The sequence below is a fragment of the Phyllostomus hastatus genome, unplaced genomic scaffold, assembly GCF_019186645.2.
Source record: "Phyllostomus hastatus isolate PE091 unplaced genomic scaffold, TTU_PhHast_1.1 phas_scaffold_46, whole genome shotgun sequence".
In the NCBI taxonomy this organism is placed as follows: domain Eukaryota; kingdom Metazoa; phylum Chordata; class Mammalia; order Chiroptera; family Phyllostomidae; genus Phyllostomus; species Phyllostomus hastatus.
In genome coordinates, this window is record NW_025334032.1 from 37,674,052 (window position 1) to 37,816,903 (window position 142,852).

General features: G+C 48.2%; 3 protein-coding genes across 5 annotated transcripts; 1 reads left to right on the plus strand and 2 right to left on the minus strand.

Annotated features, from left to right (window-relative positions):
• Positions 1-784: 784 nt before the first annotated feature.
• SNX25 (sorting nexin 25) lies at positions 785-85,988 on the minus strand. The gene is made up of 19 exons (XM_045821710.1): positions 85,311-85,988; positions 61,691-61,775; positions 56,285-56,501; positions 50,556-50,728; positions 49,294-49,480; positions 35,165-35,235; positions 26,184-26,365; positions 21,074-21,205; positions 19,859-20,131; positions 17,822-17,986; positions 16,473-16,604; positions 15,338-15,478; positions 12,406-12,519; positions 11,636-11,800; positions 9,190-9,307; positions 5,654-5,720; positions 2,499-2,680; positions 1,892-1,992; positions 785-1,363 (listed from the first exon to the last, which is right to left on the minus strand). Exons 1-19 carry the CDS (start codon positions 85,692-85,694, stop codon positions 1,283-1,285), a joined length of 2,970 nt encoding a protein of 989 aa, XP_045677666.1. The 5' UTR covers positions 85,695-85,988; the 3' UTR covers positions 785-1,282.
• Positions 85,989-92,444: 6,456 nt separating this feature from the next.
• Positions 92,445-121,013, plus strand: CFAP97 (cilia and flagella associated protein 97). Of its 3 annotated transcripts, none has more exons than XM_045821537.1 (5): positions 92,445-92,577; positions 99,936-100,981; positions 110,540-110,811; positions 116,609-116,759; positions 117,932-121,013. In XM_045821537.1, exons 2-5 carry the CDS (start codon positions 99,952-99,954, stop codon positions 118,057-118,059), a joined length of 1,581 nt encoding a protein of 526 aa, XP_045677493.1. In that variant the 5' UTR covers positions 92,445-92,577; positions 99,936-99,951; the 3' UTR covers positions 118,060-121,013. The 3 variants fall into 3 exon arrangements, with proteins under 3 accessions (XP_045677493.1, XP_045677494.1, XP_045677492.1); XM_045821538.1 differs by lacking the exon at positions 92,445-92,577 and adding an exon at positions 92,584-92,839; XM_045821536.1 differs by lacking the exon at positions 92,445-92,577 and adding an exon at positions 92,848-93,063.
• Positions 121,014-125,839: 4,826 nt separating this feature from the next.
• SLC25A4 (solute carrier family 25 member 4) lies at positions 125,840-129,834 on the minus strand. Its single transcript, XM_045821721.1, has 4 exons — positions 129,607-129,834; positions 127,848-128,334; positions 127,165-127,305; positions 125,840-126,299 (listed from the first exon to the last, which is right to left on the minus strand). Exons 1-4 carry the CDS (start codon positions 129,715-129,717, stop codon positions 126,142-126,144), a joined length of 897 nt encoding a protein of 298 aa, XP_045677677.1. The 5' UTR covers positions 129,718-129,834; the 3' UTR covers positions 125,840-126,141.
• Positions 129,835-142,852: the final 13,018 nt, after the last annotated feature.

Genomic DNA, 142,852 nt, shown 5'->3' on the forward strand with positions numbered 1-142,852 from the left:
GGCGCCTGCACAGGTGTCGCTTCTCTGGATGTCCTTTCTCCATTCCTACGAAGGGCAATTCCTACCGGTGCAAACAGCCAACTTCGATTTTTACCTGAAGTGTCAAATATCACCCTGGTTTGGTACATAATTATCAAAGAGCTGAAAGTGTAAGAATCCCAAAGATAACGTTTGGTTTACTAATCTTTAATCATTTATCTTTCAGAAGTTAAGTTTCACATCAAGAATGTGGCAGCCATGCTCTATCGATGATATAGGCAGTACCACTTTAGTGCCTATAGCATTTTGCTTTCGTGGGTTTCAAACTGCACGTCTGCCTGTCGTTGTACGTTCAATATTCCCGGCCGTCAGAGAGGGGAACGTGTTTTACTGCCTCTGCGCAATGCACGGTCAAGCCCCGGAAACGGACTGAGTTGTGCAGGGACGGTGGGTGCCTGGATCTCCCTGACTGCCCCCACGGGTCCACGAGACTCCAGGACACAGTCGTGTCCCTGCACTCCCTGAGGTCCCTCCCTCCTCTTCCTGCTTCCTGGGCTCAGCCCCGCCCATCTGCAGCCCAGCTCACCCCCCATCCCATGCATCATTTCTCCTCATTCACGTCCACATCGTGTTGTCCACAAACGCATCTCGTGTCCGGGGAAAAGGCAGCAACCTATTTCCTTGCAGAAGTACTTATGTGCACAATGTTTTCTACTAAAAAGGGCACCCGATAAGTGTTTGAACTGCCCACAGTGTTTCAACCTCTTTCACATATATGCAACTTAAACATCATAGAGCACTATGATTCGTTTTTATATTTTATTGCTTCAAATGCTTCAAACTATGGGAAATCTTTGGTAAAAATAAAGACAAATTTTTCACAATAACTTTACATAAAGCATTGCACAACAATGTTCTTCAATACACACGAGTATAGGAATGTTCAAAATCCTCAGCGAGGACATTATCTGTACAGTATTTACAGTTCTTCGTTTCAAAAGTTTTCATAAATATTTATAATATTTCCTAGGTTCTTACCACATATTAACATTTATATGTCCATCAGCACGTTGAACTTCAAAGTATTTATATTCTTATGAAAATAAAAACCAACAGTTAACAGAAGTGGTGTTTCCTGTTGCCTGCGACAGCATCGACCCCTCTGCTCACTTCCCGTAAAACCAGGGGGACGTCACTAAAATAAAATCCACATTGTTCTCAGTCAAGCCCTCCGCGGAAAAGAGGAAATGCGGCGTGTCTACTATCACAGACGTTTCTCGGTGGTTTATTTATCTGTGCGGACTCACGCCTGGCCCACCCTCGGCGGGTCCCCATGCGCCCTCAGCTCCGGACACAGTTCGGTCAGCAGCAGTTCCATCAGCACCTGCACCGAGGACGAGGAAGAAGAAAAAGAGGAGGGAAGACTGTGTTTTTTTTCTCCAAGGGTTTCCTCAAGTATCTACATTTAGGAGTGAAGTCTAATTTTAGGTCTGGATTATTCTCAGTCAACAAGTCCCTCTCAAGGACATGGAATGCATAGAGCTTTCGTGGTGTGCTACCCAATGCCACACCGTCAACGACAGTAACACTGCCAACCTAGTCAGACAGGCGCCTGGGGAACGGCTTGCTCTGCTGAAATGGGAAAAACAAGCGGTTGGTTCCAGACATCAGAAGCCCAGAGGCGCACAACAGTAGGAGAACGAGGAGGATGCACCCCCTGGGGGTGATTTGGTTTTTTCACCCACATTGAACAGGCAGGCAGACAAAAAGGAGGCGGAGAAAATGGGTCCAGAGTGACAAGTGACACCGATGATGAAGAGTACAAAGAATTTCAGTCTACCCTAATAACATGTGGGTAGAAACGTAAAACTAAAGAGACCGTGAACTCTCCGGTTGGCTTTGCGTTACTCACATACAACAGGTGTTTATTGGCTCTTGTCTCCTGCAGCGCATTGAATATTTTGATTATCCCATGGCGGGCATTCTGCTGTCCGACAAGGCTCTGCAGCATATCTGAAAAACCAGGTGTATGTTCTATGCTGTTACTGGTGAAATGCACAGTGCACGGAGATTCAGTTACGTAACCCGTCCACCATAAATAATGGCGCCGAAGCCTGAGGAATGGGAATGATGAGCTTTTTCAAGTGTTTACAGAGAAAATAAGATTATTTAGAATCTTTCCACATAAGATATTTATACAAACTATAATTTCAATACGTTGCTACCCACTTAAAAATTAAGCATTCAAAACAGTGGACTTTAGCAGGACTTTAAAAACCCCACATGTGTTACCTGTTCTAAAACATTTTTCTCCCCTAAGTTAAAAGAATTATAAGCAGTATGGTTCTTACTGAGATTTCAGTGTAATTTCTCAGCAAGGAGCAAGACATTTTTTTTTAAGTGTGATCATTCTTTTTCATCGTAAATAGTGTTTCCCGAGAGAGAGAAATGACACACCTTACCAGGCAAACCTCCCCACTCTATCTCTGTACCTGCCAGGGCCAGGGCCCAGGCCTCACCTGGAATGTTTTCCAGCAGCTTCTGCTGCGCTCTCTGCTTCGTCTCCTGACTTTGCTCTTTGCTTCTGACTTTGGTGGGGGGCGCCAGTTTCCCATGCGGCCAGAAGGCATCCCGGAAAACGGTGATGTAGTAAACCAGCATCTGCTCGCTGAAAATCCAGCTCACTGTGTCCCGAATTTGTCTTTTGAGAGAAGAATATTTCTTGGATGAGGTTTTAAAAAATTGTTCATGTTCTGTTCTCAAAAAGCACTTATCAATGGGAAGGTTAAGATACAGCCACGTCTAGATGTTTGATGAATAAACTAGGAATTGGATGTTAAACTCTGGCTCTGAGAGTTGTTTTTTATTCCGGTGATGCCGTGTGACCACTGACCCCCGAGCTCCCACTTTATCTTCTCTCTGGCGCTCACTGCTCCGAATGCTCGCCACGCAGCATCCTCCCCGGCGAGGAGCTGGGTGTGTCCAAAGCTGGCAACCACTCTCGCTGTACTCAGCACCTGATATACTAATTTCTCCTCGACAGGGCACCAACCACTGAAAACACAAATCCACTGACGGATGGTTAAACGTGGTCTGAAACACCCCTGAGTTCTTCAGGTCCCAGGGAGAACCAAGTTTCTCCGTCTCCCAGTGCTGCTATGGCAGACCGTGCCAGGCAGTGTCCTCTGGTCCGGGGCATACATCTGACACGCCCACGGGGCCAGAGGAGAAAGAGCCTCCTCTCCCCACGAAGGGAAGGGCCCTGGAAAGACACCGCTACCTAGCCATGTCCGATCTCCGTGGGAATGAAGGCTGGGCACAGTGATAAAGAGGTGGCTTATGTCTGTAACCCAGGTCTTCCACACAACCCTAGTCCATCGGTTATGAGTCAGTTCTCACCAATCACAGGGTTTATGCTGTCAACAGACAAATACAGTTCCAAGAGCCCGAGGGTAGTTGTTCGTTGGGAGCAGGAAGTCTCTTTGTTGAAAAAGGGAAAAGAACTGTTTTAGACTATTAGTGCCAGAAACACCGGGAAATTCAAACTCAATTCATGAATAATAAATTCAAAGCCCCTTTTAAGAATCTGATTTCCCAGTGTCACAGGTTTGATTCCCAGTCAGGGTACATGCCTGGATTGCAGGCCATGGCCCCCAGCAACCACACACTGATGTTTCTCTCTCTTTCTCCCCCCCTTCCCTCTCTAAAAATAACTAAATAAAATCTTAAAAAAAAAAGAAGAATCTGACTTCCCAACCAGATTTGTAAAGAGACAACGTAAGGTTCTCAGAAACAGTATCTGAAACGGGTATTTCAAGCCTAGTATTTCCGGCGTAGGGGACAACGCTCCTACCAACTGGGCCGCCAGGCCAGGGCTTGGAACTCAGCATTCTTCGCACGGCAACCACTCAGGGCTAAAGACTGCACAGTCGAGACTGTTCATTCTGTTTTGTGACTGCACGTCTCCTGAGCTACTTCCCTCTATTGCTCAGAACGTGCATTTCAATGCATACCTAACAAAAATAATTTTGCTAATGTAATGGGACTTGTGACTCAAGAAAACCCGCCAACCTGCCTGTCGGCCTCAGAAAATCGGCATAAAAAGGCAGACACCTGGTTCCTGTCCGTCATCTTCCCTGGGTTGCCCCTGGGTACTGCATGAAGAAAGGAAGCGAGAAAACTTCCACTTGCAACTTAAAATTAGGTAAGTGACTCTTACCCAAGGCCATCACCTAAGTATTTTCCATCAGTGTGGGTCTGGCTTTCTATTAGCCAAAACCACAGGAAGCTTCTGAAGCAATTCCGGTACGTGGGATTACAGCTGGTACAAAGCAAGTTCTGCTGCTTGTTTTTATGTGACAGCATCGGCTAAAGGCAAAGAGGCGGAGGGCAGGGGCGAGGGGCCGGGGCTCCATAAATCCTGCACCGGAGAAAAGAGCCCGTTTGAAGGACCAGCCTGGGAACTCTACACCGGGCCTCTCCTCCAGCCCCGTGAAAGTAAGTGCCAGTGTGTTCACGCCGACAAACCGCAGCTGTTCGTGCGACACCGGTAACTCGGAACCAATATCGTGCTGTACAGACAAGCAAGGACAGCAGGAATGACCTGCTGGAGCTGAAAAAGGTAATGTATCGGCAAGCCTGGAGTCCCGAGAAAAACAGGGCCACCTAGGAAATTTCTTACCCAGCGCCCGTCCCTACTGAGGTTAAGAGGGCTGACCTTGACCTAAGCTGCAAGTTCAGCAGGCCCCTTTCTGCTAAAAACAAACGCCTATGATCTGAACAAAGAAATCACCAACACCAGTTTAAAAAAAAAAAATCTTAGAATGGTGTGTTTATGACCACAAGGAAAAGATATTCTATATGCCAGTGAGTGGAAAGATAATGTGTTCTTTACATTTTCCATAAAAATTAATGTGATAAAACTATCACATTAATGTTGTGCATATGCTTGACAACTGAGTCTTTCAATTGGAAAAAATCTGATTTTCATCTTAAACCATAGTTGCTATACAGAAAAAGTGATCTTTCCCCTTGCTTTTGGTGGCCGACTCACATTTTTACTGTGTGAGAAAGACATAATGTTCATCCCCTGAAGAATCCTGGGTAGGGAGTGAAGCTTTTATACTCAGATAAAAACATAAGCACATTTAGATACACAGACAATGAGATATAACAACATTCGTGTGGCTTACAACAGTGGTCCATGATGGTCAGATATTGACTTAACGAGAGGACCGCCCACATCAGCGTCATCTGATCCATGGTCTGCGCTTCCCTCCTTGTACGCACCTGTGTGGGAGGCTCGGCCTCCTTCCACCCTGGCTGAGGGTCTAAACCTTAACCTGATTACCATCGTGTGACACTAAAACACTGTGCCCGGGACGCCCAAGACGGTCATCAAGACCGCAAGAGCTCTTTACACACGGGGCTTCAGCGCCGCGACCCCAGAACGCCAGCGCTAGCTCAGGCTTCCGCCGTCTGCTGCACCGTGCATTCTGTGGGACGATTCTTCCAGAAATCTGCTTCCCTGGACGATCTCCGAATCATATCGGAAACAAAAATTAAAATAAACTACCTTCGGTATGAAAGCTCGCTGGCTACTGTTAGCACAGGTAGTTTGACTACGGAGGCAAAGAGCAGGCGTGCATTCAAACATTAATTTTGTGCAACTCACTTGTTGATGGTCCTTCCAAAAGTGGCCTGCACGAGAGCAATCAGCGTTCTTCTCACCCATTTAAACACTGAAACACAAGTCAGAGGAGAAGCGTCGTCACAGGATGCCACGGTTATAGCCGCACCGAAACAAACCTTCCCCCTTAACTCACTCCGAGCCCTGGCGCCAAGCTGGGGCTGTGCTACCGCCGAGTGCGGGTTGAGATTCGCAAACTTCTACCCAGGAAAACTCCTTACTCAGCTTTTCATTTTCTGCTTAACAACCGACAGGTTGAAACTCAGAGCTTTTACAGCTTTCTGATGGCTAAACAATGGCTGAACGAACGAGCGGGAATAAGGCTTCACTCCCCGTGCCCCTGGGGCTCCCGGCAACGGGTCTGCTTCCACCGGCAGACGGTGCGACTCCTGTTCCGGATTTCTGGCTGGCTGGCCGCCCAGCCGCCGACCGCCTCTCTGAACGAGAAACACACATGGTCCCAGGCTGACGGCTGGTTTGAAATATTAGTGATCTGGTGGGTCTCGCTGCTCCCATTCGCAGAGCACCCGGCACTTTTCTGTTTTACGCTGTTGTGGGCGGAGCCGGGATCCACGTAAGCAGGGAACCCAGCCTTTGCGAGCGCCTGCGCTGTTGCGGCAGCTGCCACTGGGGGCAGCGGGTGGGGGCCACCTTCTCTGGGCTGCAGTGCCCTCGTCTGGGAAAGGACGGGGTCACGTGTGCTTGTTTTGCTCTGAGGGTCTCGTCAATACTTTGTGTGAGAGAGCCCTGGGAGGCGCTCCACCAGTCTAAACTTTCCTTATTACCTCAGTGACTATGGCTACAAAATAGGAATGTGAACCAAAAGAAGGCAGAGAAACGCTGCGAGGGTATTTTAGGTCTGCAAACTGGAATCTAAACCCAATTTTCTATTTATTCACCCCCATTCATCAAAAACAGTTAGCTTCTAACACACGAGCACATGAGAAACTGAAACTTGACTGTAATGGAGCCCAGAGTTCAGGGGGCCGGTACCAGCACCGAACCTGAAAGAGGAGACTTCACAATCACCGCCCCCTCCCCCGTGCAAGGGAAGCCTCGCAAACGAAAATCGGCAATGCACACGGGCTTGGTGCTGGGCTTCCAGACATTCCAAGGTCACGTCTAACTTTTTAAATGGCTCTAAGTGTCCAGTTAGAGTAGTGGTGTTAATCCTTCAAGTAAGATTCAAGTCGTGGAGTCGGGATCCTGCCTTCAAGGCACCTTACGTGGCTGAAGGCATTCAGGACACGTGGCCAGCATGCGGACCTGCGCGGGGAGGCTGGCGTGGTGGCTGGGGAGTGCGTCTGTCCGTGATGACACCTTCCCTCTGCCTTCCTAGGGCAGAGACGCAGTGCACAGCCAGAGGCTCTGAGGACAGGGCCCCTCCAGAAAGAAGGCCTGTCAGCCGAGTGACCGGTCACAGATTTTTAAAAGGCTGTATTGCTACCGGTCCCTTTTTGTGTGCTGAACTAGAACAGGAACCAGAAACTGCCGTGCTCCAGATTCTCCCGTCACTGATGGCTGCTGACGACTTTTTCCCGTCCCACCCCCAAAAACAGCCCCCATGATCCCTCTGAAGGGCTCATCTGTTGAAAGCCACAGAGACAGCTGCAGCAACAGTAGGATTCTGCTGATGGCAAAGATATCACATCTCATTATAGATGATGTTCTATTTTTTCCCCTCCGGAATGTCACCGGCCACACCAGATATGCTCTGGGCGGGCACGTGACAGCGGGGAGGTGCCCGCTGCGGAGAGGGGAGTCTGAGCCCCACTCTGCCCTGACAGAGCCTCCACGTCTCCATCTCCGCACCCCAAAGACACAGGCAGGGACGCAGGCTAAAAGGGCGCTTCCCCCTTCCCGTCAACGCTGGGAAACCGGGTGGCCTCACAGTGGGATGGGCCGGCCCTCCCCAGGGAAGAGTCGGGTGCTGGGCAGAGGACAGTGTTTTCTGACGGCGCTGGACCCCGTCCAGCAGCAGCACATGTCTTAATGCGTCTGAATCACATGAGCGGCGACGGCTTCTTCGTCTGAAAGGACCTTCAGTGCTTGGGTGGCATTCCATCATGTGGAGGTTTCTTCACTTATCCCCCACTTCTGAAATGTAGCTTCCAACGTTTCAATACTAAAACTATGCTAAAAATGAACGTCCTTACATCTAAATCTCTGCCTGTGGTTTTTGCCTTTAGTTGTGTCTGCTGCATAATGTGAGTTAGACTTTCAGAACGCTTACAGTGTAAATGAACCGAAGGAAGAATCTACATCTGACATGGTTTCGTTTCCCCTGCAGAGCTGCATGTAAAACACATGCTGCCAAGGCGTTTGCTGATTGTTTAGGCTTTGGCTTGGGCGAAGGAAAAGTTCAGTAACCAAGATAATTCATTTCAGTGCTTGAAATCTTCCTGCCTGTTCATTCATTAGTGCACCTGGCCAGGTGTCGCCTGGACCACCTACTATGGCTCAGGCACTGTAGTAGAGACTGAGGATTAAAAACACATAGACATGCTCAAGTGTCTGAGCACTTGAAGTTTTTTCAATCTGCTAATAATTCCTGAAGTGACACTAAGGGACATGTAAGAAGGGAAGCACAGCCCCACTGCCTGCATGAGACCAGCTCTCGGCCCGCCTCCTTTGCCCCAAGGGAGAAGATGCTAATCTGCGTGGACAGAGCCCCGACGGCCAGAGGGTGTCACTGTGTGGGCTGGAGGTTACCCCTGGGCCTTGCAAACCCTTGCTCCTCTCATGTGCTTCCTCTTCGGCGGTTAGTGGGGCCTTTCGGCGCCATCACACCGCCAGCTAGTACCGAGGCCCCAAGTGTGGCTGCACGCGCCAGTCTCCTGGTGTGGAGTGTGGCGGCCGTGGGAGGTGTGGGTGGGCAGGGAGTCCTGCTTAGGACTCAGGGGCAGACCAGGGACTGCAGTTTGACCTTTCACCTGAGCACTGCTTCAGGACAGAGGCCCTTGTGTGGGTCCTAACAAAATGGTGTTTTGATCCTATGTTCGCTCTTGTTTCTTCTAAGTACACCTGAGGAACTACTGGGGTAGGGTTTCTCAACCCGACGTCACTGTCACTTGGGACAGGAGTCTTCGTGGTCAGGGGCTCGCCTGGGCACCGTGCGGGGCTCAGCAGCAGCCCTGGCTCCCACCCTCTGGGTGCCGGGAGCACCATCCACCAAGCTGTGACACTGAAAATGCATCCAGAAAGAGAAGTGGCTGGAAGGGGATCGAGGCAGTCCTGTAATCCCGGCCAGACAACTGTCCTCACAACACCCAACCTCTTCTCAGCAACTGGGCTGAGTCACAGGAACAGAAATTCGGGGCATTCCCTGTGTCGGGGGTCTTCAGGCTGCGTCCTCAGATCCCACCACGCTATCTGGTTGACCCTTAGGAGTATCTGCTCAATGAATGAATGAATGAATGAATATAAATACATGTTTGATTCCAAAATAAAGGGACATTAAATGTGTGTATGTGTAACCACTTAACCAGAACACACCACTACATAGCAACAAAAAGGCTTACTTCCTCGGAGTTCAAAAATCTCCCCAATCAACATGAAACAGGGTTCGGCCAAGGAGTCTTTCTTCCCGTCCACGTCGTCGCCGTAATCCGACAGGTCGCTGTCCTCCTCTGCCTCCTCCTGGGGGCACAGAAAAGTCACAGAAGCAGGTCACCTACCCAACTAAGCGGCAGTGCTGTTCTCCATTTCCCAGGTGTAGACGCCACGCTCGGGGCTAACACTGCGACCTCATACAACCTGTGACTCTCCTGCATGCAGACGTCCAGGTATTTTCAGTAGAAAGGAAAAAAATGTACCTGACCATTCCCCAGTATTTACTTTTTAAAAAGACTTTATTCATTTATTTTTAGAGGGGGGGAAGGGAGAAAGAGAGGGAGAGAAACATTGCTGGGGACCTGGCCCACAACCCGGGCACGTGCCCGGCCCAGGATTGAACCAGCGGCCTTTCGGTTCGCAGGCGAGCGCTCAGTCCACTGAGCCACACCAGCGGGGTGGGGCTCTCCGGTGCGGGATTTGAGCACCTCCCTCCCTCTCCAGCTTAAGTCAACACTGGGAGTCAGACCGCGGCTTCCTGTCTACTGAGAAGGGAAGCAGCAGAAGTCCCAGCGGGGACTGGAGGCTGAAGGAGCCTGTGGCCCCCTGAGGACGAGACTCTCGCCGCCCCACTCAAGGACACGTTTGCCAGCCTCAGGACCCGGAAGCTGAGAAGTGGGTGGCTGACACTGGTAGATGCGGGTGCTCCTCCAGCCCCTTAGTAAACCAGGGTTTACAAGCTCAGACGCCTACGGGGACCAGGTTGGGAGCCAGGGGGAGGGGTGGTAACTGCAAGAGCCCAGCCCTGCCTGAATGGCTGGGTTGTGGGCCCGGCTGGCTGCCGGGCACAGGCCTTCCCATGTGCTGTTTTCAGAGCCGCCAGGCAATTCTCATGAGACTGACCAGGTGTCCTACACATGTCCTTCACTGAGTTCTGACACTATCTGCCTAGAGACTGGCATCAGACGCCAAGGTTAAGGACTCGGTCCTACAAGGCTGCCCCCACTTCAAACACCAATCACACATCTAGGTTGTCACCTGTTCTTCTCACCAACCGTCAATCAGGGGTCCATGACCCACCCCCCTCAGGTTCGAGTAATTTGCTAGAGCACCTCACAGCACTCAGAGAAACATTCACTTACATTCGCCAGCTTATTATGAAGGATGCTGTATAGGACACAGGCGAGCATCCTCACGAGGCGGCGAGGTGTGTGTCCATAAGGAGCGTGGAGCCGCCGTGCCCCCCCAGGCTCACCACCCTCCCGGCAGCCCCACGTGCTCAATGACCTGGACGCTCCCCGAGCCCCGTCCTGCTGGCTCCTTACAGACGCCCCACTGCCCAGGCACTGTGGGCGCAAAGGAGGCCACATGCTAAACCCGACAAGTTCAGGCGAGGCCCATCTGGGGGGCCTTACAACCCCAGTGACCAAGTGACCACACAGGGTGGTCTGCCTGTAACTGAAAGCCGTTCGTGGTGGTTAGCCAACGTCCCAGGCCTGCGGCTTCCTTGAGAGAGGTCGGTCTTTAACTCTGAAACGGTCTGCTGTCTTTGTGCATCTCGGGTAACCTCTCTCTGAAATGTCAAAGTAGACTTCTGTCCAGAGCGCCTGAGGCAGGGCTGCTGGCACCAGCGCGTGGGGCCGCATGCTGTGTCTGCCGCTGCCACCTGCAGCACGGGCACGTCCGCCCTCCTGTGCCTGCCGACGTAGCACACGCGTCTCTGCGTGTCCCTTCTCATCCATCCCGGTCTCCCGCCCAGGCTTTCTCCCGCCTCCCTGATCTCACCAGCGGAGTTCCTGTAGCCCTCCACATGTCTCCCCCTTGGGTAATAATGTACACGATAAGCTGCAAAGCTGACATTTTCTGGAGCATTTTCTCACTCCATTGGGATTTTGCTTCCCAGCAACTGTCTTTACTTTGGTTCAAATAAACTCTTACAAGACTTAAAACCATATGTACACAAAATTTTAAAAAATCACTCCTCAACCTGGCAAGGCCTTGCCCCGCCCACTCCATGACTAATCGTCCATCAGTCCAGGGCAGAGACCCCGCCCTCAGTCCAAGCCGCCTCCTCCCCTCCACAGCAGCTCCAGCTCCTCCGTGAAGGCCCCCCCACCCTCCCAGGGACTGGCTCATGCAGCCGCCTGCAGGGGCTCCTAAGAGCTTCCCACCGCATTACACTTACCTGCCGTCCTGAACCCTTTCGTTTCTGAATCTTACTGCTGCCGAGTGCCTTGGGGGGGGCACAGGCAGGTGTCGCAAACATGACCGCGGCAGTGACTGAAAACAGGTGTCCCTGCCTCACCCCGTGAGCAGGGTGCTTCCCACGAGCACGTCACCGCGAGCTGCCTTGGAACAGACAGCGGCTCACGCACGCCAACCCGCGGCCCGCAGCCCGGGCTCTAGGCAGCTCACCTCCTGGTGGGGGAAGAAGTCTCGCGGAAGTCTTTCCAAAAATGAGGATAATGAGAAGGTGGGTTTTTTCCCCTGCACGTCAATGACCTTGAGGTAGTCAGGAGAAGGGCTCAAAAAGGCATAAAGTGCTTCGCTCTGAGACAGTCTTTCATCCGAAAGCAGATTCTGCGGGAGAAAGGGGTGCATCACTCCTCTGTGGGACCACGCGCTGCGAAGCCACCCGCCCACGTAACAAAGGTAGCTTACTCTCATCAGGATTCCGAGCCTAAAACCACGGCCCTTGCCCTCTGGACTAAAGTATATTAGATCGCTTCTCCATGATGGTAATGGCACACCATCCTCTCCGGGTGGCCGCGGCGCCCCGACCAATCTGTTCGGTGGGCCTGCTGTGCAGAGGATGGACCCACTCTGGCCCGCCTGCTCAGTGCAACCAGATTCCCCCTCTGCACACGGCTCGGAGTCTGCCCCGTGGCTGCTGCCCCTGGTTCGGGGGCGGGGACGGGAAGGGAACTGGAGGGACTGGCAGTTTCCAGACCGAGTGCTAGTGACAAGGGGGTGTTCGGTTTGGGGAGACAGAGAGGGCTGTACACACGGTGTCTGCACTTCCTGTATGGATGGCGCACTTTAGTTACCAACAAACAAGAAGTTATTCTGAGGATCTGGCGTGGCCTGTGGGGGCAGGAGGCCGACGGGCAAGCTCTGAGAATGACGACGGTTTAACCCCGAACAGCTGCTTTTCCTCTCACAGCCAAAACGTTTTAGTCACTCACCTGTAAAAACTTATTCAGCTGATTCTTGGACTTTTCCATAAACTTCTGATCTACAGATTTGAAAGGCAGTTTGCTGAGAGAAGGCAGCTGGACTTTTTTTAGAGAAGGGAAGCACTGTGGGGGGAAAGGCACATGTTAGATCCTGGAAACTACACTTCGCTCTCAGAGAGATTCGGCATCACCGTCAGGACAAGCCAGGGCCCCTCCTCCTGCACTCGCTCCTCTGACACTCAAGGCCTTGGAGACCCACCTGCTCTGACCCGGCTCCAGGAACTGGGAGGAACGGGGTGTTTGATGGAAACGCTAAACCTCGTGCTCGGACCCGCGGACCCTGAAGCCAGGCCAGTCGGGCGGAGTTGCACACTGTGCACAGGTGCGGGGAGCGCTGGGCACGCACACCTGGCGCACAGGACCAGGGGCTCCGTTTACAGCGCGGCTGTCGGAGGTTATCCAAGGTGACAAAGGAACACAATGGGAAGAGAGAATAACCTGGGCTGAAGCCCCAGCACTGCCTTTAATGGCCCACTGCAGAGTGAAAGCCTGCCGGTTACACTAATAACACAGGTCAGTGCACAATAATAACAAGAGACTTCCTTTGGGGAGGAAGGCCTGCCCTGTGCAGACGCTCTGCCGGGGCCGGCAGGTGCAGCAGCCCCACGTGGCGGGGATTGGGGCCGTTCCTTTCCCACGTGAGAAGACTCAGGACCGGAGATTCAAGCCCAGACCCGCCCGACTACAAAGTCCGCGCTCTTTGTGCCAGTTCCCACGGGACGCTGCCAGCGCGCCCCTCAGAGAAGAGGGAGTGGGTCCCACAGGCCCCCGACGGCCCCACCGCCAAACGCCGGCCTTCATGAAGGCCCCTCGCATGTGCTGCACGAGTTCAAGTGCTACTGACAGGCAAGTGCGCACAGAGCCGGCCGGCCACAGCCTCGAGGCCCCTCGCCACCAGGGTCAGGCAGCCGCCACCCACCACCCCACGGGCCTGGCCACAGCAAGAAAGGACGTGTAACAGGCGGCCTGTAACGAGCGCTTCCGGTGGTGAAGGGAGCACCAGCCTTCCCCACGCAACCCGCTGGAGCTCCCAGAGCACGAGGGCACCTGCCCAAGGAGGAAACACCACCTGGTGCTCCAATTCAGGGGGAGGGGTTAGAGGAAGGACGTGGGGTGAGAAAGGGGCAGGAAGGGAGGAGGAGTACAGCCAGCAGGGGCTGGAGGAAGGTGCCCACAGGGAGGGCACTCTCAGCAGGGAACACTCACACGACAGGAGACCCCGGGGCTGAGAGCCTGAGAGCGAGCCAGGGATCCGGCCACAGAGAGGAGGGGGGACAAAGCCACGGAAACAACGCCCAGGGGCCTTTACAGTCTGTCCCCTCTGGCGCCTCGGTATCACCGATTTTATTTCCAAAGAACGTCTTCTCCTCCCTAAGAGAAATTCTGTCTCCCCTAAATCCCTTTCTCTCCTTCCTTCCGTTTTTACCAGCAAATAGGTCAATACTACACTTGGGCTTCGCCGTAGTTCGTCATAGGGCAAACGATGCATCGTTCTGCAGTGTGCCGACATTTGGGGGAAAACTTATTCTTGCGCTGGGTGACTGTTTTGCTGGCCACGCTGCCAGAGCGGCCACAGTCCACTTGAGAAACGCCGAAGCGCAACATTCAGCTTTGGCCACCCTCCTCTTAAAAGCGGTTGAAGAAGTAACCGCATTCAGAAGCTGGTGACCCAAAGGATTTTAAAAAACCACCCTGGGAGAAAAGGTTAAAGGGACAGACAGAGCCCACTTGCAGAGGAGGCGTCTGAGAGGCGCGCACAGGGTGTGGCCGGCAGGAGTCCACTCGGAGCGGAGAACCAAGCGGCCCCAGTGAAAGCGGAGGCGAGGGAAGAACTGTTTCATCGTCGCTGGGTGGAGGGCAATCGCCTCCAGGACAGGGCGACTTACAGAAGGTGACCTTTCTGGGGCCAACGGGAGAACAAGGAGTTGGAAGCTGGACTACCTGGATGCTGATCCTGGTGTGGCCACCAGGTACACGTCCTATGGGAAGTCAGTTACACTCTCCGGGTCAGTTCCCCCGTCTGTCAAACCAAAGAACTGACCTAGATTGGCGGCTCTCAAACATTCTTAACCAAACCCACAGCAGGAAAGACGTGCTAAGTCGCAACCCACAACACACGTGCACCTACACAAGTCTGTATAACACATGCGCGCGCACACACACACACACACACACACACGCACACACACAAAGTGGAAACAGACGCTCCGTGGAGGCGGGCGCAGTGCCTTCTACAATGCTAACCCGGGGATGCTCGCTGCGTGCCCCCCATCTCCCAGATGCCTTGCATTCCCCTGTCCCCTCACTCTCACAACGGCTCCGAGACGGGTGAGGGGTGCTGTCAGTCGGTGCCTGTGTCCCTCCGACAAGGGAGAAGGGGCACAGAGGGGCACAGAGTGGTAAGCAGTCACGCTCACGCTGGGGTCCTGGGTGGTGCAGTCTGGCTCCGGGGTGCGGCTTCAGTCACGACACTTAACCGACTGCCGGAGCTCTGTGTTGAAACCTGGGGCGGCCCCCTCCCCTCCCATTGCTGCCGCCACCCACAGCTGCCGCCGCCCAGTGCCGGTTGCACTGCCCACTGCGGTGGGGCCCCAGCGGGCAGCTCTGAGGCCGCTCCCTGGTCTCTGGCCCCCTTCCAGCTCTGGGGTCCTCTGGAGCCCCATTCACGACGGAGATCAGGCAGTTATCTGCCCTGAAGGATTTAGACGAGGCCAGATGATTTGAGCTATGAGTAATTTCTAAATGCCAGGCCGAAAATGCCACTTTGCCAGTATCAACAGCAAAGGAAAAAGATGAATCGGCTTCCTCATGGGGAAAAATCGAAATGAGCTCTTACACCTTTTGTTGCTCAGGAATCCTAATGTTCTGCGAGTATTCGTACCTCACTAAGTTTCCGGTGCAGATTCTGAAACTCACTGAGCCTTCGGGGGACTGTCCAGTTCTTAGTTTCCACTCCTTCCACGTCTTGCAAGCTCACCATGACAAAGTAGCAGGGCATCTGCTCACCGTTCTCTTCGGTGACCTTGAAAGCAAAACCAAACCAAACCAACACAATGATAACAACACAAAGCATGGGCAGCCCGTGGGGTAGCAAGACTTTGACACGTCCCCCCGGATTCCCCTCCCCCTAGTGCATACGCCCTGCACAATCCCTGGGACTGGGACTGGGGTGATTCTGTCCCGACAGCCAGGATGCTACCTGGCACAGCTGACCTGCAAACAAGGAAATGGCCCGGGTGGTGGGTCTAAGCTAATCCCAGGAGCCCTTTAAGAGCAGAGAGATCCCTCTGGCCAGCAGCGGAAGAGGAAGTCACGGAGACTGGGGGCACGAGGAGGATTCGACATGTTGCTGCCAGCTCCAAGATGGAGAGGGACACAAGGACAGGGCTGGGAGCACTTCCAGCAACTAAGAGCAACCCGCAGCTGACAGCGAGAAACCTCAGGGAACCGAATTCTGCCACGAACCCAGCCATATCGTGACTAAGGGCCTATAGACTTGTGAGCTGATAGATGGGTGTCGTTTTAAGCTATGAAATCTGTGGTGATTGGGCAGACTTAGAGAAAACGAATACGGCAGACTTAACATCCTATGTTCCTTTGGAAAAGCAAATGAACAGCAAGCCGACAGGTGGGAAGAATGCCAACAGCTCTCAGAGAAGGATGGGGGTTCCCCCAGCTCAATTCTAGGAAGCCACACACCGTGATTTCCGTTTCCATGAAATTTACCTTGGGAGACATAACGTCCTCTCCCCCCACCCCCTCTCCCGCCTGAAGCCCCTCACAGTTCCGGTGAGCAAGGACGGCTTTCGGTCTGGCGTGGGGCTCCCTGCCAGGGAGGCTGGGGGAGCTCCCCGTCCTGGCAGAGCCCGAGGCAGCGTGTGGGGGAAGGTGGGACAAGGGCAGTCTCCAAGAGTAAACGTGAGTTTTCTATCCTCGACCTCAGCTCTCCAGGATAAATCTCGTCTTGTGAAGTCCAAGGTTCACAGTGAACGGGGAGGAAGGGCGGTCAGACCCACCTGGCCCCCAGTGATGGCGGCCCTCCACAGGCCCAGGTTCTCGCACCACCAGTCCGTCCGGGCCATGTGCAGCTGGAGGTCGGCGCGCTCCTTCTCGGTCAGCATGATCTCCTCCTTCAGCTTGGAGACGATCTGCCACAGGGAAGACACCCGGGGGGTTACGGAACCACTTACAGCGCCGCACAGGGCGGCGCGACCGCAGGGCACAGAATCAACACACAGAAGTCAGCTGCATTTCCAAACACAACAGACAATCCAGAAAGGAAATGAGGAAAACAACTGAATTTACGATAGCATACAAATAACAAATTACATAAGATGAACTTAAGCAAGACAGTGAAAGGCTTCTGCCACAAAAACTACAGAACGCTGATGAAAAAAATTAAAGAAAAATATAAATAAATGGAAAGGTAGCCTATGTTCATGGATTAGAAGACTAAATATTGCTAATGTCAATACTACTCAAAGCAATTTAGGGATTCAATGCAGTCCCTGTCTAAATCTCAACGATGCTGTTTCTTTAAGATAAACAGAAAACACCTGTCCTATAGTTCGCATGGGATCTCAGGGGAGCCTGCAGAACCGAAACCACCTGGGGAGAGGACACAGCCGGCGAACTCACTTCCGACTTCCAGTGCCTGCCGCAAAGCTGCATTCACCAGCACAGCGGGTGCTTCCCGGTGGCCGCCCTCACTCACCGGCCCCTCACTCATCGCTGGGGGTCCTGAGCACACACTCGGACAGCGCCAGAGGCGGTCCATTCAGCAGACCAAAGGGTGCCGCTGGCTGCACCTCTATGGCCGAAACGTCCTTGTCGGACTCCCAGGAGGCGTGGACACAAAGCAAAAGGCCACACCACCACTTGCATTTGAGAAACGCCAACTAGCAAGATGCTATTAACATTTTTAAACTTACAAATTTCATGGATTTTAGTGAAATAATTTATTTCTTGCACAGTTCTGGGAGGCTCTCTATATTTTACTTGCAGCATTTATAAGAAAATAAAAAAAAATGTTCAGATTGTCCCTGAGTGGTTAATGCACTTGCAGAAATGACCTTGGTACCAAGGAAAGCTGTGTCCCCTCCCCAGAGGTACGGCAGGCAGGCCAGAGAAGGGACAGAGTTACTTATGGTTAGTAACTGGGAAAGAAACCCAAATCATGTGATATTAGAAACTAGAAACTTTCTAATTCTTACTAGAAGCAAAACAATAATAATAATAATAGAAGTCACAGTAAAATTCCTTTTAAAGAAACAGTGATACTTCTCAACATAAACTAAAAATTGCTTTTTATCAAATTAAAAAAAATATGAACATTCAACAACAACCTCGAAAGCAAAAGAGTTACCTTCTTGTCAGGTTTTGGTGCATTTTGAATAGAATTTAGAGCTTGCCTTTTATATTCAAGCTTCTCATTTAGTTCTCGGAGTCTGTTTACAGCAAAACTGGCTTGTTCATTAATCTGGCTGGTGCCTTCGTCCACGGCGTCCTCGCCAGCCTCGCCTCCCAGGCCCTGCGAACAGAAGGCACATGACCACCATATCTTATAAAGGTGGACCGCTCAGTAATTATCGTCTATTCTATAGGCGCTACAACACCACAGTGCACGCTCCAAAGTACTAGGTTCCAATAAGGAAAGAATCTATAGTGGGATGTGGAGAAGGAGAGTGAAAAATTAAAGTGTTTGCAACCCAAGTAATGGGGATTTAGAATTGCAGTGAAGAAAAAAAAACAAAAACCCAACATTTAGTAACCTAGAGAAAGGACAAAAGTCCACACCATTATTTCCCAAATGGGGGGCACCCAAGGGGGTCTGCACGGAACACAGGGCAGCCCCATCATGTCCGCAGCTCAGCCCGACTGCCCTGGGCCTGGTCTCCGACAGGCACGCCCAGGCTGGCTGGGCCTCCTCTCGCTGTGCTAGGAACATTAGGAACAACTCATGCAGGTCCCTTTAAAATAAAATTCTCAAATTCCTACTAGCCCAAGTACTTTCTGCATATACTTCGTTCGGTCCTTCTCTTGAAGATGTATTTTATAAATCATCGGGTAGACTGTTTTGCTAGTAAAATGGTTAGCTTCTGAGAGAGACTTCAAGTTCGCAGAGAACAGTGCAACTTGGAAGACTCTGAGTAGATCATCAAGGGCTCATTAGTTAGACCCCTGAGGAGCAACAGCGGCGGGGCGCTGAGAAGGACCGCCAGAACTCCCTTCTGGTTAGTTTTCTCCAGAGCTTTCTTTCCGAGTTTTTCCATCCAACTTGTATTCATTGTAACAAACAGGAAATTAAAATTTTTTCTAAGAAAATAAGATATGATAATCATAGGAAACCAAGCTGTTTTTGTAGGTTCTTTCTAAGCCTTGTCCATAAGTACATCACTATGACATCATTCTACACCTGTGTACACTCAAGTAGGTAGCCTGCCTTTTTCACGTAACGCACAGTGCAGCATATATGGAGGGTGTTAGAGTCTTTAAAGTTGTAATTTATGCCTAGACAGCACTTTATAACTGATGATTCAACTGTGGCAGAGACCAACTGCTGCCCCTGCTGGGGGCTGGTTTTGCATTTTCGCTGTCCCAGAGGTCCTAAATCAAACTCCGTCTTGCATAAATGTTTTTCTACATTTTAGCTATTCCATAGGACAGATTTCTAGAAGTGGGAATTATTGGAACAAAGAGTAGGAACTATCAAAAGGTCAGACATACATAAAAGGGTAACACATAATCTTCTTGGAATCCTAGGTGAAGTTGGACATTTTTTCGTGTTCATTACTATGAATTTCCATATCAAGTGTCAGTTCAAGTCCTTGTTCAATTTATCTGTAAGGTATGGATGTATTTACTAACTTGAATAACCTCTTCTATAGCGCTTGCACACTAACCACTGTAACTCTGAGGCAGAGGGACAACACGGTTACAACAAACTGGCCAGTCTCAAAAAGAAAATGCAATGAGTCATGAGCTTGGGACTGATCAGTGTAGTGGGTTTTGTCCTCTGAAAATGTAAAGAATCATGTAACAAAACTTTTCTTCCTTCAAAAAAGCCCGAGTGAATAAATTTAACAACAGTTCTGGGATGCCAGATTCTAATGCCATCAAGACCAAGCATTTGAGTGCATTGAGCTCAGGCTGCGAACTAGTGTCACAGGTTCGATTCCCAGCCAGGGTACATGCCTGGGTTGCAGGCCATGGCCCCCAGCAACTGCACATTGATGTTTCTCTCTCTCTCCCCACCCTTCCCTCTCTAAAAATAAATAAATAAAAATCTTTAAAAAAAAAAGATGAAGGCGCACCCCGACTTTGGCTTCGACAGTATGTGCTCGCCTGATTATACTCAAAGCTCGTGCACCGAAAACGAAGCAGAAAGTGGAACGGGACTCACCACGTCATCCTTGTTAGAAATCAGCTGCGAGGCGCGCTTCTCTTCCTCTTTCAGCATCAACTTCTCATACAGGTCACTGACGATAAACGAAGGGTAGTACCTGTCCTTCAGGACCTCGTAAACGTCTCCCTGGATTCTACAGAACACGTCAATGCCCTTGTTTCCCACAAGGCATTGCTGGATCTCTTTGTACAGGGATTTTTCCACGGATATTTCTTTGCTCTCCACGAAGAAATTCTGGTAAATTTCACCAACTAACTGTGGGATTTCATTCTGAAAAGATGGGAAAATAGTGAGAAAAGTGAGACACACTGTCTCCGAGAATTACTTTCTTCTGCACTCTCTGCTTTTCGGAGCCAGAAGGCAGGCACTGAGAACACACGCTGGTGCACGCCAGGGCCGGGCCTCGGCTTTCGTGTGCGTATTCGGGCCAGGGGTACACGTCAGACTCTGAGAAAACAATGGATTCCCTAACGTGACCGCCATGTTGAACAGTTAACAACAGGTGGTGCTCAGCTCTGGCAAGAAAGTACAAATGAGTGATTGATTTAATGTGCACAGTATTCCATGCGCTTATTTTCATAAGCCTCACGAAATATACGTATTATACATATTGTTAAGTGTATTTATAGACATAAACACACATATAATTTCACATTCTTTCATTTAATTCTTAAATACATATTGAGGAATTACCGAGTATTGTACAAAACACAATGCTTATTGCTGGGCTTTTCATTATAAGGGGCATTTGTAATCAAAATTTTTTTTGTGTCCCTTCACTCAACCATATTTTAAAGAAAACAAAAGGAGAACAAACAGTAGTATAAAATATGCATATTATGATATTAAAATTAACAAGGTTATAAAACGGAGTTGTAGGCGACAAGACCAACTTTATTATAATAACAATGTGGGTACGTATATGCTTTTCTATAATGTGTTAAAAAGGCATCACCTTTTACTAAATTTACTATTTTGGTACATTTATTGATCTTTTTCCCCCTTTGAATCTATATTTAAAAGTCTTTTGTAAAATAAAAAAATCTAATTTTATTTACCATTATAGGCTAGGACATAATGCCAGTGTCACATTTGGTTTAAAACACTACTTCAATGTATTTTCTTACAGCTCCACTGAGAAACACAGACCCAGGGCAGAGCGTGTGAGTTTTCACCAGCTGGTGGTTAACACTCCTCGGCCTGACAGACTACCTTGTTAGCGTTCTTTAAGCATTCCACAGACTCCCAGAAACTGATCAGAGCTTTCTTGTCCATCCTTTCCATGTACGTCCCGAAGTGCTCTCGGTAGAAAGTACTGGCCAAGATCTCTTCAAACTGAAGAATCTGTTAAGAGAATTTAAGAAAAAGTTCTGGAAAATCAAATTTTAAATATCAGTTTGGCTTAACTGCCAATGGATTAATTTCTACTTTAATTAAATTCTACATTTATTAATAAATTAATTAATGCTTTGTTTTTCTCTGGCCATGGACAATGTAGTATAGTACTTCTCTCACTCTCCTAAATTTTGAATGGCAAAAGTTTACCAAACATTCAAAACGCACATATTCAATAAATACCAATTTTCTATAGAATATTCACTCATTCAGTAAAAGATCTATTTGGCGTCAACTCTGTATCAGACACACTTCTAGAAAAATGAGACAAAAATCCCTGCCCTGTGAGATACACTGCTGAAAGTAATAGATGCCAATAATAGAGAAACTGAAGAGAAATGTATTGAAGACCAGCAAGCTGGAGGGTAATAATCTGGCATTTTGGCTTTCCATCCTATTTTATTTGGCTAAGGGAATCCACAAATGATTTTATATTTCCCCCTTTTGTTTACAGCATCCCATTCATTGAAAAAATCTTTTGTAAGCATTATTTAATTGAACAATAGAATGTAACATTCCATTGTGTGGCTAGACCCAAACTACTCCTTCATCATTCTGCGAGCTTACCGAACAACAAAACCCCTCCACCTGAATCCACTGCGGGAGCCATCGGGAACAGGGACTGCCGTAATGTGGGAAAGCAGATGACCTTCATTATACTTCCTAACTCAGTGAACTAGGAGAAATGCCTCTAATTTAGAAGAAATGTAAGCCCCCTCATCCTTGGTTCCTAATGAGACTTAAAAATGACACCTACGTACAACTCAAATGCAATGAAAACATTTTAAGATAGTTTTAAAAGATTCTTGCTATTGTAACAGAAAATTTTCAGAACGTTATCTATAACATCTCTGCAAAGCCAAGTGTGTATGTCAACGCCTGCTCAACTCTCCTGCCACCGACAGGAGACCCCTAACTGCATTCTGCGGGCAGAAAGGGTCAGGCACCTTCTCTCACAACTTCTGGGCACTAATTCAAGGAGATGGCCACCACTGCTGTAGACCACTAATGATTAGTTTCCACAATCACTTCAGACCAGCAGCATCTAGCTAGTTTGCTAACTGGGGGAGACTGCAGCGTGGACCCTTCCTTTATGTAGACTGTACCAGCGAGGCAGTCTGAAGTCCAAATGCTAACTGTCCATGCTCCTGACAGGTTTGAAGGAGCTCATCCCAGCTTCGGCTGGGGATGACAGATCCCTCAGAAAGCGATTTATTTTTAATACAGGGAGGAGATGAGCAGGAAGGACATTCAACAAATTTTAAGGAAGTCTCCCCAGGATAATTTCCCTCAGATCAAATGAATTCCAAGTTAGATACAAATTCACATATTTGCAAAATTAAGTCTAAAACATCTTCTAATTCTTTCATTCTTTCTATGTTCAGTCCCAAAAGTTGCAACTATCTCCAAATAAATGAGAATATATATATATATCTCAAGGATAATTAAACACCTGATGTATCTTGTATCTTGGCTGGTGGATGAACCAAGTTCTCTACTGCATTTGTTTTTTCTTCTCTTGAAGTCTGCATGAGCATTTCACCTGTGTAACACCTACACTATTTGCAAATAGACATACGTAGGTTTGAATCCTGGCTCTGTTACTTCCTAGGCCCATAAGCTGTAGTTAATCCATCAGTCTGAGCCTCGGTTTCTTCATCTGTAGAATGGGGAGAGTACCGCCTGCTCTACAGGTTGCTGTGAGACTTTCAAGAGCTGTTGTGAATCACAATAGAGGACAGAAACTCATCAGGAGAAGCCTGAACCAGGATTTTGGCTGAGAAAGACGATGATGGAGGCCAAAAATCGGGGTAGTGAAGAGGCCGCTTTCTAGCTGGGTAAACATGGGTGAGAGGATTAGATCAGTGGGCCTCGAGTGGGTTTAAGAGATCACAAAGGGCACCGGGACACGTCTGGGGGTGACGAATACATCCACTCTCTTAATCGTGATGATGATTTCGTGAGTATATACACTTGTCAAAATGTATCTGTGTACGCTTTAAATATATGCAGTGTACTGTATGTCATTACACCTTAATAAAGCTGCTTTAAAAATATGTATTCCATCAAGCCTTGACAACAGAACTGCAGATAAATGATGTATGCAACATTTATACTGAGGACCCAGTGCCAGGAGAACATACAGTGCAGGACTTTTCCTATTTATAGATGGCTGGATTCGATTCGCTGAGATTTTGTTATGGAACTTCCTGTTTAGGGTCAGGATACCATTGATCAGCAGTGTTTCGGTTTCTCCCCTGTTCTCCCTGTAATGTTTTTCTCTGGTTTGGTACCACAGTGACCCTGGCATCCTGTGAAGGGTTGAGTTCCCTTCTCCTGCATCTTATGGGAAGGGTGTAGTTAAGATTGATGTTACCTCTGCCTTAAAATGTTTAACAGAATTAGCTAGTGACATGATCTGAGTCTGACGTTTTCTTTGTGGGAAGGCTTTAAATTATGAGTTCATTTTCTTTTATACATCTAGGGCTAATCAGATACTCTGGGGTGTTTTTTTTTGAGTCAGTTTTGGCAATTTGTGTTTTTAGAGGGATTGTTTATTTCATTTCAATTGTAAAAATTATTGGCTTAGAGTTGTTCATGATATTCCTTTGTTAACCTGTTAATGTATGTAGGATCTATAGTGATGCCCTCTCTCATTTCTAATGTTAGTAATATGTGTCTTCTCTCTTTTCTCTTAATCAGTCTAACTAGTGTGTATAAATACTATTGATCTTTTCAAAGACCTACCTTTTGGTTTCACTGTTTTCTATTTTTTTTCTATTTCATTGGTTTCTGTTATTATATTATTTATTCCATTTTAGTTATTTTAGTGCTAGTTTGTAGGATTTAAGATGAAGGTGACTTTTATTTATTCACTCAGGCAGCCTTGTCTGCTTGGAGGACTCACCTGATGTTGAAGGGGATGTTCGGAAACAGAGTCCGTGGTGACGCCTCCAGATCAGAGACGACTGATTGGGACGGAGCGAAGCTGCGCTGTCTAGTTATGAAGAGAGCAGAATGGCTCGGCACTAACCGAAGTTTTACCTTCCAAATGGCAGCCCACCACACGTGCTGGAACGCTACTTCACCTGAGCCTTCCAGCCTGAAGCCTCGAGGAAACGGTTTCACTCTGAGGATAAACTGTTGCAACAGGAATGGGTTTCCTCGCTTCCTAAGAATCTGGGAGAACGAGTCAAAACGGGGCTGGGACCAGGTTAGCTCTGCTTCCAGTAGGAACTGCCAGACAGCCTGCGTGGGAATCACATTCGGTTCTCCTGAAATGAGCTCCCCTTGTCTTTCCCAGGGCTTTTCTCTGTCGTCACGTCTAACACCGCATCACCTTCTGAGTCAGTAGCTCGCCACCAGGTGCTTCTCCTACGTGTGCACCTCCCCTCTCTGTTGCGTCACTGCACCAATAATTGCATGGGACCCTCCGAGAGCCGGGACTCTCCGACTCATTTTGTATCCTAATGCCTTGCACTGTCACTGAGAGATTCAATCCTCTCGATAAATGTCCCTTGAATGGAAGGAAGGAAGGAAGGAAGGAAGGAAGGAAGGAAGGAAGGAAGGAAGGAAGGAGGATGAGTGCACGGGCAGGACACAAGAAGACCTCATCTACGATCAGTGTGGCTGGACGTTTATTTAAGAGCCCAGAGGCTGAGGAGGAGGAGGGAGAGAAACAACAGTCAACCTGTCAACTCCACTCTTTCCCCAATGTTTACCAGAAGGTGAAGTGTACACTTTGAACCACAAAACCAAAACCGCAGAAAGGAGCATTTGCTAACAGCAGAATTTAAACAGCCCCCCAGTGGCTAGCGGCCCCCTCTTTAAAACGAAACCTCCTCGGGGACGCACGGCACCCCTTGTGCAGGATGCTGCGGAAGAGCTGGTCCGGCGCGGAGCGTGAACTTTCCTGCAGGGGCTCTGACGGCCACTGAGCCAGGAACAGGGTCAACTGTCATCAGTGCTGGGATAGAGAGGAAGGGGTGATGCACGGATGAGCGAGAGCTGAACAAGGAAAGATCGAGAGACTAAAAACCAGAGTGATGAGGTTAGGGCCTGTAGCCAGAGTTGGGTTACACAGATGCTGCTTCTTTGTGGCTAACTAAGCGCCACCTTACAAAAGAGGAGGGTGGCGTGTGCCTTGAAGTCTGTTCCCAAGCGGTACAGCCGAGCTCCTCAAAGGGTACTGCGGCTGTTTCCTTCGATCCTGGCCCGCTCTCGGTCCTGGAAGACAGGCTTGGTCCTTGAAAATAAGGACAGGAATGAGGTAGGGCCACAACACTTTCCTCTGCGCCATGACTTAAGGACTGGGCACCAGACAGTCTAAAGTTTTCTTACACAAAAACAACCACTGATACGTTGCGGTCTAGTGAGAAAGCACTCAGATCTGTGAATCAGCTCAACCTGGGTCTTTCATCTAGTTCTGCCTCTTCTTACCTACGCGGCCTTAGGAATTTGCTTAGGAAGAAACCAACTCTGTGTCTTCACCGATCAAATGGGAATACCAAGTGTATATTTCACGGCAATGTGGTGAGAGCTAAGTAAAATAACTTATCAGACACCTTCTACTTCGTAGGTGGTTACTTCCGTCCGAGTGGTAACACGCTTGGGTCCTTGCAAATAAAAATGTGCTCCCCTAGGACTGGGGGAGGGCAGAGGGGGGATGGGAACGTACACACAGGCCTGTGCAGACACACACACACGCCCCCCCATGCCTCCCTGTCATGCCCATTCTCATTCCCAGCAGTCAGGGACACCAAGCAATACGGCTCTGCACTCACGAAAGCACACACACCAGTCTATGTTCTAGAACATGTGTCTTAAGTCACACACTGAAAAGTCAGAAGACTGTACATCTGATTGCATCAGTGTTCATAACGAACTGGAAACGGTCAAAACGAGAACTGGAACTGGAAAGGCCTACCTTCTGGCTTGGAGGCCCTTCCCCCTCGTCCAGGGCCCCGTCCTCCTGCTGGTCATAGGCAGGGCCGCCCAGGGCGCGGATTCTCTTCTCGCACTGCTTCTTGGCCACAGTCAGCTGGTTAATGTACCTCTTCATGTTCCTGGCCCTCAGGAGGTCGGCCTTCATCGCAGCCGTTTCTTTACCTTGAATGGGGTGGATGGACAGTACCCGGTCAGAGGACAAGGCACAGAAGAGGGGACACGCAACTCTGAGCCGGATTCACGTCTGACGCAGTGCATTCGGAACAATGGTGGGTGCTAAAGGACAGGGTAGGATAGGATAGGATAGGATAGGACAGGATAGGATGGAATTTATGCTAAACAGACGCATGCTCTCAAGTAGAAAACACCATGAGTGTCTACATACCCCACTGACAAATCTGACTCAAATGTAAAAACATGTTTAGAAACCTCCTCTGTACACATATACTCACAAACTGATTTGCACGTATGCATGTTTGTCTCCACACGGCGGCCAACGCCAGCCCGCGACACTCATCTGCTGACAGTGCTCCAGCACGCCGCGTCGCCCCAGCAGAGCCCAGGGCCCTTACAAGGGGCCCTAAGAGTCACCCCTCCGACCTCATCCCCCCCCCCACTGTCCACACGAGCCACACTGGTCTCCTCGCTGTTTCTTAGTTTTTAATTACAGCTTTATTGAGATATAATTCACAGACCATACAATTCACCTACCTAAAGCATACGATCTAATTGCTTTTAGTGTATTTACAGAATTGTGTAGCCATCGCCACAATCACCTTTAGAACATTTTCATCGCCCCCAGGAGAAACCAGGCCCATTGGCAGGCACCCCCACGCCCCTCCGCCCTGGGGGTTTTCACAGGGCCGCCCCTGTGGACTCGCCTGCTCTGGCCATCTCGTGCAAGCGGAAGCCACGCCGCGTGGGGTTCGGTGCCCAGCTTCCTGAACACAATGCCCGGCCCTTGCCTCCCCCGTACTACCTGCACGGCTCAGTTCCCAGCCTCCTTCAGGTGCCCGGTTCAGGTCTCGGGGAAGCCTTCCTTGGCCACCTTACTTCTAACTGCAGCCCGACCCGAAAACGTCACCTTTCTCCCTTCCTGCTTTACTTTTCCGTAGCACCTATTACCGCACTACAACCCACTTGTCCTTACGTGGGTCCTCACAGAGGTCGTGGTGTTTGTCTATATGCTCCTCCACCCCCAGCACCTACCGCAGTGCCTGGGAACCCGTTAGGAGCTCATCAGGTCTCTGTGGAACGGATGAATGAACTGTGTCAAACGTTAACAACGGAGGTAGCATTTTCCAAATGCCTACTGCACATCAGGTCCTGTGCTAGAACTCCGGTGGGGAACGAGAGAGCCGGGGCGTGTAGCCTCAGCCCCCACTCCCCACCTTCCTCACATGTGGTTCCTATCCCCTCCCGTCCACCAAGTCCGCTGCCCCCAGACCATGGGGGACTGCCACGTCGAACCCAGCGCAGAGTTTGCGGGCGAGTCTGGAATCCGAGCTCAATTAGCATTCTGGCTGTCCGCTTATGAGCCATGTGGTCTTAGCAAGAATTTTTAAAAATGTAATTGGAAAACCACTTAACACGGTTTACTTCCTTAAGGTGACACTATCAGATTTAAAGTAAAAGCAAAAAAAAAAACCTCAAAGGAAATTAATTTTTAAAAATGAGTAAGCGTTGAGCATTCACTACCTTGTGGGGAAGGCACTGCTTTGCAGACACAATCTGAAGAAGGGGCTGGGGGCGGGGGAAAGCTTTTTTCTTTTCTTTTTTTCACAATGGGACCGAGATGAGCTGGTTTTAATGCTGAGGAGGGAGGCCCAGTTAAGAGAGAAGGAGAGGCAGGCAATGGAGGGGGAGTGGACTCCAGGGACAGGTGGAGGAGGGGCTGGCTTTGGGGAACGCGCTTCCTCCCCTGTGGCCACCTGGGCGGACGCAGATGCTAGCAAGCCTGGAGACTGGCGAGCTGAAAACAGCGCCGCGGCGGCCAAACAGGTGGACTGAAGGAGCTTAGACAAGACCACGAAGGCTTTGACTTCTCTGAAGCAGCTTCTCCCGGCGTTTACCGCAGGGTCACAGGCCGACTTCAGATCAGGAGGCTGCCTGCTTCAAGGGGGCGTGTCGGACATTGTTTCCCCTGCGCATGCCCAAGAGATCTGTCTCACCCCTGACGGCTCCCCAACTGGTCCTCTGCTCAGTGGGGCGGGATGGGGCAGTGGGGTGGGGGGCACGGGGGTGGTATGGCCCTGACTGGAGAACTCAGTCACTCAGCATTCACCCTGAAGAGGAGACAACAGGACCTTGGAGCCCCCAAAAGGTCAATGCAGGCTGACCCCAAACTAGTCGATGCAAGTGTGTGTGCGTGAGTAACAAAATAGATGCTTGGAACAGCTCGTTTTTCAGAAAAAAAAAAATCATTTTTAAACATATATCCTTAAAAATCTAAATTTTGTGCACAGCATTTTATATTACCCTGAAACTGGAGACAAAAAAAAAATGCTTTTTACAAAGTAAACCTAGACCACAATTTTAACTTTTTGTAAAAACAGACTAATAAAGAAATAGACATAGAAAAAAACTGACACACACTTATCAACAACCGAGTTGTTCTTGTCCTAAGAAAGCTTTAAAAGCCTTTCGAAATGTACACAAACTAGGAGCACATTCCAAAGAGGAGGAGGAGAAAAGAGAGAACAAGCCTTCCTCTGCAACCCAGCTGCAGGGCCGAGAATGTTCGGGCGCCCCACTACAGTGCCGCCTGCTCACGGGCGCCTCCTGCTGGCGAAGGGCAGCCCGAGGCCGAGGTCCGGCCGCTCGCAGGTGCAGCAGCCGCGCGGCGCTCAGACAGTCTGGTCTACTTCCGCCTCAGGAAATGAACGCCACGCTCGGGGCTCACGGGCTGACACGCGACTCATGCAGCCCACGTGTCTGTCCTGCAACAACCCTTGTAAACCCACTGATGCGGACGAATACACGTCTTCACGACCTGAGAACCCGTTAGCCAAGAAGAATTGGAGTCAAGAAAAGTGTAGACTCGGGTGCGCGGCAACCGGCGTGGCCCAGCTCGAGCCAGATTCTGTGGCTGTTTCTCTGCAGGGCCTTGGGGCACACCGTGCGTCGCTGCACATGCATCGCTGCACATGCATCGCTGCACATGCGTCGTTGCGTGCTTACTCACACAACGTTTACTCTAGCCTACAACGGGAGGTTGAAACAATAAACAGCAGCGGGTGGAACTGGGTGGCAGTCGCTCTTTAAACTGCTGACAAGATGAACACACAAGTGATACAACATTCTAAAGCAATTAATTATAAATGTTCACTGCTTTTCCTCCTAGATCATCTAGAGTCTGCTGAGGTCAAAGCAAAAAGGAAGTGGCTTCATTTGGGTTTGTTTGCTGCAAAGGACATTGGGAATAGACATTAGGTGAACACCTTTGTCTATAAAGCCACCAGGAAGACCTGTGACCAACATCACAGAGTTACCTGTTGCTAGAACCTTCTGCCCATGAGGTTTTCCTTGCTTAAGCAAGTGGAGTGGCGGTTCAACAAGAAGAGGGGACGACTATTCGCTACCATTTCTAATGAGGCAAAGGAGGGCGAAGTAACTTACAGTACAAACTAGTGACTTCAGAAATAGCACAGGTATAAAGGGATGAAAATACCACCTCTACACTTTTCAGGTATCCAAAAATGTCAACAGCAGAGTAGCTCTCTTTTCTCACACCACCTATCACACTCCAGGCACAGCCTAACAGCAGCAGCTCGGCAGGTGGAGGGAGGGATTCGGCAGCTGACGGGGCAGGGTTCCCCAACCTCGGCCCCCGGTAAATCTTGGCTGGGGGGCCGTCCTGTGTCCTACAGGGGGTTCACAGCATCCCTTGCCCCTGTCTGTCACGAGATGCCAGTACCACCCCTCCTCCCAGACGTCACAACCAGAAATGTCTCCAGACATTGTCAAATGTCCCCTGTCCCCTGGGAGGCAAAATTGTGCCCCCACCCCCGCCCCATCGAGGAGCACTCATACAGAGGCACGACCCCCGTGGTGCTGCAGGAGACAGGCTACACGCCTGTCCCCTCCGCCGGACCCCTGTGGGTCTTCTCACATCCACCAGGCGACGCAGTAAGGAACTAGGGGAGCGCCTCACTAGACAACCTGGCTCCACACCGACGGACCCACACACCTTTGAGTCTCTCTTGAACATGAAACAGAAGTTTTAACAAACACCCTCTGAGGGGAGGGCTCAAGAAACAGGTGTGTATTTACTCAGGCACCAGTCAGGCTTCCGAGAAATGGTGCCTGACTTCTTGACAGCAATTCTCGGTAGTTCCCAAGCATCACCGGCTCCTGCAAAATTACTGGAACATCGCCTCCAAGTTTACCCAGGAACTTAAAAAGGATTTACCGTACGTTTCAGCTTGAAGCCGGTAGGTTTGGGGTTTTGTTGTTTTTTTCAGAGAATAAAGGGGATTCTCTTACTGCACAGAACACTTGAAATTCCCCGAAGTGTCATTCCACCGCAGCAGAAAGTACACTTGAGGAGTGAGGCGAGAGGACCACAGGAGTTGGCGCAGAACCGCTCCCACTGTCCAGGAGGAGACGGCAGAGCGCTCCCACTGTCGAGGAGAAGCTCACAGGCCCTGCACGGCCTGGGCAGGCGTGCCTGCCGCGCGCCTGCGACGTCCTTCCTTTAAGCGTGGCTAACGCTGCTGTTGGGTTAAGGCCCTCGAGATGTTTGCAATGTACACATTCAACGTCGTGATGTCATGTCAACTAAACCCACACGTGACGTTACCAGGACAGCCCTGCTCCCAAATCAGAACTGTTAGTCGGACAGACATGACACATTCGCATAGAACACAGATCTGCCCGCATAATCTGTGAGTGTTGAGCACGGCTCTCCCAACATCGGCCTGTGTGACTGAGCAAGGCGGTGGGAGGGGCCCGGGACCGAAAAGCGGGAGGCCTGCGTCCACGATCCGGCTGTGTGTGTGGACTGACCAGAGGTGCGAGCCACAGAGGGCACGGTGTTGCGCATCCCGGCAGCGGCACCTGATTCGCATGGACGCAGGTACTGGCATCTATGGCGACTGGAGTTTTCTTGGGGGTCGGAGATGGCAGTAGGGCTGCCTGTCAAATTATGAGACTCCAGAGAGTGTAAACGTGCTCTGAACCTTGCGTCCCTCGAGGCAGAGAAGGGAGGGGATGCAGTGGCAGGGACAGCAGGTACGGGAGGTGGCAGTGCCCCAGTGTGAGGCTGGACAGGGAGAGGCTGGCCAGGGCCCCGGGAGCCATGGCGGGGAACCCTCCTGGAGTGGTCAGTCAGTCTGGGTCATTCATGAATTAGGCACAGTCTGCATCAAATTACTGCAATGCCGGAAAGTCAGATCACATCCAAACATCAGAGGACCCTGAGATGATCAGCTCCCTCCTTTCAGGCATGGACGCCTTTAAATCCCAAATCGGACAATCTTCATAAAAATAATTCCCGATGGAAATCATCATGGTTCTTAGCAAGTAACTGTGTTTCTGTATGCATGTATCTGATATATTCCAAAGTTCTTCTACAGTTCTACTAGATACATGTAATTCCCAAACTGTTTGCTTACCCCCTGAAGAAAAGAAGATGCACGATTTTACCAAAGCCTCCCAGCCTACACTACGAGTGTGGCACCTCCAAGCACGTATGGTTTACACACAGCAGTTTCTGTCAGACTCGAATCTGCACCAGGCTCTTTGCTGTGGTCAGCTCAATGGGTATTACTCTGAACCGCCTGAACTGTTCTTGATAACATTTCAGGATTCAGAACAGCAGAAAGGAAGGCTTTGAAGGGAGCCGAAATACTGGGCTTATTCAGATTCACATCAAACTACAGAGAAAATGTAGCATATGCCCATCGCTCCTAGAATTCCTACACTTGGCCAGTGTTTTAGCTCATTCAGATGACTATAACCAAATGCCATGGACGGGGCGGCTGTGAAGAACAGAACCGTTTTTCTCACGGTTCTGGAGGTTGACAAGATGCAAGATGAGGGGCCAGCAGGCTGGGGCTCTGGGGAAGGCCGTCTTGCAGACGGCCACCTTCTTGCCGTGTCCTTAACGTGGCAGAAGAAGTTGGGGATCTCTCTGGGGACTCTCATAATGCACAGAGTCCTAATCCCACCCGTGAGGTCTCCACCTCATGGCGTAAGTGCCTCCCACAGGCCCCAACCTCCCAATGCCATCGAGTCTGGATGTCAGAAGCTCAACATGTGAATTCTAGGAAGGCACAGACATTCCAACCAGCGCAGCCCGTTATTTTAACGGACCACTTCTCAACCACCCCGGCTGTTCTAACTGTAAATGGAAGCTGGAGAGCTGGGTGCCAGGATGCAAACACGAAGGCGTCAGTGGCTCTGTATCGGAGTGGGGGTCCCGGGTGAGCAGCCTCAGCATCGCTGGGGAAGCTGGGGGCACTGCACACCCTCGGGGCCCACTCCAGATGCTCAGGGTGGGAAATCCTGGGGTGGCCCAGCAGGTGCACTTTGACTGGCCCCCCAGGAGGTTCTGACGCACGCCGCAGTCTGAGAACCTCTGCTCCATGGGACGAAGTCCAGACACCTCGGGCTGGCATGTCAAGCTCAGCTCTCCAAGGCAAGCCAAGCAGCAGCACAGTGCCTCAGCTGGCCCGACCCACACATGGGATGCTGGTCCACAACGGCCTTCTTCGTCTCTGCACACGCGGTACCCTCCACCTACATCCACCAAAAGGGATGCCAGCCACTCCGTCTTTCTGAGTCTGCTCTGTCCCCCCCTCCAGGAAAAACCCTTCTCGACCTCCGGTCCAGGCGGGCTGCCAGCACCACCACTGAATTCTGCACCTGCTGCTCTCACCACAGGTACCCCACTGCACCGTAACCTCCTGTGTGTGACTGCCCATCTCCTCAGCACACTGTGGCCGCCTCAGGGTCAGGGACAGTTTTATTCATGGCACAGCTGTTCTACCACATACTGGCACTCCGAAAAATGCAGGTGGGATGACCGACGGCCTACTTCTGTGCCATGGTAAGGTACCTTTCAGAGTACAGTCTCCACGGATGTGGGGGGGGGGTCTTAGGAGAACTCAAGTGCTCTCTCATCCACCCAGGACCGGGGAGGCAGGGCTGTGATCGGAGAAGAGACGGGCGGGATAAAACACAAAGGACAAGTAGGACCTGCCCAGGCAGAGTGATCCTGAGAACAGGGCGGCATCCCAAGGAGAGGAAGAAACGGAACGTGCAAAGAACAGGACGAGGCAGGAGGAATCGGGCGTGTTGGGAAAACCGTAAAGTCCGTTGGGCTGTGGAACAAAGAGGGCGCGGCGCGGGGGGGCGGGCGGTGAGACTGGAGGCGGAGTGCGAGCCAGAGCGAGCAGGACCGCGTGGGCTTCCCGTGAAGGAGTTTTCATTCTAAGAACGACGGGAAGACAATAAGGGGTTTTAAGCGTGGAGGTGACGTGACAAAATGTGCATTTTTAAAAAATCATGATGGCTTCAGTATGAAAAACATAGCGAATAGGGCCAGGAGTGGAGGCAAGGAGGCCGATTAAGAAGCCACCGCTGCGGCTGGGGGAAAAGACCGGCGGTGGGAAGCCGCGGCGCGGAGGGAACTGAGTCCAGATCCGTTTAGGAGGAGGTCAAGCTGCACGAGGACAAAGGACCAGCTGGAGCGCGCGACGGAAGGAAGGAACGAGGGTGACTCCCGGGGTTTCGGACTTGGATGCATGGATGGATGGGGACGCCATCCACGGAGACAAGAAGCCACAGGAGGTGGCCAGTGTTGCGGGACTTTGGCTTGGACATTTTCTCCTGGCAGAACAGAGCGAGCTGGCGAATTGCCCGAGGTTCCAGAGGGCGCGCAATCAGGGAGTTTCTCACACCTGTTAGATGCCATTTTTCTTTCTTTAAGTCCTCCAACTGTTTTCACGGTTGCCTATCATTTCTTAAACGTCAGTGATTATGATTGAAAAAGACTTGTCGGAAACGTCTTTACACGCAGCAACGAGACTACATTTATAGCACATACTCATACACACACACTGCGTTCATGAGCGAAGTTCCCATCTCCAGGTTGAAACGAAGATATTCTTAGGATCTTCCATCTGTTCACGCTTTTTAAAAACTTCTTCCGTTTCCCACTCGCAAAGCGAAAGTGGAAATGAGGAGAGCAGCAACGCTGGGGATGGCCCTGCGGACTACGGCACGCGCGGCCCGGTAGCATCGCTACACAGTCTGGGACACGGTCACGCGCATGCGCGGCAGCGTCTGCGGCCGCTCAGCGGTGAATGGAGAGACCTGCCCAGCACGCGGGACAGAGCAGGTCCCCCGCCCTCAGGTAGGAGAGGGGAATGTGCCAGACCAGCAACGACAGGGGGGCTGAGAGCCCCCGCCACCCCTCCGCCGCTCCTCAGGACCGCGCCTGCGTAAAACGCTCTCCATCTGAAGGGAAGCACACAGGGAGAAGAAACAACCTAAGGCCTATTTCTTTAGAAATGCACGCAAGAGCGGCGACAGGGCAGAAGGTGTTCACGATTCAAATGCTTCTTCACCCAGGAGAAGGTCACTTATGAAACAGCAACTCACTGCAGTCATTTCAGTGGTGATCAAGATTAAGTTTCTAGATAGAAATATTAATAAATATTAAGATTATTTTTACTCTGTGACCAAAGTTATGAAGCCGTGTTTAGCTTAAAAACAGAACAAAAGCACTGTCTACCCAGTAATTATCATCTTTTAAGAGTTATGGCTCAAGATGCACAGTTTCTAAAGGAACAGAGGAACACAAACGAAGGTCTCTGCTAGGATTAAATTATATTTACTTTCTCTAATGCTGTTATGGTACTACTGTAATAAATTAAAACTCTACATGTAAGCCAGAAGAACGCTCAGACTTGGCAAAGCTCTGACAGTAACTAAAGAAAACGAGTTGGTTCTTACCCTTGTGCCTCTTCAGCTGGGGAAAGCTGCTAATTGTGGTTGCCTGGATTATTTCCACTACAATTTGATACCTGATGTTAAAAGAGAGAGAAGAAGACAAGATTGAATGGAAAGAAAACACCATCCTCAGAGATACTTTTACATTGAGCCTGTACTAATCAAACAGTACACGGACGGTGTGGGTCCTGCCCACGTGTCACCAAACCCACCGACGGGAGCTGAGCACCTACCCCGGGCCGGAGCTATGCCGCATGCCGGCCGGCCGTCTCTGAGACCCCGCTGTGAGAATGACGAACTCGCTCCCCCACTCCGTTCCCTACACCAGGAGCATTACTACCTGCCCCCTCCCGAAAGCAGAAATCAGAGACTATGCTCAACTCCTCCCTCGCTCCTCTCCCCCCAGTGGTAGCCAGAGCCTACTGGCCCCACCTCCCGAACCTGCACTGTGCAGTAAGGTGCCCACGAGCCACGTGCGGCGGCGTGAACGAGTTCAATCCCACCTTCAGTCCCTCAGCTGCATCAGCCACAGTTCAAGTGGCTGATGCTTGTTCAGCCACTGCTGTGGCTTGATGCCACAGTTCAGCCCACCACCACCTGCGGCTCACGGACCATATCGGACAGTGCGTGTGAACATCTCCCCATCGCTGCAGAAAGTTCTGTCGGATGATGTTGTCTTACAGACTTCTCAGAGCTGCCCTCCCCGCTCCAGCCCCGCTGTCACCGCCCTAGTGACTGTCCTCACGACCTCCCATTCGGAAGGCCCTTTCGGACCAACAGAACAGAGGACCTGCAGTGGGACCGTGGTGCCAGCAGTGTTCACGCTCCCCAGCTAATTCTAACGCAAGAAAGAGCTGACAACGCCAGGTATACGTATATGTGACTAAGAACACTTTTGAATCAGGGAAAAGAATAGCTTACATTGTAAGTACAGTGGAGCCTTTGTTCTCAAACTCAATTCACTCCAGAAAACTATTTGGGAAGCTATGTGTTTGAAAACTGAATCCCCTTTGTCTGTCACCTAAGAGACAGATGACTGGGCAGAAAGGCACCAGCAGGAGAGGGCTGCCAGGTACAGAATCGACCCAGAGTTCTCTTAGGCAACTGGGATGCTTTTCCCTGAACAACGTGGTTCAGAACCGAACTGTTCGAGAACCAATGTTTGAATGCACTGGGTGTAACCCCAGAGTTGTGGCTGCTTGGGGCATGTTCAGGTGGGCTTTAAGAGCTCAAGTTCTAGGGCTACTCAGTGGTTACTAAGTATTGCCCCCAAGTGAGCTCATCTATGCTGAGTGTCTCTCAGTCCCTGATTAAGAATCTGCCCTAATAAAGCTATCTGACATTAATTATTACTCTGAACACAAACTCTGCAGCACTCTGAGATTTAATGCTACATCTGGCTGGCGTTATACATTCTTTTGCTTTTCAACTAAAACCTAGATGGGATTCACGAATTCATCATAGTTACAGCTATTTCTGGGCTCCCCACAAACTCACATCGTTCTGTTTCTTCACTTGTGTAATATAAATACTGATGCCCGCCTCCCGCCACCTCGAAAACAGGCTGTCAGGAGCGTCGTCAGCCTGTCGTCTGGAGAGTGCGGCGGACACTGCTGCTTGCCACACCCTTTCTCTCTCGCGTCCTCCCTAACTGAGCCACAGTTTTACCAGGAAAAGCAATGCACCTTGCTGAACACCTTCTCCCTAGCAGCCAGAAATGGCCTCTCGGTACAGTTCTAACCTGTGAGTTCTAACCAACTTCTGTTGCTAGGTGGGGGTTCTAGGAAAGCCACCTAAGGGGGCAGACTCCACAGAAAAACCCCATCCGGTCTTTTGTCCATGCCCTTTCCCCATCTGCCTGCGTGAACCAAGGATGCAGCTGGGGGAAGGAAGGCACAGCAGCCGTGAGGACGAAAGCCACCGGCTGAGATGGTGACATAAAGGGACAGGAGAAGCCTAGGTCTCTGATGGCCTCACTGAGCCATCACAGCAGCCCCACGCTGCCCATCCTGGGACTTGCTACGTGAGGAAAATAAATCCCTAATGTGCTCACGTCCCTGTATGTCATTTTGTCTCATGGCCCCATGCCACCCCAGCTGATGGAGCACACTGTGAAGACGTCACACGCAGAGGAGCCAGCTCCAGGCTGCGGGCACCGAGGCCAGGTCCCCCAGACGGCAGCTGTGCTGGGACATTGAAGAGCAACCAGCTTTTCTGGTGGCGCTGCCTCCTTCCCTCTGGGTGATGATAGAGCACAAAAGTGGCTCTTGACGTGGTTTCTCCTGCTCCTTACTAAACAGGTGAGGAGACAGCTCAAAAGCAGCATAAACAAGGCTGCAAACATCAAAACCTAACACTCCCTAGCCAAGTCCTCAACTAACCTGGGACTGCCGTGCCCTCCGCAACTTGACCCTGGGCGTCTGATCCAACCCGACCTCTGTTTCTCCTCGAGATGAACCTGGACTTCAGCCAGGACAGTTTCTGTACACCCCCCATAACCACGGTCCCTTTCCAGGGCTTTGCTCATGCTCAGACGTTCCTTCTGGAACCATCTGCCTACTTGGCCACCCAACTAGATCTCACACCTATTACTTCTTCTTCCCGCAGCTCTTCCCCAGTCCCTCGAAGTCGTGTTAATACTTCTCTCCTCTGAACTCCTAAGCCACTTTGGCTCTACAACAGCATGCATTCAGGTATCACTTTTACATCGCTGATGGAAAGAGTCCCATCTCCACAAACGGTGCTGTGAATGAGGGAAGTGGTGAGTCCAGTCCTTCTCACTTCCAGGCCTAACTAACACTTCTGTAAAACAGGGTAACACATTTGAGCCCCCGACGAAGCTGCACCTTTGTCTGTGAGAAGGATGCACCACCTTTTTCCTCCCCAACTTTGCCATGAGCCTCTCTGAGACAGGAATTGTGTCTTGTATTCCCCCACAGGACCTGGCCTGGCCCCAAACATGTGGTAGGCACTCAGTCAACACTAGTGGATGTGGAAGTGCTGTGGATGGAGGGTTTGTGTTTCCCCCCAATTCATGATGAATCCTACTCCCCAAGGTAATGGACATGTGGCGGTGGGACCTCTGCGGGGGCTGATCAGGTCAGGAGGGCAGTGTCCCCATAAATGAGATGAGTGCCCTTAGAAAAGAGACCCCCGAGAGCTTGCTTTCCGCCAAGTAAGATTACGGCATGAAGACAGCTGTCTACAAACCAGAAAGTGGGCCCTCACCAGACCCCCAAGCTGCCAGCCCCTCACCTTAGACTCCCTGCCTCCAGAACAGTCAGAAATAAATGTTTGTTGCTTAAGCCACTCACTCTGTGGTATTTTTGTCACAGCAGTCTAAACTGACTGAAACAATGAGCTAAATTACTCCGTGACACTTAAATTACAATTGCAACACTTAACAGGTACAAATAATATTCTGAACAATCTGTTCTTTCGATATCCTTAGTGATGCACGCTCGGGAACAGATGAATCATCAATGGTGCTGAAAAATAACACAACCACCTGAGTAAAGAGTTAACTTTTTTACAATGAACCCAGCTAACATTTACGGATTCTTCTCATTGGGTACCAGGCACCCGTTTAGATACTTTAATGCATATTACCTCGTTTTATGCTCATGATGAGGCGCCGTAATTATCCCGACGTTACAGAGGAGGGAGCTGGAGTTCAGTGGACCAAGAAACCTATGCAGGGTCTCGCTTTCAAGTACTTTGAAGGACGAGGGCCTCAATGACCGAGCAGGGCTGCCTGGCTCGAAAGCTCAGGGTGTGAGCCACGTTCCTGCCACCCCTCAAATCCAGTACAGGTTCAAGTTTATCCTGTCTGAGGTCTTTCAACGCATACAAGCATGGCCGATGCCAGCCACTCTTTCTTTCACCCTTACTGCCTTCCATATCCCTCTTGGGTACCACTTTCGTGCCAAACCAGACCACACGCGATACCCGCAAAACACTCCAGCTCTCTCCTGACCCAGCCTCTGCTGTTTCTTTCCCTCTCGCATGCGATGCCTCCCCTTACATGTTGCAATCCTATTTGTCTTTGAACACTCAGCTCATGGCCACTCCTCTCTGAAGCTTCTTAGGTTCCTCTCTTCTACGGGGTGAAATGTTTGCTCTCACACACTTCTTCACTCTTTACACTCTACTTCTGGCCTTTGTATTTGTTTCATATTTAACTATTTATCCCCACGTGGGTCTCCTATGCTGGACTATTAACACCTTGACGGCAGGGGACAGAATCCACGGTTGTCCGCAGTGACAACAAATTCACCTTTACATACACCAGACCCACCTCACACAGAGCGATGCACATAGTAGGCACCTGAACATGGTTAATGAGTTTGTGGAATTCACTTTCGCTTGACACCAAAAGGCAAAGTAGGAAATGAGCGGGTTTCTCATTCCCAGCCAAGCCGTATAAACACACGCATCCACGTGCAGGCCAGCCTTGAGGGCACCTGGTCCGCCGGGAGCTTCTCAGGGATACCTGCCACTCACTCGGCTTTCTTCCTCCAGAGGAGGACGTGGCCTTGCTGGGGCTGCGCTGGGTTCAAGGACTAGGGGGACTGGTATTGGCAAACATTCTGTGGCTCAGAAGTGCGGGGACTGTTAGTGTATGTTTTCCCAAAATGGTCATGCAAACTCCGGTGTTAAGAGAAAGCAGCCTCACAAGAATTCAGCTCTTTTCCAACTCTAGCGAGATCCTACCTACAGTGTCCCTTGTCCCCAGGACAAGGAACAACAAGTCACACAGAGATAGCTGCCACCTGCCCATCCTCCGAGCAGCCGTCCCGCCTCTCTGTAGACAGACACACTTAGCTAAATTAACGAAGACTGGGAGCAGCTTTGCACTCAGGGACTCCTGCTATCAATCTTAACTCACCTGAAGTCCTTCAAAACAACCCCCTTAGAACTCCACGGGCTTATCGTCCTTCTCCTGCCCACTGTTCAGAACAGCCTTGGAATTCTATCAGAACGGATTTCAAAATTATTTATAGGTCAAATAAAGAAAAACAGTCTCTTCATTTCATTAGGCAAAATGTACACAGATTTTTTTCTTAAATATTATTTCAAAGCCATCTTTAAAATAAGATGGGCCTGAACACCCTGGAATGTCTTAGCAGAATCAAAGGCTGGACAAATCCTACCCTCAGGTGTAATATGGTAAATGGTATAAAATACTTTTATGTTAAAAGTAGCAAGGGTATATTATAGATTAGAATACCACACACACACGCACACACACGTTTAAGAAAAGAGTAAAAACTTAAAAAGAATGTTTTCACAGTTGCCACAGACCACTTTGCACTAGTCCAGAGAGAATGTTTTCATTGGAGGGACTTCGGTTAAAGCGTCTGAGAAGAAGCAAAGCCACGGTGTGTCAGGTGGCTAAGCCGAAGCTGCTCCCTACCTTGGGAAGCGTCTCAGAGTAGTTAGGAATGTGAGCGCTGGCCCCAGATGGCCTGGGTTCAAATCCTGCTCCCAGCACTTACTGAGTCACCTGGGGCAAGTTATTTAAGCCATCTAAAACTCAAGAGTCCCCATCTGTAAAAAGAGGACTAACAACATTCTTCCTGAAAGGGTTCCTCTGAAGATTCAGTGAGATCACACCTTTAAAGTATGTGGAATAATGCCTGCCCACACACAGTGCCAGTTCAATGTTGACTTTTACTGTGGTTGCTGAACCCCACTACTGACCCTTTCAACATGCACCACTTGGGGAGACGGTGTGTGTTTGTTAAATAGGTAGGAAAATTTCCTAAGTAGCCTTGTTTTCTTCCTGACTACACGAGTGCCTCAGCCTGATGGACCGAAGACCAGCAGGGTCGCGGCAGCCCGATGAAGTTCGGTGTGTGACCCACAGGGGGCGCCCCCCACACCAGGAGAGGACAGGGCTCCCGCAGGGCTCGGGGAAGGGCGGAGCACAGTTGGAATTTACACGAAGCAGCAGCGGGATAAGCTCTCAGCACCGGGCTGTGGAAAGAGGTCACGCTCGGGAGGGTCCGGGGTCCCCTTTCCTTGGACACAGCAGTCAGGAGAGTCGTGGGATGCTGGGCCGCAAACCCACCATGCGCGGCTCCACTAAAGGGCGGTGAAGGAGGCTGCTTCTCTGGGTCGAAGCGACTGGAGCCTCCGGGCACGGGCGGATGTGTCACTCTCGCCGGTAGAATTTCCAGCAGCAAAGCTCTCAGGGTCCAGGTGAGCTTTTCGAGAGCACAGTTTCTCACTGAATAGGAAAGAAGTAGTCCCTGAAAAGAAGGGAACCATTCTGACCAGCTACAGCTGCTGCGTGACTTGTGCCCTTGAACGAGAGACTGTTTCCTGTTAACTTCGTAGCTGCCTTCAGTGTCTGCTCCCCCAGGCCGATAAACGGATGGGCGGACTGTGCTGTCTCAGGCCGAGCCCATTCTCACCTTCTCTAAAGAACATACGTTCATGAAAGAAAATTGGAAAATACACGAAACACAATATTCAAAGTTAATCGCAACATTGGATATATCTTTATAAGCTCTTTTCTAGGCAAACATGGTATTTTGTTATAAGACTGGATTTATGCTAGAAATACTGCCTTAGAGTCTTTCTAATTTATCAATTTATGGTTACTGCCTTCCAGTATTATTAAATATTCGGACGCAAGACCACAGTGATCCATGATTACATGGTGATCCATTGTATACACATGCCAAAAAATTTTTTATTTTTACCCAGCCCTTCTAGTGAGGCACGCTGGTTACGTCGAGCATTGAACCAGCCCCGGGAGGAGTGTTAACACCATGGCAACTGGCAACGCTAAGTCAGGGCTTCCCATCCCTCCGCACAAAAGCCAGTTTTAGAATTGCCAGCACACCACTTGCTCCCTCTTCGCCACTGTTCCTGCAGCAGACCTTGTGAGTCATGAAATTCCTCCCTGCTGAGCACGGACTTAGCATCCCCGAGTCTTTGTTTTTATAAAGAAAAAAGCACTCCCCACCCAGCCCACCCCACCCCCAAGTATGGATGTTTCACTCCAAGTCTAAGCAGCTCCCTCCCTGGCCTCTCTCCCCACCGCTCGCTCCCTCCCTCCCCTCCACTCTCCCTGGAGAAGGAAGCGGTTTTCGATGGGACCACAGGGCCAGAGGGACTGGGTGTGCGAAGCGCAGCCGTCCACTCTCCTTCCTCTTGACAGCATGTGTCTCCGCCTCCGGAGCCGGCCGCCGGTGGACGCTGCACCTGCCAGGGAGGTGCGGTGGGGGCAGAAGCAGAGACAAGGAGACCCGTCCTGCTCCGGCGCTGCTGAGTCCGGTCCGGCACTGCTAGGCGGGGAAGACGCCTGATTCGGAGACTCAGTCTTAGAGTCTCACAGAGATGGACCACAAAGCCCAGGATCCATCAGGAATAGAGGGGCATCTTGGTCTTCGCTGGCCTTACTCCTTGGCCCGAGATGGCACAGACCTCAGGATGGACAGAGAGGTGTGCAACTTACAGGGTGTCCTCAAACTCCCAATTCCAGGGGGCCACTCGTAATGGGCCAGTGTAATCCCTGGTCTGATGATTATAGGGACAACAATTGTAGCGGCTGACAACGAGGAACAGGCAGGTGCTGGGCTGAGGGCTTCACCCGCACTGCCTCGTGCCCCTCACTGCTGTCATGTGCTCGCGGACTTCTGACGTGCCGATGGTGCATTAGTCGGTCTTTAGGTGTATAGTTTTCCTTGCACATTCCTCTATAACGTAATCCCATTACTGCTCGTGATTCACAACGTAGTTTCAGAATCACTGTTCAAAACGCTGAGCATTCAAAGAATTTAAGTTCTTTTACACAGATGCATGCAACTTTCAGAATTTTAATATTGTTGTGAATACACTACCTTCATGTGCAAATGCAGCTAGCTAAATGAATTCGGAGATGAAAATCCATCCCCGTAATAGCTAACGAAAAAATATTTGGCAAACTCCCTCAATAACCCACTCCACCATTACGTATGGTCTCCAAACTTGATCTGTTCGTTATTCCTACTGCCTCTTGTATTCTTTATCCTAGCAGAACAGAAAACACCCCATCGACCTCAGTACGTACTCGATAAAGGGTTTGCTTCTCTTTTCCGAGCCAAATAAACTTTATCTTTTTCATTTTAAATCTTTCATTCATTAGGAGAATGTCCTCTCCACTATTTTCAGATTTTCCACGTTGCTCTTCGATTGAGGGGTCAGGAATGAACCATCCAGAACCAGAAAATCTAATAAAGATTTGGCAGGAGATGAAGTCACAGCAGTGATGCGCTGCTCGGACTTTACTGCCTCTCGTCTCTCCGGCAGCCGGCTGCCATCTTGAGCTGATAGCACTCTCTGGCAGTGTTTTTCTCGCACAAGGGTCGGTGCCTGCAAAGACTCACAGACCGCAGAGAGTTACGGCCACACCACTGTGAAATTCCACAAGGTTGGGGCTGCGTGTCGCTGCTGTCTCTACCTGCCTCGCTGGCAAGACACACCCAGCTTTTCATACGGGATCCGAAGTCAGACAGACCTGAGTTCAAATCCCAGCTCTGTCACTTATTAGCTATGTGATCCAGGGCAAGCCACGTTCCTTTCTTCAAGCACACGGTGAAAATGATAGCGCCTAATGCACGTGGCTGTTATCATCATCACTGATGATTACAGAGAACCTGACATGATGCTTAATACTCGTTAGACACCCAACAAACAGTGGATTAAAAATGAAGACCGCTTTCCCTCCTCGAACCTCTGTGTGGCAGCTCTTCAACCCTGGCGAACGTCCAGGCCGGGAAAGGGGCACTTTCCTGAGGCCCGTGCACGACGCTGCTAGTGCCACCCTGCTCCGCTGCAGTACACGACACGCAGCACTGTCGAGACACGGCTGTCTGCCTGCCCCACACCCACTCTTCTCTCTTCCTTAGTAACAGAATCCTCCTTTTTAACTGAGCCTAAGGCTGCCAGGATAAGGCGATCAATAAAAAAATATAAGCAGAAGTGTCACATAACAGCTTCCAGAAATTTCCTGAAAAGGCAGCCAGTGCATGACCTTTGCCGCTGCCTTTCCTTGCCTTCACGCTGCTTCCTGGCCACGACGGATGGCGTCCTAGAGCACGCCCTGGGCCCTGAGGCCCCTGGAGTACACCCGCTCGGGCCAGCGGAGCAGCAGGCTGGAGGGCCCAGGAGGGGAGTGGAGCGGAGTCCCCCCACCCCCCCGCCAGTGCTGGAATGCCTACCAGACTCTCTATGTAAGAAAGAACCACCCCTCTGGGCTTCGGTAAACCATCTTATTTTGTGGGTATTTTGTGAATCTAATCCAAACTAATATAAATATCTCCAGTCTATTCATGGGGTTACAGCAACGGCTCCTGTCAGGGGTGACTTTGTCCCCCCACGGACATCTGGTGACGTCTGAAGTCACTTCCGGTTGTCAGGACTGCGGGCCTGCTCATGGCAGCCAGTGCGGGGAGGTGAAGCATGCTGCAAACACTCTGCCATAAACAGAGCAGCCCCCACAACGAAGAATTATCAATATCTAGCCCAAAGGGTCAGTTTTGCCCAGGGTGAGACACCTGAGGTCAAAATGTATCTCAGGAAGGCCTTTGCTGATTACAGTAACTTGGTAGGAGAACGAGGTATCCTGATTAACCAGCTTTCTCCTCACCGGAGCATCTCAAACAGTGATAGACCGTTCTCAGAGAGTTACAGTACAACAAATTATGGGACATAACACCCAGCCAAGACTTCAGATTGGTAGCACATGGGAGAACATCCCATTCAAAAGATTCTCAATACTAGCTGCATGTTCTAATCCCCTGGGAAGCGTTTAAAAATGCTGATGCCCAGGTTCCGCTCCAACCAGCGACGTAAAAACTCTCCCATTTCATGGGGGAGCGAGTATTTTTCACTAGGGTGCTTCTTACAAATTCACTGGAGAATTCCGCGGCGTGCAGCCGCGGGTGCATGCCTGGGCCACAGTCCGCCCACTCCTTTCCAAGAAGCACTTTCAAGAGCAGCATCTGTGTTTCCCGTTGCCTAATGTTTACCCTGACTCCGGCTTTATCTCCAGAAGAAAGGAACACGCAGTTCCTTCCCTGGGGGGGCTGTAATTGCTGAGCTTCACCACGGGGCGCTGAGCTCTGAGCCCCGTTCCGCCTTCCCCGCCTGGACTCACCGCCCCACTGCCCACGGTGGCGGGGAGGTGGGGGGAACCTGTTCCGCCTGCCCTTTCATATCCGGCACCGAGATGCCTGTCAGATTTGGGGGGCTCCTGTTTTATCAACAGAGTGGATCGCTACTTCTACTAGAAGAGCCTGGAAAACTCAAAGTCTTGAACCAAGCCAGCCACCACATCCTCGCTGCGACATCTTAGAAGAGAAAGGAAGCAGCCAAGGAAAGCGAGACACCCAACTCCCACTGTACTTTTTTCAAAGCCTGGGCGACTTTAATAAGCAGTCAGGATTTATAAAAAAACACCCACTAAGTTAGTATAATTGAAGGAAGTACGTCTAGCTCTAGACTCCTGCTGTGAAAGCATCTCAGGCCGACTCGGAAAAAACACACACCGCAGAGCTTCAAACACTACCTTCTAGGTTTGTCTGCTTCTTTGTCTTTAATGCATTCCAACCTGGCCGAGGTAAGTGACTTTTTTTCCTCTAGAAAGTAGCCATCTCTCTGTCAAATACGCATCAAATAAAAGGGGACAGTTTCATCAACTCTGTCGTCCAAGTAAGACATGCCCTGCCTTAGGCAGCCAATCCTAAAACTTGAAGAGCAGCGAATTGAAAGTAGTGGCCCAGAGCACCCATCAGGTCAGACAGCAGAGCACTCGCGTGTCCTCAGAAGGACCGCAGAACGGCGTGGACCGGGACTGGAGAGGCCGCACCACCAGCGGCAGACAGCTGATAAGCCTCCCAGTGTCGGCTCCAGATGGGGGTCTGATAGAGAGCAACTTCGCCCATCAGTAACAAAAAGGAGACCTGACCCTGGCCTAGAGAGCAACTTCTCTGTCCGATACACAATAAGGAGCCAAATAACAAGATAATTTATGCAACACTACCTACGTGTTTGGGCAAAACGATCTATCTCCGCCACAGCAGCATTGTTCCCGGTAGCCTCTCGAGCTCAAGCTGAACCAGAAGCAGAGAATAAAGGGTGGCCCCCGGGTCTGTTCCGGAGATGCAGCGCGTAGGGCCAGCAGCCCCGTGGACAGAAGACACGCCCGTGCCACAGAACGGCCCGGCGCTCTATCACACGGCAGAGCCCGAGGAATTGCCTGAGCCCCAGGTCCGGGGCAGCTGCCTCAGCACAGTGCGTACAAAAGGACCCCAGAAGCTAAACTCCTGGTGTGTGCACCGATCATCGAGACCAACGCCTTCCGCAGTGTTCCTCTCCAAAGGGATTTCGCCAAGATCACTGAGGGGTTACCATGATCCCATAGCTGTGCTGCCAAATGCATACGACTCTTTTAAGAGGTTTACATTCCTTGTTAAGAGAGAACTTTGCAGTCCTTCCAGAGGAAGTCAGAGACATACTTCCAGAAACTGACATGAGGAACTGAAAGTTTATAAAGAGACAGGGTCAGAAGAGGTCATTCCAGTTGCGCTCCATTAAGGTGCCAATGTAATTAAATCTGAAAACGCATTCTTTTTGTTTCTAATAGTTTGATTATCTAAATCACCGAAGTACCTCCAAGGGGCCTCCCCTCTGACTTTACAGACTCCGTTGGAAGCACCGCGTCTGACGGTGGGGTGGCAGGCCCAGAGAGCTCAACAGTCGGACAGGAATGTGCCCCAGAGACACGCCCTTCCTGGAGTCGGCACTCCATCACTCCCCGCCGGGGGCAGGTGTGCAGTGGGGGCAGGTGTGCAGCGGGGGGCAGGCGGCCGCCGAGAGAGGTTAGGACTCTGCAATATTTTATCTGACTCTCGTTCACAAGGTGGGGCAAAAGCAGGTTTACCATTGTTAATGTGGAAAATAATACAGTAATTAATAAATAATAATACAAGAATAAACTCTGTGTATATTCCAAAGAATGTTTGCCCCTCCCTGTGTTTATCAACAGTCGCTGATGAGGCTACTGAAGATGCTCAACAATTAATTACTCAAAGGGCGTTCTTTCGAGTGCAAACGACCCGGATTTCCATGGGCTGGTGAACAGATAAACAAATAGGGTATATTCATACGATGGAATGTTATGCAGCCAAAACCAGGAATAAGATACCGATATATTCTACAACACGGGCGAACCTTGAGAACACTATGCTCAGTGAACGAAGTTCCAGTCACAACAGGCCACCTGTGGGTCGACTTGATTTCCACGAAGTGTCCAGAACCAGCAAATCCACGGACACTGAAAGCGGGCTAGTGGCTGCCAAGGGCCCGGCGGGGGGAGGGGGGAGGCAAGGAATGGGAAGGGACGGCTAACAGGCACAGGTCTCTCTCCAGGGTGATGAAAACATTCAGGAACTGGTGATGACAGATGCACAGCCTTGGAATGTACTAAAAACCACTGAATCGTATACTTTAAAATGATGAATTTTGTGGTATGTGAATTATCTCAATATTTGAAAAAGCCATTCTTTTTTTTAACGATTTTATTTATTTTTAGAGAGGGAAGGGAGGGAGGAAAAAGAGAGAGAGAGAGAGAGAGAGAGAGAGAGAGAGAGACATCAATGTGCGGTTGCTGGGGGTCATGGCCGACAACCCAGGCATGTGCCCTGACTGGGAATTGAACCTGTGACACTTTGGTTCGCAGCCCGCGCTCAATCCACTGAGCTACGCCAGCCAGGGCTGAAAGAGCCATTCCTGAGTTCAGCATTTGCGCTGCCTGTTCAAAGCCTCCCTGTGCTCGGAGGGCCTGCCCCCTTCCGTAGGACCCCCTGTGCTGCCCTATGTACGAGATCAAGAGGAAGCGACGACGGAAGAGGAAGACGGCAATGCTCACACGGTTTCTGTTCCGTCTCGTGTCAGAGGGAGCGTGTGAAATCAGAACGTCGGGTGCAAGCCCTGGCCACGCAGACCGGGGCAGTCCACGGCGCTCCTACTGGGACAAGCGCAGGGGGTCCGATGGCCCTGGGGCCTGCGACACCATGGGCTCGTCCGTAGGAGGCAACTCTTGCCGAGCTGTTTCTTTACCTACCAGGTGATGAACGGCCAACACGAAGCTATGCATAGCATCCCTAGAGCTGAGCCTCCGGTTGGTGCATTTTGAAAAACTAAACCATTAGTTCTTACTATGATCCACGCCTATAACGAGGGACTGCGCTCGGACGCAGAATGATGGTGGCGCTGAAGGACCGACCAAGAGTTGGCTGTTCACAATAATGAGTCCCGTTCATTTTTTTAAAGTCTTTTGGCCGCTTTTTGTAACTCAGCTTAACGTTGACCCCAGTTCAGGGGCAAAGAAGGCAAGTGTAAAATCTCAAATGGTCAAAGATCCCGTTTCAGCCAATGTTTACTTTTCCATCAGCGATTTGCCAGAATGAGCTATCAGAGGGAAAATGATGTGCCCGAGTTTCCTTTCTTCCCCATGCGTGACCATCTGCAGACGCTAAACCCAGAGTGACTAGAGAAACAGGAGCCCAGAAAGGCCACCAGCTACACAACACTATGCAATCACACCGTATGTGCACACACTTACTGTAAAAAGAACAACAAAACACACACACTCACCCCTAAAATACATCAAGTACAGTAAGTGAGATCGAACTTTCCTATAAGAGAGACTCCTGGGGTCTATTTCAAATGTGTTTTCTCGAAACAATTAGTCAAGAACCCTTTACTCCCAAACCCGCATGTTCTCTGCAGGGGTCTCGAAGACCAATGAAAATCAACGCAGTGTTCTGCAATGTAATCTAAACTCCCATCACCTCCTTCCGACGCTTTCCTAAGGAAAGGACCAGAGTGGCTGAGCCTGATACTCCTGCCAGCCGACCGGCTTTCAATCCACGTAACCTAAGTACCTAAACACGTGGCACTTAGAGAAAACTCACTCCACTGCTAGAGGAGGAGCTGGATACGTGCGGCGATCACTGAAGGCAAGGCGCGCAGACTTCCTTCCCCTCGGCTTCCCGGGCCAACAGGCTCGTCTCCACCCACCCAGGCCGAGTCGAGGGTCAGCAGCTACTGTGGTGCTCCGGCTGGACCCCAGATACCTGAGCTGCTTCAGGAACTCCACGTCCGAGTTGCTGTTAATGAGCTTGATGAACTCTTCGTAGGAAGGAGCGTAGGTGTAGGCCCGCTTGTGATGCTCATTCATCTGCTCCCTGCGCTCCAGCTGGGCCAGGAGCATCTGGTTGATGTAGTCTGGGTTGCTGAGCAAGGCCACCGCGGGCTTCAACACTGGGGAGGGCAAGACGGCACAGCTGAAAAGGGCGTTGCTCTGTAAAGGACTTGTCTTTCTATTGTGCAACTGAATCCACGTTTGGGGAACATTTAAAACTACCCAAATGAGGACCATGAAGACATACACATACCCACACACACACGCCTGCCTTTCCGAAATTACTAACAAAGCTATCAAAATTAAGTGCTTTGATTTTTTTTTCGTTTATTTTCTTTATAAGGCTCAACATGTTCTGTCTGCCCAAAGATGAAAATCAACTTTCTCCCCACTGCTGAAAGCAGACCTCAGGGGGTAAGTTGTTAAAAAGTCAATGACACTATTACAAATTCATTCTATGGACTTTAGGTTCAAAAGTTCCTCTTTTCTCTGTGGTTGATTACATCAGCTACTGGGTACCACTGGCTAATCCTGAAATACTGAGGGTCAGTCAATGCCCAGCAAATGCAATGTTATTTGTGTGAAATTACGAGGTAGAAAATTTTCTCTTAGGTCATATTTTCTTCTTTTTCTTACCTGGCTAAGCATGTCCCTGGATATACTTTTTTCTAGTAATCATATTATATTGTGGTACAGTTCCTTTTTTAAAAAAAATGTATTCCAAGTTCACAAAATTACATATAGGCATTATCAATGAATCTTGTAGCAAAGGAATTTTAAGTAAATGCACACTGGAGTTTGAATAGAGATACTCTTTCATTAACATATATGTTACTGGCCTGGATAATGCAAAAGCTATCCCAAATGGAGGTTTCCTATGAAAAGTGTACGGGCTGGTTATCCTGTGTCAAAATAAACAACAAAATGTTGTTGTTTTGACAACAAATGTTATTTTTTATATAGCACTGGGTGATGCTATATAAAAATCTGTTCATCGGATATGGCCAAATGATGCCCTCTCTGAGTGACATTTAAACTTAGTACTTTGAAAATATTCTAAATCTCCTGCGTCCTACAGTGTGCAAGGTCCGTGCAGGTGTCCTGTCACCTGCTACCCATCACATTAGTGTGCAGCACCTTCATTTGCACAACTGCCATCACAATTGGAAATATCGATTACTTATGGGAGGTTACCTTTCATTGTGAGAATCTCTGCGAGCATTATACGCAAGCTGAGAGACTGGACGTCCTTGGAGGGGAGGAGACAAAACACCAGAACCCGAGAACACGTCTGCAGGAATCTTATTTCTTCAGCCGAGTTCCTCAAGCACGCATGCAACACAAACGGCCTTGGCTGGTCTTCCTGTCTACAAAGTGGACACATGAGAGAGGATAAAAGGAGGAAAGAAAATTCTAGAAACACTTCAGTTATAGGCCATTAGGTAAAAAATATTTCAAGTGGGCAATGCATCGGTTTTAAAAACTGTGTCTGCTCCTCAATGATATCAGTGGTCAAGAATTTTCTTAACCACAGACTAATCTGGGTGCAAATGCACAACCTTTGGGGATTTCAAACCTTAAGTAGCACCAACAGTTATACATAACTCCCGAATCACAGCAACACTCCAGAAAGGTGTGAGTACTTCTTTAACTAGATTATGTTTAAGTCTCCTAGATCTTTCATAAATGTGATCTACAGCTTTACTTTGCAAAGGAAAAAAAAAAAACAACAAAACCTGCTAACAAAGCATAAACCAGAGGCACCGGCCAGCTTTCCTGACTGGGGGATCATGGGATTAAAAAAACCCACAGCGCGTCTGCTGAGGAGAGAGAGTGCACGGCTTGATGCTACATAATTCAGGGGGCACATTGTCTTCTGTGAGGCTCCCGAGTGTTTTCCAACTAGTTCTGCCAGCCCGGGTCACAGACCCCCTGTCAGCACTGACCCCACCCCACCCGAGGGCCACTAGGTCGGAGGACCGGAGGGAGGAAGAATGGAGAGAACTTCCTATACCTCCTTTTCCTACAGTACCTTGGCAGCAGCTCAAGAAAGAAGAGGGAGGTAATTTGTTAAAGTTTATGGGCTTCTTACAGTAACTCGTGGCCAATATTGGAAGAGAGGAAAAAACAAACACTGAACGGACTGGGAGGAAGCAAACCAGGTCCTGCCCGGGAAATGAAACAATAAGTGCCTATTGGAGCCATTATGACCAACGTCTCTCAGGGGGGAACCATGATTTCTTTTTGCACGAGATAGACTAGTTTCTAGAATGTGCACACTGAAAAAGAAAGATTTCCTCCTTGTCTTCTCCAGCAAATGGGAGGGGTTCGCCCCTAACGTGCAAAGCCGACAACACGAACAGAGAGATGGTAAGAGCGAGCCTTTGCCCATACACTAATCTACGCTGCCTTTTTTAACTGGCACCTTCAATTATTTTAAACTCCAGCTATGCTGCCGGCTAGAGTTCAATAAGATTTACATGCTACTTTGTCATTTCAAGCACTTTTAAGGGTGACACTTTACTTTAAATACATATATTTGGTTAATATTATTGTGGGAAGCTGGCTAAAAAAAAAATCCCACTTTCATGAGACGCTTCTTTAAATATCAAACTCCCTCCCAGAGAGTGCGCACCGCCCCCTCTTGTTCCAGTGGGAGACGGACAACGGACGGGGCCTGACCCTCGGACTGGCACGGATCCCTCTCCCCCCTGCAGCTGAGTCAGGGGAGAGCCTGCGGACCGAGCCGAAGCCCAGAAGGCCGGTCAGACAAGCTTGACCTCTGGGAGAAGGAAAGGGAGCCCTCTGCGAACTCCGGGCAGGATACTCCCATGATGCCCCCTAGTAAGTGGACATCAGGCGCCGCTTCAGAAGCCAAGAAAGAATCACGAGTCCAAGGGCTGCTTCTGGGTCAGGAGACGTCCATGTCACATCTGGAGGACCCATGTCACATCTGGAGGACCGCAGCCCTCGTCCTGGTGGCAGCGGCCTCCTCCTCCGGTCGGCGTGAATCTGTTCACTGCAGCCCTGTGACTGACCTCGGGCTCTCGTGCCCCGAGGGAGGAAAAGGACCTTTTGTGAACTTCCTAGGTGCACCATTACTTCTCTTTCCCACCTACACCAAGAAGTATACGTGGTCATCACCATTTATAGATGAGAATGTTAAGGATCTGAGCAGTTAAGTGAGCGGTCCAATCACAGAGGTAACAAATGGTGAAAATAACTCTCAAGGCCAGGCTCTTTACCCCACACCACAGTCAGAGACTGCACAGATGAGGGGAGAAAAAAACTGCAGCGATAAAGAAAAGAAATATGTGAATAAGAACATTATTTTTTTCCCCTGAAACACCGTATCAGTGCTTGACTGGTAAACAAAACACGGAGATCGTAAAGCAACTACGAAATTAAAGATGCTATCGATGTAATGGCATAAAAAACAATTGTTTTTAGATTTTCCTGAAACCCGCCAGAACAAGACAGATGGGACAGAGGAAGCGGAAGCAGAGGCAAGACCTAAATGTCATCTGGATCGGCTTGAAGCAGCAAGAGAATGTTGGCCTGGAAATAAATACAGGCCCCCCGGAAAGCTGCCACCACATAACCGCCTAACAGTCGGCCGGAGGGTGCGCTGCTTTTATTAACGCAATTTATTACTCTCCTGTCTGATAGTGGCCACGTCAACCGGAGCCTCCCAGGCTGTCGAGCCATTTCGCAGCCAAGGGCACCTGCACAGCCATGGAGATTTCCAGGATAAGGGCACGGTGCACCTGGGGCCAGCAAGCACAGATCTAGCCAGCAAACCCAAATGGGCTGCCCATCGGTTTCCCGGTGTGATTTGGAGAAGACGACACACAAGCAGTTATCAGTTCTCCTGGCTTCCCCCCCGGGGCACGCATGATCGTCCGTATGCAGAACACCAGTGGCCCTCTGGTACTTGTCAAACATCCATAATCCCAGAGAACAGTGAGAGCGTATTTTCTTTAATAAGGACCATCAATGAGAGCGTCCAGGCACCGCCTAGATATCAGTAGAACAGATCTGCCCTGGGTGGAAGACAACTGGAAGCCCAAAGAAAAGAAGTTTCTAAAATGAAATCAATTTGCCTCGCCCAGTGTGGCTCAGATGGTCGGGTGTTGTCCCCCAGATCAAGAGGCTGTGGGTTCAAGCCCTGGTCAGGGCACACGCCTGGGTTTGTGGGTTAGGTCCCCGGTCAGAGCTCACACAAGAGGCAACCGATCAATGTTTCTCTTCTTCTCTCTCTCTCTCTCCCTTCCTCTTTCTCTTTCCCTTCCTCTCTCTCTAAAAATAAATAAATTTAAAAAATAAAATGCCTGGCTGGCATAGCTCAGTGGATTGAGCGCGGGCTGCGAACCAAAGAGTTGCAGGTTCGATTCCCAGTCAGGGTACATGCCTGGGTTACAGGCCATGACCCCGAGCAACCACACATTGATGTTTCTCTCCCTCTCTCTCTCTCTGTTTTTCTCCCTCCCTTCCTTCTCTAAAAATAAATAAAATCTTTAAAAAAAATTAAATAAATAAAAAATAAAATAACTCCTCTGTTTCTATTATTCTGATGCTTTATCTGTAACATATATTATCCACAGAAGCAGTAATTTCAGAAGATGGTAAATGTCTCAATGAAAAATATATTTCAATGTTAAAGTCAGATAATCATAAAAATACCAAATTTCTCTAACCACTTGCTCTTCTCCCAAACCTAAATCCATCGGCCTTCTAACTGGAATAAAACACTGATTTAAAATACTTTCCGGTAGTGGACCATAATTTAACTACTTTACCTTAAAACGAGCCTCCACTCAGTTCAAGGCTTTGGCAGTGTCCACCAGGGAGAAGTGCGGAGCGCCTTGCGTAACAGACACTATGGCCAATCGGCGGGTGCTCCACGGGCTGCTGAACCCTCAAAAGCAGAGGCTGAAGCTTTGAGACTCTGGGGAGGTAGCCCACGAGTCCCACCTCTCTCACCTTCCTTATTAGGGCACATGCCCCCTTGCTGGAAGTAAACTTCTCTGTCAACAGCAATTTTCACAGGCTGGTCTGGAGACTCCTACGTGTCCCCAAGACCCCTTCAGGGGTGCTCCGAGGTCAAAACTATATTCATAGTCACAGAAAAATGTCATCTGTGTTTTCACTCTCAGCCTCACAAGCACAGTGGAGTTTTCTAGAGGCCACAAGATGTGATGACATCATCACTCTGATGGCTAATGGAGAGTATACTGCATACTCTTGCATTTTAAAAGTTTCTTAGTTTTAATACCTGACATGGTAAATACTGGTAGATATAACTGGTGAGCTGGTAAATGTTTAACAACTGGCTCTTCAACGGGGATGGAAAAAAGAAAAGCTCTCATTTGTAGCGTTCGCCCATTTCACAGTGGAAATATCCCCGCATGGCCAGTTACAAGCTAATGATGCGACGTCACTGAACTCAGAGTCAGGAAGAGTTACCTCTCCTCAGCCAGGACAGGCTGGCCCCAGCGCACCACGAGGTATGATCCCATAAACAAAACCCTTTTGGGTGCCTAGTAATGTGTAAGAGCGTAGAGGACTCCTGAGGCCAAAAAAATAGTAACCACCGCACAGTAATTTTTTTAGACCATGAGTTGTAACCCACAAGGAACAAAATAGAATTTACTTAGCTTCAAACACCATTTAAAAGAAAATGTTAACAAAATGTATCAGTTATCCCATGTAATAACAGTATTGTTTTATGAAATTGGGTCACGATATAAGATGTCTTTCTTTCTAGGAGTCCAAGTTTTTACAAGTTTGCCGGAAAACTGTAGGCATGTGATGGCTCTGTTGTGGACCTCGGACTCATAAGCCTGTGCCAGGCGGACTTCGGGAGAGAAGACGATACGGGGAAGAAGCAACACGCTGGGGGTGGCCGGCAGCTGCCGTGCGAGAGCGTTCAGCGACCAGGCCCCACTGAGCAACACCGCAGGGCAGCAGGGAGGCTGTTTCCTGACAGATTCACGTGAGAGACCTTCTTAGAACAAGAAGATGCATTACCACCTACGCGATAAGGCTACTTACTCGCCCCCTTGTGTAGCTTTCAAAAACGTTCTCTCCTCCCTAAAAGTGGAGGTAGAATAACACCAGAGAAAATAGGCCAATTAACCATAGGGAGCCCTGTTCCTACTCCAGCTGGGTCCACTTCCAAACAGGCAGAGGGCTCCCCATCTCAGAAGCCTGCTCTGTGTGCACAGCTTAGGAGCGCATAAGGCATCACTCTTGCACGCACTCGGAGCGACGCGTTCGCTGAGGATCCCATCAGCAAACCTAAGGAAGGAAGATTTACCGCCAGCACAGAGCTGGCCTTGTTGAAATCTCCTTCCAAAGGCAATTGCGTGAGGGGCACAGACCCTCCCCATGCACAGCGCAAAAGGCCAACAAGCCCCCTGTCCGCCGTCTTCATTTCGAAACATCTCTCACCATATCGCACAGGCTCCAATATTAAGTTCCATCTAAAAATCCATTTTCAGGATGTGGCAATGTTCTTAGCACAGGGCTCACACACACAAAAAAAACAACTGAACTTTTCTAAATATTGTAAACTCAGTGATACTCTTTACAGCATAAAACACTATCATTTTCTATTTCCAGGTATCCATTATACTATTAATAACTTCATGATAGTGCTGATTCAGTGAAATTCACTTCACTGTTTAAGATACTTACAAAATTAAACAAGTCTACAAAGTAGCTTGCTATTACGAAGTTATTTTTTAAAAATCTGTGCTGTCACAACACTATGATAATTCCCCTCAATATGTCTACATTTCAAGCCAAGCATCAGCAAGAGACAGAGTATTCTAGAGTTCGTCTTGACTGTGGTCCCTTGACCAATAAGAACAGTATCTGCATGTGAAAAAGGAGGAGGTTCCCCATGTTCGAACCTTTACCTGGCATTCGCAGCCTTCAGGTCACAGAAGTGAGTGAGTAAGGTCCTCACGACGTCATTGCAGACGACTTTCACCACGTCCACGTGGCTCAGTCTGTGGTGCAGCTGCTTGGCGATCTCCCAGAAGTCTTCCAAGAGCAGGTGGTACAGCTGTCCCTCGTCTTTGCTGAGGCTCCCGTACCAGGACAGAATGTAATCTCTATAGCTGTAGTCGAACACTACCGGGAATAAACAAAGCAGTGAGCAAAACTTAGATGAAAGAAGCAAAGACCGACACAGCGTTTGTTTATACTGGAGACTGGCCACCTACTGTTTAATGTACACTGTTTAAAATACAAAAAGTACAGTAGGGCCCTGGCTGTGTGGCTCAGTGGACTGAGTGCTGTCCTGCGAACCAAAGGGTCACAGGTTCGATTCCCAGTCAGAGCACATGCCTGGGTTGTGAGCGAGGTCCCCATTGGAGGATGCGTAAGAGGTAACCACACATTGATGTTTCTCCTCCTCTCTTTCCCTCCCCTTCCCCTCTCTAAAAATAAATAAAATGCAAAGACAGTATAAAAACAAACACATAATCTTTCAAAATGAAAGATTCTCATTTAACTGGAAGTTTTGGGGTACAGTGACCAATGACCTTATGTCCTACATTTTCCTGGGGAGCCCAATTTTTAAATAGTCTGTCTGGTTCCAAACTAGCTAAAAATAGAGCATCTTAGATAGTGACAACACACTTATGGAGCGTACTAATTTATCAATTTGTTGCCTTGCAGCTCCAAATTCACCCTCTTTTGCCCCACTCTGATACTGGAGCTCAACCCCATATACATTTCTTCTTTGCCAACCAGAATAATGTTATTACGATTTATCAGTAGAGGGTGCTGGGAGCACCCTGGGGCAGAAAGGGCTTCTCTCCCGGTTCCTGTGTGCTCTTCTTGGGGGGCTTCTGCACGTGCAGCTAATGGCAGCACGAGGGGCACTGGTGGTGCTCACCGCCAGCGAGTTCCAACAGCACCCAGAGGGCAGCTTCCCAGAGAACTCCACTGGCACATGGGGGGTGGCTTCCCCCAGCCTCTGGTATCTCCCCAAACTTCTCCACCATCACGTGGAACAAGGCCGTGCCCTCTCCAAAGAGGCCTGGATCGCAGCTCTCTGTGGTGAGGGACTTCTCTTCCAATGCACCCCTCACTCCAGTGCTTTGCCCAGGGACCCTGGAGATAGTGTTCCCACTCATCTGCGGATCCCTATTCTTCAGAGTTCTCTTTACCCCTCAGGAATTAACCCCATGTGACAAGCTAGTAATTCTTTTTATTTTAATCCTCCCCCACAGATACATTTATCGATGAGAGAGAGAGAGAGACAGAGAGACAGAGAGACAGAGAGATATCGATGTGAGAGAGAAACATCAATTGGCCGCCTCCTGTACACATCTCAACCGGAAATCGAACCTACAGCCTACGTATGTGCCCTGACTGAGGATTGAACCCGCAACCTTTTGGCATATGAGACAATGCTCCAACCTACTGTGCCACCCAGCCAGGGCCAGGGGAAATTTTTAAATAAATGTTCTTAAGCATTTCTTATAAAATGAACTAAAATTGCTGTAGCCTTAACAAGCACCCCTGTTATAATTTGCAAGCACACCAAAAAGACCCTCAGTTTTATGAAGGCAAGTCTACTAAAAATAGCTAATAATATTCAAAATTTCAATTAAATATGCTGGTACCAGGGTTCAGAAATATAAATTAAAATACTCTAGAGATGCAAATTATAATCACTACAGATTTTCTAAATGCTTACAAAACCTCTCAGCCTTCCCAACACACATTTTTAGGCTCTAATTCCTTATTAAATTAAATGTCCAAATTTTTAGAAGACAATTCTGGTTTTAATTTGTCTTATGTTAGTTTTTTTTTCAATTAAATATTTTAAATGATTATTTTCTTTATTGTACAGAAAAGCTTTGGAATATTTAAGCTTATTAATATATTGGAAAGGACTATGTGATTAATGTACTTTATTACCAAAATATACTGCATTAACCTTGGTAACACAGAAACTTGAAGCCTACGTTTGTTACTTCTAGGTTTATCTTATTTGGGGACTGGTCTGAATGGTTTGGAAAGCTGTCATTGATACCGTGATCTAAGTAGGAGAAGTACACTCTCTTGGCTGTATTCTCTGCATCTTCTTAATTTTTTTCCTGTGTTTGCTTTTTTTTCTATTTTATTTTGTATTGGGTTCAGGTGTACAGCTTAGCAACTAGACAATTACATAGTTTACATAGTGTCCCCTTCGATATTTCCAGTACCCCAACTGGCACCATACACAGTTACTGCAATATTCATGTGTTTTTTTAACAACTACTGCTAAATGCATAATCTTTTTTCTCAATAACCACTTTTATTACAGCCTATCTCTCTCCTTTGGTAGATCACACAATCATCAACTCTCTTGGAAATCATTTGGCTTAATTAAAACAAAGGACAGCATGTTGTAAAGGTTAAGAATATGCCAAAAATTACTGTAGAAAAGTGTAACTAACTAAAGCTCTTACGCCCAAAGGCTTTGGATAATGGGTTTTGTTTTTTATTCATTTGTTTTGTTCTGTTTTGGTTTTTGTCAACTAGTTCTCAGCCCTATCCTGTATGTCTTCCCAGAATTACTTCTGAAACGAACTGGCCCATCCTAGAGAAGTCTGCCATGCTGAAGTGCAGGGAAATTGCACTTCCAAGTCTTAAAAAATTAAAGGGACACTGTGTCCATAGCAGCATTATGCACAACAGCCAAAAGGCAGAAGCAACTAACGTGCCCGCTGATGGATAATGAATGAATACACAAAATGTGGTACATGCAACAAATGTAATGTTATTCGGACTTAAATGGATGGAAATTCTGACACATGCTGCAACACCGACGGACCCTGAGGACGTGATGCTAAGTAAATAAACTAAAAACAAAAGGACAAACACTGTATGATTCCATTTACACGTGGAACGTAAGAGTCAAACTCACGAAGACAGAAAGCAGAAGGGTGGTTACCAGGGACTGGGGAGGGGAGAGCAGGAAGCGTTGTCTAGTAGGTACAGAGTTTTAGTTTTGTGAGATGAAAGAGTTCTACAGACTCTGCACAACAATGAAAATGAACTTAACACTACCGAAGTTTATACTTAAAAATGGTTAAGATGGGAAACTTTACATTATGTGTACTTTACTACAATTTAAAATAATTTAAAAAAAAATTAAGGAGAGAGTTCCAGGTCCAGGGATGGTGGAATAGTTTTTTATCAGACTAACCTTCATAGAGAAAACAATTAGGAACCCTGAAGAAAAATTAAGAACTATTTAAAGGCACTGGAAACAATCCAAGTAAGTGGAAACTGAAAAAGAATCCACCCCAAAAGAAGGAACCAATACTGCGTGTAACTCACGTTCATACAACTTCCCCCTGAAGGCCCGCAAAGGGCCTAGACACGCAGGCAGTTAACCTTAGACTGAACATCTGTTTTTCGGTTTGGATTTTGCTTGTTTTTTTTTTTTAAGATATCAAAAAACAGAGTTAGAAACCGCCAAAGCAGCTGGAAACACAAGTGGGAAATACCAAAAAGGGTACAGCCACAAAACCCGGGTAGGAACTCTCAAACCAGTTGACGGCTCTAAACTCAACGTGCATGGAGTGGGACCGCAAGGAGACCAGTGGGAGGCGGAGACCCCGGGAAGGCTGAGAGAGCGGAGCAGAGCCTTCAGCCGCTCTCCCTGGCAGGGCTACCTGCAGGGCAACCGTTTGGAGGCCAAGTCCTGCTAAGCTAGAGGTATGACCGTGGCTTCCATTGACGCTGTGGAAGGACCATGAAACAGGCAAGTTCAGCCGAAGTCCCGGGACTAACAGACCCACGTAGACTAAGGACAAAATCCAAATCAATTCACCCTTAAAAAATGCCTAAAACCAAGTATCTTCAAGGTGATCGATCAGTTGAAAATTGAACTGCATACTAGAACAAAACTAATATTATTCAGAGGAAGATAACAGAATCTAGAATGTCTAGAAAGTAGCATTCACATTGTTCTGTACACAATTAAAAATAATTAGGCCTGAGAAGAAACCCCAAAAGGTAACATGTAGTTAAGAGAAAAAGCAATCAACAGAAACCAACCCCAAGGCAGCCTGGATGCTAGAATTAGCATACGGATACTTTAAAGCAGCTATTATAAATATGTTCAAGGAATTAAAGATAAAAATGGTCAGAATAAATGACAGATGGGGAAATCTCAGCAGATAAATAAAAAAGGACCAAAGAAATTCTAGACATGAAAAGTACAATATTTGAAATAAAACATTTGCTAGATGCACTTAATTAACTACAGGAGGCAAATTTTCTGTAATGACATTCTTCATTTTGGTGAAGGCGGTGATTACATGGTTACAGGCACCTCTGAAAATTGTTGAATTGTATGCTTAAGATTTGTGCATTTCAAAGTAGAATTATCTCAATAAAAGCAATTAAAAATTGCTTTTGAGATTAATAATAATAAAGTTGAATTTTAAACCCAATGTTTTATCAAAGTCACCATACTTTACTATTATAACAGAAACATTTTCAAAGTTTAATCACAGTCCCCAAAGGTCTGAGATTCTATGAAACCACACAATTTCCAACCGTCTCTGCACTTACACGGTATTCATTTTCAAATGTTCATAAGGTGATGTCTGTGAACTACAGCCAGTAAAACACACTAAGCTTACGCGCCACTTATTTAGTTCTTTCTTAACTTCCTACTATCACGTATTCGCCTGAAAAACTCACACATTTTTTGCACATATAACTGAAATTGTCAGTGTCTTTGGAAATATAATTTTAAAAATCGCTTTTGAACTTTAATTCAATCAAAATATACTATCTTTTAAACATCAGTATTTATAATTACACTTATTCCCACCTTGAGACACGTAAAATATTACACCCTCCGCAACCCCCCATTCAACATTCCTCAGTACAAATTTCATTCTTTTGTAAGGCTGGTCACTATCCCTTATTTTGGTCAATTGGTTTGTCTCTCAGTGAGCCGGGGTAGAGTGTATTCATTCCCACTACACCTTCTCTGGGCTACATCTAAAAGAAGAGCGTATTTTAGGGGGTAGAGATCAGATCCTTGCTTCCTATGGGAAACACTCCACGTGGCTGACTAGTTTCAGGTGACCTAGAAAGTCTTACCTAAAATGTTTACATCCTGTCTGTTCTACCAAAACATGGATAGATTTATTTAGTCATCAAATAAAAATTCATGAAGAAAAAAATCCTAATCGTACATAGAGACAGGAAGGAAAGATAACTTTGCTAGAGATTATTTTCCTCTTAGAACACCATAACCAAGTGCTCTGTATGGCAATTACGCTCTCCCATTTAACCCTTACCTTCTTTCAGAGCTTTATCCATATGATGAGAAATTACCACCCTTCTCGACTGAGCTGTCTCATGTGAGTTTCCACACACAGGGCTCTGACACGGAAGAGAAAGAGAAAAGACACCGATTACTACATGAATAAAATCACATATAAAAATAAAATCAAAGGTATGAAACGTCCTCTAAACAAGCCATAAGATATTGCTTATCAGATTATAAAGTTCTTTGGGAAAAGTAAATAAATGTTTAAGGTCAGTTTAAAGTTTTTGGAAAAAAAAGAATTCAGGAAGGATTTTTTTCCCTTTTAGATATCAAAAACGTATGATGCCAACATAGAAAGAAGCAAACCAACAGAACAGTAGAAAGTACAAAAACTTGCAAGATGTTTGGAAACTTGTACACCAAACTGTTAAAAGTGGTTCTTTCTAGGGAGGGGCATACGATTTTTAACTTCTTACTCAATATATGTCTCTATAACGGCAAGTTTTTAAAAATACCACTCGGCAAAAAAAAAAAAAAGGCGGAGGAGAGAATATACAGAATTAAAATCCCACTATCGGGCTAGTAAGACTACAGTCAAGAGGAAAAACATTTTAAGTGTTCACACACCCAAATAACCAAAAGCATGTATAATGTAATTGAGCCACTCATTGGTTTTGGAGGCTAAGTAGTGTTAACATTTGTATTTTTTTTTTGCACTGCGCATATTACAAGTGTTCGACTAGCATGATCACATCACTAAGGAGCTCAAATGGCTAATATTACTATCACCCTCATGCAACAAACCAGCCTGAGGAAACCACTTCGTTCGCAGGCAGGCCACCCAAACACAGCTGCAGGCAACCCCATGCGGCCGGCCGGCCGGGCCACCCAACCGGGAGCAGGAAATTACTAGACTAGCTTAGTTTCACACCATCCATTGTGGCAAGTGCCAACAGAGTCATCTGGTTTTGTGATCACCTGATTAAAAACAAACAAAAAGCCATAGTTTTAAGATTCCTTAGTTGAAATACTTTTAAAAGCCTTGAGTGTACAGTTATATTCATGAAAGAAAAGGATTCCTTTATGCTACAAATTAACATACCATTCACTACTTTCCTGTGGCATGTTTTTAAACCCTTAAATAATCATAATCCTATGGACGAAAGCCATTTAATGCATTAAAAAAATGCACTGTCAATCATTTAAAACTATTTTTTACTCCCTGAGCAGTTTGTTATAAAATTAAGTGGTCAGCACATTTTATTATAATTTTTAAATTCTAGTGCTTTTTAGAATATCAGGAAGATATTTAAACAACCTATGGATTTTTTGGACAAATTTTTAATTGAATTAATATTTGCAGAGCACTATACTGATAAATAACTTTAACGACAACTTTTCAGGCCCCTGACAAATAGGCAGGTACAGTTTCCCAAATACGGGTGTGGCGGTTTTAGTGTTCATCACTAACCAGATGGTAAAACCAAACGACACCACACTTACTCGAGGAGCTCCAGAACTGGGGTTACAGAAATGAAAACTGCCTTCGTGGGACGGGAGAGAAGCAGGTTTTCCGTGCTGGTGTCTACCTTCACAAGTTCCTTCAAAACTTAATTTTTTTATTCTTTTAATTTCTTTTGTCTCCCTAGTTTAATTTCTTTTGTCTCGCTCTACTACTTCTTGCCATTTGTCTGCACATGTCTTTTCTGCCTCTGCTTTATACTGAGACATAAAACGTATATAAGCATACGTTGTCACGATGACTGTATCTGAATAAGGAGTTAATTTATTCTCTTCAATTTAAAAAGCTAATGAAGTTCATGTATTTCCATTTTAGGCTCTTTAAAAGTAGAAGGCCTATTATTCTGTCAATCTGATTTTCCAGCCTGGTTCTGGATTTCCCCATAACCCCACGCCCAGGGGTCACTGGCCCTTATTAGAAAGAAAAAGGTTCTTCAGCCCTACCTCATCCCACAGACTGATGGTGAGTCTGTACATAAGGAGAATAGAAAGGCAGCAAACATCGTGGGCCAAGAATAACTGTGTAACGAGGCACAGAAATTCCTTTCTCAGGGATTAATATTCATGGCGCCGGAATCTCCTTATGTCTCAAGTCCTACGCAAGTGTAAGTTTGTCACAACACACTTCATTTCTTTCAGATCACAAAGGTGGAACTTACTAATCATCATCCCAAGGAAGAGAAAGGAAAAAAGGAAGGAGAGTCCTGGCTGGAGCAGCTCAGTGGCTTGAGCACTGGCCTACGAACCAAAGGGTCACTAGTTCGATTCCCAGTCCAGGCATATGCCTGGGTTGCAGGCCAGGCCCCCAGTAGGGGGCACAGAAGAGGCAACCACACATAGATGTTTTTATCCCTCTCTTTCTCTCTCCCTTCCCCTCTGTCTAAAAATGAATAAACAAAATCTTTTTTTAAAAAAAAGGAAGGAGAGAAAGGGAAAGGAGTAAAGGAGAGGGGAGGAAGGAAAAAAAGAGATAAGGAGGTAGGAAACTGGAGGAGTGGAGTGGCGGGGAAGAAAGCTAGCTAGAACAGATACAAAATGTGAATAACTTCCTGTGGCCCAGAGGTCAGTGAGCAAAAATTGTCTTTATTCTCCTTCTATGTATAAGTTTGGAAAAAAGAAACTCCACATGGCAGATACTTCCCCAAAGGACTTGTTCTTTAAGACAGATGCAACCTTTCCCCCATCTGTGTTGCCTGTGGAAATTAGGCTCTTTTACTGGATCACGAGGAGAGCTTCCAAGGACCCGCACACGGGAGACTAGTGTGGCAGGATGATTTATTCAAGTGGAAATAGAAGCTGCTCCCTGGGTTTCCAATGTCCCCTTTCCCTTTGCCCTGCCATGGAAGAAGTCCAACCACGTCCTCAGCAAGAACAAAGCAAAAGCCAGTGTCCTGAGTTCCTGCTTCATATTAAGCTCAGCTCAGGCCACCACCTGCCTAGTTTAGCTTGTGTCCCCAGCTGCAATCTGTTGCTGTGCTGATATATTCAGTCTCCCCAGTAGGGCCTGCGTGTGAAGTCCATGTGGCCACTGCTAAGGCCACATGGCTATGGAGAGAAGACCCATGAGTTCATGGGGCAAATGTGGGCAGAGAGAGAGAGAGAGAGAGAGATCACTTCCTTGCTCCTCTGGGATATTAGCTCGGGTTTGGGATGGACCAGGTACTTTTTCAAAAGAGCCAATCAACTTCCTAGGCTTTCGCAGGCTTTGCAATGGGTCCATCCCCTAGTTAGACTGACAGGCCTCTTTGGTCAAGCATGCCCCCCCTGCGCCCCCGCCCCCAACAATCTGATACTGGAGAGGGGAAGGAAGGAGTGTTAATCCCCTTGGTGGGGCAAGGCTGTGGTCCCCTGGAGTATGAAAAGCTGTAGCTTCCTGGTGAAGCAAATAGGCTCATGCTCCCCTGTTTATTAAACTCCGTGTCTAATTCCCTTTGCTCTCCACTTTTTTAAAATTAATAACTAGCTAACTACCCATGGTAACATCTGCACAATCACAGGTCTCGGTCCTCAGGTAAAGCCTCTCTTCCTGACAGTCACTTTCCTAAAATAGCAGTTTTAGGAAAGACAAAAGAATATTAAGTGTGCTTCCTGCTGTCACAAAGGATAGGTGATAGCAATCTTCGATATCCCGTTCGGACATTGGGACTCCAAAAGTAGTCTGACCAGTCAGTCAGCTCTCATTTTACGTTGTTAGTGTTCCTACCACGCTGGTCACTCATAAAGGCTTTTGTTAAAGTGGTACCCTTTGTCATGTAAAAAATATGCCTTAATTTTCATTTCATTAAGATAAATGTAATCTGGCTTAATTTTAAAATTTAAACCTAACTTAAAACCAACACACCAAGGTCAATTTTAATCACTCAATGAGTTTCTTGGGGAAATAAGAAAATAAGAGGTCTTAACATATAAATGTTCATTTGAGAAATGCTTTCCACAGACAGGGCAAAACCTGGAAGCTTTCCTGTAATACACATGTGTAATGACATCCTCAGCATCCAGCAAGAGATGCCGTATCAAAGAAGCCTTTCCCGAGAACGTACCAGCTTTCTGTGTACTCCCAGGTACCAGCTTTGAGTCCACAGCCACAACACAAACCGTCTGTGTCGGGGCTGAGACAACGTGAGTGTATCATGGCTGTGGATGCCCTCCCCTGGCATCCACCAAGGAAGTAACAGCCACCGAGTCTCCGTGCAGAGAGACCTGGGTACTCCGGCGCCATGGGCCACTCAACACCCGGGGACAATCTGGCATCGGGCCAAGACACACCCGCCTCAGTGTCCACTGTTCCTAACACTGACATGGCTTCCCGCGCTGCTCCCCGGGGGGGCACCGACAGGCCAGGACAGCCAGCCACGACTTCCAGTTCCCGTCATGCCCACTGCCTCTCTCCTTCATTAGAGACTTGTACTCCTACATTTTTTTTAATGTATTTTGGTTTACTTTAAAAAGAAAAACACTTGAGAGCTGCAGGGGTGACAGCTATGATTTCTTGTAAAGCTATTCAAGTAGTTAGTGACTTATCCTAGGAAAACACACACAAACCCCCAGTCACCACCATTAACCACAGGGAGCTGTCACATGGCCGAGTCTCTGCAGATGTCTGAGCATCTGACCGTCCACTGGGGTCCCATGACAAACAGTCTCCTTCTTAAATTGTTGTTCTCCAAGCCATGGCTCCTTTCAAGCCAATCATGCTCTGCCTCGGCCTTAAAAAAATAATAATTTATTTAAAACCAAAGAAATGAAGGAATCACACCTATTCTTCCGCAGGAAGGTAGGAAAGGACTGAGAAACGTGAAAGGCCATCTCTTTCAACTGAGACCCTGACAAAAGACGGTGACACGGCAGTGAAAGTCATGCCCAACGCGGAGGCTGCGCAGCCCGTCGCAGAGCCAGGAGGGGGGCGGGCAGAGCGGGAAGAAGGCCAGCTCTCAGGTCTAAGGGTACATTTTCCTACCGACAGATCCTTGACTCAGCCACTTCCCCCTCTAGGTTAAGCGGGCTTACAACACCTCAGAGGATTAAATAAAGTGACTAATTCAGGGGCCCAGAAGAGAGAAAAAACCCCAGGAGCTTAGTGAGGACTGTAAGTATGTTAAAGAGGTCACTGCTGTGCAGCTGTATAGCTAGATGTTGCGATTTTTTGTAACAAAGAATGAAGATCAAAAATTTTAGATGATATCTCCAAGTAATTCATCATTACTCCAAACACTCCTTGCACTGTTTGGGCCACACCATAAGCCCTATTCAAACCATGGGCATCTTAGTCTGTAATTGGTAGCTCACGGAAAGCACGTAGCAGAATGCCTGAAACATACTGCCATATATAGCCATGATCATCAATAAAATCAAAATGTTACTAACTCTCAACAAATTGAGGCTAATCAGATGGTTGCTAATCTGCTTTCTAAGAGAAAAATGAATATGAACACAAAAGCAAAATCTCTATTACCTAATCAGTAGAGGTAGATTTTGAGGAAGGTTAGCATACTTAAGACTGCTTTTCCATTCAGTTGGAAGAATTAGACTCAAGCGAAGGAAAAAAATGCTTTATTTCTAATGTCAGGGACTCAAATCTTAAGCTTAGAAAACACGCTCCACTTGATGACAAGAGAAATGTAAGTACGTTTCAAACCAGACACGGATTTGGAAACTGAAATTACAACATACACGTGACAGTACACAGGCAGACAGCAGTTTGCCTAAATTGGCAAGCACAGAACAGATATTTGGGCTGGCAGGGAAGAATGGAGAGGAGCACACTGGCTGAGGAAATGCAATTGGAAACTGACATTAGCGTCGTGCATTCCTGAAAGGTTTGTGTAATAAACATCCTGTGGCCACTTGATCCCTGGCTTCCCTCGTGGTTCTTCTGGGTTCACAGGGGGAAGGCGCAGGTTTCCGTGGTCTGAATCGCATTGCCATCCACCCAGACAATCACCTAACACTGACTGCGGACTCTGTGTGTGTCTGCCACTTAGCTCAGTGCTCGGGAGACAGAGGTGAGTGAGTTACATTATCCGTGCTCCAGGGGCCTACTCTCCTCTTGCTGGAAGCTCATAATCAAGGGGCTAATGAGGCACACCACTGTGGGGAGCCGTGTTGAGGAATCCTAATATGCTTCCGATTCCGGCCTCTTCTCTACCTTTCGCCCTCCAGCCCAGGTCATGGGAGAAGAGTTATTCAAAGGTACCATCAATCCACAAGATCCCTTTCAGAGGAGGGGTGAAGTCCAAACATATCGAAGTGCATTACAAAAATTATCCTCCTTCACGAGAGTTCTCGCTGAAGCCGCGGAACGTAAGTGACAAAGGAGCCAGCGTGGCTGCCCCGGCTTCGGGGCTCCCGTGTGGCCCCACGGCGGAGGAGTCACACACAGTGGCTTTTTCCGCAGGGATCTTCAGTAATGAAAGCAATTACTGTTTTATTTTTATCCTCCATGTTCTGGGATAGCATAAGGCTATTCCTAATGAATGTGTTGACTGGCCTTTAAATAACAACTGGTGACACAGTATTTAGTACCTGGTTAGAAAAATATTACATTGGTAGTGTGATTCAGCGGGATCTCAATGTCCACATTACTGTTGAAGCAAAAATTTGAGCTCTGGGTGGAGTGGCCCAGACAATTCACGAGATGTGAACGAGATGTGAACAAGATGTGAACGAGATGTAAACGAGATGTAAACGAGATGCCGAGAGGGTACGAGATGAGTTACTGCCACAAAAATAATTCACGTTCCAGAAACGTGCAAGTGCAACTCAATGGAATTGACTCTAAGAGGCTGACGTTTAAATCCCTTCTAACTGGTGCGTGAAAGTCACCTGCCCCGGACTAGGTTTGGATCATAAAAATCCTTTCTCCCAGTCCCATCTAAAATCAACGGGTTGAAACTCAGAGAATAAGACCTCCTCCCCGAAGAAACACGGCGTTAAAGGTCGGCTGCCGTGCCGCAGGCGTCACCTCTAAGGAGAGAGGGCGGACAAGTGCGCACCGGGCGCGCAGGCGTGTGGGACGCGGTGGACGCTGACAGTGACCCTGGTGGGCGTCAGGAAGCCCCTCTCCGCTGCTTCCAGGCACACTACTCGCCTTTCAAGAGTCACTTAGGGAACTTTTTTAAACACATGTTTCTGGATCCTGTCCCCCAAGAGTCTTTATTCAGAAAGAGTAAGGTCTGTCTTTGGAACAAGTACAGTACTTTTCACAAAGGTTTCAAAACTACGTACGCACCCTTAGATCACACTGAGAAACACCATTCAATGGTTGTCGTGACAAAATATGACCCTGGAAAAATTGAGAAGTGTTTTATTATTCAGAAGATTTATTTTAATGTAAGAATGTCGCAATCATTTTACGTAAATTGGGAGCAGAATCACAAAAGATGGGCTCCTACCTTCAAATGTGCTTAGTTCACTGAAACGATAATTATAATGCTTCATTTGTATTATAATGCTTCATTTGTATTGTGAAGCATTATAAAGAAAGGAGGTAGTATGAACTCTGTATAGAGCTTCTATTCCACAGTGATATTACTAAATCATTAATCACTTTAAGAGGCAAAGAAATCAGTTAAATTAATGAAAAGGCCGTTTCAAATATTGTGCATAAATCAAACACAACTGTAGTCCTGGAATGCTCTGCATACCACACTGGGCACAACCACTGACTAAAACAATTCTTGGAAATCTGACTTGGCTCAAACACACTCCTCTAGAGAAACAAGCGTTCTCCGTACGTCCTGACGCCTGATTTCCACTGCAGTTAGCAGATAAAACTGCCCCCGAGCACAGGCCCTGGATGCCCTGGCCCTGGACAGTCAGTCACAAGACAGCAGCGCCCCCCGGGCCCACGCCTGGCCTCACCCACCCCTCTGACTTTACGATGGGTACAGCAATCTTCCTTCACGGGCGACATTTACCGGGGACCTTCTGGAGGCAGTTCCTTCCGTCAGAAGAGAAAGAAGATGAGCGACGTGGACCGTCAGGGCAGATCACATCCACAAGTGATCTGCGACCCTCCAAGGACCCTCGGCTCCACTCCTGGGTCGCATGGCCACGCCACAGGCTTTGGCATGACAGTTAGGAGACCTCCAATCCCTGTGGCCGTCCCTTTTCTCTAAGCCCGTAGCGCCCTCCTGGCCTCAGCTCCTTCTCGGCTCCGTGACACCTGCAGGGCTCTCGTCAAGCACACCTGCGCCCTGACCTTGTCGTACTTGGCCCCCGCATCCCACCGGAGGCAAGAGTGGAGTGCTCCTCTGACAAACACACCACCTCCGCGCCAGTGGGCATCGTCACCACGTCGTCCTGTGCTCCAAAACAACCCCCCACCCCTTACCTTTGCTGCACCTCCTCTCCCCTGTGGGCAGGAGAGCACGGAGATGAAGAGGGGTGGCTCCTGGGTCGGAAGAAGCCTGGATCCCTCATTCATTACCTCTGTCACCTTTGGCAAGTCACTTAACCTCTTTCAAACTGTTTCCTGCCTGGCTGGCGTAGCTCAGTGGATGGAGCACGGGCTGAGAACCACAGCGTCCCAGGTTCGATTCCCAGTCAGGGTACATGCCTGGGTTGCAGGCCATGACCCCCAGCAACCGCACATTGATGTTTCTCTCTCTCTCTCTCTCTCTCCTTGCCTTCTCTCTCTAAAAATAAATAAATAAAATCTTTAAAAACAAAAAAACTGTTTCCTGTTCCGTCAAGTGAGGATAACAGTAACTATCTCATGAAGGCACTGAGGACTGAATGAAAACATCAGGTACTTAGTACAGGACCTGGCACACAGTAAGGGATCAGTAAGTGTTGTTGCTGTTATTCTCTCCAGTAACTCTCCCCCAAACCTTTCACACCGCTCTCAAAATCAGTCTTTACGCATGTCCTTCTCCTCCCCATCAGCAATCAACCTTGCCCCGCGCTCACCGACAAAGTGGAGGCGACCAGCGGGAGATCTCTCACCCCCTGCCTGCCTCCCGCAGCGAGCTCTCCCTCTGCTCCCGTTTTACCTCTTTCACGTCGGTCTAGGCCTGGACCGCCCACCTGTGCTCAGACCCTGCCTGCCGGGACACCACGCTATCAATCACGTACTCTGTTCCAGAGGTGTTCGGGCTCTCCCTGTCCACGTCACAAGATCTCCCGTTAACCCAGAAACGTGCTTCCACCTCTCCCCTAGCAACCAAAAGTTTCCCAAACGCACACAGCACGCCGAGCTGCCAGTGCTGCCTTCTCCTCCTTCCTTCTCGGCCGAGCTTCTCCAGCCCGGCCCACATGCTGCCTCTGCTCCCTCGGCCCCCACTAGCTCTTCGGCCAGGACGACATCACGTCGGTCCCCACGTCCACCCTGACCACCTGAACAACTCGGGCACAGACCTCCCAGCCCTGCACGCTGTCAGAGCCAGTGGACACGTCTCGGTCCTCCTGCTGGACCTCTCGGCGCCACCTGACGACACTGGCCATCCATTCCCTGCTGCTCCTGGCCTCTCTGGGCTTTTCGCTCCTGTCCACTGTCCCTGGCTCTTTTCCCCCACACTCGGCGGGCTCCCCTCTGCCTGCCCCTCGGGGCTCACTGCGTTTCAACCATCCCAGGCTACCCTTGGCTGTCACACCCAGCTGGTGCTTTAGTACCGCATGTGCACTGCCTGCCGGCGATTCTGCTAGTTTCACCCGGTCTCTCCCTCAAACTGCAGAGCTGAACGTATCAATAAGGTATCTCAAAGTGGGCATAGCCAAAACTTAGTTCATTATCTCCCACCATCACAAACCTGCATCAAAGGGACCTGTGTCCCTTCAACCACTCAAGTCAGACACCTGGGCCTCACCTCGACTTTCCTCTCCTCGCCTCAGGAAAAGATTTTTGGGCAGAAACGAAAAGTGTGGTGAAGTGGACGGCAGGGAAGGGCCGTTCACTTGGAACTTTAACGGCCAGAAATGAACGTGTAGACATGGGGCAGAGGTCTTCCGGGGCCCGTGGGCACACACGGACATCACAGCGAGATAAACTCGGCAACTGCAAGTTGCTTCGTGGAAGTGAAGAGCGTGGGTGTGAAAGACGAGCTAAAAAGGGAAATCAGGAAGATCTGTGATGCCGAGTGCGATGTTCACGGTTCTGACCCCGCCCGCTACTTCCTTCCTCTCTGCGTGACCCACTTCCAGACCACGAAGCCAGTCACCGAAACCCTGCCCCTCACCAACGGCTGGGTGGGAATGGGCGCCTGCCCGAACCCGGCCAGGAAGCGGATGTGAAGGGGGCACTGCCACAGACATTGCTAAGGACGCCTTCCTGGTTCCTCTGGATGTCTATCATCTTGTGTCGCTGTGGTACCCGAGATGCTGCAGTCTCATGGCCCACAGCCTGAGGGTTGGTCTCACCCCCAGGGGCAGAGCTGAGCAGAATACAGAGAACTGGTGCTGGAGGCCCGAGGCTCCCCATGGGGGTGGCGGGCCTGCCCACCCCTGCGCCTGCCCTACCTCTGAATTCCGTATTGTTTTTTTCAGATAATAAATCTCCTCCAGCTTGTGGAGGAAAAGGAAGGGGATAGATACAGGCACTGGCCACGTTTAGAAAACCCTGGGTTAAAAGCAGTGACTGCGGGATTCCTCACACTGTCAACATAACACTCACTGTGAAGCTTTAAGAGCGTAGCTTTTCAAACCACTCTCTCCTCTTTCCTCTGCTTTGTTTTCGCAGTGCACCTAAAAGCATCCCCCGGAAGTAAGCGCTTATGGGTTAGAGTTTAGAAAACTCTGATTTTTTTACCAGAAGAGGCGGAAAGACTCAAGGACCAACTGTTGCGATGACTGAGTAGTGCAGTCACCAAAAAAAAGTGCTACAGGGAACCACGGGGATCGCCGCCCGTCGGTGAGGTTCTGGCAGGTGGGTTTCAGGTTATAAGCCAACTCTAGTCAATGCTTGGTGGCTACCTGCATCGCTACGCTGAAAGGGATCCTGACGCTTCATCCAGATTCAGCAGGAAAACAAAACCAAACCCAACGCAACGACCTTACCTGATCAGTAGTGACCATCGTGAGCACAGGAGGGACACTTGTGCCACCACCCTAGCTCGTTCTGAGACCTCTAAAATAACAAATTCCTAAGCAGAGCCCAGAATATCCCACAGAGTCTCAAGTAGTTGTTGTTGTTGTTTTCCATGAACCTGAATCAGGCCACACTTATCTTCAGTAATTGAAGCGTAGTGAAGTGGCTACGAGGCAGGACAGTCAGGAGCTAGGAACATTCCTTGGCGAGTGGAATGCGAAACGGAGAGAGCTGAACAGACTGGCCGAGCAATTAACAGCCGGACACAGGAGGTCACCAGGGCAGAAAGCCCCGGTGCCCAGCAGTGGGCACGCCTGGTGTTAGACCTCGCCCCCAGGGCGGCCCTTCTCCCCTAGGTATTGCCCTTCACGTGGTTTAGACCCCCTGACCTCTCCTCCCTGGAGATGACATCTAGGCCTCAGCTGTGTATCAGCTCCAGGCCCAGAAAACTGCAAAGCCAAGTGGGCAAGGCCAGGACCGGCTGTGATGACCCATGACCCCCTGTCCTGGCGCTGACCGATGAGTGGAGACCACCACCCTGAAAGGACACAAAAGCTGCTGACTATTCCATAGAGATCCTTCCCTAAGACCTCCTCTAACACCAGCCTTTTTAAAAAAAGGTTTTATTTATTTATTTCTAGAGAGAGGGAAAAGGAGAGAGGAAGAGAGGGAGAGAAACATCAGTGTGTGGCTGCCTCTTGAGCACCCCCTACTGGGGACCTGGCCCACAACCCAGGCATGTGCCCTGACTGGGAATTAAACCGGAGACCCTTTGGTTTGCAGGCCAGCGCTCAGTCCACGGAGCCACACCGGCCAGGGCTGACCCCAGCCTTTACAACCCTCAAGGTGAAGGACCCAGCGTGTGCTCTCCCTCCTGCGGTCACGTCCACATGTCCCCCACCCGCCCCTGCTTCCCACCCAAGCACCCACCTCCTAAATTCTAAGGAGCCTCAAGAGACTTGCAACCAGGGGAGTAACGGGCAGCGGCAGCGCATCCCGGGCTGAACCCCTGAGCCTGTCCCCAAGGCCCCCTTTCTCCGACTTGCCGGTGACTGACGCCCCACCTCGGCTCCCTTCTCTCCCTGCCATTTCTTGAGAGCCAGAGCAGCTCCGCCTCGCCTCTCTCGTTGCTCCCACCCTAAGCCTGTGCTTGTTTCACTGTTCCTGGCTTTAATAAACGGACCCTCAGAGTCACCTGGACTCGTGCTGTGAACTCTCTCCCACACGAGATCAAAAGCCCACACACTACCGGCGGCCCCAGGCAGCCTGCTCGGGCCCGGCCCCTTCCCAGGGACAGCTTAGTGTACAAGCCCCAGAGTCAGACAGACCTGGGTCTCGTTCTCAGTTCGTCCCTTTGCCTGGACGCATTTCTAGCCTCTCCAAACCTCAGTTTTCCCACCTGCAAAATGAGATGGGCAGTCCCTACCTCACATGGTAGATGTAAAAACAAGACTGGGCAACACCCACGTGTGCCTGCACACAGTAAGTGTGATAAACATCAAGTTCAGCGATAACAATTACTTTGCGACTGTCACAGTATGACTCCTGCAATACACATATTTATCCACTGTATTCACATTCAAATTAGAGTGCGATGAATTAAACCGAAGCCACAGAAGCCACTTCCCTGAACCCGTTAACGATGCCAAAACAGGCTATGATATGCAAATGCTGAAGCTGGTTACAAAGCAATATTCAACATAAGCAAGTGTTACTTGCCTCTAAGAAGACAGAGTGAGTATGGGCAATTGTTATCTGCAAAAGACAGACTTTCCCCCATATTTCTCCATAGAGAAGGCCAAGAAACAGTGACCAAACCAATGGCAATGAGCCTCCCTAACATCTAGAACGAGTTCTTCTTCTTGCCCCCTGGGGCCTGGGACTCTCAGTGCTAAAACGAAGACAATTCCAAGCAAACCGGGACAGTCGTTGGCCCTACAAAACACAGCTCGCTCCCGTAGCAGCTGGGGCCGGGTGTGGCTGTGCAGCTCAGAGCTGAGACATAATGAGTTCTTGAAACACCATTTCCCATGAAAAGAAATCAGGGCGCTTTCTGCCGAAACGGCTATTTCCAGGTGTGAGCAGAATTACGAATGCTCAAAATAACCCTGAAATACCCTGTTAAACCAGGTACGAGGAAACTCTGGAAGGTGAGAAGGGCCAGGTCAAAGGACTCAGCAGGCAACGTGAAGGGGCTCTCACTGGCCAAAGACGGAATTACATGAGCTTCAAAACCAATCATCACAGCTGACCGAAACCCAGCCAAAATGTGCAAACCCATGAGTTCATAATATATTTTTTAAAACACATAACGGATTGGTCACTTTCAGAGAATGATGAGGAACTAACGCATTGTCTTGGAGACCAATAATGGGAAAGAATCTAGCATTCATTCTGCTTTTTATGTGAACTATACTGCTGTGTAACTAAACAGCAGATGAAGGGAAAGTGTCTCTTTTTAAAAAGTATATAAAAATAAATGACAACCAAAACATCACCATTTTTTGTCATCCCCAAGGAATAATGGATTTAGGGTACTGAGCATCCATGGCTACTAATATAGCAAAGACAATCGGACAGTGTGTGCTTCCCAATGAAAGGCCACGCCACCACTCTCACAGTCCTAGTCCCGCCAAAGGGACCAAACGCACATCTGGTCAAGCCTCTGGACCCAGCTGCCAGTTTGTGGGACACACAAAGGAGAGAGGATCCTGCTGAACTGTATCACTCAAATGCAGTCAGCAAATTCCAGACTCTCAGGCATGCTACAGGACAAATGCTCCAGGGTCTTCACCAGAGAAAGTGTCAGGAAAAGAACAGGACAGAGGGGAAACACTTTTAATGGGAAAAAGTCAAGTATATTGTGCACAGGTGCACGTTTGAATGCTAAAATTGTTAACGACATGCAAGGAAAGGGTTACTATGAAGTCAAGATGGAGTTGCCTAGGGAGAACAGAAGGGGCTGGCCCTGGGTTTGGGGAAAGTGCAAGGTTATTCTCTTCATAACCATTCATCCAACTAGACAGGTATGTTGAGTGATTTTTCTGGGTCTGCGTCTTTAAATGTTATGATAAAAAGTTTTTTAAATAAGGTATAAGTGTAAAGTCTACCATTTACAACTTTCTATATTCAAAGCACTTTAATAAATGTTGGGAACCGCCCTGCCTGGTTTCAGAAGCTGTAACCCCCACCAAGGCTAAGGCTGAGGGGACAACCTTAGACCGTAAGCCACTAAGGAGACAAAGCTTACCTCCCTGGCAGGAGCGCCACTTCTGCTCCTTTTACTTCACCCTGACTGGCCCCCAATGCTTGGTCGGTTAGTCAATGATGGGTAAGATTCCCCAAGGAGGGAACGATCTAAGACAGGCATGATCACGTGGGAGGCCCCCAAGAAAGGACTTTGGGGGCTACAGCAAAAGGGGGTGATGGACCCTCGCCCCTCGGCTTTGACACAGCCTGAGTCCTCATTGTCTGTGAGAAAATCTCCTAATCTCTTGGCTGCCTTACTTCCCTTGCTCCACCTAAGCCTGAAACAATGACAGGGTGGTGCAGCTCTGTGCTGGAAAGGGCAGGTTCCCCAGGTGATCAGGCCCTAAGAAAGAATATGTAAAATCCTGTGAAAACTGCTTTGTTTAGAATGCTCTCAATGAAATGATAAGGGTCCAAGGAAGAAGTGAGTTTGTTCCTCAAAGTTTTACTGCTCTTTAGCTATCTGACCCTGACTCAAAATAGGCCCTCAGAGTTCTTCATTATCTGTTGTTTGATCCTTACTTCCAGACAATGATTAATGAGCTTTTCCTGAATTCTTGTGTAAACGAACCCAATAAAAGCCCATTGAGAAACAGGCTCTTGGCCCTTCTCCTTTGAGAGATCGGCCACCTTTCCTCCCTAAGCAGATCATGTCTTGGTAGACTTATTCTCATCCGTGGTGGCTGGGAGGGGGGGGCCTGCAGGAGGAGCCACCCCCACAAATAAATACTAAGTATTTGTAATTTTAAATCCTATGACATTGTTCCAAACAACTCCTGAAGGTACTTACTATCTCCATGTTTGAGGTGAGGAGACTGAGGCCTAGAAAGCTTTTTAATTTTTATGTATGTATGTATGTATGTATGTATGTATTTTTAGAGACAGGGGAAGAAAGGGAGAAAGTAAGGGAGAGAAACATCAATGTGAGAAACATGGATCGGTTGCCTCTCACAACACACCCAGACCCAGGGTCCAAACCCACAACCTAGGCAGGTACCCGGATGGGGAATCGAACCCAGGACCTAACCCTAACCCTAACCCTATCCCTAACCCAGGACAACACCCCACCAACTGAGTTACACTGGTCAGGGACAGGAATCTTAAGTAAGTTGCCCATAGCCACAGAGTTATTAGGGCAGAGTCAGGATTCAAATTCAGACAACCAGCTGACTCTAAAACCTTCTCTTAATGTGTATGCCCTATCAATTCCCAGTTATTCGCTCAAGAAATATTTATTGCTTACCCACTAAACCAGATACAGAGGGGAGTTTCTGCTTTCATGGAGCTCAAGGGTTAATGAAAAAGACAGACAGAAGTGTGCACGTGAGTATAAGACTGCAGCTGCGGTCAGCACGGTGAAGGAACGGAATGTGGAGCCATGAGAATGCACATAGCTGGGAAACGGGGAAAGCTTCGCTGCAAAAGTGATGGTTGCAGTCTGAGTTAGAGACGTTCACGCGGTCAGAGGTCAGGGGGCAGTGGGCGTCTGCAGGCAGAGGCAGCGACAGGCCAAGAAGTCACTGATGGAGGGAGCTTGGCACTTTGAGGACTGGGGATGAAGTTCGAGACATGAAGGTCCTTAGGGCAGGAGGCGAGGCTGAAGAGCTGGGGAGAACAGGAAGCTGCTGATGGGTTTTAATAACAGGAGTCGCTGAAGAGGAATTTGCCTGGGCTTGCGGTTTTGACAGAGTGGAGTGGAGGAGGAGCCAATCAGAAGGCAGAGGCTACTGCAGTCGCCCAGGTGGGGCATGATGGTAGTTGGGACCCCGTGTAAGAGACTGAAAGAAGTGAGTGAAAGCAAGGTACACAAGAGGCAAAAGGACAGGACTTGCTGGTGGACTGCACATGGCGGGGGAGTGAAGAGAAGGAGGTGTCTAGGAGGACTCACAGGCTCCTGGCTGCGGGACTAGACTTTCACAGGTGCCGATCACGACACGAGGAACTAGGGATGAGGGATGGGGAAACTGGGACTTGAGTTCCAGGCCCCACTGCGAGCGCCAAGCAGAAATGTCAAGTTGAGCGGTGGAATAAATGAGTCTGAGGCCCAAAAAGAGATCTGAGCCCGAGGAATAAATCCCTAATCCTCAGTGCAGAGATAGTTAGCGTAGGGCGCTGGGGGGGGTGAGACTGCCTAAGAGTAATGTAATTTTTTTTTTAAAAAAGAGATTTCAAGAATGAACTAAATTTAAATCTAGAAAACAAAGCAACTTCCTTAGCTTATCTAGAAATCAAAACCTCACAAAGTTTCACTGAAATGGGAAAAAAATAAAAAATATGAAATTAGCAGCCTCAGGAAAAACATACTGACATTTCTGGATCCTTTAAGATGTTAATTTCACGTCTAACAAGCTGGCCACGCCTGCGTGCTGCCCTCAGGTGTACATCTGCAAGAGCTGACTGGCAGAGGAAGAAGAGACCTTTCAGGAGGTGGCTTGTGTATCCAGATTCAAGGTTAGAGACCTCTAGGACGCTTTGGAGCTGGGAGAGAAAGCCCCAGCTTGACCTCAGGGACCACTCCAGGGCAGATGGAGAGGAACTACAAACAAAAGGGAAGGGGCTGTCTCACCAGGAGAAGCAAACAAAGGCAGAAGCCCAGCAGCTTCTTTAACAAGGTTAAAAAAAACAAAAAAAAGAAAAAACCTTGCCCAAACTAGAGACACAGGCAGCCTCCCAGCTTCCGTACAGCCTGTGCTGCAGCCTTGGCTCAGAAAACAGCCCGAGGACTAAGCACTCGTGGCTGTCCAGCTTCAGGGCCCTGAGACAGCAGGAGCCCAGCAAGAGGTGGACTTTTTCACGCGGTGGCAACGGTTTCAGCGGGCACGGAAACGGAAGAACGTGAGTGAGCTTGTCCACAAACGCAGGAGACACTCCCTGGGGACTCCCAGAAATGGAGGCGGGGCGGGTAGAGTTAGGGGCGCTGGCAAATGAGGCCCCGCGTGAGTGGGCGAGCAAACACCCACAGAGTTTGGGTTAGTACTATGAATATAAACTCACTCGTGCAGGTGGGAGAGAACTACAGAAATTCAGGTTTGAGTTGACAAGGGAGTATTTGTAAAAATGTGTCTCATCCTCCAACACGTGTAGTCTACACTAAAATTGAAAGCTTATGGGATAGATGCCAATGACCTGAGCAAGTTCACGTGTCAATGTGCGATTCACTCCATTTTCTCTTGGCCTCAGAGGCCTTGGCCTGGAGCCACTGGGTTCACTGCTCTTGACCTCCAGCTTGTGGCAATTCACACGTGGAAACCCAGGGTGGCTGACTGATGCACCCCGACTGACCAGTGCCTAGAGGGGCTGACAAGCCCTGGCCAGCCCCAGGGGCAGGGCGGACACACCTCACACTCCTGACTACATTCTCCCAAAGCAGCACCTGGACCCTGACCGCTGTGGCTCAGTGGGCTGGGCGTCGTTCAGCAAACTGAAAGGTCACCGGTGGGATTCCATGCCAGGGCACGTGCCTGGGTTGTGGGCCGGGTCTTCAGCTGGGGGCGAGGGAGAGCCAACAGAGCAATGTTTCTCTCACACATCGATGTTTCTCTCCTTCTCCTTCTCCTTCTCCCTCCTTTCCCCAAAATAAATAAATAAAAACTTGAAAAAGAAGAAAAAGAAAAAGCAGCACCTGGGCTGACAAGCCCAGCGAAATATAACCAACCCCACTAGGCTTTCTGGAAAGTTCCGCATGAGCACATACCCCAGGGCTAAAGCAAGGTGTGCCAGGCAGTGACCGGGCCCAGGCCCTGGCCCCCAGCGTGTCCGGGAAGTGACCCCTGGGGAGAGCTGTCTGCCCCTCACCCTCTCCCAACTGACCAACCCCCGTCTGGAAAGTGACCTGACAGTGCGGGGCTGAAATATAAATTCCCTAGTTTGCAATGTTTTTCTTTCAAAAGCAAAGCTGCAATTAAACCAAAAAAAAAAAAAAGTTTATATGCCATCATTTTAATCAGCCTTCCACAGAAACTATTCATTTTCTAAAGCCTGAACCCGCAGCACCAAACTTGCTGAGTCACCTTTTAGTACAATACAATGACTAGGACTCACACGTTTTAAGGAATCTAGGGCACTTCCTATCCCCCAAATGGTAAGGTTGGGAAGTAAGAAGGCAGCATTCAATGACTAGGTGACATCACAGCATGCACCCAAAACAAACACGGCCTAGGATTCAAATAAAGGCTCCAACTAGAACGTTCCAGTTTGGAGACTTCCATCTTCCCATCTGTAAATACACAGGAGGACCCTGCAGTTTGGGGCTGATTTTATCCTTTGAAGACAACGTTAGGACACTCTTGAAAAGATCCGTGAACCTGTCTGTACTGAGGACTAATGGCGATGAATGAGCTGCCACACCTACAGACGGATGAAACTCCAAATCTGCTTTCTCGGCTGCGGGTTTCCGGGATGGGGCCGAAACCGCCTTTCCAATCCGAGCTGCTCTGGGTCGTCCCACGTACTAACGGGCAACCCCAATCCCAAATGGCACACGTATCGCATCTCTATACCGGTTTGTTGCTCGGCTCAGTTTGCCTTATTTTTGTGCACATTGTGAGAGTACATACCGCTCCTTTCGGACAGCTTTGCCAAATTCAAATACACACTTTCTTCCTTTCTTAGGATACATGTCGGTTTTGATGAACTGTTTTATGTTCTCGATTTAATCATGTATTGTACCTTCTGACTTCAAAGGTGTATATCTTATATGTGGTATTCATATATAACTTCACCTTATGTTTACAACCTTAGGAAATAGTTCCTTCATAATAAAGATACAGAAAATAAATAAATCCTCCTTTGCATGTAATCACCATTTATATGTCAAGAGATTATAGGCATCAAAAACTTTTTTGAATACACATTTGCATTTGCTTATATAAGTATAACATATATTTGAAAGACTAAATAGCACCTATTAATAGGGGCTATATGGAAGAGAGACTTTTTTCCACTAGATACCCTTTCATATGTTTCTACTTTTAAAAAAAAATTATATAACCTACATTAAAAATTGCATTTAAATATTATAAACAGTATAAATTTAAAATGCAATAAAACAGCCCTTATACCACAGGAAGAGTTACCGTAGATAGGATCCTGTCATTTAAGGGATTCTCAAAACACCATCTTCCCCAAAACTATTTTTCTCCCTAGCCACCTTGACTGAAATCCCCTAGTTAAATTGCAAACACACACTCTGAAGACAGTAAGTGTATTATGCCACTATCCATTATCCCGTGATTGAGGATAAGTTTATCACATTAGCATAATAAAGGGAAGCTACAAAGAGGCCGAGTGTAGTCTCCCTAATTCCCATTTCTTTTCCTTTTTCCCCTCAAGTAACTAAATTAACTTTGTTTTAGTCAAAGAACTTTTGTATCAGTAAAAGAACTCATTTAGGAGTTCTAGAAGGCCTACCCAAGCCAACGGGAGCCCTGGATTGCCGTGTGAATGTTTTCACTGTCTCTCATAGACATCCGGGCTCCCATCCAGTCCGCTCCATCAGCCCAATCCCCTCGCCCCAGAGTCCGGCCCAGGGTGCGCCGTCTGGCCCATCTCTGAACCCTCCCACTCCCACCACCAAAACATCACCACGCCCTTCCAGAAAGTGGTTCTGCAGGCTCGCAGTGACTCCTGTGGCACGTCTCTGAAGGTTCTCTAGGAAGCTGGGCTGGACATCTCAAATCAAAAACGTCAACGAGAGACTTAAATTTGTTCTCATCTCAAGCAATAATCCCCTCATTCAGGCAAAGTCTGTCTACTAATAGCCTACTATGTCCCTAGCATAGCACTCAGCAATTCACTAGGAAAAAATAAAAAAGGACCTTGGCAAGATCAGAATAGCAAATATATAGCAGATAATAAGCAAATTCTTATTAATGAGATTTGATGAACTTCTTGAACTTCCCTGCCTAAACTCTGAAGTCTTTCATTACTGTTTTCTTTCCATGGCCCTAGACTTCCGTTTCCCATACGCTGTTAGTACATGTCTTTTTCCCATTACAGGAGGATGCACTTTGTCATGCTGGCCCAGTCATGAGAATAAGTTTTCTAAACTGCTGATTCGCTTTCACCATATTTCTCTTGCTGTTGCCTAGAGTCAAGTAACTGTGGCTAATGAATGAACCTCAGGCTCTTGGTCCAGGTGAGTTACCGGTAGCTGGCCTGGCACAAGACCGAACTACAACTTTAGCCTATGACAGCCCACTCAGCGAAGGCGGGCTAACCATTTTAACGCGAGGAGAAAGCGTCACAGCCTCCATCTGCAGGCCTGCGAGCCATGCAAGCTTCTCTAAAGTGAGGCCCAGTTATCAACTGCCAAGACTTGAGTATCAACCTTTCTGACCTTACAGAAGTTTTCTTAGTAGCTGAAAATACCATACTTTATTTCTGCCTGAAGTAATATGGTACCTGCAAGGGATAACAAAAGGTATCAATCATGTGGCCTAACTGCATGTAGTTACAGCCAATAACTACAGCATGCAGAAGCATGTGAACTCTCCTAGACATGAAAACACCTTTTCCCTTTTAGCTGAGGCTTCTCTAGCTACCAACTTTTAACAATGTATGCATTTTTTTCCTTTACAGAAGGAAGTCAAGAAGAAAGAAACAAGGAAGGAAGAAGGGAAGGAGTGACTGGCAGACTGAAGGATTAGTCGCAGTGTCTGTCTTGTCTAGCTGACACTAGAATAATCCAAATGTACACAAATGAATGGGGACCTTCTGTAGCTCAGTTGATCAGAGCATCACCTTGATAAGCCAAGGTTACGGGTTCGATCCCAGGTCAGGGCACATACAAGAATCAACCGATAAATACATAGATAAGTGGAACAAACAAATGTTTCTCTCTCCTCCTCAAATCAATTTTTTTAAAAAAGAATAAAATGAGGATTCTTTTTTCATGCTGAGCCAAAATTTCTTGTAGTAAAGTAGTCATTGTATCTTAAGAGGCACCATTTGGTTTAGTGCTAAGCGGCCTCCCCCTCCACATATGTTAGATGACCTAAGTGGTCCAGCTTCTACCCCCACAGAACTGCGGATATTTTATACTACACCATGTGCTTCTGCCTCCATTCATAAACAGAACCCTTTTTTAAAGCCGTTCAACACGTATTCTTAGAAACACAGCACAACTAAAGGCATCAGTACTATTTTAAAAAAGAAGTGTGGATGATTAATATGCATTTCAATTTTAAGTAACATATAACTTAGTCAATTTCCTAGTGTATTTATTTCCTTATTTAAGGCTACTATAAGAATCCAGGGTCTAAAAGACTGACCAACAATTTACTTTCCTTAGATTATACTTCGTCTTTTCTAGTACCTGAGATCTTCAGGTAATGCACATGAGAGATTACATACACTGCTAGTTTACTGTCACCTTGGAAGTACTATTTCCTCTAATTCCTCTACCAAACCAGCTTTCTGGACTGTCCAAGTTTAACCCACCCAGAAGTGCAAGTGAGCTGGGAGGTTTGGGAGAATGTGTTTTCCAGGTATCAGGGTGGTAAACCACAACGTGAGACCCTCAGAGGTGGACTGCAATACCATGGCTTTGACGCTGACCTCGCCTTCTACACTTTCTGTCCCCATTTACTAAGCACTTTTTTTTTAAAACGGGTGTCCGAACCAACAATGAATGAGCCACTCAGATATCAAAAAATTGTCTCTCCCCCATACAGGGCAGCCAAGCCCCCCTATGAGCGCCACTCACCACAGAAGCCATTCTTCACCGCTCATCTTAACCACTTTTTGTTTCATAGCCTTTATCACTATCCAAAAGTATCCCATTTGCTCACTGTCTGGTCCCCCATAAGAATATAATCTCCCCTGGCTGGCGTACTCAGTGGATTGAGCTCTGGGTGCGAACCAAAATGTCGCAGGTTCGATTCCCAGTCAGAGTACATGCCTGGGTTGCAGGCCAGCAACCGCACATTGATGTTTCTCTCTCTCTCTATCTCCCTCCCTTCCCTCTCTAAAAATAAATAAATAAAATCTTAAAAAAAAAAGAAGATATCTTTAAAAAAAAGAATACAATCTCTGGAGAGATGTGCATTCATGTGTCTTGCGGATTCAATCCCAGCTTCCAAACTAATCTCTGGCTTGTACAAAATGCTCAATAAATATACACACCGAATTACAACTTCTTACAACACTCTGAAGAATGGCAAGGTTATTTATAATAGATCAGTGATCAACAAACCAACTAGTAAAATCTTAGGGTCCTTTTTCTTTAAAAAAAAATCATTGTAGAGAAAAGCAAGAGGAAAAATACACATGCTCACCAACTCTTGCTACATTAGACATGAGAAAATAAGCAGCTAAGTGAAGGTTTTTAAGAAAAATCAGTATTACTAATTGTCGAGACTACTTCTGAAAACAGAAGGTCCTCTTTCTTCGTACACTGAACCGTCGACCAGCCTACAGAGCGAGCACTCTCCAGCCATCATCTCTGAGCTGCGTGCAGGCTCAGCAAGGGGTATTTTTGGTGAAGAGCAGTCATGGTTTTTACAAAGACGCAAGTGGGTCTTATCACAAACACGTACAGCACCCCGGGAGTCATGGTCCCTCTGACAAATATCCTTAGGAAGTTGAGCCACTACCACAAAGTGCCTGGGCAAGCTCGGTTTAATGACAGTCGGGCAGCGAGCGTCAGGCTAAGAGACAGACGGTTTCGCTGAAGGGTCTGGGCCGGAAGCGGGGAGGCAGAGAAAGTAGGGGTCTGGCTGGCACCAGGGAAGGAAAGAGCTCATTGAAAAGACTGCTTCTTTCCTACATTCCCTAAGCACCGCCCTACTGTCCCCTGCCTCACGGGCGACAGCCTTCCTTCCGTGGCACACTACAGTGATTTCGGGCACCCCGCCCCCCCCCCCCCACCCCTGGTAAATCGCACAAACTAGCCGGGACTGCCTGACTTCTCAACATGGTGGGGCCAGGATGGCGTGGTATCTACCGGCGCACGCGAGCTTGGGCGTGAGGGGCTGCGAGAGTGGCCTGGGCCACGTTGGTCTCTCCAAGCCAAGTTCCCTCCTCCGTAAAATGTCCTGAAGTTACCTTCCCCGGAGGACGGTTGGCCGATCCACTGTAACGACCGACCCCGGGTGCAGCGCCTGCGCCCAGGGAGCGCTGTGCACGGCTGCCTGGCACTCGCCCGCCGCAAAGCCGTATCGGGGCGCTGGGATGGTGGCTCGGCCGGCACGGCGGGGGCTGAAGATGGCTGTGGAGCGACTCCACCGCCTCACGCCGTGCCTCTCGGCTGGCCCCGCCGCGACCACCGGGTCTCGAGGGCGGGCGGCGGGAACCAGGGGCCGGCGGAGCCAGGCCGAGGCTGGGGCGCGCGAGGAGGGGGGAGGCCGGTACTTACCCCCGGCCGGCGGCAGGCGGCCTCGGCCAGCCGTCTCCAGGCGGCGGCGAAGTCGGGCGGCGGGGCTCGCCGGCTCCGGCAGACCAGGGAGAACAGGGTCCCGAACAGGAAGGCGGCCGAGGCGCAGCCCAGGTACAGGACGAGGCTGAGCAGGGCGGCGCACGGCCCCGTCCCTCCTGCCCCCTGCCAGCAGCCGGGCCCCAGGTAGAAGAGGAACGCGGCGGCGAGGGCGGCCACGGCCACTGGCACCCGCCAGCTCCCGCCGCCAGGGCCCCTCGGAGCCACCGCGTCCTCCCGGGGCTCCGGCCGCCGCTCGCCTGGAGCGCCCACGGCCGGCGCTGGGCTGAGGCCGGCCCCGCTGCTGTCGGTGGCATCGGGGTGCATGCTGCTTCCTGGGCCGCTAAGGACAGGCACATCTCCTGCCCCGCTGTCCCCCGGCGCAGCCCTGGACCGTGGCCTCCGCGCGGCGCCTCCCGCCCTCGCCGCTCCCGCCGCCGCTCGGGAGGCAGAGGGAGTCCGCGATCATGCCCTCGCCGGCGGCCCACGGAGGGAACGGCTCCGACAGACGCCGCCGAGCTCCTCTCGGCGACCCCTCAGCGCCGCCAGCCGGCGCGGGGCCCGCAGCTGCCCGCCGGGCGCGTCCAGGTAGCCGGGCAGTGTTGTGACTTCAGCAGGCGAAGCCGGAGGCGGGGCGGGGGCGGGGCGGCCCTGAAGTGCGAGTGAGGCGGCGGCGGCGGAGAGCCGCGCGGCCGGCTGAGTGACAGCGGGGAGGTGCCCGCCCTCCGCAGCCCGGGGGAGGGGTCTGACCCTGCGCTGCCAGCCCGGGATGGGGTGCGACCACTGGCGGCGGAAGCCGCTCTGTCCTGGGCCTCCGGGTCCCGCCAGGACACTGTCTGTGGATGGAAAATTTTGCTGCAGGTGTCAGAAGCATTTATAATTCTCGAGCTCAGGTGATTCCTTAATCTGCGCTCTCCGCTCATGTCTGAAAAGTAACCGTCTTGCACACTTACAGGCCCCCCAATTTCTGCCTTGTTTTCACCGGCTGCTTAGATTAAATGGGCAACTATTCCTGATCCTCACTTTCAACAGTTTCCTCTAACAGCCTTGCCGTTCCCATCCGGCAGCCTCAGGGAAGGAACCAGACAAACGTGGAGGAGTAAATGAAGCCTGCAATTCCTAGTTGTGCCAAGGCCCGAAGAAGTCGGCCTGGTGCCAGGCGGGTACCAGCTGCCATCAACACTTTGGCTCCAAGTCCCTACATTCCACTGCCAGCGATTCAATGCAAATGCTATTGCCCACGCAAGTGAAAGCAGTCCAAATAATTTTTGGAGTACGTATTTTCTATCATGGTCCCAGCGTTAATATACAGACAATGCTTGCAGAGAGGATGGCAGTATGCTAGAGAAACACAGTTACTACTAACACCAGTGAAGCAGCAGATGTATCTTGAATGGATAAAGGAATTTTAAAGGAAATAAGGAATCCTAAAGAGATGAATGATTATTTGAAAAGCGGGTGATAGAGTAGAAAGACCAAGTCCAGAACTGAAAAGAGAAAAAAGGGAAGGAGGGATATTGATAAACGGATGAGGGGAGCAGTGAGAAACAGAGAAGGAATTGGGAGATACTTGCAAGCAAAACCCCAGGGCTCTCTACTTGCAGCAGTCATGACAAATTTTAAGGTTAAAGGCGCTGTTGTTCCCCAATAAATTGAGATTGAGTTATACCCTGCTTCCCAGTAATCATAGTTAAGAAAAATAAGGATGAAAATATTTTTCAGTACTGTAACTGCATTGTGTTTTTCTAAGCAATCATGCCTCATGTCAACAGGGGAATATGCAACATTAATAAACTATTAAGACTATTTGTCTTAAAACTATTTTAAAACAAAGAATTGTCTAAGAAGTTATTATTCAAAAAAGGGAAATACTGGTGTCCACAGACATACATAGTCCACCCGTGTAGTCATGTCTTCATAATTAATTTCCCCGGAGTGGCAGAGATTCAAGTGGGAGAGGGAGTAAGAGATCTAAAAAACTGCCCCTAACATTTAGTTCTAACAAAACGGCACATAAGTGAGTTATTTTCTATAGCTGCATGAAATGTAGTTACATGTGTCATTTTTAAAAACTTTTTTTGAATATTAATATTCACGTGACACTTCTTACCCCTTGTAAGTCAAAGACAAGAAGATAACAACCGCCTTATGCCAAGACGTGACTTTGCCATGCCCAGGTGACTTCGAGAGAAACTGTGACCTTCCTGTTCTCCTTGCCTCCAACCCCCCCTTTTAAAAATTAATAAGTACCCTGGCTGGCATAGCTCAGTGGATTGAGCGCGGGCTGGGAACCAAAGTGTCCCAGGTTCGATTCCCAGCCAGGGTACATGCCTGGGTTGCAGGCCATAACCCCCAGCAACCACACATTGATGTTTCTCTCTCTCTCTCTGTCTATCTCCCTCCCTTCCCTTCTAAAAATAAACAAATAAAATCTTTAAAAAAAAATAAAAAAATAAAAAATAAATAAATCAGTCTTTCAAGAAAAAAATATTAAAAAAAAATTAATAAGTAAATAAAGCAGTGTCACTGAACTTCAAGGGTTCCTTTTGCCCCTAAAATAGTTAACATTCATTTCACTAGCCCTCCTGAAAGTGCACCCCACTAATCCAAATTATTTCAAGGAAAGCATGGGTAGCTTGTTATTACCGACAATCATATCTATTGGTTCATGTACCTGCCAAGGACTGTGTGTCGAGGGCTTTCTGTACCTTTTCCACCTGAAGCCCGTGGCGGACGGTAACAGTATCGAACTGCACACCCCGTGTGCCAGGTACTGTTGTAAGCACTGGGCAAGCTTTATCTACTTCACAGCAACCCTGATAACGTTATCTCTGTCTACTCGTGAGGAACCTGAGGCAAAGAAGGGAAAACAAATAAGTTGCTCAACATTTCAGAGCTAACACGTGTCACGGTCTGGCGTTAGAGCTGTGCATTTAACCACCGTGCCACGTTGCTTCCAAAACTCTGTCATTTACTCGTCCCATGTTACAGAGGAGAAGAAAACAGGTTTAAATCCTGAACTTAAGACACGTGTTCTATTGCTTAAAAGTGTTGAGTTGTGGTGCTCTGTGAGGAAAGCTGGTGGTATTTTGGCCAGGCCCCTGATGAGGGCTGAGTGAGTATAACTTCAACAAGTAAAGCGCAAACTGGTCTTTCTTTTATTCAGAGCCCTGGTCTGCAACTCTTAAGACTCTAATCTTTCCAACACACAAGTATATTTATTGTTCCCCAAAATAACGCAGAGCTGGAGAAATGTACAGTCGTGGTCGGCACACTTCCTTCAACTGTAGGCCATTGTGCTGCTAGGTCAGCAGTGACACTTCAGAGATTCTCTTCACAAAGAGCACAGGGCCCCTGTGCTGGGCAAGGTCTGAGGAGCCCAGGAGTCAGGTAGGACCGGGGAGCACCAGGGAGTGACTAGGACCAGCAGGCGCCACGGGAGAGGACGCCAGAAGTCAGGCATCATATCAGAGCCCATGTGTTCCTTCCCAGAAGTCAGCGTGGAGTCCTTCCAGGTCTAAGGGTTAAAAAGCAAATTAGGTAGGGAAGCCTTATTTATATTCCTTAATAAAGCCAGCACCTTTGGACAGGCAATAATGGAATGTTCCATGGGCTAGCTTAGTTATCCTCTCACAAAAGATGGAATGGCATCTGTCTTAACTCATTGGGATATTATAAAGACGGATTAAGTGGGAAAATGACATTTAAAATGTTGGGCAGTGTAAATAAGTAGACAGCACAGCCTCTGGCAAAACAGATGACCATCTTCCCCTTCACCAGTGTATTTCTCCTTAAACCCTGGCCCGCCCTGGAAGTAGCTACAGGGTTAGAGAGAAAACCAGTGTTTGCCCTTGATCACGTTGGGAAACATTGTGAATGAAGATGTTAATGTGAGTCAAAAGGCCTAGATACCATGCCAGTTTCTTATGCGTATTCACTGTAAGACCCTAAAGGGTCATTTAATCCCCCTCTCTTTCTTTCCCGTAACTTTCAAGCAGAGTGTTGTTTACAAAAAATAGAGATGGGTGGCCAAACTTCAAAAATAAAAATCATGAAATACTTTCAAAGCCCATAGTAGTTGGCTAAAGATTAGAGGAAACATCATGCAGCATTTCTAAGAGGAAGATAAATCTCTCGACAAAATTTTGGAACACATGTAACTTACGCCGAGTGGCGCTCCATATTGGTGCAGCCACGGCTCATTTCACTGCACTTTGCTTCGCTGCACTTCACAGGGGGCACATTCTTTACAGGTTGTATAGGCTTGTGGCAACCTTGTGTCCAGCGAGTACGTCAGCGCCATTCTCCATCAGCATTGGCTCACTTTGTGTGACATTTGGGTATTTCCTGCAATATTTCTAACTTTCCCATGATTGTATTTGTATGGTGTTTTGTGATCTTTGATGTTACTACTGTAATGTTTGGAGGGGTGCCATGAAACACACCCACACAAGATGGCAAAACTAATTCATAAATATTGCTCTCTGTTCCACCGACTGGCTGTTCCCATCTCTCTCTCTGTCTCTCTGTGTGTGTCTCTATGTCTCTCTCTCTCTTTCTCTCCCCACCCCTCTGGCTTCCCCTCACACATAACAACATTGACATTGGGACAATTGATAACCCTTCGATGGCCTCTAAGTGTTCGAGTGAGAGGAAGAGTAGCATGTCTCACACTTTAAATCAAATGCTAGAAATACGGAGCTTAGCGAGCAAGGCATGTGGAAGCTGAGATAAGTCGAAAGCTGGGCACCTTGTGCCTGTCAGCCAAGCTGGGAATGCAAAGGAGAAGTCCTTGAAGGCAATTAAAACTGTTATTCCAGTGAACACATGAATGATAAGAAAGTAAAACAGCCTTATTGCTGATATGCAGGAAGTTTTAGTGATTTGGATAGAAGATCAGACTAACCGCAAGTAAGCCAAAGCCCAGCCCACAGCAAGGGCCTAACTCTTCAGTTCTGTGAAGGGTAAATGGGGTGAGGAAGCTGCAGAAAGTCTGGAGCTGGCAGAGGTCGGTTCATGAGGTTTAAGGACAGAAGTCGTCTCCATAACATCACAGTGCCCGGTGGAGCAGTAACTGCTGAGGGAGAAGCTGCAGCAACTAGGGCTATGCTTATTGAGAATAATAAGCATAACTATAGAACACGGTTGCACAACTATATGCGTGAGACTCTGCTTTCAGTTCTTTAGGGTACATATCCAGTAGTGAAATTGCTGGGTCATATGGTAATTCTATGTCCCATTTTTTGGAGGGACTTCCAGTTCTATTCAGCAGCCATACCATTTTACATTTCCATCAACAATCACCATGGGTTCTGATCTCTTCACATCTTTGCCAACCCTTGTTAATTTGTTGCATTTGCCATCCTAATGTGTGTGAAGTGGTATCTCGTGGTTTTAATTTGCATTTCCCTAGTGAGTAGTGATGTGGAGCACCTTCTCATGTGCTTATTGGCCATTTGTGTAGCTTCTTTGGAGAAATGTCTATTCAACCCCTTTGTGTAATAAACTCTAACCACAGAGCAGAAAACCATCCTTGAGAAATGGGGACAGCATAGTCTTATCAAGCAGAATTAAGTGAAATCCTTCCTTTTGGCCTACAAAAAAGAACAAAGAAATGATTCTCTGTACTTGCAGGTAGTGACAACCACACACAAGATGCACTGTGAAGAATGAAATTGCAGCCATTTCTTTAGCGAGAGTCCTTAGGATATTGCTAACCCTACTTCCTTCCTTTGCACTTTCATGTAAAAAAGTATTTATTGAGTACCTGTTATATTAGTTTACGATTCCTGCTATAACAGATTAGTACAAAGCTAGTGGTTTAAAACAACCCAGTTATCCTCTTACTGTGCTGGAGGTCAAGTCTAAAACCAAGGCCTTGGCATGGTCTTCCTTTTGGAGACTTCAGACAGAGTCCCTTTCTTCCCTTTGCCAACTGCCACAGGCGCCTGCTTTCTTCGGTTCACAGCCCCTTACGTTACTCTGATCTCTTGCTGTGTCTTTTTTTTTTTAACTTACAATTTTTTTAAAAAATTGTTCCAGTTTTATTGAGATGTAATCAACATACAATGTTATATATGCTTAGGGTGTACAACAGAATATGTGTATATTACAAAAGTCACCACAACGAGTCTAGTTAACATCCACCACTTCACAGAATTTTTACTCCCTTCTAACTTTTAAATATACAATATAGTCGCCATGTTACTACAGTAAGCACCATGCTGTACTTAACCCTCTTGCTTCTATGGCTAGGACTCCCATTACTGTCTTTGATTACTGACTTTCTTGCTCCCCTAAAGCCCACCTGGATTACATTGTGCCCCCCTGGATAATCCAGGTTCATTTCCCCATCTCAACATCCTCAATCTCATAGCAAAGTCCTTTCTGCCATTTAAAGTAGCATGTTCTCAGGTTCTGGGGGTTAGGAGGTGGACATCTTTGGGGCACCATTATTCTGCACCCACCCCACCCCACCCCCGCGCACTATGTGCCTGTTAATTCAAAATCGAAAAATCATGACATCCCTTGTATTCTAGAGATCATTTTTCTCTTAGATTGTTTGAACAACCCACCTCGGTTACCATTAGTTAAGAGGGTTTCTCACGTGTCACCAGCCCCGGGACCAGAGAATTAGTTGTCTGAACTGCAATTTGCTGATATAAACAATCACAAAGACACAGCCGCCCCATTTTTATTGTTACTGTTGCTGTTTTGGTAAGCACAAGAAAACGAAAGTAACTTTCCCCATCAAATTGGCACACAACTAGCCCCACCACTATTCCCCTTCAAAGCGGGAACCGTAGCAGTAAGACCTGGACGGAGCATTGGGCAACTCCGGACATTGCCTTCCTGCACGCGCGCCTTCCAGCCGAGCTCTGTGGGCCGGGCCTCCCACTCCCCACCCGAGCGGGCGGGGCCGGTGAAGCCTCTCTAGGCCGCCGGAGCCCTCCGCGCTCTATGACGCCCGCCACGAGCTGCGCAGCGCCGAGGTTCGACCCCCGCCGGGTTCCCGCGACGCTCGCCACTGGGCCCTTGCAGCTCCTCCCCCTCCTTCCGCTGTCTCCGCCCCGGAAGCGCGTCGGCGCGTGCGCACGAGGAGGCCTTCGGCACTCCGGCCGGCGGCGCGGAGCGAGCTCTTTTTCCCGCTTCCTCGCCGTTCGGGATCCGTTTCCTCTCTCCGGAGCCGGGGCAGAGGCGAGCACTCGGGGTCGGTATAAGGAGGCGCGCGGGAGGGGAGCCGGCGCCTGCCCAGCCCCCCGGGCGGCGGGCGTAACCGCGACGGAGGCGTCCGAGAGGCGGGTCCCTGGCGCCGCTCGCATCCCCAGCCCCGGTGGGCACGGCCTGTCCGAGAGGCGCCTTCGGGGTGGCGTGAGGGTCCGAGGCAGCTCTGAATTAGGAAGTGGCAGCGACCAGGAGCCGGGCGCAGGTCACCACCGCCCACCCCCGCGGACTTGAACCTGAACCCTGAGGTGGGAGGAGGGGGCTGTCAGTTGTCTTCCCGCCACCTGGCGGGAAGGGGTGGGAGTCTGGACCTCCGCTCCTGAAACGCAGATGTTTACTGGGGGACTGGACTTCGTGTACCTAATCGATTACCGTCTTTGGACCGTGTCGTATAGCTTACTACAGAAACTTCAAGTCATAGGAACAGGATGACAGTTTGAAAAGTGCCAGTTCTGACCTGTGCGCTTTCCCGGTGAGTCTGGAAAGCATCGCGGACGCTGCTGGAGCCGAGCTGATGGGGCGGGTCCCCGGCAGCTTTGGCGAACACCTGTCTCCACCGAGCGCCCCTTAAGGGTTATTCAGGCCCGATGAACTGCCATTGAATGTTTGCCGTTTCCCAGTATGTTGTAAAGAGATTTCGTTGCTGTGTGAAGCTCGTATGTTTATTATGCTCTAATATAAATTGAATCTCACTAAGGTTGAAGTAAATATTATGGAAAGGATTGCTTGGTGGGTGGGATTGTTGGGTCATTTTTCCGTGAATTAAGTGGAATCATCTGAGCGTTGAAATCCTTAAAATAACCGTATCTGTTGGATATTCTCAACCCAAATTTAAACCGGGAAAGTTTCCCGGGCGCTGGGCTACGCACCGCCTCGCCCAAACTGTGACCAGCTAGGGAGGGTACAGCTGTTGGGGACTACAGGCATAGGGTCAATGCAGATAAGGGGACAGTGTGGAGGGGGGAGGGGAGGGAAGACGACGACGGTGGGAAAGGATCAATGAAAGTAGCTCAGGAAAGAGAGGTGACTCTTAGGACATAGCTGTCAAAAAGCAGAACCAGGCTCAGTCTTAAGTCTCAAACTCCATGGGATAAACATTCTTTGAGTAATATATTTGTCAGATTCTACTTTAGGTGCTATGAGACTTAGTGATGCGGTAGTTCTCAGAGGTTCCCAGTCTGGTAAGGAGATGGCAAGGCAGGAGACTGTTGGCTGTGAAAAACAGGGATTTCAAAGACGTATGTAATCATTGGGTTTGGGGACTTAGACCTAGTTCACATACTCTTGGGGCTGGGAAAGAGCGTGCCCTCCTAATGCATGAATGCCCTCTGCAGCAGCCCCGCCGGCGGACGGTCAGCCTTTTCTCCAACTTCATCTAGTGGGGCGTGGCTCCTACTCTTGGATAGTGACCCCCGTCCAGCCCTGGCCGGGGGCCGCAGTTGGTTGGAGTGTCGCTCCGCACACCAAAAGGTGTTGGGTTCCACACCAGGTCAGGGCACATGCCGGGGGCAACACGCTGATGCTTCTCTCTCACAACACTGTCTGTGTCTGTCTCCCCTCCCTCCCTGCCCATCTCTCTAAAAAACGCAGTAAGCATATCCTTGGGAGAGGATTAAAGAGAAAAAGAAAGTAGCCCCAGTTCATTTTTGAGCAGTCCTAACGTTAAACTCAAGACGGGTTTCTAAACCAGTGCATGTGCTGGAGTAAGTTCTGCCTCGAACTACAAGTAACAACTCTAAAATCTGTTTTCATGTCAGTCCTGCAAGTCTCTGAATACATTCTGTTCTGAAAATCCTTAATCATGATTTACATTTCACACTCTTCACTGTAGCTCCCAGAGCTAACTGCTTCATTCCGGAAGCTCTGGGGTGTGCTATGAAACCGTTTGTTTTTAAGATTGAAGAAACTTTGAAAAAATTTAATCTGAAGGGTATTATTTTTAGCCATGAAACAAAGTGAGAAAGGAAAAAAAACCCTTGATTCTTTTTTATTTAACAGCTCTTGACTCTTTGGATCGCAGGATGAATTATCTGACCCAAAAAAAGGGTAGCACTTTTGGAAATTTAATGATAGTGGGCGTTAAATTCTTTTGGGAATTTAGTGATAGTGGCTATTTAATAGGTTTGTTGTTTTCCTTTGTGAGCTCGGGCGGGCAGAGTTGGGCTGGTAACTGTCAGATGCCTCACGTTGGTGATGACCTGACCGCAACCACAGCCCTCCACCGGGTTCCCATTCTTCTCCTTGGCGCCTCTTTCCCACCCTCATCCCTCCTCTCCCAGCAAGGGCTCGGGCGCTCGCGTGTCTGATGTTTGCCCTTCCAGTCCGGCCTGTGTAACTTTGTGTGTTGGTGCTCGTGAGGAATAGAGTCTAGTGTGTGCTTTAAGTTTTTCGTAACAGTATTGCTGTTCATTTAATTCTGCTCTTTTAGTAATTTTGTAGGTCTCTGCTCATCCTTTGTGATTGGTGTATAATATACCACATATACCATTTGGGTTATCCATTTTCCTCTTAATGAGACATTGGATTTTTGTCAAACTCACTGTTACTACAAGTAGTGTGATCTTGAGCACCCTTGTGTTGACGGGAGAGACCTGGATCTTCTTGCTGGCGCATGTAAAGAATTACAGATCAGCAAATCTATTAGTGTACAGTCAGTTTATTAGTGACCCGTTTCCACGGAAGAGAATGGGACTGGCTGGAGTGGGGGGTGAAAGGCAAAGTTTCAGGGCAAAGCTGGGCAGCAAAAGTAAGAGTGGCTGAAGACCAGAATGGCAAGCCCCCTGGTGGCCTGAGGCCGGGTGGGGGCCAAGAGCACCCCAAGCCGGACAGAGAAGAGAGGGGGATAGAGAGAGAGAGAAAAAGAAGAAGAAAAATTACTTCTTGAGGTACCAGCTTTCCTGGGGCGATGTGACTACCCACTCAAACGTAGGTACATGTGGGGGTCTGTTAGCCCGAATCCGTATCTTGCTGCAGACTCCATTTGTTGGTGGTGTTATAAAACAAATGCGGGACAGGAGGCAGTTAATTAAGATCGGGGCATTTCCCAGAGTTATTCATGGGCTCTTTCTGTAAGCACCAGGGACTCCCTCGTAAAACAGACAGTGACCAGAGGTAGGCAGTGAACCAAAGTTGTTTTATAAGCTGCTGCTTTGGGCGCTGTGGACCCTCTCCTGCTTCCCAGGCCCTAGGATGAAAGATGAAAGCACGGTTTCAAGGACTTCCCTCCTTCCTTGCTAACATGGTGTTTCCTGTGATGTTGGAACGCCTGGCAGTAGTATGAGACCTGGCTCAGGACTGCCGAGTCAGCAGGTGACGCACGTCTCCCTCCTCCTCCCTGCCTTGGTTTGCTGTTCATTCTGCCTGAGTGATGAAGGCGTTTCCTGGCAACCAGGGTGCTAGATGCTGGCCAGTAACAGCAGTGCAGCCACTTCCTCTGCTGTCTGCTGCCTCGCTTGTACTCGGGCCTGGGAACACACAGCTAGGAAGTGGCGGAGTCGAGCTTGAACCCGCGTGCATCGGACGCAGTTCATTCTTTTTCACTTTGCAGACTCCCGGCCATCACCCACGTGCTTAATTTGTTGCATGGACACTGCCATAACAGTAATGGAAATACAAAATAGGCAATGGGGTTGTTGATTTTTCTAACAGGTCAACTCTTAATTTATACCCTCTTTTCTCCTGGATTCTGTTTAAATATATAAATTGTATCATTAGTAATCCAGTATGGGCAATCATTTTGTATACTGCATTTTTCATGCTGATATAGCCCCTAACTCAGGGGTCCACAGATTTTTTCAGGAAAGGGTCAGTTGGTAAATACTTTAGGCGTTGTGGGCCATGACTAGGGTCTCTGTCACCTTCGCAGCTCTCCCCCTGTAGTGAGGGAGCTGCCGGAGACCGCAGCTAAACCCCTGAGTGGGGCTGCGTGAGGCCCCACTCCTTTCTGTTCCTAAGATGTTTGACCCTCTTCTCCCAAAACCCTTGGAATTTCCCAGGGGTTGAAAGTGGTTCTGGTGTTTTTCTTATGTCAATGAGGTGATTTTTGGACCCTACCCAAGGGTGGGACTGGTTGCCCGGAGAGTGGATCAGATTAAAGGTTTGGAACTTCCAGTTCCACTCCCGCTCTGGGGAGACGGGTTGGAGATCCAGTTGCCGGTGGCCGAGGACCTAATCCTCACTACGCAGCGGAGCCTCCGGGAGAACCCCGGAGAGCTGGCTGGTCCTTCGTGCAGAGAGTTTCCGCGGGGAGCTCACCTTGCGCCTCTCTTCATCTGACTGTTGACGCGTACCTCTCAACATCCTGTGTAATGACTTGGTACTCCAGTGAGTAAATGGGTTTTCTTGAGTTCTGTGCACTGTTCTAGCGAATCAAATCCAAGGGTGGGCTGGCAGGAAACTGGGTTATAGCCGGTCGGAAGTACCGGCAACAACCCGGGTTTGTGATGGGCACCCTGAGTTGGAGGAGTTTGTGGTCGGGTACTCGGGAAGTGCAGGTAGCCACCGGGGGTTGTGACTGGTGCCTCCAGTTGAGGGTGGTCGTGAGGGACTGAGCCCTTTTCCTGTGGGATCCCATGTCCCTAGTGTCAGAGTTGAGTTGAATTCTCAGACACCCTGTTGACGTCTGAGAATTGTTTGCTGGTGCGGGGAAGCCTCTTACGTTGGAATTTGGTCTGGAAACCTTTTCAAACTGTGTTGCTCTAGAACTTTTACAGAAACAGCTATCAGGCCAAATTTAGCCTGTGCATAGTAGTTTGCTGACCCCCGATAAGTAATTATTTAATGAAATCATAATATTCCTCTATTCAAGTTTTTTCAGTATTACAAACTGCTCTTGTTAATACCATTCCTTCTTAGTATTCTTAGGATAAATTTTCAGGAATGAAGGTACTGGTTCAAATGATTTATGATTTTTTTGTGCCTCCAAAATTTTTTTTAAAGATTTTATTTATTTTCAGAGAGAGGAGAAGGGAGAGTGGGGAGAGAGGGAGAGAAACATCCATGTGTAAGAGATACATCAGTCAGTTGCCTCTTGCAAGCCCACAACTGGAGACCTAGCCTGCAACCCAGGCTTGTGCCCTGACTAGGAACCCAACCGGCGACCTTCCGGTTTGCAGGTTGGCACTCAGTCCTCTGTGTGGCTCTAAAAATTAATTGCCAAATGTCTTTAAGAGACAAGCTCCAGTTTTTATAAATTACTACTTGAGAGAGTAAACTTTGATTTCAGTATGGGTAAATGTTATACCTAAAACCTTATTAGGCATCTTGTTTTGAGGATTTTGGGAAGAGCTTTTCTTTTGTCACTTTGGATTTTAAAACATAAAAAGGGTGTTAACCCATGTTATGGGAGGTAATATTTTTTGTATTTTAGTATTTATTAGCTATAGGTTTTATAATCTAATTTTCTTAAATATTTAAGATTTACTTAACATATCTCAGTTTAAATGTAACAATGTTAGAATTTTAAAACTCATTTGTACTTTGATTAATTTTCACTTAGTTTAAATGTCCTTGAACATTGTACTCCATTTGCAAATTTATTTCATTAACAGCACAATTACAATTTTAGTATACAGTATTTGATTTTCTTCCTCAAACATCTGACAAGTCACACTTAACAGACCTAATAAACTCGTCCTAAGTACTCAGATGTGTATAAACCTAATAAGTCTAAACTTACTGATTTAATCAGATTCCCTTATTTAATATATCAGAATCTCTTAAATTCTTTAAAACTTTAGGCAGACAGATGATCTAATGATGATAAAATGTATTACCCCATATGCTTTACCCTGTTGAACTTACCACATTAGTATTAATAATATAAGTTTTAGTTGATTTTAAAATCATGTTCATACTTGTTTTTATAAGTTGCAAGTCACTTCATGAAAGGCTGCAGAGTATCATGGCCGATTTAGGATACAGATAACATAGTTTTTTATTGTTTGATCGGATATAACGAAATTAACCAAATTGGATATAATGAGCACATAATTGTCTTGTTACCTATATGGTATTATTGGGAATTTTCATATTGCTTTCCTTTAACATAACTCACACTATTTGCCCCTTTTGAATATCAATTTGGACAGTGTCTTCCCGTAGAATTACGTCTTCATTTTTGCATATGTTTTGTTTTTTGTTTTTCAGTGCTAAATTTCCAGCTTGAACAGTGAAAGCCCCTTTGAAACGGAGTCCTTTGTTTTGTTCCCACTAACTCAGGCATGTTTGGGTATTGTGCTTTCTGACAACAGTAAGATAATCCAGGCCCTTCTTGAGTCCCCCCCTCGCCCCCCCCCCCAGAAATGGAATCAGCCGCTCTGATTTTTTTAAATTAATTAATTTTTTAGTGGAGAACAGTATTAGAGGTTACACTCTGAATTCAAGATTATTAGTAATAGAAGTTGTGGCACTGCTGGTAAGACCAATGAGAAAGAGAAATATTTCTAACAATTTCAATCGTACAAAGTATTAAAATATGTTTAAATCAGCAAGTCAGCTGGTAATTTAAGGTCTTTAACCAAAACAGTGGTTTCTGCACTATGCTAGAGGCTCCTACTTTGAACATTTTTCTGTGTTTCTCCCAGTATTTAACTCTGTCTAAATAACATGCTCTCATTATTTTACGTTAGACAGCCCATTTGCTATGAAATCGCTTCGGTTAGACTCCCTTTAACACAGTAAGACATGCGGACCCTTCCCTTGTCATCTTCCCTACGCGGTTACGTCCCGGGCTGTGGTTAAATTTTAGAGGTTTGCCCGAGCTGCCTGGATAGCCGGTGCCTGTGCCTTAGAGTTGTGGTTTCCCTCTGAGAAGGACAGAGGCAGCTTTTCTTTCTCATGGGAGCCCTCTCCTTTCTGTCGCTGCTTCAGTACCCGCGGGGAGGGAGCAGAACAGGGCAAAGACAAGCAGTAAAATGGGGCGGTGTGCCCATCTGCATCGTTATACCGCTCTCACCGAAATAATGTGTTTGTGCTGGTGTTAACACCATCCTTTCTTATTCTGCACTCCATATAACTGTGCTTAGTTTATGGAAGGGGACTTTTCCTTAGGCTCCTCTAAGGATCCATGTCTCTGGTATCCCCGCCTCGATGATCTGTTTTGATTTTCTTGTGAGCTGAACTGTTAGGCCTGTTTTTCAAATCACTGACACGACCTGGAAGTGCTCCTCTAGCCCCATTATCGCTTCTCTGAGTTGCTGGGTTTGGGTGGGGTTTGGGGGGTCATGTTTCTCTTAATGTATTAACCAAACCTCTCAGTTTGGGAAGACTGAATTACTACACAAAAATAAGGAGTATCTTAACATTACTTTTTAGTCTGATTGTTACATTTTTCTCCTTTTTTAGATATATTTTTGCCATCATGGATCAGTTCGGAGATATATCAGAAGGTGAAGTGGACCATTCTTTCTTTGACAGTGACTTTGAGGATACAAAGAAAAGTGAAAGTAACTCAGTTTTTGACAAGCAAAAGGATAACCCTAAAGAGAGAACAGACAAAGATACAGAAAATGTAAACTCAACATTTAGAATGCAAAGAAACGAAAATTATCTTACTGAGAAAGGAAATGAAAGACAAGTGGTAATTCCTCCAAAAGAACACGTAGTAGAAAATGATAATGCACAAACCAGAAATTCTTTATCATTGACCACTTCTTCAAGATCAAAGAAACTGGGCGATGCTACAACAGGACGTAAAATACACTTGACCATTCCAAGTAGAATTCCCAAAACTGCAAAGGAAGGTGAAGATGATTACTATACGGACGGAGAGGAAAGCAGCGACGATGGGAGAAGACGCTGTGTCCGGTCCGAGTCAGCCAAACCATCCAGTCAGGTTAAAAAAGGCCTAAGTAGAAAGTATTCCAAAAGGAGCTCCTCTTCCTCTTTGTCCTCCTCAACTTCACGGTCGGGCACGGATTCCTCAGACGCAGACTCTGATCATTGTACATCTGATTCATCTCCGTCATTAAAGAAACCTCTCTCGCGAGTAACCCACTCGTCACCAAAACAGAAATCTAAATCGGGAGCACCATCGGCGGGAACGCAGCCTTCAAGTGCTAAACCGAAAGTCGGTAACCGCACCGAGGAATCTGAAGACACTGTGACAGACGTCACTCCTTTATCGACCCCAGACATCAGCCCTGTGCAGTCTTTCGAACTGGGCGCGTCAAACGATCAGAAAGTAAAAGTTAAAAGGCAAGAAAACGTGAGTCAGGAAGTGTATGGAAATGTTGGGGATTTAAAAAATAATTTGAAGTTGGCCAAAAAAGGAAGAGAAAAGCACGGGGCCGATCTCACCCCAAAGTCCCCGGTGTCGGATTCCAGTTCAGACCGCAGGCACAAGCAGAAAGCCTTGAATGACACCATGGACCTGAATCATCTCTTGAAAGGTAATTTTTCCTTTTCAAAACTGTTGCGTTTAAGTATGAAACTTAAAGGTATATCGAGCTTAAATGGTACATACTTTGGCTGTGTTGATTTTCCTAATAGATATGCTTTGTTGTTTGGGATAATTAATATCATAACTTTACTAGAGATTCCAGTTTACCATAAAAGTATCAGGAATGTCATCCTTTACATCGTTGCACAGCTGATCAATCAGCTAAGCCTGAAAATGACTTCACACTAATTCTTTTTGTTGTTAGTGCCACACAAACTCCAAGTGCCTAGAGGGACCAAATGGGTGAGGTCGTTGAGACGGGTGGAGCCAGCCGGAGTTTCCCACATTCCGTAGAGACGCTGGCAGTAGATCTGTGTCACTGTCTCCTTTTCGACAGGCAACACCTCGGAGGTGAAAGTGACTGACCTGTCCCCTTCCCGCCGGGGAAGGTGGCAGGAAGGCTGGCAAATGAAAGAACTCAGAGTAAACTGCAGGGCACTATTCAGATTTTATGTTACAGGGTAAAGAGCATTACTTGAAAAGAATTACCTAGTTGATGAAATTGCATAATTCAATTCAAGTGTAAATATTTTTAACTAGACTAATCTTTATTGTCATATTTCTGTGTCAGTTTATTATTGTCCACATTTCATGGGAAAGGAACAATACGTTTATTCCAGGTGGCTAAGGGCAGCTTCAGACTTCCCTTTGGACTTGTTGCTATAACGGAAAACATGGGGCTTTGCAGGTTAGCTTTTAGGTCGGTCGAAGATAACATTTTCAAGTTGTAAGTAGAATTCTCTTTGTTTGAAGTGTTAGTTGAGAGAATAAATCTTGAGCTTCATGATTTACACAGTGGTGAAAATGTAAGGGTGTAAATAAATTCCCTACTTAGTCAAATAACTCATAGGTCGATAAAGTGATTTTGGAGCATTTTGCATTTGGGATCGTTCCCTGTTCAGGAGGTTTGCTTTTCCCTGTGCTCTGACTGCCCCAGGTGCTCAGTGTGTCTGAAACACGGGATTCTCGCTGGCCATCACCGCCCAGTGGCCAGGCCTCCACTCACGGTGCCTTTCCTGATAAATGCTCATCCGGCCTCTTACAACTTTCAGGATTGAGCCATTTTCTATTGTTGATCCTCTGCTTCTTCCCGCTGACAACCAGAGTGATGTTTTAAAAAGCAATCCCTACTAGTTTCGTAACTCTTTTCAGTGGGCTTACTTTTATATTAAAAATAAAAGCCAAATTCCTTATCGTAGCCTAACAGCCTCCCAGGCAGCACGTTGGTGTCGTCTGGAGAACCAGAGAGACAGACTGACAAAGCAAGTGTTGATGCCTGGGCCCCACCAAGGGCTGTCTGATACAGTTGGTGTGATGTGCTGTCGAGGTTGGCGAGAAGGATGTCACCTGCATCTCTGCTCCGTCTCCTGTTACTTCGCTGCAGCTGCACGGCCTCCTTACTGGGCTCGGAGCACTTCGCGCCTACGGGGCGCTGGCATTCGCCGTTGCCCTTTGCACAGGCTGCTTCTGTGTCTCAGGTCTCGGCCTATAATCACCCCTTCAGAGAGACTTTTTCGTAACTTCTGTCTAGTTTTAGCTTCCTACCCTGGACTCCTACCCACCTCTGTCCCAAAAGCGTGTTTCCTTCCATCAGAATACATACTAGACTCTGAAATTGGTCGTGTTTGCTTTTCTCTCCCCCGAGAGTGTAAGCAGCAGGAGGGCGGGATCGTATTCCTTACTAGAACCCCAAAGTCTCGCACATGTTGGCGCATAGTAGACGACACCTGTCAGCTGAGGGGACTGTGAGGGCACGTCTGTGCTGCGCAGCTCTAACAGTTAGGAAATGTGTTTCACGATTCACTGAAATTTGACTTTGTATCAATTACCCATTAGTCTTACTTAGATTTGCCATCTGAAATTTCATAGAATAAGTCGGTGCCTCCTTCTGCGTTACAACCGTTAGTAAACTTGATTAAAATTCTTCTCTAGGGAAAGTCTCTAATTCTCTGTCAAGCTATCCACTGTAACGATTTTCACTTAAAAAAAATTCGTATGGCCACTTTCCAGTCTAGAAGAGCTTCTCAACTTCAAATGCATACAGGTCACTTGGGGACCCTGTTAAAATACAGATTCTGGCTCAGGATCTTGAGCAAAAGCTAAGGAGCAACATTTCCAGCCAGCCTGCTGGCGATGCCGGCACTGCCAACCCAAGGACCACAGTCCGAACACCACGATTCTAAAACGGACTCGGTTTCGTGAAAATACAGTTGTTTCTCCCTGTCCTTGTCGGAGTTGGATGCGGACAGCCTACATATTTTTAAGTTTGAAATGGGAGAAACAATCATTATGCCCAGAACCCCTCAGCAGTTTCTCCAAATATAAGTGAAGCACTGAAGTACTGTTTCAGCGGGGAAACTGGGCGTGTATGTGGAGGGGAAGCTTTATTCGCACTGCTGCACGGTACGGAGCCGGCAGGGAGCGTGGTCTCAGGGACTCACGGCCAAGGGGCGCCCAGGGCTATTAAAGGCACCGGAACAAAGGGGGCATTGGCTGGCTGGGACCTCTGCCATCGGACTCCATGACAGAACCACCCATGGATTCTGTGTAATAGTGAAATATTGCAAACACTAACGGTGGCTCTTCGCCTGTCACATAATGTTTTTCTTTAGTTCTTTGAAATTATTTGTTCTCAATTTACCCAGTGAAGCTTTCAGATCCAAGAATATTTTTTAAAAGTTTTCTTTATTTTTGCACATAGCTCTCAGCGGTGGACACGTGGATCGGAGCTGTGTGCACAGCCATGCCTTTTCTGCACTCGGCTTCGTAGCACGCTTTCCCACGTGCGGCTGCTGCTGTGTGGGCTTCCCAGGCCTCTCTGACCCGCCTGATCTCTTCACGGCCTTTTCCCCTTGGAAGATAAATTCGCCTAGTGTAAGGAAAACGAGAGCAATAATGCATACAGCACATTTTAAAAATTGTGACATGAAACATGATTCTAGCAGAGCAGCTGAGGTAGGGACACACATGTGCTGTGTCATCTGAATTTAAACATCTGTCACCAGCTGAGTACAGAGGAACATAAAACAGTTTGTTGATCCAGGTGATGAATTTTGAGTAAAACATTTCGCCAGTCATCATAGCAGACACTGAGTGAGAGTTTATAGTGAGGGATGCTTACAGCTAACAGTGTTAACGTTATTTATTGATGTAAAATAACTTTGTTAACAAGATCATTGATGCTTGTAAATTTGAACTATGGAATGATGAGCGTATGAAACAAAGGTTAATAAAAGAATATGAAATCAGGTATCCCCAATTAGGGCCAACTGGACTATGAAAGAGTGTTGAATTTGAGTGAAGAAAATTCTGAAAGTGGAATCAAAATTTTAGGCTTATTCACGTGACCCTAGACAAACAGCAGCTATTCTGTGCTCCAGTTTCTTCCTTTGTAGCATGAGGTGCTGATACATGTTGCTAAGACCCTATTCCAAACTGAGATTTCTGGGGTGCTATGGCACATATTAGAAGGGAAGATCAGTGTAACTAGTATTATTAGACATAGGACATTCAAGTAGATCTTGAATTTATTAGAATCTCTGAATATTTAGCCTCTTTTAGCTCAGTTGGGTAGCTGATTTGGGTGATTTCCCATCCCTACCCCCAAGCCTGCCTTTGGCTATGTAAATAGCAAAAAAGGGTATGTTTGGAATTTGTTCTCTGACCTTGAGCTGTAAAGCACTTCTCAAGAGAGAGCATTAAAAAGTACAGTAAACAGAGTAAGAAGACATTTGGGCATCGGGTTACGGCCTGGATCGCTCACACTTGGAGAGCACTGAAGACGCTGACACGGCCAGATTGGAGGGTGTGTTCCATACACTTCGTTTGGGTGAAACTGGGTCAGTTTGGGAGGAATCTGCGGGGCAAAGTGGGGACTGTTCAGGAGCGCTCCACCTCAAATGTTACTGCGTGGATTCTATATGAAATAATTAGATACATCGTTAGGTGATGTATCCTGAGAAGAAAAATGATAAGAGAAACAAATGTGATTAAGGAAGAATTAATGAACAAAGAAACTGGTTAAACTTATTGCTAAACTCATACCTCCATGGGAGAGAGTGAAGCAGACTGACTAAATCCAGGGGGCCGCTGGACCCTGTTAGACTCGGTGAGGAAGGGAATGCCTGTGCAGCAGCCCCCCCCACCCCATCCTCAGTGCATGCACTCCCCAGACCCCTGCAGGCACCTGAAGCTGGGGCGGTCCTGAACCCTGTGTACTATACATATCTGCAATGAAGCCCACCTTAGAAATAGGCGCAGTGGGAGATTAGCAGCAACAGCTTAATAATAAAACAGACACTTCCAACAATGAACTGTAATAAAAGTTATGTAAATGGCTTTGGGGCCATTGGTGAGGCAAGTCAGGGTGCCCTGAACATGAGCGTGCGACTCTGCCGCAGGTGATCTGCCGGCCCAGACGTCCGCCAAGCACCTGGAGTGTGGTGGTGTAGACCGCGTGGGTTTGCTGGCTGGACAAAGGGCCGATTCACGTCCCAGGCGGGGCAGCTCGAGGTGTCATCGCGCTGCTCAGAATGATGGCACACAGTGTAAAACTTAGGAATGGTGTATTTTGGGAATTTTCCATTTAACGTTTGTGGGCACAGTTGACCACAGGTAACTGAAACCCCAGAGAGCAAAACCGTGGGGGTGGGGGGTGCGGGGGTGTTCTGTCCTGAGATCAGCTGCGGGTACCTCCACCCTGGTAGCACGTTCACCAGTCTGCCTGCAGGCTCAGCCAGCCAGACTCGGGCGGGCGGGCAACCTCAGACACCCTCGGCAGACACCAGGCGCCTGTCACCGAACCTCCGGGAAAAGGCCGGATCCGGGGAGGCATCAGACTCGGAGTCGAAGGCCACGGCACTTGAGCCAGAGTTCAGAGTGACGCTCGGTGGTTTTAGGCAAGGACAACACTACTTTCACTAGTAAAGCGGACGAGACTGGCTTTTTACACCCTTCTGTCACGCGTGTACAGCGGGGTTTTCCCGGGGCCACGGGACGACGACAGCGCAGCAGGCTGATGCACGACCCACTGTGAGAGTCGGCTGTCTGCCCCCGGGGCATTAAAAGGTGTGCAAGATGTTAAATTCTGCCACTCCTCAGTGTTTCAAATTTTTAAACACAATGTGACGTTAATATATCATTGGTTATTTTCAGATGAATTAATAATTATCTTTAATTTTTTTTAACTTTTTAACACATGGTAAATATTGGTAGATGTACCCCACATAAGCATTCCTTGGGGTGCTCAGCAATATTTAGGTGTGTAAAAGGCTCCCGAGACCAAAAGTTTGAGAACTTCTAGAAGAATGGATTAGAGTATATGATTCATAGTGTAGTTAAGGAAAAAAAAATTTAGTATAATCTTCCAAAAAGGGGGGAAATGAGAAAAAAAGAAATAACAGGTATTTTTTTTTTAAAGTAAGATTGTGGGAAAAGAGATCAAACAATGTAAGTGGATGTTTTTAACTTACCTAAAGATACCATCAGAGGGAGTTGAAAATTTCAAGTCCAACAAAAGAAAACATTTAAAATAATATAGAAAGGATGAAAATAGAGGCTTGAACAGTATGTCAAGTGAGTATTATTAGCAAAGAGAAAATAGAGTTATCAATCTTATTAGTTCACAAAATCAAATTCAAGGTGCGTTTACATCAATAAACTGACCAACCACAACAGAAAGATTTAAGGGCCATTGACTTGAAATGTATGATAAAACCAAAACACAACTGGATGATGAAACGGACAAGACCACAGTCACTATGGAAGATTTATAGGTCAATTACCCCAACTCTGCCCTCCCCCCCCCAAACAAACCAACGTTAATGCCTGCTGGTGGGCTGCACTTGGCCGGCAGATACCTTGTCTGTCGCACAACATTTTTTGTGTGTGTGATGAGGTGTCAGGGCTATTCCTCCATAATAAGTTACCCCAACACAGAGGCTCAGAGGCAGGACTGGGATCGTCCGAATGCTCGTACTCACACGTCGGGCGTCTGGGTTCGGGGTGACTTGAGCAGGGGGCCCACGTGCACCCTCTCTGACCTGGCTTCTCCAGGAAGGGCGGCGTCGGGTCGTTGGCCCTCTTACATGGCGGCTCAGGTGTCCAAGCACAGGGTTCCGGGAGACAAGGCAGGAGCCTCATCGCCTTTTATGACCTGGCCTCCGGGGTCACACAGCTTCATTTCTTCCGTGTTCTGTTGCTTTAAACAGCCACAGACCTTCCCAGATTTAAGAAGAGGAGCACAGGCCCTCTGTCTTAGTAAGTCAGATAACTTACAGACATGCGTAAAGCCTCTTCAGTCCGTCCTCTGGCAGGCGATAACTTACACATACTCCTCCCAGACGCCGAAGTGCTCTGCTCCTTTCCAAAGGCCCCCCAGCCTCGAGACCCAGCGTCTCAGAGAAGCCCAAGTGCAGCTGGGGCTGCTCCGACATGGTGCCTCACTTGCGTGTGGCCCTCCGAGTACTCTGAGAATCTTCTGCCAGCAGGACTGGGAAGGACAAGTAGTCGTGTGTATGTATTTCCAGTCCTCACCCCAGGACTTTGTTTTCATTGCTTTTTAGAAAGAGAGGAAGGGAGGGAGAAACGTCGTTGCCGGAGAGAAGCACCGATCGTTGCCCCCCATAAGCACAGGGGACCAGGGATCTGATGCACCCCACAGAGCATCGAATCCTCAACCTTCGGTTGCGGGAAACACCCCAGACTGACTGAGCCCCACTGGCCTGGGCCAGTAGATGTATTTTGGATCCCATAAGTCCTGGCTCTTTTATATTCTCTCTAAATCTTACTTGAAAACTGACAGATCCTTTTTCAGCCCATCTCCTGTGGGCACTGTGGATGAAATAAACCACCGAAACTCTCAGCACTCTGTGTGGGGCTCTCCTTCGCTTCATCCAGCCCAGCAGCGGCAGCGGGTACCTGGTCAGCCGGCCGGCCGGCCAGCCAGCAGCGTCCCTGACATTCTGCCGCTGCATCCTCTTCTCAGCGGTCCCTCTGGGTCCTTCCAGCTCTCCCCGTCCCCTGGTCTCTCAGCCAGGGCCGTCTGTTTCTGCTCTAGTTACAGTAACGCCCCAGTTCCTGGCACCCAATTTTGTGCCAGTGACTGCTGCTCTGATAACACATCACAAACCTTGGAGAGGTGTAAGGCAGCTCCCTAGGGTGACTCACAGGCCAGAGTCACAGTGCCTCTGCTTGGCCCCTCCCTCTCCTCACAGCCTTGCAGCCCTAGGCCTCTATGGCAGTCAGCCGTGTAGGGCAGCTCGGCCGGGGCCCAAGGACAAGTACTCTAGGGAGCGGGTGCGGGGGTGGGGGGGTGCATCTCCTTTTTTGCCTAGTTTTGACAGACACTTTGGCGGGGTCATCCTGGTCCGCAAGCCTGCCAGATTCAAGGAAGGGGACCGGAAGAATGTCACAGAATTTCTCATCTGACAGGTTCACAAAGAGGACAAAGAAATTCAGTAAATTTAATTATTATTCCTTGAAATGTGACTTACCAGTTTATAAGTTCATATTAATAAAAAAAACCTTTAAAAATCACTTTAAAAAGCAAATACCATTTTTTAAGTAGGGATCCTGAATATGCCTACAAGATGGATTTTTTTAAAGAACTAATATACAAATGAGGTCTTAAAATGGCTAGGGATAAAATTTTCGGTGGTAGCATTATGCATGAGTTTTTAAAGTGCTGTCTGTCAGCCTAGGTGAAAGTGGCTGACGCTTCTACCAAGTGGTGTTAGGTGACTCCGGAGATGGCTCTAGTGATGACGGCCCCCGACAAATCTGTAACAAGTTTGAACAGAATTGTTCCACTGAAAACAATTAGGGAAGAGCAACATTTCATAAATGTGTACATCCCTCAAAGTATATTCAAGTTAAACAAATTTAGATCTTAATCAGAAAAACCAGTGGCTCATACACAGGGGTGTGCAAAAGTAGGTTTACAGTTGCAAGTATGTGGAAACAATTCATTCTTGTGTTACTTTATTGATTGTATTGCTTGTGTTACAACTATAAACCTCCTTTTGCTCACCCCTGTATCTGGTTGCTTTCTACTAAAGCATGTAGCCACTTTAGAAAAACATAGTAGTACTACCTGGTATCAAAATATATGCATTCCATATATATACTTTGCCATCTGAGTTAGAATGCTAATTTTAAAAATGAGTTAGGTTAAATGTCCTTTTTAATTAATTGTTGTAGCCTTATTTTACTTTTGAAAACTTTTAAAAAATGCCATTAAGAAAGTAGTTTCTAATTGCCTTTAAAATTTCATTTTAAAGGTTTTCATATATGGCTAGATTAATCTAGAAACCTTAAATTCTACAAAATGGGCAGTTTTTGGGAGCAAGATAATTATCTTCAGCACATCTGTATCTTCCTAAATGTGTTCTCATTCAGATTTTGTCATCGACCCGGTATTGTTTTCAACAAATTACCAACCATTAATTTCCTTATTTTTTCTATCAGGAAGCCCCTGCAATAATTTTTTTTTAAGTTTCTGTAATCTCTGATCATGTTCAGTTAAATGTGGGGAGGTAGACTTACAGTTTTCGTGACCTTGATTAAATGTCTTATTTCTGGACCAGGCACATTTTTAGATGAGGGTTAAACAGGCCCCTTCCCCTTACAGCATTGTGCTTTTAACACCGCAAAATGCTAAGTGAGTAAGAGAATTAACATGAAGGTACTCGAGGTAAAAAAACAAGTAACGGTTACTTTAAAAAATAGTGTGAAAAAAATGTGACTGTATTAATCTGACAATGTATTCATTTTTAGTATAGATTTAAGTGGAAGCTTTAACAATGAAAACATTAAGTGGTAATATTTTTATAAACTTTGATAATCATAGTATGCAAAATATTTTTCTTGGTTAAAAACTTTTTATACAATGTATTTGTGATGGCTAATGTTTAGTCAGGAATGAAAATGTTTGACTTTTACAGAAGCATTTGTTTTAATACCAATATTAAGATCATAAATCTTTTGCAGGAAAATATTTTCAGATTAAGGTGAAGTTTCAGAATACTGAGTTTGTTTTTGCCACTTTCTAGCCCTTGTTTCCATCGGTCATTGCTAAGGGCATTTTATTTTTAAAGCATGCCTTCCAGTGAACAAATGCTGTCCAAGTTAAGTATTGTATTAATGTACTCAACCAGAGGTTTCCAAGCTCCCTAACCAGTAAGCTGCCTCAGGGAAACACAAAATTAACCTGACTGAGGCAGTTTCCATAAATCATACCTACCTTAGAACCAGCATCATGTACATATCTTATTAAAAAGTTTCCGTTGTTTTGTGTACAGCTGTTATTACCAAAGAACCCAGTAAACATAAAACACTAAGTGGCCTCTGGATTTTTTCCTGCACAATTGTAGTCTGGATGCAATTAATATTATTTCATCCATACTTTTTCGTGGGTTAATGTAGTTTTCCTTCTTAAGAGGCAAAGCTTGCACCGTTGTATTTCTGTGCTACTTTCTTAAGCTGTTTTTCCTTCTGTCCATTTCTGTAGCTTTCCTGGAACTGGACAAAAAGGGACCGCAGAAGCATCACTTCGACCAGCAGCCTTCAGTGGCGCCTAGGAGGAACTACTCGTTCACGAGAGAGGAGGTGCGGCAGATTGACCAGGAAAACCAGAGGCTTTTGAAGGAACTGTCGAGGCAGGCTGAGAAGCCGGGAAGCAAAAACGTGATTCCTAGAAGGTCCATCAGTCATGCCCCCAAGCTGTACCACAGTGCTGTCAACCGACAGAGGGAACAGCAGAGGATTGAAAGAGAGAACCTGGTAAGTGACTGGAAGTTTTCAGTTACCAAAGAAAATGCATTTGTGTTGCTTTTAAGTCCAACTTACTGGAAACCCCAAAACAGCTCAAACTTCAAATTTAATTCCATAAAGTAGGTTTAGCTGTGTCTTTGCGTGAAATACATGATGGACTCTGAGCCTGTAAGGTACCGTATGTAGGTTTTTTTCCCCAGAAAACTAAGGGAACATTAAATGAAAATACGGAAAGCTCCATTGTCTCTCTGACTAGACCTGTTAACTTAGTGCAAGACCACAGGAGATGGTGTCCGAGTGTCGGATGTCTATATCTTCTGTGAAGTGTTCAGTCACTAGCTAAACCCGTTTCACTGTGTTGTATCCCCAAAAGCCAGAATAATTCATATGTCACCTATTTCAAAGAATAACTAACATTCTCATAGAGGTCAAATTTGGTGGTCTGCTACTTGAATTTATGAAAGGCATTGATTGTTAAGAAACATGGTTACACTCTGATGTTGTTCTAAGGCGTGTACATGGGGACTGTTCAGATCTTCACATTAAACCCTTACTTACGCATATCACTGGCTTCATGGACTTCAGTTCATGATAATTGCTGATGTTTACTGAGCTCTTACTAAATTCCCGGCTTTATCCTTGGTGTCTTCCAAATATCAGCGTATTGAATCCTGATATTGAATAATCCTGATTATTGAATCAGTATTAGCTTATTGATTCTCTCAGGTGGGGGCTATTTTAGCCACACCCTACAGATGAGCTAGCTGAGACCGAGAAGGTTGATCGGTCAGCCCCAGCACAGAGCTGGTAAGCGGCTGACCCGAGAGTCTAAACCCAGGCAGTGTCTTCAACTAAAATTAGATCCCTAGCACACAAATTCAGAGCTACAATAATTGATAAATCTTTTACCTTCCTACCAGAAATAGGATGTCTTCTCATTTATTCAGAGATTTCTTATACTCTACCTTGGTAAGGTAACTTGCTTCAAAACCACATAGTTTTATTCTGTTCTGCATGGAATTTTTTCATTCCATTTTCTAACCGCTTGCTTTTGTAAGCGTGATTTTTGTATTTTTATGGTATAACCAGCCACCTGTCAGACCCCGTGTAGAGCCACGCTGGCTCTAACAGCACTTCACTGTGAGCTGATACACTTTTAAAGCGGCTTGCCAGGCTCTTCGTGGTCAGAACACATGCACACGCATGCACGCACGTTTGTACTTCTGTGTCAGGTGTACTGCTCGGGCGGCGCCCATTACTCCACCGCCAGTGACAGAGACCAGTTCCTCTGCCGGCGGCCAGCGTGACTGCGGCAGCTCTCTTGCAGGACTCGCGCATTCACTGGTTGGCGGTCAGGGGTGGGGGGCCACTGCGCCTGACGCAGGTGGGGACAGAGCAGCATGGCCGTGCGGTGCGGGTGGGAAAGGAGAGCGGAGACATGGACAGAGTATAGCCGAGCCCCAAGCTTCAGGGTTAAAAGTGTGCTGTTAATCTGCATTTCTGGTGAATTTCAACTTCTTCATTATTAGTTTCACCACCGTTTTAACCCCTCTCATTACCAAGGGAAATAAATCAGAGGAATAATAAGAAAAAGTAACTTCATCCAGTAGAGGGCGCACTTGCTCCATGTAGACTCAATTATGTTGGAACTTGATTATTTCCAACAGGGGAGCCATGTTTTAATTCATGAATTTTGAAATATTCTTGTTAAGCCAGATTTTCTTATAAAAGAGCACAAGAATAATCTTAGCAGAGGAGAGGGAGTCAGTAAGATGATTAGCTTATAATTTGACTTTACCCTCTGGTAGTAAGGAGGTTATTTCTTTCTTCTACGTGTAGGTCGGTTTCCTTAGCTGTGAAAGGAGAGGGGCGGGACTGAAGCCGGGCTGGGGAAGAAGTACCTCTGCTGCAGGGATGTGTCAGGGCTGGCGCCTGGAGCTCAGACAGAGTTAACGTATTTCCATTTTAAATCCAGAGAAGTACAAATAAGTAGACAATAGCGTAGACCACAATCTTTCCACTCAGGAGTTCCTGTGTGCAAATAAAAGTAATGCATGTGTAAATTTAGAAATAGAGACTGTTCTTCAAAACACTAAGTGAAAAATAAAATCCTCTTTTTCTTCTGTTCTTTGCTGGTCTAGAGGAGTAATTTTAGAGCTCTTATAATGGGAACACTATTAAAAGGGGGAGCGATACATTGTCACAAAGATGAACATTTGTAGCAGACATGGTAGCTAGGGTGCGTGTTAGTCTGTTGAATGATCAGTACCTTTGTTCTCAGAACTTGAAGTAATTTATGGTTCGTTCAGTCTGGCTTCTCTCTGCTTTATTGTCTGATGTCTCCTTCCATAAAAGAAGTAAACCTAATGATAACTACGTGTGACTCCAGCTGCAGAAAACGGGAGAGCAGCCCTGGTTGTCCCTGACTGTGGGACACTTGTCACTACCCTCGGACGTCCTTCAGGGTCTTCGCGTTGTTGCTGCGGAAACAGGAGAGCGGTTCCCCTCTGTGCGGAACTGCAGGGACCGTGAACACGATGTCCAGTCCTTCCCTCGTTCTGACCTTCCTGCCTCTGAAGGTGGGGTTTAGGCTGGGCTGTGTTTCTTTCCAAAAAAAAAAAAGAAAAAAAAGATACTTCTAAGATAAAAAAAATGAAATATTTAGACAAATTATTTTGAGATTCATTATTAGAATCTGAATTGAGTAGCAGTTCTAAGATTTTGTAGCCCATAAATTGAAAAATAAGTAATCATTCTCACCATTTTTCAGTTCATTAAACAAATATTTAATTGTCAACTATGTAAGATACTGGAAGGAATATAAAAGTATAGGCTTAAAATACTGGCATACCATGTAATTTATAACTTAGCTGGGAAGATATACTGTTACATGTCAAACAACTAGACAGTAATACAAAGCAGTGTTAATGGCAGCATGAATACTGAGTAAGTTATTATTGTATGCCAGACATTGTCTCACTCACCTCCCCGAACTGTTGGAGGTTTATTGTTACTATCCCTATTAAATTACTTGGTCAAGGTTACTTAGTCAGTGGCAAAGCCAGGATATAAACCCAAGTCTTTCTGACTAAATAACTTACATTTTTTATCCCTCTATTACAAGTGTTTACGACGTTTTGAACTATAATTTTTAAGTTTTCTCCAGGCGTTGTAAATTGATGAGTGAACTGAAATGTATATACTTTTTTTATCCTCACCCGAGGACATTTTTTCATTCCTTTTGAAGGGAGCCAAAGGGGGAGAGAGAGATACTGGTGTGAGAGAGAAACATGGATTGGTTGCCTCCCGCAGGTGCTGGGACCAGGCAGGGATCAATCGTTTGCGCCCGGACCAGAATCAAACCCGGGACCTTTCGGTGATGGGCCGATGCGCCACCCGGCTGAGCCACACCGGCCAGGGCTGAAATGTATGCGCTTTTGATTGTAGGGTTTGAACTGCAATCAGTACTTCGTCGTTTTGATACTGTTTCCACAAGCAAAAGCAGTCGGTCATTCAGCTTTTGCTCAGCTTACGGAAGTAGGGCCCCAGACTGACACGCGGCGGCGTGGCCCCGTGGGGCTGGGACAGCTGCGCCCGGGCGCGGCCCCTCCCTGGGTTTGCACGCAGACTCGCCCGGCGACACATCAGGACTGCAGAAGGGGTGCGCTCTCTGCCTTGCCTTCAGGTGACTTCACAGTTGATTTTGATGATATTTGTGTGTTTTACGTCTGATGAATGAGCACTGCAATTTTCTTAAAATTTAAAGAAAAATATGCATCTAACCAAAAAACTAAATTTAGGAACTTAGGAGTTTATTTTTAAAATATTGAGATTTCCACCAGCAAACAAAACAAAATTAACAGGTAACTGAAAATATCAAGTTCTCTTTCCCATGCATCCCACTCTGGAGAGCTCAGTGGGTAGTTAATAGGATAATTAGGTAAAACAGTAAATGTTGCTCCAGCCAGTGAAATACATTGATGATGTGATACATAGGAAGTCTCTTACTCAGAAACTTCTAGGCTATAAATGTCTTAGACATGCAACGGTACTACCTTCCCAACTAAGTTATAAATTACATGACAGGGACGTATTTTACATTGTTTTGTTTCCTCCAGTATCTTACATAGCTCTCAGCAGTTACAAACTGTAGAGAAAGAAGATACAATCTTAGGAGGTTTTGTCACCCAAATTATCCATCTTCTCTCTCTACGACGCAAGACAGGGTTATGAGGGAAAGACCACAGACTGGACAGATGGAGCCGAGTGTAAACCAGAGCTCTCAGCTCAGCGGGGACCACTGGCACAGGCGGGCAAGGCTTCCCGAGGAGCTGACCGTCTCCTGGCCTTCGAAGGGGCAGACCGGGGAGGGGCATTCCGCGCAGGAAGAGTGGCTGGCAGGCAGCGCGCTCGCGGTGCTGCCTGCTTCTTCGCGCGATCTGCTGCTCTGCCCCGGTCTCCGTTCGTTTCTGCAACGCCCTTCTTCTCTCCCTTCTCCAAACAGGTCTCCCCCTGGAAATTTTGACTCTACCTGCGCCCCTTCCTTCTCGGGGGGTTGCTCAGAACATGGTAATAGAACCTCGGAATAGAAGGGCAGGGGGAGGAAATGCTAAGAGCAGAACACTAGGTAGGAGAAAAAGTCCCGAAAACGTTTGGCGTGATGGTTCACCATGATGTGCGTGTACTAAATGCCACTGAGTGGTATGGTTCAAGCGGTAATTTCATGTTACATATACTTTGCCACAATATGAAGAAAAGTTAAATTGAAAAAGAAAAAAAGATTGTGCAGAGGGAAACTTGTTCTATGACAGAACAGCCGAGGCTGATATTTTAGTGTGAAGCGTCATGGTGCAGGACACAGTTCTCTTCTCGGGCAGGTCAGTATGCTACAGAGAAAGTTTAAATCAATAAAGAAAATAATAAAGTACAACCATGGATAAATTCCCAATGCGTTGGTCTACTTAAATACTGTTCCTTTCTCAGTGATGCCTGGGGAAAAGCAAACAATAGAAACTCTTTCACCTTATGATTTGTAAAGAAAGAAAATAAAATTAGGAATATTATATGTTAGACTTACTGAATCTTATTAAAATACCATGTTATGCTGTATCGTGTTGCCTTGGCTGGGTGATTTATGTATGCTTTATATTCTATAATAGTTTATTTTCTAACTTAACAGCAGAAACTTACTTCTCAAACTGAATTCCATGCAGAATCTCTGGCACGTAAAACAGACCATCAGAAAGCGTAGTGGGACTGGCAGAAAGCGTAGTGGGACTGGCAGAAAGCATAGTGGGACTGGCAGAAAGCATAGTGGGACTGGCGGAAGTGAGAGGTGGGAGGGCCCTGCCCACAGGCCGTTGCTCAGTGCGCGGTCACCCTGCCGCCAGCACTGCCATGGGACCAGCTAGAGGGTTTCCAGCAGTTGCAGTAAGTTTGTGGTCATTTCTGTGCTCTTAGCATTATTCCCATTATGTCATTTTTACGAGAAGGTCAGGTTTAATGTATTTCAACTTATAGCACCTTTTCTAAAAGTGCGGCCTGATATGACAGAGAGATGTGCCTGCAATCCGTCGTGAGAGCCGTCCTGAGAGCCGTCGTGGTTCTGGTTAGCTGGAGAGCGGGTCACAGCCCTCAGGTTTTCCTGCAAGTGTGTTGTTTGAAACACATGTTCCCGTGGCGTGTCAGCAGTGACTTAAAGCCTGTTTTATTTCATGAGTTTCAGGCTCTAAAGATAGTTTTCCTTTTGGGAAAGTGTTGCCGTTTCTCTGACACTGACTTTCAAACTGCTTCTCTCCGAACGAAGGCGCTGCTGAAGAGGCTGGAGGCCGTGAAGCCGACCGTGGGCATGAAGCGCTCGGAGCAGCTGATGGACTACCACCGCAACATGGGCTACCTGGGCGCCGCGCCCTCCCTGCGACGGGTCCGGTCCACGCTGGGCCAGTACAGCCCGCTGAGTGAGTGCACTCGGAATGGTTCTGCGCTTGTTTCTGTCCTTTCTTAAAAATACAGCTTCTGTCCTTACGACCGAGCTTTAAAAGGCTGACCTGTGGAATGCGTGTTATGAGTTTTCACTGGCATGCTATGTTGTGTGTGTGTTCGTTCACTTAACGTCAGGTTTCGTGTGCAGCAGGGAACGGTAGCACAGGAAGGAAACCAGGAGAAAGAGCCACTGAGAATATCAGTAGTGTTCTTAGATAATGGAAGAGAGACTTTCAATGACTTCAGTGTATTTATTAAAGGAAGAAGTGAGTAGATGGGCTGTTTAAAGGTTGCCGGAACATGTTCCCGAGCCAGCGAAGGAGCCCTTGTGTGTGCTTTGTCTTCCTCACGGGGGAACCACACGAGACTCAGCCGTCAGCGGAGGCGTCAGCCGCGATCCCTCCTGCTGCGCGCTGCGTGGTCAGTGGCTGCGTGGTCAGTGACTCGGCCCGTCCATTGGCGGTGTGTGCCGGAGAACGTGGCGCGGAGGGGCCGCTCAGTGCCGGGCCCCGCGGTGCACGGGAGGGTGCACGGGAGGGCCGGCCCCGTCCGGGACGGGAGTCAGTGCTCTTACTGCCCGTGTGCGTCCCGGGCTAGGGACAGTAGGAGCCAGCACTGACAGGGGGTGGCAGCCACCCACCAGGCCACGGCTTCCTAGCGCTCACGTGACTCCTACCTCACCAGTCAGGTGACCGGCAGTTCCCCTCCCGCCTGCTCCCAGTGTCGCTTCCTCGGCACGGGGACTGAGATGGGGCCTCGTTCCAGTGAGCACGCGGGGTGCTGGGTCTTGAACGTGGTACGTTTTTCTGAATAAATGTACAAATGGCTGTAGGAAAAAGGTTTTTTTTTCCAGTTGAATCATATGGTAAACTTTTTAAAACCTTTATTCCCACCCCAAATCTGTTGAATCAAAACCCCCTAGTGCAGAATCTGGGGGTGTTTGTCATTCCATTTTTTAAGCTCCACAGGGAACTCCTCAGTGCATTTCTGGTTGAAAATTCTATTGGACTAAAAACACACGAGATAGGAAAGAAAAAGTTAGTGTTAAAATTAGGAAGTTAGTTAAAATTAGGGAGTTTATCTGATGATGATTTGTGTGTTTAGCTTAAGTCATTCACAACAATCTCCCGTTTTTGTGTGTTCTCAGGAGGAGCCTCCAGGACGTCGAGCGCCACCAGCGGCCTCAGCTGTAAGAGCGAGGGGGCGGCTCTCGACGCGTCCCGCGGCCTGTTGCTGAGGCCCAAGCCCCCCAATGTTCGCGCAGCTTGGTTATAAACACTTTTTACTTTACCCGTTGTTCATCTAATTCTTACTGGATTGCTCTTGTGGATTAGTGCAGTTCTCTGTGTGAGCATCTGTAGTAAGTGTTTTAGGAATTTTAAGTTGTACAACACTGAGTTGTAATTTACTGTAATTTAATGCGAAATTGTTTTCAAAAAGCGATGGAGTGTAAAATCGGCGTCCCCGACAAGAATGTGCGCGTAGGAGACGCGCCTGTATTTGGTGGAGAGTGCGCGTGTGCTGTCGCGGCACGGACGCCGCGTCCGCCGTCGCCCGACAGAGCGGCTGGGGCGGTGACACCGCACGTCGGACCCCGTGTTGGCGGCGCGCGCCTCGTTGTATTTCGTTTTCATTTCCCACGCGCTCCCAACCACGAGCATGACTCCTAGACGTAGCTTCCTTTTTTGTTTGCTTCAGGATTTAGGTGCCATGTATGACTCATGGCTTGACTAGAACACTTTCTTATTAACGAAACCAATGTTGAAATTCGTTTTCATTGGTGGAGCTGATTTCCTGGGGCAGTCCTTAAGGGTTCTCCAGAGACATCTGCTACCTCTGCCTGAGGGTGCTGAGTTAGACCTTAGAATTTGATCAGCCGTTCCAGACCGTTCCAGACTGAGTGTCTAAGGAAGTTCCATTTAGTAGCCTCTCTCGCGTGTTTTTGTGCACTCAGATGGGGCGCTGTCAGTGGTTCTGAGAGGTGGGGTAGGCCTCAGCGCTGCAGTCCGTTTGTGTGGGGAACAGTTTGCACACGGAAACATCATCACAGCAAACACGGGTCGTTTTTGAACCAGCAGAACAGCACCGCCAGTTTGAAGAGCCGAGAAGTCCATCCTCAGTTGTGTCGGAAGTGCTTGAAGTAATACTGTTAGCAAGTTGTGTTATATTTAGTGTTTATTGTATTGTATTAAGTGTTTGTTGAGGTTAAGAAAGAAACGTATTGTCTCACAGCTTTAGAAGTTCCAGCTAGTGTTTTCAAGGGCTGGAAAAGAAAACTAAAACATAAACCGTAAAGGGGGAAAATCACATATTGTTGGGTCTGCTTTCAATGTCTGCACATTTTCTGGTTTTGGGCTTATAGGTTGAATCCTGGAATGTCGTTTTTGCTAGTTCCACTTTAAAGTCTTCACAGTCTTAACTGGAGTAGAAAGGTATAATATAGTTGACTTTTGAAGTTAGAATTTTTTTATTGTGTTATACAACAAAGCATATCTCAGCCATGGTTGCTTCTGCTGTCCTGGTATCACTGTTTTTCATTACTGGCCTTTTTACTGTAGCCTTAGCATGGATTGGAAAGTTTCCATATTAAATGCCAAACCTTTCTTTTTTTCCTACGAATTTTTTGTCTGTAGCTGCAGTAAGAAGATTGGCATTTTCTGGGTTAATCGGGCTCTGCAGCACGTCTGCGGAAAGCCACACTGCATCTTACAGACACCGCTGCAGAGTTTCTCGGACCTAGTGAGACTGTCGGTCCGCAGACTGTGCTCAGGGTGGGCGCGTGGGGCCAGCGGGGCTAACAGCCCCGCAGACACAGCCCGGCGGGGGGCTCCAGAGTCGGCTCCCAAAGTCAGTGTTGCGTGACGCCCTGTTCTGGCGAGCGGCTTTTTCATCCGCGAGTGTTCTGCTTGATGTGCGAGCCCTAGCTACACTGGGGCAAGGCTTTATCTCTAACTTATTGTGCTTTTAATGTTGGTATAACCTGTCGTTACGGGGAAATGAGATGATGCTGAACTGAAAACTCGGCATTTGAACATCTGTCTAGTAGTGATTAGCCAATGTTTTAAAATTGGTTTTAAGTTATTAGGGAAAAACATACGTCAAAACTTTTAATGTCCTAGTGGCATTAGTCTCTGAACATTGTGTATGACCCTTGCCATGTGTCAGGTACGACACGACTTCATAGGCAAAGCTGTACTTCGGCTTTAGACACGAATGTGATGCCTTTCGTTTTTACTGCTCCGACAGGGGAGGGAGGAGCACCTAAATTACTGACAGGAATTCAGCTGGAAGGAAAAGTCGGGAAGAGCAACTATTCATTTCCTCCGAGCAGAATTTACGCTTCCGTTGTCAGGGTTACTTATCTTGGTGCAGGTAGAAGGCTGGTCATTGCCTAATGGGACGTTCTCTCGTGGGAGTCAGGGGACTTGATGAAGGACACACAGTTACACCGTTCTCACTGTCGAAGACGTACAAAACGAAGGGTCGTCTAGCACTACTTTGTGTTTGGTTTGCTTGTACCTCACTGTGTATATACTCCGACGATTTACTTCTGCAAGTAGAAATTACACTAGTTCCAAAGTCTCAATGGTTAGGCAAGATTCTTATTGAGAGTTATTTTCCTATCTGTCACGTGTTAATGTTGCTTCCTTTTTGATAAGATTCCATGAAAGATTTTGAACAATTAAGAATCTTTCCTAAGGGATAGCTATTATCTCTCGGGCTTCCCCCACTTCCTTTTCTCACTCTCCATAAAAAACTACCTTCTTAACTACTACAAATAAAATTTTTCTGGTTTGCTTATAATTATAGCGTAATGCAGTTGTTTTCAACCCATTAACCCAAATGTCCAAAATGCATACCTAGACAACTTTCAAAAGTGGTCGTTGTGATGGATTTGATTGTGTCCTTGTCCAGACTCAAATACTGCACACCGTGGAAAGTGTTATGACCCATATTATGTTGGAGACACAAGTTTAATTTACTATATTTTGATAATTAAATTCACAAATGTTTAATATTGTAAATGCCAAAGTCTTTACCTATAAATGATTATGTAACATCCTAGAAAATGTGCTTAATGCTAATGACTACTTTAACTTCCATGGATGGAGATCAGCAAGAAACTGAAAAATCAGTACGCTTCTTAAACTTTTCAGTCTGTTGTGATGTGTTTTAGTCATCAAGAACTAGCTTGGCATAATGAAAACAAATAAAAGAATTAACGATAACTGAGTTTTGAGACTACGTTTCTCTCTCAAATTCATGGTCTTCTTCCCATTGAAAATTTATAGTTATAGCCTTTACGTGCCACGCAAGACTAAGAATTGGTGAAAATGAAGATGGAAGGAGGGTGCTGTTTAATAGAATTTCTAAAGAGTTTGGCCCTGGCTGGTGTAGCTCTGTGGATTGAGTGCGGGCTGCAAACCAAAGCATCACAGGTTCGATTCCCAGCCAGGGCACGTGCCCGGGTTGCAGGCCATGGCCCCCAGCAACCACACGTTGATATTTCTCTCTCTCTCTTTCTCCCTCCCTTCCCTCTCTAAAAATAAATGAATCTTTAAAAAAAAGTTTGCTTGAAATCCCATTCTAAAACAAGTTATCTGATTTCTGTAAAATTGTTACGATGCTGCAATGGACACTTTGTTACAGATTAAAGGAGTGCCTTCTAAAAGTATCCGTCACCTATAGCAACATTTCACACATGTTGTGAGTGACAAGAAATACCCATTTTAAAACTTGCTGTTCAGGCATCAATTTAGGAAGTAACGTCCTTTTACAGAAACTTAATGAGGGTGTTTTCCTATGAACCTAATTTCATGTTGCTGTTAAGTGAGAGAATTTGGATAGTCACCAAAGGATGGTTTAAAAACTCTGGCCCTGAATGTACAGCACGTGTCTCACGGTGACAGTCTCCACAACAAGGACACCACGCGTGTTTCACGCGTGGGGATGCCAGCTGGTCTCCGGGTCTGGAGGGTGCTTTGCTTTCTTCATTGCATTGAGAATCTTTATATTTGATAAAAAAAATACAGAACCATGAGTAAATACATCTGCTTCCCCGTGTAGTTATGTATACTAACTAGAAAAAAGCACTGAGAAGCTTTCGTTTTAAGTTCCCTTTTGGAGACTGTGAGAGGGACGTGGCCCTTGAGTCAGGTGTCTGCGGGAACATGGCGTCTTCCCGAGTTCTGTGAATAGCTGGTGGTGGTCGAGGTGGTCCAGAAACACAGCAGAGGGCCCCTAGCATACACGTACAACCCGTGCAACAACCCAGAGCAAACCCCCGGGCCCCCACTCAAGTACCGTTCCCGCGCTAGAACCCCCAGATCCCGGGGGCTCCCTGCCAGCCATCACTCCCTCTGTCTGCCAAAAGGTAACTGCCGCCCTCACGTTGAACGCCGCAGTGTCGTTTGGTCTGGAGTTTTTTTTAATGTCCTACGAATGGAATTATATCCTTTTATGCCTGGCTGCTTTTGCTGGGCCTGTTGATGTCCGGGAGATGTTTCCATGCTGTCTCGTAGCTGGAATTCCTTCTCGTTGCCGTGTCCTAGTCTGACTGTACCAGGACTTACTCATTCACTCGGTGGTTTATGGTCCCTTGAGGTGGTTTCCAGGTTTTAACTGTTACAAATAACGACATGAGGACTTTGGAGGTGTGTCCCGAGTACCTGTGCATGGACTTCCGTTGGGCATATTCGTCGGCGTGGAGTTGCTGGGTCCTAACACCCACAGATTCAGTGGCTAAAGCCGGAGCTCTCCAAAGTGCGGCCCAGTTTACTCTCCCACAGGAGTGTGCGTGTTCCTTGAACCCTGTGCTCCGTGTCCTCGCAGAATGTAGTGCCGGTCATTTTCAAGTTCAGCCTTTGTGGTGGGTATGGAATGCACATTGCGACTTTGTAATTGCACGCCTTACATCTGCTTGGACACTTTTTCTTGTTTATTGCACATTGGGGAGTACTTTTTCAAGGGTGGGGGTTTTTTTTTCTTGCCTGTTTTTCTATTGGTTGAATGTCTTTTTCTTACAGATTATAGGAGCAGTTATATATTCTAAATACACTGCAGTTCCGGTGAGAGTGATGGTACAATAAAAATGTTTTTTCCTAGTCTGGCTTACCTTTTCACTCTGAATGGGCTCTCTGAACAGAAATTTTGAATTTTCCTGGCTGGTGTAGCTCAGTGGATTGGGTGCAGGTCTGAGAACCAAAGGGTCGCAGGTTCAATTCCCAGTTAGGGCACATGCCTGGGTTGCAGGCCGGGTCCCCAAGTGGGGGGGCACAAGAGGCAACCACACATTGATGTTTCTCTCCCGCTCTCTCCCTCCCTTCCTCTCTAAAAAGAAATGAATAAAATATTAAAAAAAATTTTTTTGAATTTTATTTAGTCCACTTTACCAATCTTTTCTTTTATGGTTAGCACTTTTGTTAAATGTTAGATTTTATGAAGTTTTCATTTACCTGAGGGTGTGAAGGTAGTCCCACTACGTCCTGGAAATCCTGCCTTTCACACTTAGACTTGCAGTTCCCTGGGTGCTACCGACTGTCTCTTTCTTGCTGACTCTGTCACCTTAGTTATTTCCTTCCAGTCTTTGGGTTTCGTGTGCTGTCGTTTTCCTGGCTTCTTGAAATGGAAGTGTAGTTCACTGGTTTTCAGCCTTCTTTCTAATAGATGCATTGAAGGCTGTAAATTCTTAGCATAGTTTTAGCCGTTTCTCACAAGTTTGGATAGCATGGTATTTTTAGCAAGTTCAAAATATTTTCGGGCTTCCATTGTGATTCCCACTTTTAAAGTAAGGCGTGCTTTATATTTTCAGTTGGATGTTTTAAGGTTGTATTTGTGGTTTGGGTTGATAGGAAAAGTTTCAGGAAAACCTTGAAACTCTGCTGGATCACGGGCAGCAAGGGACAGCCTGTGGGCAAATTCGGCAGCTCAGTGCCTGGGTAGGTGGCTTTAACTTTTTTAAATGAGCTTTAAGATCAAAAGAATGTTCTGTGACTGGTACATACTACATGAAAGTCACACACTGGCAGCCTGGTCCCTCAGGGAGAAAGTCCGCCAACCCCTGCTCTGGATGACATTTCCTCCCAGACGCCCGCCTCTGGCAGGCCGCAGGAGCGCCCCTGCCTCAAACTGGGGTGACCCGAAGGCTGGCTTCCGTGACGGCAAGCCCGCCTGTTTCCAGGTCACCCCTGCTGCTGGGACGGCAGCCTCTGGGTCCTGATGAAAGCAGGGTCACCGAGGCTCCCCCTTCCTTGGCAGCCTGAGGATTCGTTTGTGTTGTTTTTGCTCTTTTCTCCCCGAGAGGCTTTCGGACTCCCCCGTGCCCCAGTCAGTCCTTCAGGCGCATTTTCAGGGTTTGCAGCCCCCTCGTGGGGAAACGTATCAGATGGGGGCGATGTCAGACTCCCTCCTGGGGTGTCATTTTCGGCACCTCGTTCACCCCCCAGTGCCCTCCAACAGGTGCACCTCAGACAGTTTGAACGCCTTTTCCAGGTGTCGCCAGAGGGTGCACTGGTTTGCATTACCTGGGCTGCCGATGTAGAAATCCTTCACAAATCATAGATATGCTTTGTTTTCTAAGGTAACTCTTAGGTCTTAACAGTAATAAGTGTGTTGATCTTGAACCTGAACGTGTGTGTGTGTAGGCTGCCACCCGTGAGGCAGCCCCCTTGTCTCTCAGGTCTCTGTTAGGCTGGGCTGGGTGTCAGGCAGGGCTTCCTTCTACGTAAAATTTTAATCCTCCTTGACCACTTATGGCAGGAGGGCAGAGCACTGCCCTGTAGTCACAACAATTTTGGGGGGTACGGGAGAGCACTGCCCTCAGTTACTGCGGTGAAACAGGGCAGCCGGTTTCTTACTGGGGTTGCAGGGCTGTGCGGGTGGGAGGGCTGGGGAAGGACGGGAAGGAGGAGGAGGTGTGGGGGAGGGCACCACACCCCTCGAACCTCCTGTCAGGAGAAGCAAGACCCATGCCTGGTCCCTGGGCCTCACATGGGGTGGAGGGACGCGTCTCCTGCTGGGCACTCAGGGAGCCAGGGCCCTGTGAACTGTCTGGTCTTCTGGGCCCAAGTGCCTCCTTTCCCACTTGAGATGATAATTCTTTTCCTCTCGCTCACGCATTTATGAGTCAAACCCAAAAACTGACTTTTCCCACTAGGTCCTGCTAAATGGTTACAGAAAAGAACGCTAGCACGTCCATGCTCTGCCCATGTACAGGACACAAGCAGATGCTTTTTCCAGAGCCACGCACCTAAATGCAGTCATCTTCCTCGAAGGTGCACCTGCCACTTCCCACACTTCAACCCCCCTTCTACTCAACCAAGATTCATTACAGGAAACATGACATCATTTAGCAACGCCATTTCTCTCCTTGCTCCTCTGCCCATGTAAACTTCTTTTTAAAAAGTTCATTGATTTGAGAGAGAGAAACATTGGTTTGTTGTTCCACTTGTTTATGCCCTCGTTAGGTGATTCTTGTACGTGCCCTGACCGGGGACCGAGCCCACAACCTTGGTGCACCAGGACGATGCCCCGACAGAGCTACCCAGCCAGGGCCCCACTGAAGCCTCTCTGAGGATGGGTTCCTGTCTTCCCGTGTCTCCCATGGAACCTAATCATCACGAGATTCTAGCTTGCTACGTGATTTTCAGTGCATAGTGTCCACTCGTCATAAAACTCTAAATCTCCCAATTCTTTAACGGTGCTAATACAAAGCACTTCCTATTCACGCAAAACTCTCGAAACTGTGACTTACAGCTTTGCGTGGGAGCGCGGGATTCCCGAAGACCATGGAAGTGCACAGAGTACGGCGAGGTTATGGAAGCCGTGACCTGGGCCAGCATTTCCGAGCCTACAGCAACGCGGTAGTGAGCGAAGAGAGTGGGTAACCCGTTCAAGGTTGCCAGCCGACACTTTAAGCGCTGTAGGTACTTACATGAGACACGCATGACACTCGACACTGAGAAGCTGGGCCACTGACGTGTGAGAGTTGGGCTAGAACACAGGCATGCGTGTGTCTTAATCCCCGTGGCAGTTAGTGAGAATTCAACAGAGAACATGCGTTAAGTGGTCTTTATTGGTTTCACATTCAGTTATGTTCTTTATTATCAGTTCTTCAGTTCATTATACAAGGATGACACGTTCTCTTTTCTGTGGGAATTTAAATGTAAAATAAATACAAAATACATTCGTGGTTTAATGAACACTCAGTGAAGCTCTTTTCTTTCTTTCTTTTTTTTTTTTTCCTGAGGTATTCCTTTCAGTCTGGTTTTATCCCAGATCTTTCTTTTTTACTTCCCCTAGGAAGAGTCTATCAAACCACACACCGGGTCTGGAACCAACGAACGCGCTCTAATTCCACTAGACGTACTTTTTGATCTCGTCATACAACACCAGTACGAAGGCGCCGCCCATGCCTCGCAGCACATTGGACCAGGCCCCTTTGAAGAAGGCTTTGGCTCCCTCGTCTTTGGCAATCTTCCTCCAGCAGTCCAAGGTCCCCGTGTACATGATGTCCGCTGTGGAGGCAAGCGGCAGGGGGGCCCTGTCACTCTAGAGGGAAGCGGCTAGGCCTCCAAGAGGCATCAGCATGCAGTGCTCTCAGTCAGTCACTCGAGCAACGAGGCCCAGCTCCAAAACAGCCCACGAGAAATCCCCTCCCCTGCAGAACTGGCAGGCAGGCTTGCCTATCGCTCCTTCCCCTTGAACTCAAGAATGTGGCAGTCAGCCAGCTCATCCGCAGACCCCCGAGCTGTAAAGCGGGGGGGGGGAGCAGTGTGGAACAGCAGCGGTGCGGTGCACTGCGCTGCGGCGTGCGCTTTCCCGCGGATGAGAAGACTGAGGCCTGGTCTCCGGTCACACCAGCCCCCCCCCCACAGGCCCACACGGTGAAAAGGGCTGCGACTGCTCGGCTGAACCACAGGAAACAAACACGGGACCTTCTGACTTTAAAAATGACGATTTCATGGGCTGCCACCTACGGCAGCCAATGTGCCTTTTCTATCACAACTGACCGCTTCGGCCATCTCTCATCCAGCTAATCATCCCTCTTCCCTGCTTGTAATAACTAGATAAGGGAAGAATTATTTTCAAATAAACCAACCAATTTCAATTCTTTCCCCTTCTCACCAGGATCTAAGAGAAAAAAAGGGCATAAGGCTGCCATCATGCCAGATACCCAGGTACGTTCGTCTCTGAACATCCCATGTTTGGTGTTCTGACCTGTATGATAACAACATTCCCTAAAGACGCAGCGGACAATGTTTCCCAAGTTCCCAGCACGGACGTCTGTCTGACAACAAGACTAGGCTGGGCCGGAAGCGGTATCAGACCGTGTTCCCGGGCAGCGCGAACGCGGCGTGGACCGGCAGGCGCCAGGCTTACCCCCTTTCCGGCCGGACTGCATCATCATGCGACGGCGCACGGTGTCGAAGGGGTAGGACACCAGCCCCGCCACCGCCGTCACGCTCTGGGCGATCATCCAGCTCACGATAATGTGCACGTTCTTGGGGTCAGGCAGCATCCCTGCGGGCGGAGCCAAGAAGCCAGACGGCGGTGAAGCGATTCCTCTCGGCAGCTGGGCGGAGGGCGGGCGGGGGTGGGGAGGAGGCTGCCGGACCTCCCGCTCCACGCCCGCCGCCCCTTCCAGAAGAACCTGCCCCCTGGGGGTGCCTCCCAAAGAAGCCGGCAGCGAGGGGCACAAGGTGGAGGCTGCCCTGGCTGGCTTAGGGAGGTCAGAGCTCTGCCCAGCGGCGTGCAGGACAGGTTCAAGTGTTATTACTCAGTAACCAGAAGGGCCTTGAGGCAGCTTGTCTGCCCCTGCCTCCTCTGAAGGACTCAAAGCCCGAGTCTGTTTCAGCAGAGGACAAGGAGAATCCTCTTCCTCTGGTCCCACACCACGCCACTGCTCACTCACAGCCTCGGCGTCGCCCAGGGGCCAGGAAGAGACAAGACTGATGAGCATAAAGCCCTTTGTCAGTGGCAGACCCCCCCAGGATTCTCTCTGCACAGCCCCCTCCTCCCCAGGCCGCACATGCCCCCCCCCCACCCCAAGGCCCCTCTCTCACCCTTGGCGGTATCATAGACTCCAAAGTAGGCAGCTCTGTAGATAATGATGCCCTGAACAGAGACGCTGAAACCCTGGTAGAGACCCCGAAGGCCATCAGACTTGAAGATCTTGGTGAGACAGTCGCCCAGACCACTGAACTCCCGCTGGGCGGCACCCTTGCCCACGTCGGCGGCCAACCTGGTCCTAGCAAAGTCCAGCGGGTAGACGAAGCAGAGGGAGGTGGCCCCAGCTGCCCCGCCGGACGCCAGGTTCCCGGCGAAGTAGCGCCAGAACTGCTTATGCCGGTCCACGCCCCCCAGGAAGATCTGCTTGTACTTGTCCTTGAAGGCGAAGTTGAGAGCTTGGGTGGGGAAGTAACGGATCACGTTGGCCAGGTTACCCCTCCAGAAGGAGAGGAAGCCTTGCTCCTTGGGGATTCTCACCACGCAGTCAATGATCCCTTTGTACTGCTTCTCCGCACTGATCTGTTTGCTGGCGTGCTGGACCTGTGGGGGGTGGGGTGGGGGAGGGCACCGGGGAGGGGTCGGGCGTCAGGGTGAGCAGGACAGAGGGAGGAGGAGAAGAGGGCAGGAGAGAAGGAACATGCACTTCTCAGAATTCCCTTTTTAAAGACGTATGCAGGAAATTGAATATTGTATATAAACATGTTAGCTACTTGGGTAACAAGCCAAAAGTATCCACTTTTGCCTCAATCTGAGAGAAAATGTTCTGGCCCAGATACATGGAAAAGACGATTTAACTGCGTGAAGAGAGTCGTTTGTAGACTGGATTTTCCGGAGGTGCCAGAACTGGGCCAGGGGCTCACTGGGACAGGGAAATGACTGGAGACCCCGCCCCGAAGGGCACCGGCCCTGACGCTACAGGCACCACTCCAGCTGCCGGAGAGACCGACCGCGATCTCTGAGCAGCAGGTGTTCTCACAGAGGGAGAAGAAATCCCCCAGGCCCTACAGCCGGGACATCGTCAGGCAGGTGATCCAAGTTGCCAATTACCGAGGGTGCGTTGCTGTTGTGAGCGACTCGTGGGGGCTTTTCTGGTCACGGATCGTGTGCACTCCGAAACCGGAGAGGCTCACTGCGGGCCCAAGCCCTCTGGACAAGTGGGGAGAAAAAGGGCAAGTGGGATGATGACGATAAAGCCATTCAGGGTCTAGGATGCAGTGGGAGAGACTTGGGGAGAGGGTGAGCGAGGAAGGCCGAGTGTCTTCCAAACACTGTTTCTTAATCCCTCAAATCTGTTTCTTCATCTGTAAAACTGGAGGAGGCAATACCTGTCTTAGAGGTTATAGTAAAATGACTGAAAATATATGCGTGCCAGCCTCAGCAGAACGCACGAGACACAGTAAGCGAGGTCCCTAATAATTTGAGGCTCTTATTGTAAAAGGTGGGTGCAGGTGAAAAGGTCCAAGGAGCATTGAAAGTGGAAAGGTGAGGCTGACCTACGAGGCCTCGGTGGCGTGCCAGCGTTGTCCCAGGCACAGGATCTGGCTGGCTGTAACCCACTCAGGGTCGGTTTCCATATATAGACACCCGGCCACTGCGCGCCACCCGACACCAGGAATCTGCTACTGACGCTGGACCTGTCTGCGCAGAGGGCACCTTCCCCTTCACGTAGGCCGGGCGCCGGGCCTGTGGCCTAGCGCAGATTTGCGGCGGCCCGCCCGCCGGTCCCCTCTGGCCGCTGCGCCCCGCAGCGCCCGGCGCGCGCCCGGCGCCCGTCCGCCCCGCTCGCCGCGCCCGCGCCCGCGCCGCGCTCACCTGCAGCAGCAGTTTGACCCTCTCGATGGGGGCGACCGCGGTCTTGGAGACGGCAGCGGCGATGCCGCCGGCCAGGAAATCCTTTATGAAGCTCAAAGCCTGATCACCCATGATGACAGCCGGGCGCACACAGCCTCCGGGAGCCGCGCTCTCGCTCTCGCCTCCGCCCGGCCAGGCACCGCCACCCCGTCTCCGTCCCTGCGCGACGCGAAGGGGCCGCCTGTCTCGCCCCGCATCCCTCCTTATATCCCCCGCCCGGCCTCTCGCGAGAGGAGGAGGGACCCCGGAGCCGTGCGCGCAGTGCGCATTGGCTGGGCAGGTGCTCGGACACCCCCGCGGCCGGCCCCCTCCTCTGCAGAGGGCAAAGGGGGCGAAGGCGCTTCCGGGAGGCAGGGGTGGGTCGGGGGCTGTGCCTTCAGCTTGGGACGTTTAAAGGGCAAATTCATGTTATCTGTCCCGGCGAGCAGTGGGAACACCGTGTCTCCGCAGCATGTGGGACGCTGTATTTATAGCACAAGACGGCTTGGGCTGGGGCCGACGCCCCAGGCAGGGCTTTCTTTAACCTCGGGCCTGCACGGGCCCGCTGCTGGCCAGCGGGTTCCAGGCTAATTTTTTCCCTCCTTCCCCGGAATGGTGTCCCTGGCCACAGCTCGCTGCCTGGATCGGGGCCTCTTCAGAGCTGTGTGCTCTCACAAATAGTGAAGATCCTCCAAAATAAATACGAATGTCACTTGATGCCGTGATTTCCTAATAGAATCTGGCAACCTGCTGATTCCCCTCTTCTCTCCATTCAAGCGTTCAATCAGTCATTCTGCTATCAAATGTTTGTGTGCCTGGCACTCGGAGCCGCCAGGGAGGGCCAGCGCGGGGGGCCACGAAGTGAATAGTTGTTTCAGCGTCTGTGCGTGTGTGTGAGAGTGTTGCTTTTCTGTTTGTTCAGCCTGTCACCCCCTGACACACAGCCTGATGATGCTAAGAAAAGGGACCTTATAGGACGCATTTTCTAAGTACCTTAAGAGCTTAAAGTGCCACTCTGCTCTGAACGGCATCTCAGCACTTATTCTGGGCAGAAGGTGCTCAGGCAGCTGGTGGCCCCTTGAGGGTCAGCACCGTTGGCATTCCCGTTAGAGTAGCTGGGTGACCAGGATATTAAGAGAAGGTCGAATCCTTGGCTGTATCTGTCTTTTTCTAACAGGTGTCTGGGGTTGGGAGGACATCGGATATTTAGCACTACTGACATTAGTTTTTGAAAATATACATAACTAGGAGCTTTGAGCCTTAGTGTTTTTTTAGGCAGTTCTTAAAATCACACGAGTTTTTCAGATACAGCTGGTCTCTCCCCCAGAATGATTGCAGTGAGGTTGTAACTCGACACTCTTCACCCTGTTCCATTCTCTGCCCGTAGCTGTGACTGTTGTGGTGGGCGCTGACCAGTTTATTCCATTTCCCACACGCGTGCTGATGAATGCAGACATCAGGTTAGGTGCTGCCTGAGCTGCAGCTGTGTGTCACCCCGGGTCCGGAGACTTCATTAGAGCAGAGGTCACACTAGTCGAATGCCAGGGCTGCCAGGGGTATGCCTTTATCTGAGGTTGGGGCAGGCTAGAGTTCGGAAAGGCAGGTGAGCACTGCGAAAGCTAGCTAAGTGCACATAACACCAAGGTCACGGCAGGCAGGAGGTCAAGAACTCAGGGAAAACAGAAAAGCCAGCTATGCATTCATTTGACAAACCCCTGAGCACTTGTTGTGTGCCAGGAGCAAAGGCTGGCCCTGTAGATTCAACGTAAGATATGGCCCAGCCCCCAAGGACTGTACACCCCAGCGGTAGACGTGTTTGCTGTTTAATTTCACTGACCACAGCTGCACATATGGATGTCCATGGACCACCACAATCCACGTATTAGTCCTCTTTAATTTACAATAGTGTCTTGCATTCCATCCTGTCAATATAGAGCAATTGCCCAATCCATTTTCCTTTTAATTATGATGCATAGAACTGTTTCTTCTGTGTATGATGGAAAATAACGCTGCTATAGAAATGCTTCTGCACACATTTTACTTCCTCCTGTGTTTTTTTCTTCTCATATGTTCCCCAGACGGAATGGGTAGGTTGAACATTTCAAAAGTGTTTTTCGAGCTCCTGCTGCCTATCGAGAAATTGCTCCACGGAAACGAGGAGCCTGCTGCAATGCGACGGGACTCTTGTCTGCCGTGGGTCCTCCTCCGACACCGGCTTCGTGTTAACACAGCGTCTTTTAGTTACTTGTGCCAGTTTGTGAATTCTAATTTGTATCTCTTTTTCTAACTTTTTAAAAAAGATTTTATTTATTTATTTTTAGAGAGGGAAGGGAGGGAGATAGAGAGAGAGAGAGAATCATCAATGGGCGGTTGCTGGGGGCCGTGGCCTGCAACCCAGGCATGTGCCCTGACAGGGAATCGAGCCTGCGACACTTTGGTTCACAGCCCGTGCTCAATTCACTGAGCTACGCCAGCCAGGGCTGTATCTCTTTAATTGCTATAAAATGATACATGTTCCATATGATTCGATTTAATTTGTCAGGACTTTCCTTCTATGTAAATTTTTAATCTTCCTCGACTGCTTGTGGCAGGAAAGCAGAACACTTCCCGGTATTCACAACAATTTTTTAAATATATTTGGGGCAGTAAGTATGTGTTGAGTATTTTTTCATTGTGTTGTTTTTCTTTTGATATTTATTATATTACATTGTTCTAAGTGTTATTCTTTGAATATGAACACATTCATAATATGATGACCCACTTCATGTTCCAATTGTAAATGTGTCTCTTTTGTAGATACATTTGCCTATTTGCCCTAACAGATAATTAGTCTGCTCTTTTCTACTTCTCTTGGTAGTTATTTTTTCAACCCTAACACTACATTATATGTTGTAAAAAGGTATGATCCAATTTCATTGTTCTCCATACCATTCTTGGGCATCTCAACACTAATTCCTAAGTAGGTATTTTCATTTCTTCATTACTTGTCTTGTAGTACTTACTCTAGTTTGTTATTTACTAAGTTCTCATAATAACTTAATTTACAGAATCACCATACCATGACTGATTTGATCATTGATCTTTAAAAAAATCGCAATTTATATTTTACTTTGTCTATAACCACTTCAAAAATAAAAGTTTGTAACTGCTTATATGCCTGAATTCATTTTTCCTGTGAAATCGTTCAATTTCTTAAGTTAAATATTAACTTAGAATATTAATTCAGGAAGTATTAGCATCTTTGTTATACTTGATGCATTTTTGAGATTTTCTAAATGGGAGAGACCACAGTTCTCCTTGGCTTCTGCCCAGGTCTCCTGCCACGTGGAGGCACGGTAGCTGGGACCCTGGACCAGGGCTTACCCATGGAAACCCACACACTGACCTCTCCCTCCAGTGACTTTCTCAGAAGAGGGAGGCCTCGGGTGCCCTCTGGAGCATGAGCTGCCTGTGGTCATAAGATCCGGGGATCACTTACACAGGCAGCGAGCGGCCGGTGCTCAGCGGGACATGTGTCCACCTGCCAGTCCCGGCCCCCGGGGGCTCTCTGCCAAGGCGAGAATGGACAGGCATCTGGGAGATAAGACAGAAAAAACTCTACCTTCAAATGGGGCTCGGTATCCTGGAGACAAGGGTCAGGGCACGAGGTACAAACGAGAGGAAGGTTTTGAGCTGGTCTTACGGCTTCTGGTGGGAGCTTTTAAAGAGTTCGTCTCGTTGACCAAACTGGGAATGGAGCGTGGGGGCTGCTAGTGAGTCAAAGGCCAAGACGGAAAAGTGCTGGAGGGTTTGCCGGTGGTGGTAGCCGGTCGGCGCCTGCATGTTGGTGTGTATCTAAAGCCGTTAGCAACTAGAACACACAATTACTATTTGTCCACATGGTAAATTTTAGCTAGAGGAATCAATCCTGAAATAATATTTTTGATCATATACAATCACATATGAATTGCTGACTTTCAGTCCAAGGTACTTAACGGACTGACTCTGCATTGCTTCGAAGAGACAAAAAAATAAATGCAGTCTTCCTCCACAGTTACTCCTCTGGGTAGCTTAGTTACTTGGAACAATACCCCAGGCAACGTACTGTTTAACATAAAGTGTCTTTAAAGTGTGGTGTTTATTGCAGTGGACAAACACACACCAGACACACCCTCAGGTCTCCCAAGTGCTCCTGCAGAAGGCTCCGACCAGCAGCCCCTGTTAGCTAATGACCCACGAAATTATGGGACTGCAGAATGTGTGGGTTTTTTAAACCCATTTCTAGAACCGTCTCATCGTTCAGCGATCAGCCATCTGCCTTGGGAATCCCCTTTCCTCCCCCTCTTACCCATCAAACCAGAAATCCCCTGAATCATTCCCATCCATTCATGCATTCATTCATTTTTTCCCCTTTTCATCTTGCAACCAGCATTGCGCATGCCCACTCTAGACACCAACACCCCGCAGGGGCCGGGTGGCACAAAAGTCAGAAAGGCAAGATCGCAGCCCCAAAGGCGCTTGCCGGCCAGGGACACCCTCGTGAGGCCCGCAGGGCTGTTCCCACGCGGTGTGGCGCGGGTCCGAGGAGGGCTCTTGCTGTGCTTCTGGGCGAGCGACTTCCCAGGTGTTACCTGAGTCAGCCCTTGTATTTGTCACATCTTAGGAAGCAAAAAGTTTCGTGAGAAGGATTTCAGGCATCCTTATTTAAAGGGGGTGATTTCTGGGGGCAGAGGAACCTCAGAATCATAAAACAGGTGATCAGAGAGAGGGTCTTCCTTCTGAACGAAGGCCCTCATTGCTGAGGAAGTGACCCAGCGGTGCCTGGAGGCGGTGAGCTTGGGGACCCTCCAAGTCCCCTTGGGCAGCACACCCCTCCCCCGCAGGGAGACCGCCCTCCCCCATTGTACAGAGAGGCCTGCAGCTCCTCTCCCACCTCGTCCTCCCGTCCCCTCCTCACCGGATCCGAGACTCCAGCGGCGCATCAGTGCTCTACGGCACAGCCAGGCTTACTGTTGTGCATGCCCAATAGTGCCTTCCCACCACGACCAGCCACCCCTCACCTGGAGCTGACTTGATTCACTTTCTAAGTTCGCCCTGAACTGGCTTCCCCGGTGTGTAGTGTGGGGTCCACCCCATCCATCATTTCTGAAACACGTGCTTTATCCCCGTTAGGGTTGAAACCGGTGCTTAATAAATGTCACCAGAGGCACCATTCTTGCTCATCTGCACTGTTAAAGAACAATAACTTCAATCTTAGCGAATGAGGTTTTTTAAATATGCTTTTTTTTTTTTTACTCCATGACCCCTTCCTCATTCTGTCAGACATTCTAGGTCATTGGCTCAGAAACAGAAAACATTCAGAAAGCAGAGAGAGGCGTCTGTTCTTGGCATTAGGCTTTCCAGAGGAAGGGGAAGAACTCAGTGTAGACAGCAGACTCGGTGGAACACCTGAGGAGGTAAAGCAGCGTTCCCTGCCCAGTCGCCCTCCCTAAGGTGGTAGCACGCTCTCCCAAACCTGGGGAAAGAGGACCAGGGCGCGCGTGTCAGAGGGAGAAGCGGAGACGTCAGTGAGGGGCTTTGAGAAAAGGCCCCCCTCCCCCGCCCCCACCCCCACACTCTCCCGAGCCCAGGGGCAGCAAGGGGGGGGGGAGGGGCTGGATGTCGTTCTGGTGCAAATGTCAGACACAGCCTCGCGGAGATCGTGGGAGCGGGAGCGGGAGCAGGGGCAGGAGAACGCACCCCGGGCCCCCGCAGGTCCCGGGGCCGGCCGCAGGGGTGGCGTTCAGGGACTCCGACGTCAGCTGAGAGGAGGCCAGGCCCGCAGAGCCTGGTGGCTGGAAACCCGGGCCGGCGTCCGGAGTGACCTTGACGGGGCAATGACTGAAGACCAGACAGGAGCAAGGAGCTGGCTGCTGCTGCCAGCTCGGACAGAGGAAGACCCGGCCCACGGGCCCACGCGCCCCATCCTCGGGTCTGACACAACAGACATCCTGGGACTCAGGTGCGATCCATCGGAAGGCAGCAGAGAGAGAGGGGCTCCACCAGCTTCCTCCGCCTCGCAGAAGGGGGTCTCTTCGTCGAACTGCGGTTGCTTTGTGCAGCTGAGTTGGCCCCCCACTGATTCATTCTTGCTCTGGTATTTTCGCAGTTTTAAAAGATAATGTTTTAAAGACACAATTTTAGAAACTCTTTCCTTTTCTTGTTCCATCCATCAGAGACATTTCTTCAAGGAGACGCGCACTTCATTGAGAGTGTCCGTGGGGGGAGGGGCTCTTTAGGGCAGCCCCCCTCCCCCTCAGTCTCGATGCACGTCTATGAAACGACTGAACTGAATCCGTACAATACCTGCCTCTTCTAACATGCTACCTTACACACAAGAGCTGTTCAAGAAATGTTTGTTGAACAAGTAGAGAAATAACATGCTTCAATTCCTAGCACAATACTTTTTCCAAAAACAGGAACACCTGGAACCCACCTTAATTTTTGTGGCGCGCCATGAAATGCAGGTGAATGGAATTTCATCCTATCAAGTAGGAATAGTTATGCCTGCAGAAATATGATTGTCTATAACATATTGTCTACCGTATAAAGTCATAACCACCTCAATGGTGGATCTATCCATTTCTTCTTGTAGTTCTGTTACATTTTTCCTTACGTATTTTGGGCTTTGTTTTTAAAGGCAGGCAATGTTTGAGTTGTTATACTTTCTGGGTGAATTTTATTTGCTATTGTTAAGTCGTAGCACTCTTCATTTATAGTAATGCTTTTGCCTTAACTCTTTTCACTGTAAAGAAAAGAGCTACACCTGCTGTCCTTTGGTTTGTATTTGCCTAATTTTCTTTTTATATTCCTGTACTTCCAACCACTCTGTTTCTGTTCCCTGTAAACTCTATATTTTCTTTTTCCTTTTAAAAATTCTAAATTGACACTCTCATTCTTTTAGCTGGAGAGTTTGGATCCATTTCCATTTATCATGACCAATGATATTTTTAAAATTTTATTTTGAAATAATTATGGATTCAAAGGAAGTTGCAAAGGAATCACTATACATCTTTGAAAGTTTTTTGTTCCTGCCCTTTTATTTTCTGCTAATGAAAGTCACCATTTACGTGCCACTTGCCATGAGGGCCCCATGTCAATTATTACATGTGTGTCTGAATTAATCGTTAAGGTGGTAATAACACCATAATTGATAAAACTTTGCCAGGTTCCGAGAGTGCCAAGCTTCCTGTTTGGGCACTGAGTGTCTCTGGGGACCACAACACCAGTTTGTTTACTGCTCCAGAAAACACAAAAGTCGGATTAATAAGGAATTACACAGCTGCCAAATATGCGGTAATATCCGAGCATGGGTAAATTAAGTCCTGGAAGAACTGTTTGAATTTGATAACATTAGTCAATGTGGCCACTAGAGGGCGCTCACATACAGCTATTTTAAAATAGTATTCTAAGTCTCTAATTTTTATTAAAACCCTGTAAACAGCACACAAAACTAACAAATAAAAACCTTTCTACTTTTTAAAAAGACATGCAAGTGCAGCCTCAGAATAGTAGACAAAAGAAATTAAGTCAAAGCAGAGACTGTCACATGGGAAAAGAAACTAAGACCAAGTACATGCATCCACAAGAAATGTGCTTTAAATACAAAGACAGGAATAGGTTAAAAATAAAAAAGTTAGAAAAAGCTACAATTGAAGGAACACTATCAGGAATAAATAAAGTCATTTTATAAAGAATAAAGAGGTTGGTTCATCAGGAGGACATAACAATTCTAATCATTTATTCATCTAAAACCAGAGCTTCAGGATACATGAAACATGCCCTGGCTGGCGTAGCTCAGTGGATTGAGCACGGGCTGCGAACCAAAGTGTCGCAGGTTCGATTCCCAGCCTGGGTATATTCCTGGGTTGCAGGCCATAACCCCCAGCAACCGCACATTGATGTTTCTCTCTCTCTCTCTATCTCCCTCCCTTCCCTCTCTAAGAATAAATAAATAAAATCTTTTAAAAAAAGATACATGAAACAAATATCGAAGAAAGAGGCAAATCAGCAATTAAAGTTAAATGTCCCAATAGCTCTGCATTAGTTTCCTAGGGCTGCTGTAACAGATTATCACAAACTGGGTAGTAAACAGAAATTTTTCCTCTCTCCAGTTGGACTTCTAACTGGAAGTTAGAAATCCAGTATCAAGGTTTAGCAGGACACAAGAGCAAGGTACAAACATAAATTGTTTTTCTATACTAACAGTGAACTTGGAAACTGAATAAAAGTAACATGTACAATAGCATCAAAAATATAAAATACTCAGAACTAAATCTGACATAATAGATCTAATGCAACCCTGATAAAAATCTCTGCAGGCTTTCTTGGGATAGAAACTGACAAACTGATTCTAAAGTTCCTATAGAAATGAAAAGGACACAGAATGGCCAAAACAACTTCGAAAAAAGCAGAAGTAAATTAGAGAACTGATATCACCTGACTTCAAGGTATTTAAAGCTACAGTGACCAAGACACTGTAGTATTGCTGTGGCTCTGGGGCCTCCTGTTTTAGATTCGCTGGGTACTCCTGTATTCTTGCATGGTCTGTATCTACATTTGCCTAATGTAAAACTATTTTCATTGGGATTACATTAAATTGCAAGACTACTTGAAGGAGAATTTGCATTTCTGTAACATTCAATAATTTTTCCATGAGAACTGGGTGCTTTGGGACTTTTATTCATAGTAGCTACTTTGTCTTGTTGATGCTATTTTAAATGGGATTCTTATATTTCTCCAAAGAGTGTTGTTTGCCTATTGAAAAACTATTGGCTTTTTTTTAGATTTGGACTGAATCACATTAAAGAAGTTTCACATTGTTGCCACAGTTTTTCAATTGATTCCCTTGAATTTTCCAGATCAGAAACCAAATCACCTGTGAACTATAATCATTTAAGAAGTAAAATGATCTTTCCAATTACTGTGTCCCTTGCGTTTTTTCCTCTGTTAATTGCATTGACCAGCATCATCCGTCAAGTGTTAAATTATAATGGAGATGACAGACATCCTGTGTTCTTCCTGACTTTATTATTTTTAATTTTAAATTTATTTTTAGAGAGAGAAGGAGGGAGGGAGAAAGAAAGGGAGAGAAACATCAACGTGTGGTTGCCCCTTGCGCACCCTCTCCTGGGGACCTGGCTGGCAGCCAGGTATGTGCCTGACTGGGAATTGAACTGGTGACCCTTTGGTTCACAGGCCAGCACCCAATCCACTGAGCCACACCAGCCAGGGCAATTCCTGACTTTACTTGTGATATTTCTAATGTTCCCTCATGAAGCATAATGTTGGCTTTTTTTTTTTTGCCATAGTGTTTTCTTCTTTGGCTGTACCTTTAGAAACTATCCATCTTATTTTATCTTGTCAGCAATTTAAAAAAATCAATAATGGATTTAACACAAAAATAAAAGAAAATAATTACATTAACCATGAAGAATATGGATAAATTCGGCTTATTGAACTTCAATTAATCAATTACATTGTGCATCAGTTTGCTAGGGTTTGCCATAAAAAAAATATTACCACAGACTGATGACTTAAACGTCGAATTTATTTTCCCACGATTCTGGAGGCTGGAAGTCCAAAGTCAAGGCGGGGCAGGCGGGGCCTCTCCTGAGGCCTCGCTCCTTGGCCCACAGACGTCACCCTTCTCCCGGGTCCTCCTACGGTCTTCCGTCTCTGTGTGTTCAATCTCCTGGGTTTATATAAGGCCACGAATCATACGGACGAGGGCCCGCCCTGAAGGGCCGCATTTTAACTCATTTATTTCTTGAAAGGCCCTATCTCCAAACACACTCACGTCCAGAGGTACTAGGAGCCTGAACTTGAACATAGGAATTGGGGGGGGGGGGTGCGCACAATGGAGCACACAACACACCATTAAGAGTGACAAGGCAAACTACCCACCAGAGAGGAAAAAGACGCCCAACGCAGTTCAAAAATGGAGGAAGTATTGGACGGAAACCGAGACTTCACGAAAGAGATTATGCGCATAGTTAATAAATACATGATAAGGCGTTCGACACTGTTGCTCACCGCAGAAAGTGTTTTAGGTTGAATCACATGAAAGCACCATTTCTATAAGCCAGTTTTCAGCATTTTTAAGATTCAGTCATTAAAAAAAATCCCACCGCGAGATACCACCGCAGCCCAGAACGCTGAAACTAGAAAGAACAGTTGGCAAGGGCTGGCAGGGATGTGGGACGGCCGGAATCCTCACGCACTGCGGGTGGGGATGGGAGACGGTGCGGTCACTTTGGAAAACCAGCTGATGGTTCCCACTAAGGCTAACCACATGCTTGCCCCGCCACCCACCGACTCGGCTAAGATGCATAAAGTGAGCATGAACCTTGAGCACCCCACGAAAGCGTCCTAGGGAGATTCCAGTAGGATAGAGAGTCTGGTTACGAGAAGACGTGTCTCCGAGAAGCCGGGGGTGGGGAGAGGTCCACGGTAAGTCCTCCGTGTTTACTGGGAGAAAGCAGACGACTTGGGCGGCGGGATCGTCCGTAGCAGCGCCTGGTGCAGGACTCCGTCAGCCTGGGAAGTTCCTCTGAGGTCCCCAGAGGGGAGCAGGGCGATTAGCCTAGGACAGAAGGAACGGAGTTGCCATTAGACGAACTCCTCGCTTGCATTTACCTTCCCTTACCTGGCCCAGTGCTAGGGTTCGGAGAGTCCCGATAGGCCCACAGGTGGGTGGGTGGGCGCTTCAGCCGCCGAGCCCCACCCGGGCCACCAACCCGCTGCAGGGGGCGCTACCAGGTGCTCGCTCGCGGCCCGGGGCGGGAGGGATGAGCAGACCAGCGCCGGCACCCCGCTCCCCGGGGACTCCCAGCATGGGCTCGGCGGGGGGGTGGCGGGCACTCGGCCGGGCGCGGTGGAGGGGTCTTCCGCATCCCTCCTCGCAGCCTCTGCGGGGCTCTTCCCGGGCTTCCGAAGGGGAGCTGCGGGGCTGGACAGTGGGCGCTGTCCCGTTGCCCGTGGCAACCTCCACCCCGCGGCGAGCTGAGCCCGCACAGCCCAGCCCAGCGCCCCGCGGCTGCGCCTGGCGCAGGAACGGGGACGCCGGGGGCAGGAGCCGAGGTTCTGAGTCTTGGGGAGCGGTGGGTTCCAGACGAGGTGTGAACTAGGGGCGGGGCTGGAAGGAAGCTGGCTGGGATCCGTGCGCCCGACGGTTCTAGGCCCGGCTCCGCGCGCGGCAGCCCAGCCCACGGTTCGCAGCCGGGGGTGAGACCGGGTGGGCGGGGAACGCTGGCCCGAGCGGGCGCGCCCCCTTCCGCCCACCAGGCTGCCCGGGCGCGCGGCCCTCTCCTGCGACGGCTGCCTCCCCACGCGCCCCCCTGCACCACAGTCCCCGCCGCGGCGTCTCAAGCCGCTCTGGCACGCCAGCGCCGACCCCGTGCCGCCGTCGTCGGGAGAGACGGCGCCCACGGAGACACCTGCAGCGGCCCCAGCGGCCCGCAGGAGCCGGACGCAGGTGAGTGGGCGCAAGTGGCGGGGCTGCTCCTAGGGCTGCGCCGAGATGCTGCGGCCAGGCGCAGGGTGCTGGTCCTGCTTCGGGGCGACACCGACAAACTCTCATCTCGAACCCGCAACACCAGCTCCCTACGGGCCCCTCACTCGTCCCGGGGCGGGGGGGTCCTCTACCGCGTTTGCGAGGCGGCGACCCCGTGGGAAGGCCACCCATCTCCCCCCAACTCAACTCAGCCGTGGCTTTGTGCTGCGCACTGCGCTAAGCCCTTGGCGTCCGCCGGTATCACGCGTAATTCTTTCAGCGCAACGGAGGCAGGTGGTGTTCCGTTTATTTGGGAAGCAACTTGCTCGAGGCCTGGAGAAGTCCTCGCCCTGAGGACCCCTCCAGCTCTGGGCAGAGCCGTCCGGCACCTCCTGCGCCTCCGAGCTCAGCCTCCACAAGGGTGAGGCTCTCACAAGCCCCGCCGTTCCCTCCTCAGTGTGAATTGGGTTCGATTCAGCAAATTCCATTTTCTATCTCCCCACCTCCCTCGCTTTCCCTTTCCGTCTTTTTCAGTCACCAGGTGTCGGGCTTGGCCGCGAGGAAGCAGAGGTGGCTAAGACCCTGCCCCTGTCTTCAGGGCGCTCACAGTTCAGGTCCGTGTGCTGGCTTGGGGGTGGGGGGTGTCTGCCTTCCAGCCGCCTGTACTGTACCGCTGGGGCTTACCCTGAAGCTGGGGGACTTGACCGTCATCTTGGTCACTCCCAGGTGTTACTTCCCTGTTTGAATCCTCTAGGGTGTCTCCATACTTTCTACAGGATAAAGTCTTAACGCGTCAAAGCTGACTTAGCCTCACTCCTCCCCAGCCGTATCCGGCTTCAGGTTAGGCTGAATCCATGATCCACCCCATCTAGTCCTGGTGTCTTGTCTCAAACTGGTCACCTGCTCGAATTCCTCTTCTCCGCCTTAGCTGTCCCATGTGGTTTCGTTTCTTTTTCTTTTTAAAGATGCTATTTATTAGAGAGAGGGGAAGGGAGGAAGCAGAGAGGGGGAGACACGTCGATGGGGGACAGAAACATCATTGGTGGCCTCTCACGCACGCCCTGGCCAGCAACCCATGCGTGTGCCCTGACCGGGAAGCCAGCCGGCCACCTGGTGGAACGGCGCCCACACAACTGAGCCACACCAGACAGGGCCGTACTTACCTGTGTGTAAAGACCCTATCTCCTGCCCTGGCTGGCGTAGCTCAGTGGATTGAGCGTGGGCTGTGAACCAAAGCATCACAGGTTCAATTCCCAGTCAGGGCACATGGCTGGGTTGCAGGTGACAGCCCCCAGCAACCACACATTGATGTTTCTCTCTCTCTTTCTCCTTCCCTTCCCTCTCTAAAAAATAAATTTAAAAAAATCTTTAAAAAAAGACCCTATCTCCCAAAACAGCCTCATTCTGAGGTCCTGGGGTTAGAACTTCAACATCTGAGTTTCGGGGAAACATAGTTCCGCCCCATAATGCTTGCCAATACTTTGCTGCATCGATCTGAGTAGTTTTAAGAGCTAATTTAATCGTTGTCAATGGTGTTTTGTCATTAACCTATATTGACCTGTCTCTTTCCCATACCAGCTGGTAGTTCTTAAAGCGGAGTCCTTTGTTTTACTGAGCTTTGCAACCCCACTGGGCAACACGCAGTTGGCATTTTGTAGATTCTTGTCATTCGAATTACATTCTTAAATCAACTGAAAAACAAAGTGGTCTAGTAGG

What these genes read in the sequence shown, in the direction of transcription:
- SNX25 (XM_045821710.1), bottom strand. Translation starts at nt 85,694, where the DNA reads ATGCACCCCGATGCCACCGACAGCAGCGGGGCCGGCCTCAGCCCAGCG. An exon ending in GGATAAAGCTCTGAAAGAAG is followed by an intron (nt 56,502 to 61,690) that starts GTAAGGGTTAAA and finishes TATTCCCGGTAG; the next exon opens with TGTTCGACTACAGCTATAGA. An exon ending in CCAGCTGAAGAGGCACAAGG is followed by an intron (nt 26,366 to 35,164) that starts GTAAGAACCAAC and finishes ACCCCATTCAAG; the next exon opens with GTAAAGAAACGGCTGCGATG.
- CFAP97 (XM_045821537.1), top strand. Translation starts at nt 99,952, where the DNA reads ATGGATCAGTTCGGAGATATATCAGAAGGTGAAGTGGACCATTCTTTC. An exon ending in CCTGAATCATCTCTTGAAAG is followed by an intron (nt 100,982 to 110,539) that starts GTAATTTTTCCT and finishes CCATTTCTGTAG; the next exon opens with CTTTCCTGGAACTGGACAAA. An exon ending in GGGCCAGTACAGCCCGCTGA is followed by an intron (nt 116,760 to 117,931) that starts GTGAGTGCACTC and finishes GTGTGTTCTCAG; the next exon opens with GAGGAGCCTCCAGGACGTCG.
- SLC25A4 (XM_045821721.1), bottom strand. Translation starts at nt 129,717, where the DNA reads ATGGGTGATCAGGCTTTGAGCTTCATAAAGGATTTCCTGGCCGGCGGC. An exon ending in AGTCTATGATACCGCCAAGG is followed by an intron (nt 127,306 to 127,847) that starts GTGAGAGAGGGG and finishes CTCCGCCCGCAG; the next exon opens with GGATGCTGCCTGACCCCAAG. An exon ending in GCAGTCCGGCCGGAAAGGGG is followed by an intron (nt 126,300 to 127,164) that starts GTAAGCCTGGCG and finishes TTGCCTCCACAG; the next exon opens with CGGACATCATGTACACGGGG.